The sequence below is a fragment of the Ostrea edulis genome, chromosome 3 (assembly GCF_947568905.1).
Source record: "Ostrea edulis chromosome 3, xbOstEdul1.1, whole genome shotgun sequence".
In the NCBI taxonomy this organism is placed as follows: domain Eukaryota; kingdom Metazoa; phylum Mollusca; class Bivalvia; order Ostreida; family Ostreidae; genus Ostrea; species Ostrea edulis.
This window is the reverse complement of record NC_079166.1, coordinates 93,844,807-93,988,985: the sequence shown is the minus strand read 5'-3', so window position 1 is coordinate 93,988,985 and position 144,179 is coordinate 93,844,807. Positions and strand designations below refer to the sequence as shown.

Below are 144,179 nucleotides of genomic sequence, written 5' to 3'. Positions count from 1 at the left end.
TATTGAGGATTTATAATACCGGTGTGTAATACATGAAATTGTTATATTGAGAATTTATAGTACCGTTGTGTAATACATGAAATTGTTATATTGAGGATTTATAATACCGTTGTGTAATACATTATATTTTTATGATGAGAATTTCCGATACCGGTATATAATAAATGTAATTGTTACATTGAGAATTTAGAATACCAGCGTGTAATACATGAAATTGTTATATTGAGAATTTATAATACCGTTGTGTAATACATGAAATTGTTATGTTGAGAATTTATAGTACCGGTGTGTAATACATGAAATTGATGCATTGAGAATTTATAATACTAGCGTGTAATACATGAAATTGTTACATTGAGAATTTACAATACCGGTGTGAAATACATGAAAGTGTTATGTTGAAAATTTACCGGTGTGTGTTATGTTGAAAAATTACCGGTGTGTGTTATGTTGAGAATTTACCGGTGTGTGTTATGTTGAGAATTTACCGGTGTGTGTTATGTTGAGGATTTACCGGTGTGTGTTATGTTGAGAATTTACCGGTGTGTGTTATGTTGAGAATTTACCGGTGTGTGTTATGTTGAGAATTTACAGGTGTGTGTTATGTTGAGAATTTACCGGTGTGTGTTATGTTGAGAATTTACCGGTGTGTGTTATGTTGAGAATTTACCGGTATGTGATACATGATATTGTTATATTGAAAATTCACCGGTATGTGATACATGATATTGTTATGTTGAGAATTTACCGGTATATGTGATACATGATATTGCTATATTGAAAATTTACCGGTATGTGTGATACATGATATTGTTATATTGAGAATTTACCGGTGTGTGTGATACATGATATTGTTATGTTGAGAATTTACCGGTGTGTGTTATGTTGAGAATTTACAGGTGTGTGTTATGTTGAGAATTTACCGGTGTGTGTTATGTTGAGAATTTACCGGTGTGTGTTATATTGAGAATTTACCGGTATGTGTGATACATGATATTGTTATGTTGAGAATTTACCGGTATATATGATACATGATATTGTTATATTGAGAATTTACAGGTATATGTGATACATGATATTGTTATATTGAGAATTTACCGGTATATGTGATACATGATATTGTTATATTGAGAATCTACCGGTATATGTGATACATGATATTGTTATATTGAGAATTTACCGGTATATGTGATACATGATATTGTTATGTTGAGAATTCACAATACCAGCGTGTAATACATGAAATTGTTATATTGAGAATTTACAATACCGGTGTGTAATACATGAAATTGTTATATTGAGGATTTATAATACCGGTGTGTAATACATGAAATTGTTATATTGAGAATTTATAGTACCGTTGTGTAATACATGAAATTGTTATATTGAGGATTTATAATACCGTTGTGTAATACATGAAATTGTTATATTGAGAATTTATAGTACCGGTGTGTAATACATGAAATTGATACATTGAGAATTTACAATACCGGTGTGTAATACATGAAATTGTTATATTGAGAATTTACAATACCGGTATGTAATACATGAAATTGTTATATTGGGAATTTATAATACCAGCGTGTAATACATCAAATTGTTATGTTGAGAATTTACAATACCGGTGTGTAATACATGAAATTGTTATGTTGAGAATTTACAATACCGGTGTGTAATACATGAAATTGTTATGTTGAGAATTTATAATACCGGTGTGTAATACATGAAATCGTTATATTGATAATTTACAATACCGGTGTGTAATACATGAAATTGTTATTTTGAGAATTTATAATACCGGTGTGTAATACATGAAATTGTTACATTGAGAATTTATAATACCAGCGTGTAATACATGAAATTGTTATGTTGAAAATTTATAATACCGGTGTGTAATACATGATATTTTTATATTGAGAATTTCCGATACCGGTGTATAATACATGAAATTGTTATGTTGAGAATTTATAGTACCGGTGTGTAATACATGAAATTGTTACATTGAGAATTTATAATACCAGCGTGTAATACATGAAATTGTTATATTGAGAATTTACAATACCGGTGTGTAATACATGAAATTGTTATATTGAGGATTTATAATACCGGTGTGTAATACATGAAATTGTTATATTGAGAATTTATAGTACCGTTGTGTAATACATGAAATTGTTATATTGAGAATTTATAATACCGTTGTGTAATACATGAAATTGTTATATTGAGAATTTACAATACCAGCGTGTAATACATGAAATTGTTATATTGAGAATTTACAATACCGGTGTGTAATACATGAAATTGTTATATTGAGAATTTACAATACCGGTGTGTAATACATGAAATTGTTATATTGGGAATTTATAATACCAGCGTGTAATACATGAAATTGTTATGTTGAGAATTTACAATACCGGTGTGTAATACATGAAATTGTTATGTTGAGAATTTACAATACCCGTGTGTAATACATGAAATTGTTATGTTGAGAATTTATAATACCGGTGTGTAATACATGAAATTGTTATATTGAGAATTTACAATACCGGTGTGTAATACATGAAATTGTTATATTGAGAATTTATAATACCGGTGTGTAATACATGAAATTGTTATATTGAGAATTTATAATACCAGCGTGTAATACATGAAATTGTTATGTTGAAAATTTATAATACCGGTGTGTAATACATGATATTTTTATATTGAGAATTTCCGATACCGGTGTATAATACATGAAATTGTTATGTTGAGAATTTATAGTAGCGGTGTGTAATACATGAAATTGTTACATTGAGAATTTATAATACCAGCGTGTAATACATGAAATTGTTATATTGAGAATTTACAATACCGGTGTGTAATACATGAAATTGTTATATTGAGGATTTATAATACCGGTGTGTAATACATGAAATTGTTATATTGAGGATTTACAATACCGGTGTGTAATACATGAAATTGTTATATTGGGAATTTATAATACCAGCGTGTAATACATCAAATTGTTATGTTGAGAATTTACAATACCGGTGTGTAATACATGAAATTGTTATGTTGAGAATTTACAATACCGGTGTGTAATACATGAAATTGTTATGTTGAGAATTTATAATACCGGTGTGTAATACATGAAATCGTTATATTGATAATTTACAATACCGGTGTGTAATACATGAAATTGTTATTTTGAGAATTTATAATACCGGTGTGTAATACATGAAATTGTTACATTGAGAATTTATAATACCAGCGTGTAATACATGAAATTGTTATGTTGAAAATTTATAATACCGGTGTGTAATACATGATATTTTTATATTGAGAATTTCCGATACCGGTGTATAATACATGAAATTGTTATGTTGAGAATTTATAGTACCGGTGTGTAATACATGAAATTGTTACATTGAGAATTTATAATACCAGCGTGTAATACATGAAATTGTTATATTGAGAATTTACAATACCGGTGTGTAATACATGAAATTGTTATATTGAGGATTTATAATACCGGTGTGTAATACATGAAATTGTTATATTGAGAATTTATAGTACCGTTGTGTAATACATGAAATTGTTATATTGAGAATTTATAATACCGTTGTGTAATACATGAAATTGTTATAATGAGAATTTACAATACCAGCGTGTAATACATGAAATTGTTATATTGAGAATTTACAATACCGGTGTGTAATACATGAAATTGTTATATTGAGAATTTACAATACCGGTGTGTAATACATGAAATTGTTATATTGGGAATTTATAATACCAGCGTGTAATACATGAAATTGTTATGTTGAGAATTTACAATACCGGTGTGTAATACATGAAATTGTTATGTTGAGAATTTACAATACCCGTGTGTAATACATGAAATTGTTATGTTGAGAATTTATAATACCGGTGTGTAATACATGAAATTGTTATATTGAGAATTTACAATACCGGTGTGTAATACATGAAATTGTTATATTGAGAATTTATAATACCGGTGTGTAATACATGAAATTGTTATATTGAGAATTTATAATACCAGCGTGTAATACATGAAATTGTTATGTTGAAAATTTATAATACCGGTGTGTAATACATGATATTTTTATATTGAGAATTTCCGATACCGGTGTATAATACATGAAATTGTTATGTTGAGAATTTATAGTAGCGGTGTGTAATACATGAAATTGTTACATTGAGAATTTATAATACCAGCGTGTAATACATGAAATTGTTATATTGAGAATTTACAATACCGTTGTGTAATACATGAAATTGTTATATTGAGGATTTATAATACCGGTGTGTAATACATGAAATTGTTATATTGAGGATTTATAATACCGGTGTGTAATACATGAAATTGTTATATTGAGAATTTATAGTACCGTTGTGTAATACATGAAATTGTTATATTGAGAATTTATAGTACCGGTGTGTAATACATGAAATTGATACATTGAGAATTTACAATACCGGTGTGTAATACATGAAATTGTTACATTGAGAATTTATAATACCAGCGTGTAATACATGAAATTGTTATGTTGAAAATTTATAATACCGGTGTGTAATACATGATATTTTTATATTGAGAATTTCCGATACCGGTGTATAATACATGAAATTGTTATGTTGAGAATTTATAGTACCGGTGTGTAATACATGAAATTGTTACATTGAGAATTTATAATACCAGCGTGTAATACATGAAATTGTTATATTGAGAATTTACAATACCGGTGTGTAATACATGAAATTGTTATATTGAGGATTTATAATACCGGTGTGTAATACATGAAATTGTTATATTGAGAATTTATAATACCGGTGTGTAATACATGAAATTGTTATATTGAGAATTTATAGTACCGTTGTGTAATACATGAAATTGTTATATTGAGAATTTATAGTACCGGTGTGTAATACATGAAATTGATACATTGAGAATTTACAATACCGGTGTGTAATACATGAAATTGTTATATTGAGAATTTATAATACCGGTGTGTAATACATGAAATTTTTACATTGAGAATTTATAATACCAGCGTGTAATACATGAAATTGTTATATTGAGAATTTATAATACCGGTGTGTAATACATGAAATTGTTATCTTGAGGATTTATAATACCGGTGTGTAATACACGAAATTGTTATATTGAGAATTTACATTACCGGTGTGTAATACATGAAATTGTTATATTGAGTATTTATAATACCGGTGTGTAATACATGAAATTGTTATGTTGAGAATTTATAGTACCGTTGTGTAATACATGAAATTGTTATATTGAGGATTTATAATACCGTTGTGTAATACATGAAATTGTTATATTGAGAATTTATAGTACCGGTGTGTAATACATGAAATTGATACATTGAGAATTTACAATACCGGTGTGTAATACAGGAAATTGTTATATTGAGAATTTATAATACCGGTGTGTAATACATGAAATTGTTACATTGAGAATTTATAATACCAGCGTGTAATACATGAAATTGTTATATTGAGAATTTACAATACCGGTGTGTAATACATGAAATTGTTATATTGAGGATTTATAATACCGGTGTGTAATACATGAAATTGTTATATTGAGAATTTATAGTACCGTTGTGTAATACATCAAATTGTTATATTGAGAATTTATAATACCGTTGTGTAATACATGAAATTGTTATATTGAGAATTTACAATACCAGCGTGTAATACATGAAATTGTTATATTGAGAATTTACAATACCGGTGTGTAATACATGAAATTGTTATATTGAGAATTTACAATACCGGTGTGTAATACATGAAATTGTTATATTGGGAATTTATAATACCAGCGTGTAATACATGAAATTGTTATGTTGAGAATTTACAATACCGGTGTGTAATACATGAAATTGTTATGTTGAGAATTTACAATACCGGTGTGTAATACATGAAATTGTTATGTTGAGAATTTATAATACCGGTGTGTAATACATGAAATTGTTATATTGAGAATTTACAATACCGGTGTGTAATACATGAAATTGTTATATTGAGAATTTATAATACCGGTGTGTAATACATGAAATTGTTACATTGAGAATTTATAATACCAGCGTGTAATACATGAAATTGTTATGTTGAAAATTTACAATACCAGCGTGTAATACATGAAATTGTTATATTGAAAATATACAATACCGGTGTGTAATACATGAAATTGTTATATTGAAAATTTACAATACCGGTGTGTAATACATGAAATTGTTATATTGAGGATTTATAATACCGGTGTGTAATACATGAAATTGTTATATTGAGAATTTATAGTACCGTTGTGTAATACATGAAATTGTTATATTGAGAATTTATAGTACCGGTGTGTAATACATGAAATTGATACATTGAGAATTTACAATACCGGTGTGTAATACATGAAATTGTTATATTGAGAATTTATAATAGCGGTGTGTAATACATGAAATTGTTACATTGAGAATTTATAATACCAGCGTGTAATACATGAAATTGTTATGTTGAAAATTTATAATACCGGTGTGTAATACATGATATTTTTGTATTGAGAATTTCCGATTCCGGTGTATAATACATGAAATTGTTATGTTGAGAATTTATAGTACCGGTGTGTAATACATGAAATTGTTACATTGAGAATTTATAATACCAGCGTGTAATACATGAAATTGTTATATTGAGAATTTACAATACCGGTGTGTAATACATGAAATTGTTATATTGAGGATTTATAATACCGGTGTGTAATACATGAAATTGTTATATTTAGAATTTATAGTACCGTTGTGTAATACATGAAATTGTTATATTGAGAATTTATAATACCGTCGTGTAATACATGAAATTGTTATATTGAGAATTTTTAATACCGGTGTGTAATACATGAAATTGTTATATTGAGAATTTACAATACCGGTGTGTAATACATGAAATTGTTATATTGAGAATTTACAATACCGGTGTGTAATACATGAAATTATTATATTGAGGATTTATAATACCGGTGTGTAATACATGAAATTGTTATATTGAGAATTTATGGTACCGTTGTGTAATACATGAAATTGTTATATTGAGGATTTATAATACCGTTGTGTAATACATGAAATTGTTATATTGAGAATTTATAGTACCGGTGTGTAATACATGAAATTGATACATTGAGAATTTACAATACCGGTGTGTAATACATGAAATTGTTATATTGAAAATTTATAATACCGGTGTGTAATACATGATATTTTTATATTGAGAATTTCCGATACCGGTGTATTATACATGAAATTGTTATGTTGAGAATTTATAGTACCGTTGTGTAATACATGAAATTGTTATATTGAGAATTTATAATACCGTGGTGTAATACATGAAATTGTTATATTGAGAATTTACAATACCAGCGTGTAATACATGAAATTGTTATATTGAGAATTTACAATACCGGTGTGTAATACATGAAATTGTTATATTGAGGATTTATAATACCGGTGTGTAATACATGAAATTGTTATATTGAGAATTTATAGTACCGTTGTGTAATACATGAAATTGTTATATTGAGGATTTATAATACCGTTGTGTAATACATTATATTTTTATGATGAGAATTTCCGATACCGGTATATAATAAATGTAATTGTTACATTGAGAATTTAGAATACCAGCGTGTAATACATGAAATTCTTATATTGAGAATTTATAATACCGTTGTGTAATACATGAAATTGTTATGTTGAGAATTTATAGTACCGGTGTGTAGTACATGAAATTGATGCATTGAGAATTTATAATACCAGCGTGTAATACATGAAATTGTTACATTGAGAATTTACAATACCGGTGTGAAATACATGAAAGTGTTATGTTGAAAATTTACCGGTGTGTGTTATGTTGAAAAATTACCGGTGTGTGTTATGTTGAGAATTTACCGGTGTGTGTTATGTTGAGAATTTACCGGTGTGTGTTATGTTGAGAATTTACCGGTGTGTGTTATGTTGAGAATTTACCGGTGTGTGTTATGTTGAGAATTTACAGGTGTGTGTTATGTTGAGAATTTACCGGTGTGTGTTATGTTGAGAATTTACCGGTGTGTGTTATGTTGAGAATTTACCGGTATGTGATACATGATATTGTTATATTGAAAATTTACCGGTATGTGATACATGATATTGTTATGTTGAGAATTTACCGGTATATGTGATACATGATATTGTTATATTGAGAATTTACCGGTATGTGTGATACATGATATTGTTATATTGAGAATTTACCGGTGTGTGTGATACATGATATTGTTATGTTGAGAATTTACCGGTGTGTGTTATGTTGAGTATTTACAGGTGTGTGTTATGTTGAGAATTTACCGGTGTGTGTTATGTTGAGAATTTACCGGTGTGTGTTATATTGAGAATTTACCGGTATGTGTGATACATGATATTGTTATGTTGAGAATTTACCGGTATATGTGATACATGATATTGTTATATTGAGAATTTACCGGTATATTTGATACATGATATTGTTATATTGAGAATTTACCGGTATATGTGATACATGATATTGTTATATTGAGAATTTACCGGTATATGTGATACATGATATTGTTATATTGAGAATTTACCGGTATATGTGATACATGATAGTGTTATATTGAGAATTTACCGGTATGTGTGATACATGATAGTGTGATGTTGATAATTTACCGGTATGTGATACATGATATTGTTATATTGAGAATGTACCGGTATGTGTGATACATGATATTGTTATGTTGAGAATTTACCGGTGTGAGTGATACATGATATTGTTATTTTGAGAATTTACCGGTATGTGATACATGATATTGTTATGTTGAGAATTTACCGGTGTGTGTTATGTTGAGAATTTACCGGTATGTGATACATGATATTGTTATGTTGAGAATTTACCGGTGTGTGTTATGTTGAGAATTTACCGGTATGTGATACATGATATTGTTATGTTGAGAATTTACCGGTATATGTGATACATGATATTGTTATCTTGAGAATTTACCGGTATGTGTGATACATGATATTGTTATGTTGAGAAATTACCGGTATGTGATACATGATATTGTTATGTTGAGAATTTACCGGTATGTGATACATGATATTGTTATGTTGAGAATTTACCGGTATGTGATACATGATATTGTTATGTTGAGAATTTACCGGTATGTGATACATGATATTGTTATGTTGAGAATTTATAATACCGGTGTGTAATACATGAAATTGTTATATTGAGGATTTATAATACCGGTGTGTAATACATGAAATTGTTATATTGAGAATTTATAGTACCGTTGTGTAATACATGAAATTGTTACATTGAGAATTTATAGTACCAGCGTGTAATACATGAAATTGTTATGTTGAAAATTTATAATACCGGTGTGTAATACATGATATTTTTATATTGAGAATTTCCGATACCGTTGTATAATACATGAAATTGTTATGTTGAGAATTTATAGTACCGGTGTGTAATACATGAAATTGTTACATTGAGAATTTATAATACCAGCGTGTAATACATGAAATTGTTATGTTGAAAATTTATAATACCGGTGTGTAATACATGATATTTTTATATTGAGAATTTCCGATACCGGTGTATAATACATGAAATTGTTATGTTGAGAATTTATAGTACCGGTGTGTAATACATGAAATTGTTACATTGAGAATTTATAATACCAGCGTGTAATACATGAAATTGTTATATTGAGAATTTACAATACCGGTGTGTAATACATGAAATTGTTATATTGAGGATTTATAATACCGGTGTGTAATACATGAAATTGTTATATTGAGAATTTATAGTACCGTTGTGTAATACATGAAATTGTTATATTGAGAATTTATTATACCGTTGTGTAATACATGAAATTGTTATATTGAGAATTTATAATACCGGTGTGTAATACATGAAATTGTTATATTGAGAATTTACAATACCAGCGTGTAATACATGAAATTGTTATATTGAGAATTTACAATACCGGTGTGTAATACATGAAATTGTTATATTCAGGATTTAAAATACCGGTGTGTAATACATGAAATTGTTATATTGAGAATTTATAGTACCGTTGTGTAATACATGAAATTGTTATATTGAGGATTTATAATACCGTTGTGTAATACATGAAATTGTTATATTGAGAATTTATAGTACCGGTGTGTAATACATGAAATTGATACATTGAGAATTTACAATACTGATGTGTAATACATGAAATTGTTATATTGAGAATTTATAATACCGGTGTGTAATACATGAAATTGTTACATTGAGAATTTATAATACCGGTGTGTAATACATGAAATTGTTATGTTGAAAATTTATAATACCGGTGTGTAATACATGATATTTTTATATTGAGAATTTCCGATACCGGTGTATAATACATGAAATTGTTATGTTGAGAATTTATAGTACCGTTGTGTAATACATGAAATTGTTATATTGAGAATTTATAATACCGTGGTGTAATACATGAAATTGTTATATTGAGGATTTACAATACCAGCGTGTAATACATGAAATTGTTATATTGAGAATTTACAATACCGGTGTGTAATACATGAAATTGTTATATTGAGGATTTATAATACCGGTGTGTAATACATGAAATTGTTATATTGAGAATTTATAGTACCGTTGTGTAATACATGAAATTGTTATATTGAGGATTTATAATACCGTTGTGTAATACAATATATTTTTATGATGAGAATTTCCGATACCGGTATATAATAAATGTAATTGTTACATTGAGAATTTATAATACCAGCGTGTAATACATGAAATTGTTATATTGAGAATTTATTATACCGTTGTGTAATACATGAAATTGTTATGTTGAGAATTTATAGTACCGGTGTGTAATACATGAAATTGATACATTGAGAATTTATAATACCAGCGTGTAATACATGAAATTGTTACATTGAGAATTTACAATACCGGTGTGAAATACATGAAAGTGTTATGTTCAGAATTTACCGGTGTGTGTTATGTTGAAAAATTAACGGTGTGTGTTATGTTGAGAATTTACCGGTCTGTGTTATGTTGAGAATTTACCGGTGTGTGTTATATTGAGAATTTACCGATATGTGTGATACATGATATTGTTATGTTGAGAATTTACCGATATGTGTGATACATGATATTGTGATGTTGAGAATTTACCGGTGTGAGTGATACATAATATTGTTATCTTGAAAATTTACTGGTATGTGATACATGATATTGTTATATTGAGAATTTACCGGTATGTGATACATGATATTGTTATGTTGAGAATTTACCGGTATGTGTGATACATGATATTGTTATGTTGAGAATTTACCGGTATGTGATACATGATATTGTTATGTTGAGAATTTACCGGTATGTGATACATGATATTGTTATGTTGAGAATTTACCGGTATGTGATACATGATATTGTGATGTTGAGAATTTACCGGTATGTGATACATGATATTGTTATGTTGAGAATTTACCGGTATGTGATACATGATATTGTTATGTTGAGAATTTACCGGTATATGTGATACATGATATTGTTATGTTGAGAATGTACCGGTATATGTGATACATGATATTGTTATATTGAGAATTTACCGGTATATGTAATACATGATATTGTTATATTGAAAATTTACCGGTATATGTAATACATGATGTTGTGATGTTGAGAATTTACCGGTGTGTGTGATACATGATATTGTGATGTTGAGAATTTACCGGTGTGTGTTATGTTGAGAATTTACCGGTGTGTGTGATACATGATATTGTTATGTTGAGAATTTACCGGAATGTGATACATGATATTGTTATGTTGAGAATTTACCGGTATGTGATACATGATATTGTTATGTTGAGAATTTACCGGTATGTGTGATACATGATAGTGTGATGTTGAGAATTTACCGGTATGTGATACATGATAGTGTGATGTTGAGAATTTACCGGTATGTGATACATGATATTGTTATGTTGAGAATTTACCGGTATGTGATACATGATATTGTGATGTTGAGAATTTACCGATGTGTGTGATACATGATATTGTGATGTTGAGAATTTACCGGTATGTGATACATGATATTGTGATGTTGAGAATTTACCGGTATGTGATACATGATATTGTGATGTTGAGAATTTACCGGTGTGTGTGATACATGATATTGTTATTTTGAGAATTTACCGGTGTGTGTTATGTTGAGAATTTACCGGTGTGTGTTATGTTGAGAATTTACCGTTGTGTGTTATGTTGAGAATTTACCGGTGTGTGTGATACATGATACGCAGTCGCATCAATTTGAGAATTTCCCCTTAAATGTTTGGTCTGCTGTGACCAAATACAAATCAGATGTTATATTCACCCCGAGGACACATGAGGCCTACAATGATTCTGTACGTGATCAGGTCCGTATAGTCACAGGTAGATCTCATCAAAAGTCAGTAAGTGTATATTGTTATTTGTGGGTTGTGTTCGTTGGATCAGACAGTTCAGAATCAGGCAATCATAAAATAAATAGCATACTTGATTCTAACGACCCGGCGTACCGGTTAATCCGCATCGGTTAATCCGCGATGACCGGTGACACACTTGATTATGAGCCGGAATTACGCACGTATCGCGCCGGGTAAGCCGATTAAGCCGCAAAATTTTGATAGGCGAAGGCGGATTCAAGCTTGCGTCCTTTGAGATAGTAGTATCGAGAGTGGCTTATTCTAAAAAATAATGTTCTTAATCCAGGTACACTAGTAAAATAACCATGGTTTGTAAATATGTTGGTTATTTCTATGTCAAATAATGTTTATACAATAGGTCAACATTTACATCACTGTACTGTAGTCGTGTTTGCCCAATTCTCTATTTTGTATTGTTTATAGGAGTTATGAGATTGATCACCGTTCGTTATCTTGACCTTTTGATATTCATACTTTGATATATTTGTATTTCTGTATCTCTAGCCGAATTAACTTAAGGCGCTTACTAAGTGACACAGAGGTTCTGGATTCTCGACCGTAAGACGATTGTTATAGAATAACAAAGTTCCGTCAAAAATCGTCCGGTTTAAAATGTTATAAAAAGTAGGAGTCTTCCGGTCACGATCTTACAGACAGAGGTCACGTGTCACTGCTGCTATCTTCAGGGCCACCTGCAGCTGGTGAATGAATGGAGACTTTTCAGATGAAACGTCAAAGATATCGAGCAACTATATTTTATACGTTTTATATCAATACAAAATGAAGCGAAGTTCAAAAGATAAGCTTCACTAAAATGTATATCAAACCTGTGATCTGGTAATCCTAATATAAACACTGACAAAGCCATGATCGGGGCCGTAAGCATCCACCCCACGATTAGAAAACAGTAGTTCCGCCTCTGGTAAGGACCAAATTCTCCTATTTCTTTAAAAATATCATCAAATTTCATTGTTTCAGTGTGGACCGTATCTTAATAGTGACGTCTTATTATTTACCTCCTCCATCAAAGAATGGACAAGGTCAGATATATTATCACCCTCTAGCCAAGAGCAGACCAGGTCACAATCAAGTCGTAGTAACAAAAATATCGGATGGTAATTAAAGTAAGCGTGTTGTCTCCGTGTTAGGTTATTAGACCTTGTCTTCTGTTAGTCCACCGTATCAATAAAACGTATAGTCTCCGTGTTACGTTGTAAAGTGGTGTCTTCTAATAAGTCCGCCGTTTAGTTCCGCGTGCCGTCTTCGTGTTAGATGGTAAGGCGATGCTCATTAACAAGACAGTGGTATAGTTAGGGCAACATTGCACAGTAAGACATGCTGAAAATGGGTCAACGGAAAGCTAAATACATTTTATCTATGATCATATTCCAGTCCAGATAACGGTGTACTACAGGGGTTGTTATATGGTTTACAATATAGGTATTTGTCACAAGTGCGTGCTGTATAAACAAAGAAGGACATGTTTAAAAATAATCTCCATAGTAAACAACTTTTACAGTAAAACACTATTATAGTAAATCACCGTTATTGTAAACAACTTTTACAGTAAATCACTATCATAATAAAATCATCTTTATGAATTAGTATGTCAATAAATTATTATAATAGTAAATAGCCATCAAAGTAAATCAGAATATCAACGGTCTCATTATTGATAAGAAATCATTATTATTATTATTAAAGTGTTATTTAGCAGTAAAACTTAAGATTTAATATCAGTTTTGTGGAAATATATTTCGGTAACTGGGGAACTCCACTCGGCCCTTGCATTAGTTTTACTTGAAAGGTGTACCATGCAAGGTGAAGATAACGAACAGTGATCAATCTCATAACTCCTACAAGGAATACAAAATAGATAGTTGGGCAAACACGGACCCCTGGACACACCAGAGGTGGGATCAGGTGCCTAGGAGGAGTAAGCATCCCCTGTTGACCGGTCACACCCGCCGTGAGCCCCATATCCTGATCAGGTAAACGGAGTTATCCGCAGTCAAAATCAGTGTGCCAAGAACGGCTTAACAATCGGTATGAAACACGTCAGACAGCATTTGACCCAATGCGAGGTTGTATTGACGAACTACATCGTTATAACGACCATAGAATTTGCGAAATGTTGACTTTAATCGAGACTGTTGAAATCCCTGTACCATCAACTTGTTTGTCAGTAGCTTGCCTCGATTTAAAAACTGACTATACCCAGAACAAGCTCTTGCATATCGAATCAGTTGAGATATATAAACACCATATGCAGTTGATAATGGAATATTGCTACATAAATGTGGGAAGTTGACGATGGAGAAGCTGAAATCATCCCGTTTGTCATACAGTTGAGTTGTTAGTTTGCCGTTCATGTCAACAGTTGCAATGGTTGATCTGTTCTACTGTACAACGTTTCATTCGTATTGTATGTTTTCCCTTTGTATTTCAGGTTTTCCATTTTTCTTCTGTGAAAGGTGAAGATAACGAACAGTGATCAATCTCATAACTCCAATAAAGAATATCTATTAACAAGATTTGACAAACAAGGACCCTTGGACATAGAAGTAAACGGAGTTATTTGTAGTAAAAAAACAATCGGTATAAAACACGTCAGACAACATTTGACCCACTGATAGGTTGTATTGGTAAACTAGAATTATAACGACCATACAATCAGCGACATGTTGACTTGTATATTTTTTTTATTTGTATTGTAAAAAAAAATCGTTTGTATTGCATAAAAATCATCTCCATTGTATTATTTTTCATTTGTAATTCCAATTGTATTGTTTTTCATGGGGATCCACGTTAAAATTGGTCCTCATTATTCCTTGCTTGTTGTAAGAGGCGGCTAAATGGGGCGATAATTCGAATGAGACCGCAAAATCCGAGGCCCCGTGGCAAACAAGATGTGGCAAGATCCCTCCCTGGCCATAAGCGTCGAGCATAGGCCTAACTTTTGCAACCCTTCCCCGGCAATGGTGACGTCTCCATATGGGTGAAAAAGTCTTGGGTGGGACGTTAAGCAATATGCATATACAACCAACCAACCATTTTTTGTGTTTTTTAAAACTTTTTTTTGAATACCGAGAGCGTAAGCTTCTCTAATGAAAGGTGAAGATAACGAACAGTGATAAATTTCATATCTAATTTGCAATTTGAGTGAATTCAATCCAAGTCTGGTAAAGAGCGAAATGTTGCATGATACATGTATTAGTTTCATTTAATAGAGAGTAAATATATACTACGTTAAAATATTACAAAGCAAGGGAAATGCTCTCAGGAGGCAAACACAGCAGAAATGTATGATATAACCGACCAATTAACTATATGGTCTTGTAGTTACAATATTCCACAGTAACACTGATAGTTACTAATGTAAACTTATCATCAAGATATAAACTTCTTATTGACTAGTGTCTCTGTATGAATCTTTGGATCCGACACATCTAGTGCCTTTTTATTTCCATCTTCAGTATTTTTTTTCCAGACAACCATCCCGCAGGCATACAAACTGATGAGTTGGCGCGCATTTCTAAAAGCGCGTTGACTCGATCTCCTTCTCGAGTCCTTTCATGTATTGTTTCGATCTTTCTTCGTATTCGTTCCTAAAAATGCAAACTCATGATCTTTAATATATGATCTAGTTATAAGAAATAGTTCAAATCATAGACTAAGAATGCATTTAAGTTCATTTTGTATGATGGCTGTTAATTCAAACAGATTCAAATTTGACATGTTCTTACGTTGTGTAGTTTTTGCCGTCTTCAATGGTTTCGGGCAGCATTTTATTTAGAGTTTCCGGTAGAATCAAAGTGAGGCCCGCAGCAATGAGACACGCCCCTCCGAATATCACCAGCGGTATAGCAGTTCCGGAGGTTCCACCAACTAAATCAGCCTGTTGAGTAAGTCAAATTTTTAGAAACTTTAAGACACTTCATATCAGTAATTTTAAAATAAAGGTTGTGAAAGCGTTTATTATACTAGTATTACCCGAAACGCCATCTTCGTGTTCTCAAAATACTGGTATCTAACAGATTTAAGCTTCATCTTCAAAGTATACATAACTTAACAATGCATCATTGCATCATAGATCTATCATACATTTGTCAAAACTACAGAAAAAGACTTGCTTTGCGCCCTAACTAACTCTAAAACATACGTCATTGAAAACAAAATTTCCAACCGGTAATGACCATTTGCTTAAAACATGCTGTATCCTATAACAACTTACTCAATATTTACTAGAGGGTGCTGTGCAAGAAGCTTGAATAACTCCCATTGGTAGAGATAGACTCCAGCGATATGGATGAGTATCATAATCCACAGATGCAGTATCTGGATCACATGTTATGAGATTGATCACTGTTCGTTATCTTCACCTTGCATGCAGAAATTTGAATTTACCAGTACTCTACCTACCTGGTCCGGTGGTTATAAAACTTTTTTAGTACATTCTCATACTCAGACTCAAACTATGTTCTCTAAATCGTACACATACTAAAAATGAAGTTTTTAAAACTTTTTAAAAATCATTCTCGCACTCAAACGGAGTACATACTCAAGATTTTTCGAGTATGTTTCGAAGCATGCTCAGAGTTATACCCAAATAAAAAATGGTTGAGTTTGAGTATGAGTACGATAAAAGTTTTACAACCTTCAGGCCTGATTGTTATAATCTTGTCTTAGTACAGGATTTGCAAAAATATCCATACCGTGTCTGCAATAAACGGTGAAATCATTCCGCCCACACGAGCCCAGCACGAACTGGATCCCATACCAGCGTTCCTTATGGCTGTGGGGAAAAGTTCGGCGGACAGGATGTAGATTGTAGCGAACGCTGCTGTAGCGAACATTTTCCCAACCATCGCTAAAGCTGTCGTGAGTGGCTGCAGATCTGTCAAACCAAATATTGTAGAATACATATACACAACTTCACCTGTGTCTATTTATAACATCAGTCTCAAATTAAATGGCGATTTCAAATTTAAAAAAAAATAACACTGATGATGTTTTGATGAGAATGCATTGCTTCTTACTTTTATTCAGAATATTTGATAAATATTCCAATATAACCGTGGAGAGTAAGTGCATGAAAATTACATTTTCATGAAAGATATAACCGTACACACCCTTTCCTCCAAAATTGACCGTAAATATAGTGCTCAGGCAAGCTATGCCACCGCCAGCCATGTATAGAAAGTGGCTCTTTTTTCTGCCAATTCTATCAACTGACAATAGGGGTAGAACATGCCCTGGAAACTCAACCAGTACAACCAGGAGGAAGTTCATGTAATAGTCTCCATACAGGATCCCGGTGTTCAGGGAAAGTCCATAGAAAACCATGCTCGCCACCATCCTGACAAAACCAAGCATGGATTTTATCATAAAACATTTAATACTCATCCACTGACTGTTTTGATTTTATTCCAGAATTGATAGATGTCATCAAATGAAGATTGGTTAATCGTGACAATTCGTTCGTAAATATATACACATTTACCTTTCATACACTGATTTTTCTTAAATGTATGCATGGAATTTTAACTGCATCTTTTGCAAAATTATATGTGGCATTGTTCGGACTACGTTAAACATGAAAAGGTGAAGATAACGAACAGTGATCAATATCAGACCTCCTTAAAGGAATGCAAAGTAGAGAGTTGGACAAACAAGTAACATAGAGAGTTGAACAAACAAGCACCACTGGATACACCAAAGGTGAGATCAGGGTGTCAAAAGGCGTAAACATCCCCTGTAAATTGGTCACACTCGCTATGAGTCCTAGATCTTGATCAGGTGAGCGGGGAAATCCGTAGTTAAAATCAGTGTATGAAGAATGGCTTAACAATCTGTATGAAAAACTAAAGACAGCATTCGACCCAATGACATGATGTATTGAAAAACTAAATTGTTATAACGACCATATAATTTGCGAATAGCTGACTTTAAGGGGGATTGTTGAAACCTCTGTAACATCCACTTGTTCGTCATGATCAGTAACCTGCCACGATTTACCCTGATGTATAGCATCTCTTAACGGTTACAGAAATAAAGAAAATAATATACTAGTATCCCCACATTAAGAAGTTACATTAATTCTTAATTTGATTTTAACTTCAACAAATTTAGAGAAAAAGAAATAAAGGCATCCTGATGCAATGATTAAGTATAATTAAGTGTAGTGAAAATCAAAAGATTAAAAGTGTTGATAAAGAGTATGTAATGAATCAGTCACCGTACGGATACATGTATACATAGTCGTATTCTACGTCAATATTTAGAGACCGTTAACGTTAACTAGGGCTCCACGATTCTCCTTCTTTACAACCATTCATAGGAACCGAACTCCTTCCAAAATCGATGATCGCTCTTCAGCCTTCAAACAATATTTTTCTTAAATGTTGCTGGAACTCCCAATGACTGTTTGATGTAAAGTAGTCAACAATACACGCACAAATAAAACCAAACATGCACCCTTCTTGTCAGAGGTAGATATATATTACCTAGGAGTTTGTGTGTAACGCATGACAGTATAAACATTACCAGTTATAAAATATGATGATGGTTCTCACTCCGAGGCGACGGTCGGAGAATAGCAACCATATCTTGCCAGCTTCTTTCTTCTCAATTGTCACCTCCTCCAATATCTTTGAAGAAACTTCTTTTTTATTGTATTTGGCAGCTTTTTCCAAAAGACGAGTGGCTTCCTTGGTTCTTCCCGTACTAAATAACCAGCGTGGCGATTCAGGAATAAACCTAAGGAAAAAATTGCAGAAAGAATGAAAGTAATTTTAGTAATAATTCTAAAAGATGCCATCTTTATGCCGAATTTTGCGAGTAAAATGCCCAGTCTTGATTGTTGATAGATGATTTAGTATTGCACAAATAAGGGTGTTTCTTTAGTACTTTGTCAATTTAATCAAATGTAATCACTGTTTTGCTGACTTGGTGCACGCACATACTGTCACACAACATACCACCATAGGATAGCGTTGAATGCAAACGGGATAGCCATAGCAATGATAATCCAAAACCAATCTCTGGCAAAATAAGAGACAAAGAGAAAATATAGCTCTCCTACTGGTCCAAAGAAAGCTATGACCAAGGAGGCGTACTTCCTCGTGGAGGGGCCGACCCATTCCACCCCTGAAAGTAAATGTGCACTGGCATGAAAGAACTGAATAAAATCAATTCATATTAGCTATTGTAAACCATATGCTATCAGCTATTTGTAATGTTCACTTTTGTACAAACCTAAGACATACGACGTCATGAACAACCCAACACATGCTGCTCCAGTACAAAAGCGGATTATTACATATGTAACAAAATTATAGGAGAAAGCCAATGCAAGATTTGTCACAAGCTCTGCCAGGATTCCAATCAAAAGCGTCTTCTTGCGACCAAAGCTGAAAAGTTTTGAGATATGAAATATTGGTATGTATTCCAAGGAATAAAAAAAAAACACCTAATGTCGCATATTACAAAGTTCATTTTATAGTAAACTGGACGGATATGCGTCGTATCAAATATAATGAAATTTAGCATTTGTCTTGGTAACCTTTAGAATTAAAAATACTAAATATGATAATCTTGAAACTTTTGAGGTTTAACGATATTTTCCGTATAATTTCGAGATGAGTATTTCATGAATAGGTCATCAGCATCCCTTATTCGTCGTACTAGGCGAGTAAATCGACTAGTCCTTCGTAAGAGACTAAAAATCGAGGTCCTTGACACAGAAGGTGTGGCACGATAGAGATCCCTCCCTGCTTAAATGCCGTAATCGCCGAACACAGGCCGCAGTTTTGCAGCCCTTGACTGGCAATGATGACGTTTCCATATGATGAAAAACATGTTTCATTGTTTCAAAACATCAAAATTGACTATTAGCGCCGACGAATAAATACACCTTGTCAGGAAAATTTGTATTCGGCACTCGACTAGATTGCAAGACGTAGTTAAGAATGGTTTGAAACGTGAAGTTTTCTTTATTGTATGACCGGCTTCTTGAACATGTAAATCTTACAAACGATTTTAGTACCTGATCAGTCATTTTTATACCAGGATATGTATATTACTGTAACAATTGTTGCTTCAGTTTGTGGTAGAAGTTATATTTTCTTTACATATACAATGCAAAATAGTCGAAAGTGAGTGGAGACACAAATTTTCATTGAGAGACCAAAATAATACTCGATCGTATCAATTTCGAAAGTCACAATCTATTAGACCCGCCCGATGTTGAGGAAATCAAATGTTATATTCACCTTCAGTCAACCATACGTTTTATTTTCCCTAGGTTGTTGGAGTACAGTCAAAACGTAAGTACACTGGATATGCTGTCCTAAACTTTTCATCACTGTTCGTTATCTTTACTTTTTCTTTTTCTACTTACACGTCCGATATCATTCCAAACATGAATGAACCCGTCAAAACCCCGGCGAAGAAAATTGTTTTGGCCAGCGAAATTTTATATTTGTCATCACACACCAAATTTTCCTGAAAGTAGAAAATAATTTCATAGCATAACAAAAAGTCTAATCTCAAATATATATTACGGTAGACAGGAGATGCTTACACCTCCTAGGCACCTGATCCCACCTCTGGTGTGTCCAGGGGTCCGTGTTTGCCCAACTATCTATTGTGTATTGCTTGTAGGAGCTCTGATATTGATCACTGTTCGTTATATTCGCCTTCTTTCCGCAGTGCATGAAAGGCGAAAATAACGAACAGTAATAAATTTCATAACTCCTATAAGTAATACAAAATAGAGAGTTAGGCAAACACGGAACCCTGAATATACCAGAGGTGGGATCAGTTGCCTAGGAGGAGCACAGTGCATGCATTCTTTAAGGTAGTCTTATATTCGTTCAATCAAAGATTAATGTCGGTACTGTGCCTCTTTAACCCCAAATACATGCACCGTTAGAAAGAAAGATAATCCACCATAAGTAGAAATACTTGTTACGTCAATATGAATATATATCACTTTGGCGACAATTTAAGTGTTTCCAGATTTGAAAATATCGATAAAATGCATCCATCAATACTGTTCGTATGAAATGAAAAGATGTTATCTTAATTTATTCAAGTATGAAAAGATTGTTGATGTACAATGTAGTCATATCGCTTTGGAGCAAACAAGACACACTGGTTTTCACTATGGATTACTCCTTTTACCCGATGAAAACATAGAGCTCACGGCGAGTGTGACCGGCTGACTGGGGATGCTTACTCCTCCTACGTACCTGATCCCACCTCTGGTATATTCCGGGGAACGGTGTTTGCCCAACTCCCTATTTTGTATTGCTTGTAGGAGTTATGAGATTGACCACTGTTCGTTATCCCCACCTTTCATTATATGAACCAAAAAATATTGTATAAATAGTGAATAACATTGTGAGAACAAGAATTAAGATTACGTGCTATGATGTTTGATTTTCTTTGGTAGACGTGCTGTAACAGTTGTCAAAGATAACAAACAAATTACACCAATCATAAATCATGTATACTACTTATGGAGTTATTATTCTGTTGATGGAAAGGTGACAGTTAAATCTCATATGTTACGTTTCAACTTTATGATAATTTAAGCGTGATATTTAGAATGATTCATTTTCACGATACAAAGGCAGATACTTCAATTATCATGGACTTGTTTCCATTTATATAGAGTATCCTCAAAAATTATTTTATATCCGTATTCTTTTTCAATTCAAATAGTATATTTTGGAAGAAAAGAAAATCTTATTGAAATTCCTGGTAAAATAGTTACCTTCATGACAAATGTATCATGGAAAAGATCCTTGCTGTAGACCCACGATGAGCACTTTATCGTAGATGCGTTGATTGGTCGACTGTTGTTGTCAAACTCCATCGTTGATTGGTTGATATCGTAAAAACTACACTGATCATATTCACCATCCTTATCTAAGGGGATGTACTTGTTAATTAGATCCACATGTTGTGATCCTTGGATTGCATAAGTATCGTTAGTAAGACCGGGAATCTGGCATCTGAAATTAGAAGTAAACAATTATTCAATTACCAAACGTACTGGTCACGTGGTCTAGTGGATATGACCTTTGTCAACAGGGATACCAAAGTTCAATTTTCTATCTCAGCGCTGCGTCTATACTAACACGTTTAACATAGACTGCTTCCTTTGCCAAGCACCTTCATAAAAAGTGAAAGTCGCGTGTCTTTAAGAAATGACTTTCAAAAACGAAGGTCCCGTACCACGGTAAGCGTTGACACGAAAATGAAACCTCCGTAAATGCCTTGATGTAGCACTCCACCTGAAAAGATCTCGTGGGGATTCGAATTAGAGTAGACCCTCAGTACCCCTTGCTTGACGTAAGAGGCAACTAAATGGACCGGCCCTTTGGAGGAGACCACAAAAATCGAGGGCCCGTGTCACAGAAGGTGTGGCACAATAAAGATTAGTGCGTGCTTAAAGGCTTTAAGTGCCGAACACAGACTTAAATTTTGTAGCCCTTTACCGGGAACGGTGACGTTAAGCAATATATAATCAATCAATTGATACCAGAAGAGACGTCTCCACCTAAATAAAAATTCTCGAATGAGACAAATCAACAACAACAAAAACAAATTCCCAGCTGAATGGCTGTCGTAGGTATCAGTAAGATAGCGTTAGGAAAATGTTTTACATTACATTAAGAAGTACATTCCAACGTTACAAACAGTGAAGATGTACAACGAAAGCAATGAGTGTTTTAATTCTTCAGTATTCATTAGTAGAAATTTAAAGAATTTATACGACATTGAACATCGTAAAACCAGTATAATAGTCGATCACGAATGATATATGATATTGCAGTTGATCACTGACATTTTTAGGGGGGGGGGGGGGATTCCGGCAACAATGATTATAGGGAAATCAAATTCATTGTTTAGTTTGCAAAATAACATAATTAAGTGTGGTAAAAAAAACTCTAACATTCTGATTAACCAAAGAAAAAAATATATGATTTGCTTTGATATGGCAAAGATTTTAAAACCACATATAAAATGAGAAACCATAGAAACGATTTTGTATTGAATTGGCCAACAGTGATTAATCACAGACACTGTAATTCAACTTTAAGATTAAGGCAGACACGGGTCCCTGGATACGACAGCCTCTAGTACCATAATTAAATTCAAACGAAGCAAAATTTATTATGTGATTTACAATGGTTACGATTTTGATACTATATTTAGTGATGGAAAACATTGATAGCATTTACTATGGTAACGAACTTGATACATTGGTGAAACATCATTGTAAAAACTAAAACAAAGTACAGTAGGTTTAATAAAGATTCTGGATGATGTAGGAAACGTTTATTTAAACCTGTACGTTATGGTTTATTCTTAAATAAAATTTCTTCAAAAGTAAGTATATGTTATTTAGAAATCAAACCTGTGATCCGGCAAACCTAACACAAAGACAGACAGCACCATGGTGGGCCCCGTTAGCATCCATCCTACAATTAGTAGACCGTAATTTCGTCTTTGGAATGGACCAAATTCTCCTATCTCTTTGAATATGTCATCAAACTTCATTGTTTCTATACGGAATTTTGTTTGACTGTATTGAATTAAAATTATCACCCTGCGGTCAAAAGTAAACCAGTTCACAAAACAGCTTGGTGATAAAGATATGCTGTCAGATTACTGGAACAAGTTCATTGTTTATTCAACATGATGATCTTTAATGAGACGAGGTGATGTGTGGGTTTTTTTATAAGCATTCTGCATGTCTGTATGTAATGAGAATTGAAGATTATATGCATTTGGAGCACATTTTTTGATTTCGACAGTCAGCTCTGTGATGTTTCGTATTTATTCTGCACTTCTCCTCTTGATATTTTTTCGACATTACCCCAAACGTTTAGAAATACGACACTGCCATATCAAATTCTTCTATATTCAGAATCTCTATGGTTTTACACATCTCAAATGTCTATGCATTAGAAACAACAGTGTTGAATTCATCACATAGTCTTTATTTTGGGTAACAACAGCACACACCATGATATCGGCGTAGTCAATATGTTAATTATATAAGGCGCTATATTAATGTGCAATAATGATAACAGAGTAACAATGATAAATATATACAGGAATATTTTCGTCCAGTCTTATGTTCGCTTATAAATACTGCAACATAATTTCACTCAATTCAATTTTTAAAAAACTGGGGGGGGGGGGGGGGGGGGGGGTCTATTCAAAACGATAAATAAAGTATTCGATAAGTTTTGAATTTATTTATTAAGAAAAATAAGGCAATAAGAAAAAAAAACAAGTTTCCTCTACATAGTATGTTACATTGTAAAACAAATGCGTTGTAACTCACTGAGCCGAGTGATGCGATTATACTGTGTTCAGCTGTTGTAACTCACTGAGCCGAGTGATGCGATTATACTGTGTTCAGCTGTTGTAACTCACTGAGCCGAGTGATGCGATTATACTGTGTTCAGCTGTTGTAACTCACTGAGCCGAGTGATGCGATTATACTGTGTTCAGCTGTTGTAACTCACTGAGCCGAGTGATGCGATTATACTGTGTTCAGCTGTTGTAACTCACTGAGACGAGTGATGCGATTATACTGTGTTCAGCTGTTGTTCAACAAGTTTCCACTGATATACAGACTTCACCAGCTCTAAGTGAAGTGCCACTAATGTCTTCTAAAGCATGACGGTCAGAGTGATCTAATTAAGAATTTACCAGCTCTAAGTGAAGTGCCACTAATGTCTTCTAAAGCATGACGGTCAGAGTGATCTAATTAAGAATTTACCAGCTCTAAGTGAAGTGCCACTAATGTCTTCTAAAGCATGACGGTCAGAGTGATCTAATTAAGAATTTACCAGCTCTAAGTGAAGTGCCTCTAATGTCTTCTAAAGCATGACGGTCAGAGTGATCTAATTAAGAATTTACCAGCTCTAAGTGAAGTGCCACTAATGTCTTCTAAAGCATGACGGTCAGAGTGATCTAATTAAGAATTTACCAGCTCTAAGTGAAGTGCCACTAATGTCTTCTAAAGCATGACGGTCAGAGTGATCTAATTAAGAATTTACCAGCTCTAAGTGAAGTGCCACTAATGTCTTCTAAAGCATGACGGTCAGAGTGATCTAATTAAGAATTTACCAGCTCTAAGTGAAGTGCCACTAATGTCTTCTAAAGCATGACGGTCAGAGTGATCTAATTAAGAATTTACCAGCTCTAAGTGAAGTGCCACTAATGTCTTCTAAAGCATGACGGTCAGAGTGATCTAATTAAGAATTAAGGTTCTATCCGATAAAAGCTTACTATTACTCATCTACCGCACCTGATGCCGCCTCTAGTATGACCAGGGATCCTACTATTAATTGTATATTTTTCCATAAGAGTTATGAGATTGATCACTGTTAGCTATCTTAATTGATAACCTTTTCATTCAAATCCAAACTCAACGTAACCAGCTGTATGGATTACGAAACAATCAGGTAAGCAATCTGGAGACTTTCATAATTCTTTTTTTTTTTTTTTGGACCAAGTTCTTGCAGTTTCCGTGTGCATGCGGAAATTTACTAGGTGTACATGTTTACACCAATGTAACTTTTCCTCCTGTGTATAAATGTTATTTTGATGTATGTTCACATGCACTAATATCAGTATTGAATTAGCTATCCCGAAGCAATATGGATGAAAAATTAAGATAACAAACAGTAATTAATCTCATGATTCCTATACAAAATAGATAATAAGAGTAGGGCAAACACGGACCCCTGGACACACCAGAGATGGGATCGTGTGCCTAGGAGTAGTAAGAATCCCCGTTCGCCTTTTATCTTATACCAGATGCATTTTGAAGACGAACAATGAGACGGATATTTCCTTGTAATGTAGGCATCTGTTATTCCATTTCTTTTAACCCTTTCTCTACCGGCACATTTTAGAGGTTTTTAAAGACTAAATGACAATATTTTTACATCGAATAAAATCTGCATATATCACGATTTGGGATAGGGATATGACATATAATTTTGTTAGGAATTGGACAGGGAATAATTTCTTATAAAGTTTGTCAAGGTATCCCATGACCTCAAAGAGATCTACGGGGTCAAAGGTCATATATGTGCACATTTTTGCAATTTTTTTGGTCTGAAATATATATATTACGACCCCTCTCACTAGATTAAAGTCAAAAATAGGAAATTCTAAATGTATGGGCTGATGTGCCTTTGAAAATACTACAAACGCATCACAATCAAATTAATCAATTTTATTGACAAACGCTTGGAATCACGTGACAATATAATCACATGATATAAACAATTATTTTCGGTTTCCTTTCCCTTTAAAAGTTCAGGCAACAGGTGATACATCAGGCTTTTTTCATAGCCAACTAACACTTTAATAAGTGCATATTTACCATTTAGCTGTTTGTCTTTTATTTCACAAGTTTTATCGTATTTTTACAGCCTTTCTTACTTTTGATCCCATGTTTACATTTAAATCTCCACCACGTGTATATCCTACATTCATACGCATATTATGAAGTAGTTCCAAATTTATGATCAGAAAACGGCGATTTTAAACAATTTACAGTAAGCATCAATTTGATTGCACCAAAAACATATCATAATATGACTAAATATTTAGTCCAAAATATAAATATTGGATCAAAGAAACTTTAACACGATTTCTGTAAAAAGCCGTTGACAGAGGTATAGTGCGAGGAGAGCACGGATCTCTGGGTAGAGAATGCCAAGGCCCTCTGAAAATCACTAGTATGCATTAATTACTTATGGAATTTTATCAGAGGTAATTGTAGTACACATCTAATAAATGTGTTAGACGCACAGCAAGATTAATTTTGGTAAAGATAATCTTTTTATTATGCATTTTATTATTCGTTTGAAACTGAAAATCACCGTCACAATATCGGTACTTTAAAACTAGTAATACCTGTACAATTCCTCTTCAGTGAGAGGATGCGAACTTCCTTGGGAAGTATAATGACAATCTTTCCCCCTAGATATGACCATTTCAGCATAATGGTTGGTGGCAATACAGATGGAAAAAACCAAATCTTCTGTCAAAAACAGCTTCCTAAAATCTGCAGTTTTCTGAATAATCGGGTCCAATATCTGAAAGGAAATTGCAAATAAAATGAGTATTTTGTCAGCATTTAGAAAACTTGTCATACCTTATAATTAGAAAGAGAATAATAATTTTCTATTTTTTGTCTCTTTTTATATGTATGTGATACCTAGTAATGCAGTAAAAAAAAAAAACCCAGTAAAACGCGCATTTCAGTGTACCATGATGCCGTGATTCCATTTGTGAATGTATTATCTGGATTTATTTATTATTATTTATTGTTAACCAAATGTATACAGATTTAACCCAGTATTCAACCTCAAAGAGTCATACCAACTGAATGTCAGGTTGTCACTCTGAATGAAATGCCACAGTTCTTGGATCGGGTGTCCCTGTGTCCTTCACATTAGCATCCTTCCATCGCATGCCTGGATTTGCCAGCAGACTGTCACTAGCGGACTATACCTGGGAACTTCCAACTAAATATTGGGATGGCAATACCCTTTTTAAAGATGAAAAGAAATTACAATTAAGAATTGTTGGTTTATGTTTTAAAGCAAAATATAAGTTCCATGGTAGCAAAGGACAGTTTCGCACTTAAGTACAGCTCAAATTTATTTAAAGATAGAGATGTCCTGTATTTGAAGTGACATTTGGTAGGGGATTGCGTACATACATGTGTTAGAAATTAATGGAATAATTTATTATACATTGCAAGTGTAGCAGAGTGCGTAATGAAAAAAAAGATATGCATGATGTAGGTGTCAGCATTATGCCTAGCATATACATTGGGGGGGGGGGGGGGGGGGGGATACTGAAGAAATTCAGGTTAAAACCTACAGGATCCAGCGAAAATACTGCAACTCTGAGGGAAAGTATGTGACCCCAGATATAAAAGTAGAATTGAACTGGTTCTTCACGGTACACAGTGTCTAAATCCCCTTGCATGGTACTCTGATGGCGTGTGGATTTAGTCGAAATTAGAGAAAATCTAGGCAAGATCATAACTCATAGCATACCAGTACCAGCATGTATGGAGCACATGTAATTTATGGTCATAAGCTACTCAGTGTATATAAAATACATGCATTTGGATAAAAGAGAAAGCTATATGATTTTTCATTAGCCTGTCATAATCAGACTTTGATGTTACGTACCCCCCCCCCCCCCCTCCCCCATTTCGGCCCAAACACACATTTCGTTTATATTTCTGTTACAATATGAAGAAAATAATTCAAATTATGATAATAAATTCTATCATTACAATGACATAATATGTGTTTTCCTAACAGATTGTGTTTTCTTTTCATAGAAAGATAATTTTTAACAAACATGGAAAAATCCTGGAAAATAGCCCTCTAACCAGCGGCCATGAATGTCCAGTCTAATTAAAACCACACCATCCCCCTTCTCATTGTACATGCCCAGTCTAATTAAAACCACACCATCCCCCTTCTCATTGTACACTAAATCCACCCACTTCTTACACTCGCGCGTCTGGTAAGGAGAGAATTCTGGAAAAAGGGGGGGGGGTGTTAATCAGACGGATTGATGCCGGACCAGGACAGATTAAATGATGTCAGCTCTTATTAAACAATTGGGTGTTATTCACTTGGTTTAGATATCATAAAACATAAATATTTTCTTTCATGAAACGACAAATTATGGCATCAAATTGCGTTGATTAATCGTGAATTTTTCATAACAAATCTGCAATTTTTTTTCTAGTCGGCCTATGTGGCTACATCAACTTACATGTACATGTTTATACTGAATGCATGATCGTTTGGGTCATCCTGCAACAGGAATTCCAGGGCATCTTCTTCTGACATCAGGTCGTTTTAAAGATGTAAAATACAAGCCTTCGCTGTGACAGTGAAACTATGTTGTTGTTTTCGTTGAAACGGAAACACGTGTGTTGCCCGTGCACACTTTTCAGAAAACCCCGCGGGACCTGCGATCCCGATCACGGAAAAATAATAACTATAGGCCTATAGGCTATATGCGAACTTCTTTTTAGTTTTATTTGTTTGGCAGGGGGGAAATTATTACTACTCCGAACAAATATAACGTTTATATCTGAAATTGAAGTATTTTAAATTTACTCTGCCGATGTAACATTGTCAATAGGTGTTTTATGAATTATGTAACTGTTATATACCAATATTCGTTTTATGCTTTTGAAAAAAAGCAGAAAATACCTGGCTGATTATTTCATACATATGTGTATATTGCTTTAGTGTATCAAAAGGTACTGAATTTACTAAAAGATGACAATAGTTTTCACCACTTTATTGTGCGACGCGCGTCGATCGATTTTAGCGACGACGTTTTGTCGCTAATTTTAAAGAAAACCGCGCAGCATGTCCCAATTTCATTTTATCGTAATATAAAAACTACCGAGAATTATAACACGAATAAGGGCCCATCAAAATGGAAATGTCTTCTACTTTTACAGGCTGTATTTACTTTTCCCTATTTCCATATATAAATATAGGTAAAACGCCCATATGTTTAAACATTGAGAAATAAAATCGTAAGAAAACGTACATGTGCAAAAAATTGCTATTTTCTTATAACTTTGCCAGGCATTAAAAATAATTTTTATATCTTCTGAAAGCAGGGAATATATGCTTTTCAAAAATATAAAAAAATATTGAATTCATAAGGAAAATAAAAAAAATCATATCGAGGGGGAAAATGACCTTGCGAAAAAGCGTTGCGTCATATTTAGACGAAGCCATCCTTCACTTTAAATGATTTTTTTAATTTAATGGCTTTACTTACTTTATTGATTTTTACATAGTCAAAAAATAGAGGAAATTTCCAAAAATATGATATATAGATCATATATCTTATGACCGTAGTTTCAAAGATTTAGAGGCACTCCTTTTGCGTTGCCCTGTTTTTACGCGCCACCGGTCAAATTGACCGGTACGGTAGAGAAGGGGTTAAAATCATTTTCTAACATGATATATGAACGAACTGTGTACACTTCGGTTGTAGGAGGAATGGTTAGACCTGCGTTAATATTCACAGGACAATCTGCTGTGTGTACAACATACTTGAATGCACATCGTGGCCACTTATATCTGTAGTTGTTTTATTTTGATCTGCACCCTAGATATGTAGTGTAAATATCGAGACACTCGGAGCAAGTCAAGTGTTATCTCAATGGCCATAGTTCTGGGATGACCTTCAACATTTCCCGTCATTTTCACAAATACAACGTGGTTATGTCAAGAGTGCATTTCTTTACAATAGACTTGAGGTGTTCAGTCATTCAAACCATGCTTTATTTGTTCTTGACAATTTAATCAGTCATTAATCGTATATTTCAAACGAGGACTGGCAGTTTTCTGATGCTAATCATAATGGAACAACAATCAATTAATGATTAGCCTATAGTAGACCTTGTTTTGTGTCTCTTTTTCGGATGCAGTGTACACAAAACGACACCAACAGAGTCTATTTTTTTCTCCGTTTAACGTATTAGAATACTTCTATTTTTTGATGATTTTTAGAAAACAGATAGTGGGGGGGGGGGGGGGGGATACAAAGTCTGTTTAATACCAATTATATATTGCATGCCACTACGTCACTTTTTTCACAACATTCGGTTATGGTCGTGAGATGTTTTGTCTGTTATTGAATTATTTCCATCAGTCTACTTTATCAGCCCTTGTCAGTCTACTTTGTCACCTTTTCGGGGCAGCCGAGGGCATTATCAGTCACTATTGACCGTGATTACTCTCGTTTTTTATAAACCCACGTAAACTGCTCCGCTTGCATACATATGATATCATAATCAGACATCAATCTTTGGATATATGTACATCATTGCCGGAAAAGTTGAATAGTAATCTAAATGAATAGGAGGGTTTGTTTAATTTTTTATCACAACAATTCTAATATTCCTCGTCTATATTTTATTTTTCAATTATGTAAAGCAATTTTTAGATAATAAAGTATAGATTACATTTATCTATAATCCAAAATATTTAAGAAATAAGGTATCATTTAAAAATATTTATCGGGATATAAATACGGGTTGGTCACGTGATCAAATTCCATAAAGCCCGAAGGGCTTTATGGAAAATTTGATCATGTACCAACCCGTATTTATATCCCGATAAATATTTTAAAATGATACCTTATTACTTATATTTACATTTTTGGTCGGTAACATTGCTGAATTGTGTTAACAACACGTTTCCATACATTTCAAATTGTTGACGTCCACAACGAAGCGTCACAGATGTTCAAAATGACGACAACACAAAACAAAGTTCTATAAAATGAAGAACTGTTTTAATTATTAAGACGCTAGAAAGCAAGTATATCAACATATACTTATACATTAACTCGGGAGTATATAATGGAAAACTCTTCCATATGTCTAATTTTAGGGGGTGGGGGAATTATGATTTAAACGGGGATGCGCAGTGTTACACTTAGAGTTGTGATGCGTTTTGACTTTTGAAAAGTGAAGACGTTGAAGACCGACTTTGAAAGATATTCTGTGGATGTTACGGAGTTAACAGAAGACTGAGATGGAGGAACATGAAGAACAGGGCGGCAGTCGTCAGGTGTAGGCAAATTATTTATAGACAGGACCGAGGACGCAGCTCAGATGAATCTCCGGAAAGAACTGAACATCGCAGAGAATGTGGAACTGCACGAAGGTAAGGGACGGTTTGGATTTGAATATGTAATTGTTGATAAACATGAGCTCACTGAACGCTTCTTTTGACTCGATAATTTTTTGTAATAGGTTTTTAACGACGCCTCGCTTCGATGTCCCGACATAAACTTGCTGCTGTGGCACGGAAGCAGTGTGGTGTGTAGGTCTTAATGCACTTTGACGACTTATCGGCCATACATCCTGTGAATGACCTTTTTGCTAAAGCCTAATGTCATCGTCTAGCAGTAGGTACAATTCCGCATCACCGATGACCAGGGTGAAGTTGTAGCAGACGAAATTTTAGACATACATTAGGCCTAGTAGGCTAGTAACTAAAGACATTGTTTACAGTTATGCTTTTATCAATTATTGATGAAAGTCCACTGCTTGGAATACAAATAAAACCGTAAATACATTTTGTGGTGTTGATTTCATCTATTGAAAGATTTCTGTAGTAAGTGAGAGCGATTGCTAGATGTGTATTGCCTTAGTAAAAGTAGTACCTGTTACCTACTTTTAACAAATGTTCATACGCACAGCCGTGACCTCTGTTGACCCCGTAGTAGATTTATCCAGAAATAAATACGTATTGCTCGTAATAGTGTTATGTAGGAGAAAACAGTTGCAAATGTAAATATAAGTAAATATCCACACAAGCAATAGTATAATAAAGAAAAATCAGGACACCGAAAATAACTCAACCGGTTTTATTTTCAATCTTCAACGGATATGGCAATATTGCTTAGCTACACATGTTATCAAGAATTTAATTATGGCGTCAAAAGCGCCAAATTCTATGTACGTTTAACAAAGATCATTGTGACGTCATAATATTACGTTATGAAGTATTACGGGAATTTTAAAAAAAACTGATTTTTTATTTAATTTTTTAAATTTTTTTTATATCTGACCTATGTATTAACAAGCAAATAAAACAGTTTTATAATGGAATGCAAGTTTGTATCCTCAAATAAACAGCTTTTCTTTTTGTATTCCTTATAAGACTGATTCGTTATCTTCACTTTTCGTTAGGATAACGTGTGACCATTTCATATAAATCTAGGAGGGTCATACAAGATATACACTGCATTTGAAATATCTTATATAAAGCACAGATTGCAATGGATAATATTTCTTCACTTTTAGTTTTGTTTATTCAAGAGTTCAACATTTAACGTTATGATTTATTATATTCCACCTACGATATACAGCGGAAGCAATGATTATTGGTGTAACCCTATCATAATAAAAGTTTTTGATATACAAGTGTCCTAGTTTTATACTTTCAAGCCATCACATCGGTCTCTTTTATCTCTATCATCGATATATAGTGAAATTAATTCCACAAAAGTTTAGACAGGCCCCTACACTGATTTCTAAAACTGCGTCGATTCTGTCTCCTGCTCAAATCCACTCATGCATTGCTTCGATCTTTCTTCGTATTCTTTCCTGAAAACACCAAACCATGATCATTAATGGATGATATGATATAAGAAATAATTCAAATCATGGACTATGATTCAATCTATCTATTCTTTACACAAGTTGACAGTAACTCTAATGGGCAATTATTTACAAAGAAGAAATTATTCGAATCCTAGACAGTAGCAGATTTAAAGGGGGTTATGGGGTAGCAACCTCCACTCTTTTAGTTCAACATATTTAATAAAAATGTCATTTTTTGTAATATCGAGACCTTGAACCCCCTTTAACGATGAAAAGGTACAAACTTGGGTTGTACCCCCTCCCATGGAAATGTTCTGGGTCCGCCCTTATAACTCAAGATATTCATTATGTATACAAGTTCACTGTAACTCTACAATGTCATTATGTATGATGGTTGTTAATTCAAACATATCCAAAATTGACATGTTCCTACGTTGTGTAGTTTTTGCCGTCTTCAATGGTTTCGGGCAGCATTTTATGTAGAGTTTCCGGTAGAATCAAAGTGAGGCCCGCAGCAATGAGACACGCCCCTCCGAATATCACCAGCGGTATAGCAGTTCCGGAGGTTTTACCAACTAAATCAGCCTGTATATCAAGTAAATCAGCCTCTATATCAAGTCAACTAAATCAGCCTGTATATCAAGTAAATCAGCCTGTATATCAACTAAATCAGCCTGTATATCAACTACATCAGCCTGTATATCAACTAAATCAGCCTGTATATCAAGTAAATCAGCCTGTACATGTATATCAACTAAATCAGTCTGTATATCAAGTAAATCAGCCTGTACATGTATATCAACTAAATCAGCCTGTATATCAAGTAAATCAGCCTGTATATCAACTAAATCAGCCTGTATATCAACTAAATCAGTCTGTATATCAAGTAAAATGTTTAACAACAATTAGAAACTTCATGAAAGGCGAATATTACGAATAGTGATCAATCTCATGACTCCTATAAGCAATACATATTACGCAGTACGGTTAAGGTAATAGTAATTTTGCCGATAATATGCAATTGAAAAACAGTTTTCAGGACGAGTGGAACATTTTAGAACTTTACTTATATTGGATCAATATATGATGGACTAAAAATACCTATTCAATACGATTACATTCTATAATCAAACTGATCACGTGATTAGGTGTCACGTGGTTTTTAGCATTTCAGAAGCATTCGACGATATTTGACGGTTGGTTATAGCCGATAAATGGCCTTTGTTTCCAGTTCACCGTGGCGGAGATAAAACCTTGGCAGATTTTTTCTAAACAGTTTGCGTCTAATTGTCATATTAACTTTTTACCGAAAATTGCGTGTGATGCAGAAAGTAAAATCGAAAACCTAAATGTAGGCATGATATGCTTTATGAATAGTTTGTTTACAGGGAACATTTTTAGTATATATTATTTAAACGTTGAGAGCCCGGGCCTCAACAAACTAATTCAGTTTAAATGTACACTATATAATACAAATCACGTACATTTGAATTCACCAGTACTCATTTTTCTGATATATATATATATATATATATATATATATATATATATATATATATACCTGATCGTTACATGTATAACCTTAGTACAGGAGATACAGAAATGTTTTACCGTGTCTGCAATAAACGGTGAAATCATTCCGCCCACACGGGCCCAGCACGAACTGGATCCCATACCAGCGTTCCTTATGGATGTGGGGAAAAGTTCGGCGGACAGGATGTAGATTGTAGCGAATGCTGCTGTAGCGAACATTTTCCCAACCATCGCTAAAGCTGTCGTGAGTGGCTGCAGATCTGAAGAACAAAGGGTATATGTATCTTATCAGTTTAGGCACATCTATTTATAATATCATCAAAGGATTCGACCACCAAACCACAAGATATGTCTCAGGTTTGAAAATAAAAGTTTGATGATAAATGTTACCTTGGGTTTGTGATTTAGGAAAAGTTTATCTTTCTGAAAAAAATATATAATATGATTGTCTTATACCAAGCCATCGAAAAATGGATATTTATTGTCACTTTCACTTTAGCGTCAATCTAATTAGTAAGTCCTAGCATGTATTGCTCTATGAATATAAGATATGTATAGGCACTATTATGTAGGAATGTAATTAACATACAATATAACCCTAGGTGTAATTGATTGCATATTACGTATTTTGCTATCATAATATTTACAAATATTGCCTAGCAGAGTAATGTTATTATGAATAAAAACTACATCAACGGTTACATCAATTGTTCCTTACTGTTTCTTATCCTTAAATACTTTAAAGTTTCAAATTATACGCTAGCTTAGCCGAAAGTCAGTTTATCATATAACTGTACACCGTTTATTTAGCGCGTCCTGTCATATCAAATTTCCACAAGAAACACTCTCAACTGAAATCAGACGTAAATGAGACCGCTGACTTTTGACGCCGACCTTAGATTTCTATCAAAAAATGCAATTATCTTCCTGCAATTTCAGTACTGTCACCGGGATGCATATAAAGCATAAGCAATACAAACTAGAGAGTTGGGCAAACACGGACCCCGGACTATCTAGTTATTCATAGATTCCAAGTTTCCAACATGATTTAAAAATTCATACATTCATTATATTCAAAATATTTAACGTACATTACAGTTTTAACTATCTATAGTACTCAATAATAGGTATTCCTGCATGCATGGTATAGTTTAGGCTTCATGTGTCATCACACGAACAGGTAATATTTTGTTCATAACAATAATAGAAGGGGTCCATACCATACCTATTCCTAATGAAAAATACAAGGGGTTTTATTAGAGGGTTGTATGGTATGGTTCCCTAATATTATTATTACAAACAAAATTGAGGTTCCTGTGGTGTCGTATACAAAATATATCAACCACATAATTCAATCCATGAACTTTCGATCATTGGTACTTTCTTCAGACTGGTAATTCCTTAATTCATTAAAAATGGTATAATTGCCATAGTTAATTGGTTTTGAAAGTTTATTACATCGACACTTCAACAATCGATGTACAAATGTATATTACCGGAAGTTTTCTATATCGCTTCTTTTATATCCCGGTGAGGGAAATTATGTGGAAAATGATGTTCCTAGTTTAGTAGCGCCTACTAAACTAGGAACATAATTTTCCATAACAGTAAGTCGGCGATCCCTTTCATTTACATCAATGCTGGAACATGTACGTATACGCATGTAACACATAGGCGCCTGGGACAAGGATATTGCACTATAACCTATATGTAAACAATGGAGGAAATTCGAACCACGCATAAATATTTCTCTCTGATCTAAGGTGCCTCTTTATGTATTTTGTCATGTTCCAGGAAGCTTAAATACACGTGTCATTATCACAAAACACTAATTTATCCACGTTTTAAAAAGTGTCTTGTCCCACTGATTCATAATATATAAGAAGGCTTGCAACTCAATCTACCCCTTTTTGTACCCCATGACAGATATTTGTCGATTAAAAGTTATTTACACTGCTTACCAGTCAGTTTCTGGGCCCCATTCACTCCCAGTAATTCTTCTTTGATAATTAAAATCCTCTAATAACAGCTGTCTATCCGTTGTATATTTTTTATAATTTTTTTTCTGTCCAGAGGCATCTCATTCAAATCTCTAATCTCGGAAGTGCGTAAACAGTACAAAACTTGAAACGGAATAAGGGATATCCAAATTAATCTCGAGTTCTGAAAGGATATGTAAACCCCAAAGGACATCGAGAGTATTGGCGCTCTATCTAACAACAGCCTAAATTATCAAGGTTTTATGAATTCCAAAACAATGCGACATAAAAAGAAATAAGAACAAAATAAAATAGGTACCCAGAAGTTAATGAGGGGGTAAAGGGCCGGTTCCTACCACTTTTCCCCCACTAGGATCACCCCAGCCATGAGTACTCTGTCTCGATCGCGTTAACGAAGTAAACCGTAGTCAATATCTGTATGCAAAGAACGGCTTCAATAGGTATGAAACGAGTCAAATTAAATTGTTAATTTGAATTTATTATACTTGAATTAATGATATCCCCGTACAAACCTTTTCCTCCAAAATTGACCGTGAAAATAGTGCTCAGGCAAGCTGTACCACCTGCAGCCATATATATAAAATGGCTCTTTTTTCTGCCAATTCTATCAACTGACAATAGGGGTAGAACGTTTCCAGGAAACTCTACCAGCACAACCAGGAGGAAGTTAATGTAATAATCTCCATACAGGATCCCAGTGTTCAGGGAAAGTCCATAGACAACCATGCTCGCCACCATCCTGAGAAAATCAAGATTATGTATCAAAATCCATCTCTGATTGATTGATTGATTATTGTTTTACGTCCCTCTTGAGAATATTTCACTCATATGGAGACGTACACTAGTTTCTTTGAATATATGCATCTTTTGAAAAAAGTGATATTTTTCAAAATAATTTCCCTAGCCTCAATCTTTGCTCCTCAAGAAAACATTAACTGCTGTGAGGGAGAAACTTCAAAAGTATTGATCTACAACGTATGCCAGAAGTGATGTAAATGAAAGGTCCAAGTGAACTTTTGTAAATGAAAGGAGAACATCAATGGCAAAACCTTTCCCACATCAACACTTTGCTCGACCATTCCTCACGATAAATTGATGAATAGACGTTTTGACATCATAGAAAATTTCATCATCAATAAATCTGGTGAGAAAAACATTCGTATCGCGTTATCGATCCTTCAGAAATTACTTTGTTAAACACCAATCTGATTTTATGCAAAATCATTTCCCTACATGTCGGATTTGAAAATCGATCGGGCTTTAAATTTTATCAAACATTACTAGTATAGATATTACCAATTATAAAATATGATGATGGTTCTTATTCCAAGACGACGGTGGGAGAATAGCAACCATATCTTGCCAGTTTCTTTCTTCTCAATGGTCACCTCCTCCAATATCTTTGAAGAGATTTCTCTTTTATTGTATTTGGCAGCTTTTTCAATCAAACGAACGGCCTCCTTTGTTCTTCCGGTACTAAATAACCAGCGTGGCGATTCAGGAATGAAGCTATGGAAATAAATTGCAGAATATTAAAATGAAAGTAATCACTCCATATAGATGGCAAATACCAGATAGTAATTGTCAGGTGTTGATAGACGATTCGATGTACGTATTCCATAAATTCAACAGTAATATATGTTCCCTTAGAACTTGGTCAACTTTACTAAAGCTGCTCAGTGCTCCTAATTTTGTATGAACGGTGAAGATAACGAACAGTGATCATTCTCATAACTCCTATAGGCAATACTAAACATGGATCTCTCAACACACCAGAGGTGGGATCAAGTGCCTAGGAGGAGTGAGCATCCATTATGAGATCCATAATCGTTTGTGGATTACCCATTGGAAGCATGTCCTATATTTTTCCATATAAAGCATTGATTGGCAAGCCAAAAATTTAAGATGTAGTCATTTTAGTGCGAAGTATAATTTTTTTTCATTTGGGCTTGTATCCACTGATAGGTATCGCCTCTCACTCAGCTTTGTGATTCTGGCTCAAGTTAAAATAAAAAGTAATGACTCTAAATAGATGACTTTTGCGTGTAAAATACGAGGACACAAATGTAAGTTGTTGATAGACGACTCTGACTTCATTTCTATGTACTCTGTAAAATCAATAGCAATATTTCTAGAACTGTTTTCAGTTTCATTAAAGCTAATCAATCCTTTGCTTTTGTTGTACACTTCAGATGTTTGCAACCTCCACAGTGGTCTAGAGGTTCGAGCGTTTGCCCCGTATGCGGAAGACCGGGGTTCGAATCCCGGTTGCAACAAAGCTAAGTTGTAAAACGAGTTAGTGACAGTTCCATCGCCAAACGCTCGGCATCTGGTGTGAATATCACGGGTCCTCCGAGATAACCTTAAAAACGGATGTCCCTGTCACAGTAGGTATAGCACGCTAAAGAAACCTCAGTGGCCGTAAGCGCCGAGAAAAGGCCTAAATTTGAAACCCTTCACTGGTGACGTCTCTATATGAGTGAAAAATTTGCGAGAGAGACGTTAAGCGAGATACAATAAATCAATCGATCAGATCGTCACCCAACTCTTAACTTTGTAATAATCATGGGACTTTCAGCTTAATCATTGTTCGTTATTTTCACCTTTTCAAACAACATACCACCACAGGATAATGTTGATTGCAAACGGGAGAGCCATAGCAATGATGATCCAAAACCAATCCCTGACAACATAAGAGACACAGATAAAGTATAGCCCTCCGAGTGGTCCAAAGAAACCAAAGATCAAGGATGCGTATTTCCTCGCGGAAGGGCCGACCCATTCCATTCCTAGAAATAAATGTAAAACCACAATGTACTTTGAAATAATAGAATAAAACTAATATCCTACACAGTAAGTAATAGAATCTGTAACGCTCACTATTCTACAAACCTAAAACATAGGTCGTCATAAACAACCCGACGCACGCTGCTCCAGTACAAAAGCGGATCAGTACAAACATAACGAAATTATAGGAGAAAGCCAATGCAAGAGATGTCACAAGCTCTGCCAGGATTCCAATCAAAAGCGTCTTCCGACGGCCAAAACTGAAAAGTATAGAGGTGTCATAAATTGATGAAAAGGTGTAGATAGCGAAGAGAGATCCATCTCATTAATGTTTTTTTTAAGCAAAAATAAAAATAGCGGATGCAAGGACCTCTGGAAATACCAAAAATGGGATCAGGTGCATAAGAGGAGTAAATGTTTTCTGTCTACCGGTCACACCCACCGTGAACCCTATATCTAGGACATACAAGCGGAGTAACCTGTAGTTAAAAGCAATGTATATCGAACGGCTGAACAATTGATATGAAACATGTCAGACAGCATTTGACTCGATGCGAAGTCGTATAGGTAGAATGGGTAAAACTTAAGAGGTAAGATCAGGTACATAAGAGGAGTAAGCAGCCCCTGTCGAACTGCCATACCCACTGTGAGTCCCATGTCCAAATCAGGTAAACGGAGTGATCCGTTGTCAAAATCATTGTGCATAGAACGGCCCAACAGTCGGTATGAAACACAACAGACACAATGATATGTTGTATTGGCAGGAATATCCAAGGTCCGTGTTTGCCCCATTCTTTATCCCTTATAAGACTTATGGAGATTGATCACCCATCGTTATTTTCACTTTTCATAAATGGATCCCACATTCATATTGCAAAACACAACTTCTGTCAACAACACGAAAACCTGAAAATAGTATACTATTAGCCAGCGAAGCTCGCGTCGCGAAGTGACATAACGAGGTCGCGCCAATGATTACACATATGAATCACGTGATTTGCTCTTCATCAGCTGATAAAAGATGAGTATTACCCATAATGCTTCTGGAAAAATGTCGCCGTCACTGCGGTATACTTCATTGACAATCCCGTAATTAATATAATTAGATTGTTTAGAAAGTACCATCAATGTTTTTAAATTCCAGATAAGCTTTCTCATAGCTTCAAACCTTTTGCTTTTACTTGGTTTGAGAGAAGAAGAAAAAATATTGCAGCTAATATGACGTCACAATGTACCTGTTTACATCCACCGCGTTATATTTCTCGCGTTAAATGATGAGGCGGGTAAAATGTCTATAAGTCGTGTTGCAAGATGTTAATGTGTTTCATTCGTCTCAACGGTCACACCGTACATCATATTATTGAGGTTTATACGATCTTTTAGTTACCTGAAAAGCGTACATACAGCATTGATCTCTGATTATGAAAGGATAACTTGAAACTTTGCATTCTTAAAATTGCCATGATTTTTCATCGGAAATCATAAATGGAAGGTGAAGATCAGGTTCGTTATTCATTCTTTCATTCAATTTCTCTCACAAAACATTAGAAACGAACTTGAGCTTTCAAGATATGATGTAATATTCTAATACTAATAACATCCAGCAACATATTCAGTCAAAATATAATTCAAAAGCTTGATATTGAAAATATCCAGCCAAAAAGTAAATGCGCAAGATATGTTGTCTATGCCCTAACAATCATTATCTACTTACACGTCCGATATCATACCAAACATGAAGGAACCCGTCAAAACTCCGGCGAAGAAAATCGTTTTAGCTAGCGAAATTTTATATTTGTCATCACACACCAAATTTTCCTGAAAGCAGAAAATAATTTCATAACATTTTAATCTACCTTCAAATTCACCCCACTTCTTAAAACAGCTGATGCATTAAAAAGATAGATCACCCGTCATCAGCAGAAATACGAAATACTTATGACATCAACAGGTATTACTGGGGCGGGCATTTTCGTGTTTCATAGTAAGAAAACATGTACTACATTTTAACGTAAGAACTGCCACAAACCATAAACAATATTACACTAAATTGAATAATGAAAGTTAAAGATAACGAACAGCGATCAGTCTCAAAACTACTTTAAGCAATACAAAATAGAAAGTTGGGAAAAGACGGACACCTGGATATACCAGAGGTGGGATCAGGTGACTAGGAGAAGTAAGCATCCTCTGTCGACCGTTCACACCCACCATGATTCCTATATCTTGATCAGGTACGGGGAGTAATCCGTAGTCGAAATCAACGTGCCAAGAACGACCTAACAATAGGTATTTTTGATTGATTGCATCTTGTTTAACGTTTCTCGAGAATGTTACACTCATATGGAGACGTTACCAATTCCGGTGAAGGGCTTCAAATGTAGGCGTATGATCGGCGCTTACGGCCATTGAGCAGTGAAAATTCATTAGCATGTCACACCTACGGTGACACGGGACATCCGTTTTTAAAGTCATCTCCGAGAACCCATGACAATCACACCTGATACCGAGCGTTTGGCGATGAAACTGTAACTACCTGTTGCAACGAGTTAGGTCTGTCGTGCAATTGGAATGAAGTGATAAAATATGCATATTATATCATAACATATGGGTAGTTAGTATCACTTCAATGAAAAGGTGACAGTTAAATCTGATCTATAAATTTTCTAAGATACTTCCCGCTACACACACAGAGAATATAACCTATCTGTAATAATTTGCAGTCTGTGAAAGTTGTTGCTAAAACAAGTAACAGTATAACTTTTTCCTTTCATTTCTTTTGACGAGTTATAAATATTTTATGGACATTTAGCAAATGTGAAATCTGATTTTTATGCAATGGTATATATTGGATTTGAAAAAGATGAAAAGATAAGCAGAAGGAGTAAAACGCATTTCTTTATCGATTGTTTATCCTTTCTAGCGATGTTTGATAAACAGATGAGACGGAGATAACGAACAGCGATCAATTGCATAACTCCTATAAGGAATACAAACTTGAGATTTGGGCAAACACGGATCTAACTGTACTGAAAATGAGCATTATGTTCATTATCAAACGATGTGTTTTAAAGTTAGATTTTGGGACACATGGCGTTCGAGGTTTTATAAAAACGTTGAAATGTGCCGTTTTATGAGGGTGTATTCGAGACATATTCTATTTCAGTATTATTTTCAAATTCAAATACGGTATAAAATGAATTTTAGCGAGGATTTGATTTGAACATTACTAGCGAGAGTGATGAGATCGCTAGATTTGAATATCTGACAATTTATTTCATATTGGAGGTAATAAATATCTTCCTTGGAAATCATGAAGTCGCTAAGATTAGCTCTCGTTATATATATGTACCCATCATCTAAATTTGTGTTTCGTTAAAAATGCCACTTATACGTACAATGTAGTAAGCTTTCTTCACAATGGTCAACAAAATTTATTTATTGACATTCCTCGTCAGACAGTTACCTTCGTAACAAATGTATCGTGGAAAATATCCTTGCTGTAGACCCAAGATGAGCACTTTATCGTAGATGCGTTGATTGGTTGACTACTGTTGTCAAATTCCATCGGTGATTGGTTGATTTCGTAAATACTACACTGATCATACTCGCCGTCCTTATCTAAGGGGATGTACTTGTTAATTAGATCCGCATGTTGTGGTCCTTGAATTGCATAAGTATCGTTAGTAAGACCGGGAATCTGGCATCTGAAACGATTAATTAATTATCAGATGCACTGACATCCGTAGTGTAGTGGTTATGGCACTCGTGTATGGAAACCGGGAGTCCCAAGTTCGAATCGGGTAGGGGACATAAACATTATATCCTGTTCATAATGGAATATTGGTACACAAATATGGGAAGTTGGAGATGTTCAATAACATACTTACGAATCACTTTTGTAAGACTGTTGCATATTTGTTTTCGTCTTCGTTAGGATTGTGTTGAATAGACATGTGAAAACAATGATTGCTAATAGATATACCTTCGTCGATATATCTAAATGTTGAATTGACGGCCATAGCTAGATATTTTTCTCATGTAGAAACCTCTGAATCAATTCTGCCTTGTAATAAGATGCAACCAGGTCAGCTAATAAAGGAACACAATTTGTGTCCATGGAAATACATCAGACAGGCAGAATACCGAATTACCAAAGACTGTGACGATATTGTAAATGAGTAACTCCAGAACCTTTTTTATATGAACTTCCGAGTACTTGAGCCTAGAATCAGAATATTATTTGATAAAGTAATTTTGTGAATGAATGATCAATAGATATGAATGTTTTATTTTTCCATTTTCATCTCTGATGTCCAAAAGTTCAACTTTATTTAGCCTTTAAACAGTGTAGTTTATAGTTAATTATGGTATAAATTTTCATAAAATTTACTATACAAAGCATTTTGATTATTTTATTCGCTATTGTAGGAATTTTAATATTATAGTCATGCAGAAAAAAGTCTAATGAGAGGTGAAGATAACGAACAGTGATCGATCTCATAACTCCTATAAAGATGAAGATCTTATAACTCCTATAAAGGTGAAGATAACAAACAGTGGTCAATCTCATAACTCCTATAAAGGTGAAGATAACGAACAGTGATCAATCTCATAACTCCTATGAGCAATACAAGATAGATACATGTAGGTGGGCAAACATGGACCCCTGGACACACCAGGGGTGGGATCAGACAAACACGGACCCCTGGACACACCAGGGGTGGGATCAGACAAACACGGACCCCTGGACACACCAGGGATGGGATCAGACAATCACGGACCCCTAGACACATCAGGGGTTGGATCAGACAAACACGGACCCCTGGACACACCAGAGGTGGGATTAGACAAACACGGACCCCTGGACACACCAGGGGTGGGATCAGACAAACACGGACCCCTGGACACACCAGGGGTGGGATCAGACAAACACGGACCCCTAGACACACCAGGGGTGGGATCAGATGCCTAGGAGTACGCATCCCCTGTCAACCTGTCACACCCGACGTGAGCCCTATATTCTGATCAGGTAAACGGAGTAATAAATAAATTATTATGGAAAATACTTTGATAATATGAACAATGACATTATGATATCATGTAATAAAACTTGGTATGTAATAAATTACCATTATAAAATTTACTTAACTACAATAGTTGTATTAATGAATACGTAATAGATATTTATTTAAATATGCATGTTACAGTAAAACCCTTCAATTAGGACAACTCTTGAATGAAAATTTAAAAACCAAACATATGTTATTTAGAAATCAAACCTGTGATTCGGCAAACCTAACACAAAGACAGACAACACCATAGTGGGTCCCGTTAGCATCCATCCTACAATTAGTAGACCGTAATTTCGTCTTTGGTATGGACCAAATTCGCCTATCTCTTTGAAGATATCATCGAACTTCATCGTTTCTATATGGAATTTTCTGGAGCTGATTGACTTAATTATTGTCACCCTACAGACAAGAGTAAAGCAATTCACAAAACAGCTTGGTAAAAAAGATATTTGGTGAGATTGTTTATTCAACACGGTGATCTTAACTGATACGATGTGATCTTTTATCAAAATATAAGTCTCGCTGCACATACTTGCTACACAAATTTAGCGAACAGTTTGCAGCAAGGTTGCATCACTCATTTGTTGCACACGTCCGACACAAGGTATTCTGACAATTAAGTGATTTAACATAAATTGCAATTATGAACATTTTGAATAATTTCATGAAGTTACATTGCAAGTAATCTTTATCCCTCATGTAAAATACATACTAAATGAATATATGTAAAACTTATACAGTACCAATTTTGATGCACCAGATGAGCATTTCGACAAATAATGTCTCTTCAATGATGCTCAACCGAAATGTTTGAAATCCGAAATAACAATAAAGTTTTAGATCTAAATATAGCCAAAACAGCGTGCCAAACAAGTGGAGCCAAATTCGTCCAAGGATAAGAGCTATGCATGAGGGAGATAATCCTTAATTTTAAATGAATTTCTAAATTTTATAACAGCAATTAAATATACATCCGTATTTTCAAGCTAGTAACGAAGTACCTAGCTACTGGGCTGTAGAGACCCTCGGGGACTAACAGTCCACCAGCAGAGGCCTCGACCCAGGGGTCATAATGTAAAACTTATACATGTATATAACAATTTATTTATCAATAGATTGGGATCTTGCGTTAAAGAGCAAGAATCTCGTGCTGACTGGTCACATTTGTTCTGAAAAACGATTTCAAGTTTGCTAAAAGTTCTTTACAATTTTTTAGAATCCACATTTGATTAACACCACTTCTGGCATATGTAGTCGCACAGTAAGTTTGAAGTTTCTCCTTCATAGCTGTTAATATTTTCGTGAAGAGCAAAGATAGGGGCTTGGTAGAGCACTTACTGGATCCAGCAATGTATCTTTGTAAGGGTTTTTATGTAGTTTAAGAATCCAGTATAGGTACGGTAACTCATATTCATTCGACCCATTGACTGGGATATTGGATGTGTCTAAAACTGACGCATGGTTTTGAAGAACTTCATCTTTTGAAAGGGCAGTTGGAGTATAAGTACGATTACCGAAAGTGGAATTAATGCCAAGTTCGTTGAAAATACACGTTTAATAATGTGCCTCACAAACAAAGACAATGTTTTACTAGCTTTGTCAGCTGGAACCAAAACATATTCCTGATATAACCTATTTAATTCTTTTATCACTTCTGGTTTACTAAACACAGAAGGATAGATGGTACGTACTTTGGTTTTCATATGTGTAATGCGGGATTTTAATATCCCTCTTATGCTTTTAACCCATTCTGACAATGTATCAAGTTCTTCTTTTTCATATTTAGCCCATCGTCTGGTATAATCTTCGACAGAATTCATAATAGAGATTGTCGCCAATTAAAAGACCGAGGTTCTTTGTATTTAGGACCTTTTGGAATAAGTGATTTGAGGTCCTCATTTTCAACTATATCAACACCACCAGTAATGACATGTTCAGCTGGACTATAGTTGAAAGAAGATGAAGAACAAGAACACGTTGGTGGATTACGTATAAGATGGTCTATATCTAGGCACTGCGCAGTCTGTTGAAATTCCCATGGGTATGGATTGTACCCTTTTATTAGTTGATCTATTTTTGCAGTCTTATGAAGAATAGTTTTTCAAAAACTTCTACATGAAAGAAAAAACACTTGTTTTGGCCTTCAACTCGACATTTAGAGATATCAATGGCGTTGATTCGATATATCCCAGTCACCTCAAAATAAAAGACACCACAGAGTTCTCCACTTAGCTATCTTGTATTGAAAATAGATATCAACGGCAAATCAACAACTTAATTTTATGACACACAGGACGATTTCAAGTTCTCCATCGTCATCTTCATATATTTATGTAGCATTAATCTATTGTTACCTGAATATGGTGCTTATATCTCTTAACATTAATATATTGTTACCTGAATATGGTGCTTATATCTCTTAACTCATTTGTACGTAAGAGTATTATACGTATGTTCAATTTGAAAATCAAGGGAAACTATTCACAAATCATTTGATGTTTATGACGTTTTAACAGTTTGGTTTGTAGTCAGTATTTCTCGTTATACCAATGAAAGGTAAAGATAACGAATAGTAATCAATTCTATAATTCCTGTAAGGAATTCAAAATAGAGTTCGGCAAACACGGATCCCTATATATATCAGAGGTGAAATGAAATGTGTAAGAGGAGGAAGCATCCCCTCTCGACCGGTCTAATCCTCTGTGAGCCCTATATTTTGATTTTTCAGTTTCTGGTGACAAGGGTTAAAAACAAATGATGGTGATTGTTGGTCTCCTCGAAATGTTGATATTATGCTTGATGGTATGCATTTTCAAAATCGGAAGTTTCTTTTGGCTGGTTTTCGTAGAAAACTTCATGTTTGCATTTAGTTGATTGCGCAACATTTTAATTTGTCCTCTATCTGATTTCGTCCCAGGACATTAAGCAGTCGTCTAAATAGCGTTTCCAATCGTGTGAAAAGTAAAACTAAAGAGGTGTGATCGATCTCTTAATTTCAATAATGAATAGAAATTAAAAGTATGACAAACACGGACCTCTGCACACACCAGAGGTGGAATCGGGTACCTGGAAGGAGTAAGTATCCATGTTGACCAGTCACATCCATTGTGAGCCCTATATCTTGATCAGGTAAACGAAGTAATCCGTAGTTTTAAAAACCCAGGAAAGAACGGTCTCACAATTGGTATGAAACACATCAGATAGTATTACTGTTGGTAGGAATTTTGAGATCGGTCACTGTTCCCAATATTCTATTTATCATTACCGTTAGTGAAGTAGTAGGAGATATGTTCGCTTTTATACACCAATGATATATTGGCATATTAGTGTTGATACGATACATACACGTGTGTACTGATAGTGTATATCAACACATATGATACAAATCCCCGCAAACCAAGGAGAGTAATAGCAAGAGACAAACACAACTAAAATATCAAAGATTTGCTCGTACAATTAAGAATATGATCTGTATTTATTACATTATATTTACAACACACAACGGTACCACTGGTTATTTGCGTAATGTCCTGGTTTGAATCTTTCGATCTATTTCTTTCTTCAGTCAAGTATAGTAAGCGTCATACTACACACTACAAGTTGAAAACAATGGCAAATAAAACTTCAAATTACTCGCCCTTGATTACAGGTGGCGCACGATCCGTTAACGTCCAAGGCGTTTCTAACCTCAAGTTTAAGAGAGCGTCGGACGGACACATTTAGATTAGAAAGTTGTTGAATATTTAGTAACTATGGTGGATTACGGTTCGTAGGACCTCACTGCGCTTAGAGACGAACTTAGAAAACGCATTGCAAGACTCTCTGGGCGGAAAGGGAAGCACGTTGAGAGTTTCAGCTGCAACCGAATTTTCTCTGTCACATCGATTAAATAAAGACATTCAATACACATTGAACGTTTTTCATTATAAACTACTTCATAATTAAGTTTACATGCTTAAACAGTAGTTTAGGTTGAATATATAATATACAATACATCAGAATTTTTTATAAGTTGTTGAATTGCATATGTTTAAAACAATAAGATGCGGACACCCCCCCCCCCCCTCTCTCTCTCTCTCGATCGAGGATTAAGAATATCAATTATCAAATATATCCATATACCTCTGAATTTCTATTATTAAGCTGTTAAAATGTGTAGTAATAGTGAATGTATATGTATAACTTCTCTTTAACAGTTTATTTGCGTGTTTTAACTTATATCACTTACGTGATGACGTCACGGTAGGTAAACAGTCCTTGCGATTAACTTTTTATTAGTCCATATTATAGGGCAAGCGAGAGCATAAAAATTGGCAGGTCAAATAAATTTTACTACCCCATATGCTAGGTGTACAATAAGGATTCAAAATTTCGAGTTTCTACATTTTAATTGAATATTGCAATTTGGATTGCAATAAGACGGAAGTTCAAGCTTTCTTTCAACTTCTAAATTCACGTCTCCATCCATATACTATGACTGATATACTATGAGTTGGTTGTACTCTGCGTGAAAAGCACGACTGTATCCTGCGTATAGGAATGGTTGTATCCAAATGACGTTTGTCCATGGTGTTGCAGGAAACTGATGTAGGCCTACATAATTTGACCCGTGTTTACTTTCACGTATAAGGATTTATCATGTTTGTACCATGACAGTTCATGATATGAGTGATTTTATACTAAAATACATCACTTAACAAATGTAGTACACTTTTCAATTTGAAGGTCAATTTGAATGTTCATACTTCAGATTGAAATCGAAGTTACAAGTGAATATTGAAAAACGCAATGCAATGATTTTTTTAAAAATAAAAAACCACAATGAACAATAGGCCTGTGTGTGGCTTTTATATAAACACAACATTGTATATATGACAGTGAAATTTGTATTTACTTCACTTGGATAAATTTATAGCTTTATGAATTTGCATTTAATTTTGATAAAAGTAGATATGATTCAAATTTTATTTCTAAAAAATTCAGAAATATCTTAATCTCTTGAGATGCATTTTTCTTCTGGTTTGCGCCAACAGTTAAAATAGGCTAGGACTGTCCGTGGGTCAGTTGATAAACATGACATAACAACATAACTATTTTGATAATGCAAACTTTGATAAGTTATGAAAGTTTGACAATATCATCCCATATTTTGATTAATTCCATACGTATTGACTATTGAAAAATCTAGACTCGTTTTCCCTGAAATTCAAACAATATTTTACAACACTTTTTGAATTATAACAAAATTAACAATGAAAGTAAAGTGTTGAAATTAATTTACAATCCAGTCATCAAAAACGAAAACAAGACCTAGGAATATTCACTGCCTTACAGTTACAGTCTGATTATAGCCACCCCTCCATTACAGTCGCGTCGTCGTACCGAGGGAGGGGGGTGCTGGTAGCAATTCATATTTTGATTACCTTGGTTAACTCTAAAATTAATTTTTAAATGACATCTGAAATATATTTTTGTACCATACTTCGTTTATATATTGATGACTCAAATTTCCCCTGTTCGATTATAGATCTAGTCTAGAAGGTGGGGGGGGGGGGTCATAGAATTATAAGATCATTGATGACTGTATCACTAAGGATAGATAAAATTTCAGCATAAAACATTCATGCAGAATATTACGATCTACAGAGCAAATGTTTAATCCCCCGTAAATACTTTCTGCAATAAAGTCGTCATCTGATATCTGTGTAGTCGGACGTGGACTGAACTGAAGACTGAAGTTTATAGCGCACGACGCAGAGTGGAACTTAAAACGATCGTTGTCGCTGTCACATATGACGGCAATGAACCAGTTGAATTTTATAAAAGCTTCATATCTCGGGAATTCTACCCCCGCTCCCTATTTGCACAACAAAAACCTTACAATCTCTCATAAATCTTATGTATACCGGAAGTCAACAAGGACGTAAACGAGTCTTGCGCCACCTATGTTTGAAATAGGGGAAACAACTGACAAATATTCGCAATTAATAGACCAGTCGTTATAACAATAAACCTTAAACAAATTGCAACAAAAACAAACTTTGTTATAATCAATTAAGTGTGTATATTTTGACCACATATCAAAAATCGACAAAAATCAACCGAACAGTTAATTAAAAAATTAATCAAGAGTATTTCGCATTTTAGATGTAACAATAATGGCATACGCGGGGCATCGTACCTGAAAATTGTACGTCAACACAAAGCAGATGATGCAAAGTTTTTATAGTTTAGGTAAGTTTTTATGTGTTTTGATGATGCAAGGTGAAGATAACGAACAGTGATCAATCTCATAACTCCTACAAGCAATACAAAATAGATAGTTGGATTTGTTGAATAAGTAATAAATTTTAGAGTTCAGATGCATGATGGAATTTATTCTATTTCCTAATTAGGATATATAATTTGATATTTGTGCATTTTAAAGTCAGGATGTTCTATTAATCTTAAAGTATCGGTATGGTGTGCTATTTTTCAATATACAAGCATATTGAATGTGTACATTTAATTCATATACTACAATGAATATAAGACAAAACACAGCTAAAATATCCACATTGAGAGAACAACTATATGAGATGTAATATATATCAATTGTTCAAAGGAATTATATCACGTAAAGAAAAGTACGGAACGCCGTTATGGTAAAAATTGCATAATAGTATTTTCAAAACTTTATATATATATATATATATATATATATATATATATATATGTTATGTGTGTAATATTGAGATGTCACCAGTTGTAGGTGAAATACCACTTGTAATGATTCTTTATCGTGCCAACACCTGCCTTGACACGGGATCTCCGTTTTAGGGCCATATCCGAAAGACCCATGGTTTTCATTTCCAAATGTCGAGCGTTTGGTGAAAGTGTTTCATACGGCTATGACACGAGCGGTCCTGCACTTAGCTTCTAGTTTTACATACATGAAAATTATTCCAGCTGATTTAGTAAAATCAAATGTTTTCCAAGCATTAGGCATCTGTCCCTCACAAGTGAATTGCATCGACTTTTTAATTTTCAGGTAGTGTTAAAACTCTTGATGGGATATTCGAAACTACCACGACATTGAGATGGTTCAGAATCGCGCACTTCGCCATTATCACAGATTCATTCCTTTACCTGCACTACATGGCGATACAAAGGAGAAAACATTAGAAGACAAAATATGTTCTCTGTGTTCTTTAGATGGTGTTTCCATGGGGGGGGGGGGGGGGACCGAAAAAATCGAGACCCCGTGACACAGCACATGTGGCACGATAAAGATCCCTCCCTGCTCAAAGGCAATAAGCGCAGAGTATATAGGCCTAAAATTTGCAGCCCTTTACCGGCTCGACCTTTGATCTCAAGGTCAAAATTATAGTTTTATACCATGGATTTGTTTTCGGACTGTATCTTCCATTTTCTTCTACAAAGGCATACCATAGTTTTACACTCAGGAAAGAGGTAATTTATACCTATTAACAACACCCTTTGGGAGATTGGGGTAAGCGGGGAGTATTTTTAGTGAGCATTGCTCACAGTACCTCTTGTTTACTACTGGTTGTAACCCCACATTGTGTACATATATGTAGATTGTATTATTTTTTATCAACGAATTTCCCTCGGCAAACTACCCAGTTTATACATCCATATAGGTCCGATGGATCGGGTGTTTTGAATTCGCATTTATAGGAAATGATGTATGTCACTATAATTACTGACTTACTGTAACAATGCGTGGCAATAGAGTGCATCAAAAATGTCGCCATGACTACACTAATCCCAACACAATAATAACGATTAAAAAGTGAACGTTTGGTGTCTGATTCTACAAGTCTTAATCATGAATCAAGTCGCGATCTTCGCTCAACAACACCTCCTTTTTACTTCGACAAGAACTGTATATTTTGTGCAAATTTTCTGATAAGAAACGTGGCGTTAATGGCTCTTCTATCCGAACTGTATATTTCTCAAAGACACTTATAGATATGCAGAGAAGGAAATGAGCAATGGTCAAATACAATACCCTAGTCCCGCCTAATTTGCATGCAATTTGCATGCATCCTATTCGATTTATCACTACACATGTTTATTAATTATCACTTCTTTAACTGTCTCATCTAAATAGTATCTCATTTTGTGCCAGAATCAATGTTTACGAGTTTCATATTAACTCTTCTCATTTTCATCGATTTTTCGTCCAAAATAAGGCATTGCGCTTCATAAAAAATATTCATTCATTTGAAATTTTAGTATGAATAAAGTAGTTTGTGAATGTTAACACCGCTCCCGATAACTATAGCAACCGTGTTTCATTTATTTTTGTCATGTGTTAAGATAAATGATAATTCCCAGTTTTCAGTGATTTTTTAAAATCAAAATGTACGTTTCCCCTTTGTTTTGTGCTCTCGATTTTTTATCCCTTGACTCACCGTTTGAAAACAAAAAACACTTTTGTTGCAATTAGTTTGAGGTTACGCTATATTTTGGCTAGAATGACTGGACTGTAAACAAGCTCAAAAACTGATGCTCTGGCAGACATTTCTAAAACTGCGTCGATTCTATCTCCTTCTCAAATCCACCCAAATATTGCTTCGATCTTTCTTTGTATTCTTTGCTGAAAATACCAAAACATGATCAATAATGGATGATATGATATGAAATAAGAAATAATTCAAATAATGAACTATGATTCAATCTATCTACTCTATACACAAGTTCATGGTAACGTTAAGGGGTCATTATGTAGGACAACTGTTGCACAGGAGAAATAATTCAAAACATAGATAGTAGCAGATTTGAAGGGGTTTTGGAGGATATAACCATCACTCTTAGTTGATGATATTTAACACAAAGATTATATTTGTAATGTCGGGACCTTCAATCCATCTTTTAGGATGGAAAAGGTACAGACTTTTGTCGCAACCCGGCCTTGGAAATTCTCTGGGTGCGCCCATATAACTCAAGTTATTCTTTGTATATGCAGGTTCACAGTAACTCTAAAGGGTCATTTCAAACAGATCCACAAATGAAATTTTCCTACGTTGTATAGTTTTTGCCGTCTTCAATGGTTTCTGGTAGCATTCTGTGTAGTGTTTCCGGTAAAATTAAGGTGAGACCCGCAGCAATGAGACACGCCCCTCCGAATATCATCAGTGGTATAGCAGTTCCGGAGGTTCCACCAACTAAATCAGCCTGTATATCAAGTCAACTAAATCAGCCTGTATATCAAGTCAACTGAATCAGCCTGTTTATCAACTAAATCAGCCTGTATATCAACTACATCAGCCTGTATATCAACTAAATCAGCCTGTATATCAACTAAACCATAGATAAATATATTTTTTATAACAAATTGTATATTAATGTTTTAACAAAACTACAAACAAGACTGATTTTCATTAAATATAAAATTTTGAAAATTCCTGCTTACAAAATCATCTGCTTGGAACACTACAGTATGACTTACCTCTATCTAGTTCGATTTCCACCAGAAGACGCTGTGCAAGAATTGCGTGTAGCGCCCTTTGGTTGAAATTGACATAAGTCTCGTGTAATAAGGGAAAAAAATATTCATTTGTTTCCCCTTAGGCTCAATATTTTCCTATTTGGCGATATTGAATTAGAAAAATACGTAACTACATCTGAAAGTTTATTTCAAGTGCTAATAAAACAACACATAAAATATATTGTGGTACTGTTTGTTTTGTACTCCCATGCAACATATAGCGATATGCAGAGAATGACACCATTCGTTTGATATATAACCCTACCATGATAGTTTCCAGAGTTCATCTATCAAGTTTGTGCGATAAATTCTCATCCCAAGAACTAATCAAAACTGTCGCAATATTTCTTTCAATTTAAAATAATTTCATTTTAGAGCTTGGACAATTACGTAACACCACGATATGTGTACCTTAACTCCGGGTTGCACATCTAGTTTGCCAATACAACATATCAGTGGGTCAAATGCTGTCTGACGTGTTTCATACCGATTTTTTGGCCGTTCTTGGCACACTAATGTTGACTACGGATAGCTCCGTTTACCTGATTAGGATATAGGGCTCACGGAGGGTGTGACCGGTCGACAGGGGATGCTAACTCCTCCTAGGCACCTGATCCCACCTCTGGTATATCCAGGGGTCCGTGTTTGCCCAACCCTCTATTATGTATTGCTTATAGGAGTTATGAGATTGATCACTGTTCGTTATCTTCAACTTTCATCTGAAAGCTTGGTACTCTCACTCCATATGTATATCAAACCACAAGCACAATTTAGCTGTACAATATATAACTCAGCTAACACGCAAACCTTTGAATTCACAGGGACTAACTTTTATAATTACATTTACTTACCAAATCTGATTTAACTTTACCTTAGTGCAGGATTTACAGAAATGTCCATACCGTGTCTGCAATAAACGGCGAAAGCATTCCTCCCACACGAGCCCAGCATGAACTGGAGCCCATTCCAGCGTTCCTTATGGTTGTGGGGAAAAGCTCGGCGGACACGATATAGATGGTGGAGTAAGCTGCTGTAGCAAACATTTTGCCCACCATCGCTAGAGCTGTCGTGAGTGGTTGTAGATCTGACGAGCAAAACATATGTATGCACGTATCTTCAGCGGCTTATTATTGATCGCGACACAGGTAAAATTTGGGGGCGTTAACTTAAAGTTGGGTCTTTAAGCTATCCTCCTCAAATTTAATGCAGGGAATATCAGTTCAGAAATAAGAGAATGCAATGCTATAATGTACTATTTCCTTTAATGAATACAATTTCAGTGTTTATCCGAAAAATTCGTTAGCATATTGATATTAACTATTGAGGACACGTCAATGAAATTGAATTCCTTATACTTTTGGGTTAATGGTATACTCATACAAACCTTTTCCTCCGAAATTGACCGTGAATATAGTGCTCAGGCAAGCTATACCACCTGCAGTCATATAGATAAAATGGCTCTTTTTTCTGCCAATTCTATCAACTGACAATAACGGTAGAACGTTTCCAGGAAACTCTACCAGAACTGCTAGGAGGACGTTAATGTAATAATCTCCATAGAGGATCCCAGTGTTCAGGGAAAGTCCATAGAAAACCATACTCGCCACCATCCTGAGAAAACCAAGCACGAGTTCTATCATTGACTTAATGTTTCAATTTTACTCAAGATCAAATGAAGTTTGATTATTTATTAAAATTCATTCGCGAATCTCTACACTGAATTCTTTAAATATATCTGTATCTTTTGAAAAATTATTTGACATTTTTCTGACTACAGAAAACATGTATCCCAATGTATCGAATCTCAAATTTAATGTTACAGAAATGAGACAAAAGAATGTATTTCTATTCTCACATCACGAAATCACCCATTCCATTTTAATTCTAAATTTAATGATCACAATCAATTTAGAAAAGCAATGACATCGCTTCCTTGGGCAATTTTAAGTTAAGTTTAAATTCAAAGACTGAAAATTTTAATGAGGTATCTATAACCTATGTCAGTACTTATCAAATGCAAACGTCAACTCGAACACAAACTCTCATAAACATCCATCTTTTTCCAAACGTCAAAAATATGGTTTTTAAATGAAGAGATACAAAACAACTGCTTTAAAAAAGATATTCATGAATGAACAGACATTCAAATACACGCACAGACAAGGCCAATGATATACACCTCTTGTCGGAGGTAAATGTATGTCTTAATGAAACGTTTGTGTATAACATATTAACAGTACAAACATTACCAGTTATAGAATATGATAATAGTTCTCACTCCGAGGCGACGATCGGAGAATAGCAGCCATATTTTGCCAGCTTCTTTCTTTTCAATGGTCACCTCCTCCAATATCTTTGACGAGATTTCTCTTTTATTGTATTTGGCAGCTTTTGCAATTAAACGAGCGGCTTCCTTTGTTCTTCCGGTATTGAACAACCAGCGTGGCGATTCAGAAATAAACCTTTGGGGGGAAATGCAGAATATTAAAATGAAAGTAATCACTCTAAATAGATGGCATTTTCATGTAAAATATTAGCAAATAAATGCACGCTTTTTGATAGACGGCCCGAGGTACTTACTATTTTTTTTAATGAGATGACTGTTTCTCTAGTATTTGTTTAGCTTAATTAAAACTAATCCGAGCTATACTAATGCTGTACATTCAAGTGACTAGTATTTCAACCACTAAAAATTGTGTAATCTTTGTAGGTTTTTTTTAAGATTGATCACTTTTATCTTCACTTTTTCATATACTACAAACAACATACCACCACAGGAAAACGTTAAATGCAAACGGGAGAGCCATAGCAATGATAATCCAAAACCAATCCCTGGCAAAATAAGAAACAAAGAGAAAGTACAGTTGTCCCAATGGTCCAAAGAAACCTAGGATCAAGGAGGCGTATTTCCTCGCGGAAGGGCCGACCTACTCCATTCCTAGAAATAAATGTATACCACATTTTACTTGAAATAATGCAATAAATTCAAAATCAAAACAGATTTACACGAAAAATACACACACTTTTCTACAAACCTAAAACATATATCGTCATGAACAACCCAACGCACGCTGCTCCAGTACAAAAGCGGATTATTACATACGTGACGAAATTATAGGAGAAAGTCAGTGCAATGTTTGTAACAATCTCTGCCAGGATCCCAATCAAGATGGTCTTCCTACGTCCAAAGCTGAAAAGGTTGAGAGGTATCATATATATTGATGAAAAAATATAGATAGCGAAGAGGGATCAACAGTGGAATTAATAAATGAAAGTTTGTTTAAAATACAGTTGTAATAATGAGCCTTACAAACAAAGACAATGTTGTTATATATACGAGCTATGTCCGCTGGAGCCAAAATATCTTCCTCATTTAATCTCTCTGATTCGTTTATCATTTCTGTTTTACTAAACATAGAGGAATAGATGTTACAATTTTTTGTTTTCATTTGTCTAATGCGTGATTTTGATATTCCTCTTATGCTTTTAATCCATTCTGATAATGAATCAAGGTCTTTTTTTCATATTTCAGTTTCTCCATCGTCAACTTCCCATATTTATGTAGCAGTATTTCATTATCACCTGCATATGGAGTTTATATCTTTCACCTGATTCTATACGTAAGAGATTGTTCTGTGTATTGTCAGTTTTTAAACAAGGTGATGGTACATGGGGTTTCAACAGTCTTGTTTAAAGTCAGCGTCTCGAAAATTCTATGGCCGTTATAACTATCTAGTTTGCAAAAATAATCAATCATTGGGTCAAATGCTGTCTGTCGTGTTTCATGCCGATTGTTAGACCGTTTGTGTTACACTAATTTTGACTACGAATAACTCCGTTTACCTGATTAAAATATACGGCTCACGACGGGTGTTACCGGTCGACAGGGGATGCTTACTCGTCTTAGGCACCTGATCCAACCAGAGGTCCATGTTTGTCCAACTATCTATTTTGTTTTGCTTATGGGAGTTATAAGATTGATCAATGTTTGTTATATTCACCTTTTGTCTACAACTTCCCTTCAAAGTTTACGCACTTAAGTCACGTGATTTACTCTTCATCAACTGCAAAATGATGGGGACTACCCATTATGCTTCTGGAAAAATGTCCCCGTCACTGTGGTATACTTCATAGACAACCCCATAGATAAAACGAAAAAATAGTTTGGAAAGTACCACAAATGTTTGTAAATTCCAGACAAGCTTTCCCATACCTTTGTACGTTTTGTTGTGGATAATTGCTCGATTTAAAAGAAAAACAATCGCAGATAATGGTGACGTCACAATGCACTGTTTACATCAACCGTGTTATATTTCCCGTGTTAAATGAATTAATTCGTGTTGAAAGATGTCACACCGTAATCATGTTAACTAAAAGGTTTGGATGCAATAGCAGAAGTATAGCTCTAGGAAATACAGGGTGTAGACTTGAACTTGAAATTAGTTGGAATGCAAGACTCCTTTATGACAAAGAATGTTGCTTATGTTGATGGCATTTATTACTTTGTTTGTGAATTTGAGCTTCTGGAACTGGCGGCATGATTCGGAAGGAATATCATCCTGACCCGCGCTGGTTTAAAGAGTCTGTGTTTGGCAACATTTATATCCATGGAGTTCACTCTATATTCAGTTGTTGAAAACCCCCAAGTATAGACTAGTTGTGACTTCTTCAAATAATGTAAATAAAACTCTCAATGGAACAGAGTAAAGTTTTGTACGAATATGATTTGAACCTAATTGTCTGTTGGTAACGTTTCAATATTATCATATCATAATGCCGTTTGCTCAGTTATGCTATACCCTTTAAAAATATAATTAGGGAGTTTCAATTATTATTAATCACCATGATTTTCCATTGGGACTCACAGATTCCATTCATATAACATTGGGAACTTACTCAAGTTTTCAACATTTGATCAAAATTTAATGCAACAGCTTAATACTGGTTTTGGCTATATTTAGCTCTAAAACTTCATAGTTATTTCGGATTTCAAACATTTCGGTTGAGCATCACTGAAGAGACATTTTTTGTCGAAATGCGCATCTGGTGCATCAAAATTGGTACCGTGCAAGGTGAAGATAACGAACAGTGATCAATCTCATAACTCCTTCAAGCAATACAAAATAGACAGTTGGGCAAACACGGACCCCTGGACACACCAGAGGTGGGATCAGGTGCCCAGGAGGAGCAAGCATCCCCTGTCTAAGTTTTACATTAATACTGAAACTCTCCAGCCAAATAGTAATGGATTCTACCAATCATTATGTACTTACACTAAACTTTTTATCACTGTTCGTTATCTTTACTTTTTCTTTTTCTACTTACACGTCCGATATCATTCCAAACATGAAGGAATCCGTCAAAACCCCGGCGAAGAAAATCGTTTTGGTCGGCAAAATTTTATATTTGTCATCACACACCAAATTTTCCTGAAAGTAGAAAATGATTTCATTACAAAAAAAATGATAATCCGATCCCAAATATACATTTCTGCTTTTGTTAAAACGATATATTTTGCCAATACAACGTATCATTGGGTCAAATGCTGTTGGATTTTCTACTAATGTCGGGCGAGCGTTCTTTTGAGGATTATGCATTTCGGTTACATATGTGCAATTCCGATGTTAATCTTAATACATGTGCTGATTTAGGAAGTAATGAAAGGCAAAGATAACGAACAGAGATTAATCTCATAACTCCTGTAAGCAATACAAAATAGAGAATTTGGCAAACACGAAACCCTGGATACACCTGATGTGAGTTCAGTTGCCAGGGAGGAGTAAGCATCCCATGTCGACCGGTCACAGCCACCGTGATTCCTTGATCAGGTAAACGCAAATTGCACTATTATCTATGCAAATAAGCCCTTTAGGAGCATTTGATACATTATGGGTGTGACCGGTAGACAAGAGATGCTTAGTTCTCCTAGACACCTGATTCCACCTCCGGAGGGTCAGTACTGTTACATATAGGATGTATTCGAATCTTATTCTACTTCATTATAATTTTTCCGAATCAAATAGCATTGTTTGTGCACAATAGCCGAGTTAATGTATTTATTGAAATTCCTGGTCAGACAAATACCTTGGTGACAAATGTATTCTGGAAAATATCCTTGCTGTACACCCAAGATGAGCACTTTATGGTAGATGAGTTGATTGGTTGACTATTGTTGTCTAACTCCATCGATGATTGGTCAATGTCGTAAAAACTGCACTGATCATACTCGCCATCCTTATCTAAGGGGATGTACTTGTTGATTAGATCCACATGTTGTCGTCCTTGAATTGCATACGTTAATAAGACCAGGAATTTGGCATCTGAAATTAGTGTTAAAAGATCACTACGCTAACAAACGTACGGAACTTTTTTATCGGGGAAGAGAACGCTTTGACCAGAAAACAGAGTATTGAATGGTGGGAATGGAACGGTTCAGGGTATGTGCCAAACGTGCCGGTCGTGTTGGCCCCATGGTTATGAAGCTCGTTCGTTTTGTTTTGCAACCGTAAGATCCAAAATCGAATCTCTATCTACACACTGCGTCAACTGTAAGACTGTTCCTTTGCCTTCAATTCTTAGGATATTAAAAGAGGAGATCAAAGGTCACGTTAGGCGTTTTTAAAGATAACAATAAACGTCGGCTGAATCTGGTGACGTCTCTACGTGAATTGAAAGATTAAGATAACGAACAGAGATCAATCTCTTAACTCCTATAAGGAATGCAAAATAGAGAGTTGGGCAAACACGGGCCCTTGGTTATACTAGAGGTGGGATCAGGTGCCTAAGAGAAGTAAGCATTCTCTGCCGACCGGTCACAACGGCCATGAGCCCTATATCTTGATCAGGTAAACGGAATAATTTGTAGTCAAAATCAGTGTCCAAGAACGGTCTAACAATCGGTATGAAACACGTCAGACAGCATTTGACCTAGTGATAGGTCATATAGGCAAACCTGATCATTATAACGACCATAGAATTTGCGAAACTGCTGAAACTGTTGAAACCCCTGCACCATCAACTTGTTTATCGGTAGTCTGTTTAATTCGGAAATTGATCACACACAGAACAAGCTCTTGTGCATCGTATCGAATCAGTTGAGACATACAAACACCATATCCAAGTGATAATGGAATATTATTGCATAAATATCTGGAGTTAGCGATGGAGATGGTGATGATCATTATCTAAATCAACCCAGGCTAATGACAAATAAGTTTATTCAACGTATTGATAGTACTGAAAGACAGTGACGTGTCTGAATGAGGAATCAGTAATGATAATTCATTTTGTAATGATAATTCAATAATGGTGAAACAGGGTAAAAGAGTTGATAATAGTGTATTCAATCCAAAAGATGAAACATGAAACGTATGTACGTATAGATAGTTGGGCAAACATATATGGATATACCAGAGATGGATCACGTCCCTAGGAGGAGTAAGCATCCCCTGTCGACCGGTCACACACGCCGTGAGCCCTATATCATGATCAGGTAAACGGAGCTATCTGCAGTCAAAATTAGTGTGCCAAGAACGGTCTAACAATCGGTATGAAACATGTACAAATACACAAACAAATTATGATTAATATCTCTAACTGAATATCAATGAGATAAGTATTATGGGAAACTATTTTACAGGCATAAATTTACTTCCCTTAATATATCTGTTCAGCAAAGGACGACTACGGTTTTTCCTATTTTTTCACACAAGAGATTAGCTTGCTCCATCTGACAATCAGTTCACGCTTGCTGCTTATTACAAAAACTGAAATTCTATAGCGTGTGGTGTGATTTATTTTTTACTTTATTGCAAATGTTCTCAAGAACACACAAAAACATTATCGGTTATAGTATCAAATCGGAATATTATAACTAGTGGTTCTTTATTTTTTGCTGCAGGAATCTCGTCGCTTTGTGTAATACATACACCCCCAAATAATGCATGATCCCACCTCTGGTGTGTCCAGGGGTCCGTGTTTGCCCAACTATCTATTTTATATTGCTTATAGGAGTTATGAGATTGATCACTGTTCGTTATATTCACCTTGCATATAATATCAAAGACACCGAAATTCACGAGATGAAGGGATAATTGTTTCAAAATTATGCCATGTAAACGTGATCTGATGGGCTTGGTAAGTTGGAGCATTTGTTCAAACATCGTTCTTGATACCCTTAATTGAATAAACAAACCAACAAACAAATCATAATTATCGTACAAAGACTAACAACAATCAATAGCAATACGATTTACTCCATAAATTACAAATGTTTTGAAAATTTACAAAATAAAGCTGAAACAAGAAATCACTCCATTTAAAGAATTCACAACTGTTCATGGAAATCGAGCAAGACTGTGCATTATATCCATAGAATAAAATGTTATACTCCGTGAAAGGTGAAGATAATGAACAGTGATTAATACTGCGTGTGATGTCGTGAGAACACAACGGGACATTCAGTGGACACGTCGTCTTACATGGAGGATTTTCAGATTCAAGGCTGACATAGAAACTGCAAGTTCAAAGGCGCCAATTATTGATTATGTACAACGCCGTTATCCTGTGCATATTTATGAAGCGAGTAATGTAACATACCAATATTTCGGGATTAATTTTGCGTATATAGCACAAAACATTATTGAAAAAGGCTTTTCAAAACAGTTCACAATCATGCAGATATGATTTTGATAATCAAAACAACTCCATTTTCTTGATTTTTTGCTTGCACAATTCTGTCGCTAGGATCCCCGTGTATATACTGAAGCAATAGCATAAGACGGTGGCTATAGATAGCCAACGTCTAAAAAGGGATTTCAATAATCTCGCTCAAAGTTGGGATTTTCAAAATTATATGGCCGTTAAAATTGTCTATATTGCAAATACAACATGTCAGTAAGGCAATTGAATTAATGAATGTTAGGCTGTTTTTTAATACGATTTTGACTTCGAATTACTCCGTTACCCGATTAAAACATACCTTGCTTACAACGGGTGTAATTGGTAAACAGGGTATGTTTCCTGCTGGGAACTTTTTCCCATCTGGTGTAGGCTCAGGGACCCGTATTTGTCCTTTTCGTAAGTTTTGGATTCTTTATGGGATTTATCAAATTGATCATTGTTCGTTATCTTCACTTTTTACCTAAATGCTCAAACACACTTTCAAATAGAAAACAAAGATATTGCTCTTCGTCGTTTTCTTATTTCCGTATTTCCATTTACGTTGATTCATATACATATATAAAGTTGCCGATGTCAAATCTACGATGGTTGCTTTCACGTTTTTATCACGCAATACGATGCGTATGAACAGTTAAGTTAAAAGAAACTACGTTTACCTGTGATGTTTTCTGACTGCCGCACTGGGCGGAATAAGTAAAACATATGATATCATTATGTTGTAAAACATTTCAATAAGCATATCTAATGAATATCTGTTAAGTTCCCAGAGTATGTCAGCATTCGTGCTAATCACCACGAGTATGATCAATTCATTACTCCCATCTGCCCACAATGCTATACAGTATCTCCCTAAATATCTAGATATGATTGACAATAGCAATGTGATGCTCTGGATTGCCCTGGTCATTCCCTTAATGCTATAGTTGACTTACATGGAAAAAAATGTAAAATTTTTAGTAATATAACTAATTATTGCAAAGAATTTGTATTTTTAACAATAACTTGTTTTTTGACAATTTATATTGCTATTGTACAGATTTTACTAATAGAAAAAATACTGAAATAATCTACACCGTTAAAGATTTCCATAATATCATCACCTGTGGAACAAAATGGATGATGTGATATTTTATAATTTAAAATATTGATACTGTAATAAAGTACCATCATACGATGTAACTAACTACAGTTAAGTAATGTTTATGTTACAATAAAGCTCCTCAATTGTGAAACTTCTTGAATGAAAATTTCAAAACCAAATACATGTTAATTAGAAACAAAACCTGTGATCCGGCAAACCTAACACGAAGACAGACAGCACCATGGTGGGTCCCGTTAGCATCCATCCCACAATTAACAGACCGTAGTTTCGTCTTTGGAATGGACCAAATTCTCCTATCTCTTTGAATATGTCATCAAACTTCATTGTTTCGATGTGGAATTTAGTTTGACTGCATTAACTTATAAGTTTAACCCTATAGTCAAAAAGTAAACCAGTTTACAAAACAGATTGGTGACAAAGATATTTTGAAAGATTACTGAAACAAATAATTGTTTGTTCTACATAATGATCTTAACTGATACGAAGTGATCCCTTATCCAATTATATGTTGATGCACATATGCAGAACTTTTGTAGCTAGTTTGCTTCAATTTGTTGCGACAATATTGCTGCAGGTATACGTTACGTCTAGAAACTGGTTTTTGGAAGTTATGAGATTAATCACTCTTCGTTATCGTCACCTTTCACAATAGAGAAGGGATAGAGGAAGTGTATATTATGGAAAGAACTGGAAAAGGCTTCAATACATACATAGTTGCAAAACTTTAAAAATATCACATTGGGCTTGGTTATTTTTAGATGTGATTAAATGTTATCGACATTGATAATTAATACATTGATTAAATTTAAATGTATCAACTACACTATATTAGTGAATATTTAAAAAAAAAATATACACCATGACGATATAAGGGATCTGCTGTTTTGTTTCTTTGGCTTCATGTAATGACTGGCTAATAGCCCAGTACATAGACCCTTGTGACGTAAAAGAGGAGGCTATGCACATACCAGGATACATATTTTGAAATGAACCACATCAAGTACTTTAAACTTTTCAGTAGAAAAATAAATGCGACTGTTCCACAGAATCAATCAATTCTGTATGTGTAGTTGCTTCAAATTCTGTTCTGATCTTTTTTTCAAATTTTCTAAACGTCAGTAAATTAACCACAGCATTTATTCATGTTCATTGTAATATTGTACTTGTTTAGTTTAGATCATGATTTGTATTTTTAGGGCTCACGGTGAATGTGACCGATCGGCGGGGATCCTTACGCCTCTTATGTAACTGGTCCCACTTCTTGTATTCCAAAGGTCCGTGTGTGCCCAAATCTCTATTTTGTATTCCTTAAAGGAGTTATGAGATTGATCACTATTCACTATTCGTTATCTTCACCTTTCATTACTAAAAGGCGACGATAACGAACAGTGATCAATCTCATAACTCCTACAAGCGATACAAAATAGATAGTTGGGCAAACACGGACCCCTGGACACACCTGAGGTGGGATCAGGTGCCTGGGAGGAGTAAGTATCCCCTGTCGACCGGTCACATCCGCCGTGAGCCCTATATCCTGATCAGGTAAACGGAGTTATCCGTAGTCAAACTCAGGGTGTCAACAATGGCCTAACAATCGGTATGAAACACGTCAGAGAGCATTGACCCAATGACATCAAAAATATAAAATTCTTCCTAAAGGCGTGAATAAAGATAAACGAAAAGCTGCAATAACCAATAAAAGTAACCTTAACAGCACCAGTCTGGATCTAACACTGTGCAATTTCTAATCTAATCGAGATTCCTACAAACCTTCAATGAACTTGTTTGCCCCATCGGTGGTACTAGCCAAGAGGTTACGAATTCAACCCGAGTCCGCGTCATCCATGATATTCTCAAACTCTAAACTAACTTCATGGAAGAAACTATTTGTCTATAGAAACAAATCAAACCAAGCGTAAACGTTAATGTAATGTAATTCCATTTATTTTTACAATAGCAAAATATTGATCACAAACATAGGAATCATTAAATGTTTTGAACCTTCGAACTGAAAGATTTTCTGTTAACACACGTGATTTCTTATGTATATTCACAGGATATTGAAATGCATAAACTTGATCCACTATTGCCACTAACACATTTGCCTCAATAGCATATTGGTTTACAACAATTCATTAAAACATCATATCTATAGTGGTTTCATACACATTAATATAAAGAAAATTAATTAGATACTTTTATAGGCCGTCAATCAGTATGATTTATGAAATTCAGTCATTTTAAAATAAATCCAGGTAATTGAGCGATATCGTTATTTCGCATGTTTTAAATTTACCTATTTGTTCAAATTTCTGATTAGGATTCAACTATTTAAAGTATCATTACTCGATAACTTAGTGTCAATCAATTTATCTTTTATTATCTAAATTCTGATGCAATTACACAAACTTTCAACTACATCTTGTAAATATTCAATAAACAATAACATACAAAACTCATCAGCTAACAAAGGAACACAATTCCTGCCCATGGTAATTTCAACAGATTAAATGAGACCTGATAACCAAAGAAAACAAAAATCGTGTCAATGAGGAAATCCAGCGTACTTTCTATTTTAACTTCAGAATCCTTGTGCGTGGAATCAAAGTGGTGTTTAAAAAGTATTCATTTGGATGACTGATCACAAAATATGAAAAGTTTTTAACCATGTTTATTAACGAAGCAACTGTCTATGATGTCAAAAACTCTAGTCTTTTAATTTATCGCGATGAATAGGTGGGTAATGTGTTGAAAAGTCACTCGTGCCTAGGTGGAGTTAGCATTCCCTGTTGACCGATCACTCCCACCATGAACCCTATATCTTGATCTACTGAAACCCCTACACCATAATTGTTTGTCAGTATCCTGCCTCGATTGAAAGACGGATCATAAGCAGAACAAGAGCTAAAGTATGGAATCTATTGAAATATATCTCTTTCAACTGATGCGATACGCATGAGCTTGTTCTGCGTATAGTCAGTTTTTAAATCGAGGCAAGCTACTGACAAACAAGTTGATGGTCCAGGAGTTTCAACAGTTTCGATTGAAGTCAGCATTTCGCAAATTCTATGGTCTAGTTCGTCCATAAAACCTACCATTGGATCAAATGTTGTCTGCTGTGTTTCATACCGATTGTTAGGCCGTTCTTCGCACACTGATTTTGAATGCGGATAACTCCGTTTACCTGATCAGGATATAGGGCTCACTGCGGGTGTGACCGGTCGACAGGGGATGCTTACTCCTTCTAGGCACCTCATCCCACCCCTGGTGTGTTCAGGGGTCCGTGTTTTGCCCAACTATTTTCAATTTCCTAATTCTCCTTCATCGTAGAAATTAAGAATACACTTCCAAAAAAAATTAACATTACACCAAATATTAGGTGCCAACCTTTTTAAGTATTTATATCAATCGTGCTGTGTCTGAAAAACACACACAATTATCGGTATTTGATTTTTGTTTACATATACATGTACATAATCGAATGTGTACACGTCGGGTGGACTAAACCTGCGTTAATATTCACAGGACAATCTTCTGTGTGTACAACATACTTGAATGCACATCGTGGCCACTTATATCTGTAGTTGTTTTATTTTGATCTGCACCCTAGATATGTAGTGTAAATATCGAGACACTTCGAGCAAATCAAGTGTTATATTTCAATTGGTATTGTTTATACTAGCCCCCAGATTCTTATTATTATCACTCTACAACAAATACAACGTTGTTATGTAAAGAGTACACAAGTAGATTTTCTATTGATGCAAGGTTTATCTCTTTGCAGTAGACTTGAGTTGTTCAATCATTCAAACAACACTTTATTTATTTCAACAATTCAATCGGTCATGCTGCGTACCGACAAGTACATTACAATGATGATTGCGAGTTTCTCGGTGCCGAAAGTAGTGGTATAACACTTTGAAAATGTATAGCTGATGACGGACTCCATTCTCTAGTGTGTTGTCCGGTGAAAGATACACTAGACAATGTTGAAATGTTTTCCTTCAAATGAATAAAACCATTGTGACCTTGAAATCGCCCGTAATATGCATTTAGAATAAGAAAGTATGTCGTGTGTAAACAATGACTTTGCACGAGTGAAAGATGAGGATGGTTTTCTGATATTTGTGTGATACCAGGATCTCTGAAAAACTTGCTTCAGAAATGTACGTTGTGCATGTAGTCTGGAGCTGGTATAATTGATCATTCACTGCGACAAATATCCAACATTTTATGATGATATACACGTTCCATAAATATCAATAATCGTTTTTTATATCAATAATGTTAGGAATGTTAATAAATTTCCCAAGCATTTTCTAAAAACAAATTTAATGACGTTTTACCTCTCTAACTACTTTATATTTTTTGTAATTTACGGCAAGACCATTAGAATGTATAAATATCAGCTCACGTGACAACGTGGAAATAAGATTTAAGTCGTCTCTAGTTTGTTTTTTTTATATTCATAATTTCGTCTAAATGATGCGTATTTACATAGCGACGAGAGTTTAGGCGATATAAAACAATAACATTTTTTGAAGTGTAATTTTTACTAACTTTACAACGTTCGGAATTGCTGGGGGTACAAACGTGTTAGAACGAGCGACCTCCTGGGCAGTAAATGAGTAATCTAGTTGGCTGATTTAAATGATATACCGTTCTAAGTAAATAAAGGGGAGGGTTGGAATGAAGCAAATGAAGCATCTGTATCCTCCTAGAAATAAGTAACTATTGATACGCAGATATGCCATAAATGATGGGTAATCGCACTACCAATTCGAACATGCACCTCTAATGTTGTAAATGGACTCAACCAATGTTTTACATCAATACAACCAATGTTATACACTAACACAACCAATAATGTACATTAACACAACCAATGTTGTACGTCAACACAACCAATGATGTACATCAACAAAACCAATGTTGTCCATCAACACAACCAATGTTTTACATCAACACAACCAATGTTATACACTAACACAACCAATAATGTACATCAACACAACCAATGTTATACATCAACACAACCAATGATGTCCATCAACACAACCAATGTTGTACATCAACACAACCAATAATGTTCATCAACACAACCAATGTTGTACATCAACACAACCAATGATGTACGTCAACACAACTAATGTTGTACGTCAACACAACCAATGTTGTACATCAACACAACCAATGTTGTACGTCAACACAACCAATGATGTACGTCAACACAACCAATGTTATACACTAACACAACCAATAATGTACATCAACACAACCAATGATGTACGTCAACACAACCAATGATGTACGTCAACACAACCAATGTTGTCCACCAACACAACCAATGTTGTACATCAACACAACCAATGTCGTATCAACATAACCAATGTTGTACATCAACACAACCAATGTTGTACACCAACACAACCAATGTTGTACATCAACACAACCAATGATGTACGTCAACACAACTAATGTTGTCCACCAACACAACCAATGTTGTACATCAACACAACCAATGTTGTACGTCAACACAACCAATGTCGTATCAACACAACCAATGATGTACGTCAACACAACCAATGTTGTCCACCAACACAACCAATGTTGTACATCAACACAACCAATGTCGTATCAACATAACCAATGTTGTACATCAACACAACCAATGTTGTACACCAACACAACCAATGTTGTACATCAACACAACCAATGTCGTATCAACACAACCAATGATGTACGTCAACACAACCAATGTTGTACATCAACTGTCTGTATGTATGTTATATGCAGGACCATATTGAAAACTAGCGTTATCGCTAAATATGTCATCCTGGATAAATAAAGGCTTTATTATTATTATAACACAACCAATGTTGTACATCAACACAGCCAATGTTGTACATAAACACAACCAATGATGCACGCAGTCACAGTTATGCAGTAGTGCCATCTATGATCAATAATGTATATTTCATTACAAGTGAAAATGAGCGCATCTGAAATTCTACTAAGAGACATGTTTTTCTATGAGTATAAAAAATGTAGAAAATGTCAACAAACCATACTCAATGAATTTACGTAATGTGCACATACGTCTGCACGAAAAGCCACCAATGATTTTGAAAGCATGTGTATTTCTATCACAACATGGAAAATCTTAATTCCTGAAAATTGTAGAATCATGGATATCTTCATTTAACTTTGAAAACATGCTAATAGTTAAATGTATATGCAATAGTGGATATATATGTGAAATGATCATCCAGTGTCTATTGATACGGATGTTGTTCGCCTCCGAAGCCATGATAGTGACTTAGTCTTGAACAGTGACTTCTTGAATCCCCTCTTTGTATTTCTTTGATTTCTCTTTGTAGGCTTTTCTGAAAAATAAAAGTGTGAAAAGTTGATCGAAATTGTAATTTATAAAGTTCATCCTGAATTCATATTCCATTCTACATATTTCATAATCTTACGTTGTATAGTTTTTCCCGTCTTCGATGGTTTCGGGAAGCATTTGATGAAGGGTTTCCGGCAGAATTAAGGTGAGACCCGCGGCGATAAGGCACGCCCCTCCAAATATTACCAACGGTATAGCAGTTCCGACCTTTCCACTTACTAAATCAGCCTGTAGATATACGTGAAAGTTTTTATAATTTCCCTCTGTACTTTACAAACAAGAGCAATGTAAAGAGCACAATAAAGGTAGCCCATAAGTTCGTACACCAAGAAAGGAAGAAAGGAATAAGGAAAAGAAAATAAGTAAATACGATACTTTAAAGGGACAGGGCCACGGTTTTGTTAGGGGAAATATGGGATGCTTATTCCTCCTTCACGTTGCATTAAGAAAATTTATTTATGATAAAATAGTATTTCGAACGTATAAAACATGACATAAGCATGAATGTCAAAACTGACGTATAGTGTTGCCCAACTATCTATATTGTATTGCTTATAGGAGTTATGAGATTGATCAATGTTCGTTATCTTCACCTTTCATTTCAGACAGGTAAACCTTCCATCTTAAAACCAGTTACGAACCCTGTTCATGTTTACATGTATAGTTTTCCCGTTTTTCGCCTGCATAGGGTGTTTATATCTTTCAACTGATACGATACACAAGAGCTTGTTCTGCATATGATCCATTTTAACCAAGGCAGGCTACTGACAAACAAGTTGATGGAGCAGGGGTTTCAACAGCCTCGCTTAGAGTCAGCATTTCGCAAATTCTATGGTCGTTGTGATAATCTATAACAACCTATCATTGGGTCAAATGCTACCTGACCGATTGTTAGGCTGTTCTTGACACATTGACTGTGATAATAGCAGCAAGATAAAGGGATATACGGCGCGTGTGACCGCTCTACAGGGAGTGATTACCCCTCCTAGGCACCTTGTCCCACCTCTGGTATATCCGGGGATCCGTGTTTGCCTTTCTATTTTGTTTTCCTTGAAGGAGTTGTGAGATGCAAGGTGAAGATAACGAACAGTAATCAATCTCATAACTCCTACAAGTTATCTATCACTGTTCGTTATTTTCACATTTGATGTACGTGACTCAACTATCAAAATTGAGAACGAAATATTTCAGTCCATATATCTAGTCTGATTTATCATTGACCTAAGTCTAAATGTTGAATGAATTTAATATACTTTTTGGGAAATACTTTTTCCACTTCTGTACATGCTTTTGTGCCTAATGCCAAGCATGTGTTCACTGTCCTATGAAATGTGCTCGCATTTATGTCAGTCAATATTTTGACAAACACCGTGTTTTAAAACAACATTTTGGGAACTGAGTTTCACGTGATTACAAAGTATATCCTGTATAAAATATTTTTAACCTTCTTATTTTAAATATATCTTTAATTCTATAATAAAACTTGCCAATTCCAATTAATCTCAAATCGAGTCCAACGGTCGCGGTAGCTCAGTGGTACAGCATTTGCTTCGTAACCGGGGAATCGTGAGTTCTAGACTTGGCTACGTTAAACCTAAGACGTCAAAATAGGTTGTGATTGATTCTCTGCCAAACGTTGGGCATTTAGAAGTAAAATTACGGATCTTTTTTATATGACCTCAACCACGTAGGTCCCGTGTCGCGACAGGCGTTGGCATGTTAAAAAAACATCACTTCTACGGCCCTGAGCGCTAAACGTAGGTCTAAACTTGTGGTACTCTGCCTACATCTGGTGACGCCTCAGTATGAGTGGAAAACTCTCGACAGGACGTAAAAAAGCACAAAACAATCAATCAATAAAATGGTACCCATGTCTCATTATTACATATACAGAAAGTTAATGTTTGCACAATATATATAACAAGTGCCTGCTGATTTCAATCTGATGTATATCAATACCTACGGTATTTGCTATGAATGGTGATATCATTCCTCCAACACGTGCCCAGCAAGAGCTAGACCCCATGCCAACATTACGAATCACTGTTGGAAACAGTTCTGCAGACAAAACATAGATTGTAGCGAAAGCTGCCGTGGCGAAAAGCTTTCCAATCATAGCTAAAGCCGTCGTCAGGGGCTGTAAATCTGTAATGAAAACAGTATCGCATGGATAGAAATCGGTGTCAAAACATATATCTCAAAACATTATCCTCGGTCCTACATGAAAGAGTACATAAGTTGATCTGCTATTGATAGGAGGTTTACCTCTTTGCAGTAGATTTGAGGTGTTCAATTAATCAAACCATAATTTACATGTTTTTAACAATTCGATTAGTATTACTGGTTACCGACAAGTACATTACAATGATTTTGGGTTTCGCAATGCCGTGGGCAGTGGTATAGCACTTTGAAAATATATAGCTGATGACGGACTCCGTTCTCTAGTGTGTTGTCTGATGAAGGGTACACTAGACAACATTGAAAGAAGTTACCATTTTCCCTTCAAATTGTTCTTTAAGAGAATGAAATAATTATGTTCTCATCGTCTACTGAACAAACCAAATTCTCTCAAAACCATAACTGAATGTAGTGACAACACTGGAGAATGAGAATGGTACCATTTTAGTATACAATATACAATTGATAATTTATCTCATCTTCACTCTGTATTTTCAAATTCAAAACAAAATTGTGAGAACATGAACAGAAATCAGTAATAAAACATATCTCATAGATTATCCTTATCAAGTCAGACAAGGAAGGTGAAGATATCCAGGAGTGATCAATCTCATAACTCAGGAATGCAAAATAGAGAGTATGACAAACACAGACCCCTGAACGCATCAGATGTGGGATCAGGTGCCTAGGAGAACTAATAATCCCCTGTTGACTGGTCAGACTCGCCATGAGCCCTGTATCTTTATCCGATAAATGGATCAATCCGTAGTCAAAATCAGCGTGTAAAGAATGGCCTAATTATCGGTATGAAACAAGTCAGACAACATTTCACCCGATGTCAGGTTGTACTAGTAAATTATCACGATCAAATCATCTATATGATATCGTGCAATCGATTACTCCTCCTAGGCACCTGATCCCACCTCTGGTATGTCCAGGGGTCCGTGTTTGTCCAACTATTTGATTTGTATTGCTTGTAGGAGTTTTGAGATTGATCACCGTTCGTTATCTTCACCTTTTATACAATTGGGGTTTGCTGTAAATAAATTCTACAAATACAAAAGCAAATTTTTCCTTTTCATTGAGTAAGATGCTGCTTGGTTTAATTCCATAATTACTTTCAGTAAATTCTAAAATATAATCTTACCCTCACCACCGTAGTTCACAGTAAATATTGTACTCAGGCATGACAACCCACCGACCGCCATGTAAACAAAGTGACTTCTTTTCCTGCCAAATCTGTCGATCATGAACAGTGGAAACAGGTGTCCGGGAAATTCCACCAACACGTTAATCAGGAAATTAATGTAGAAATCTCCGTAGAGCATCCCTGTATTGAGCGCAAGTCCGTAAAACACCATGCTGGCCACCATCCTATTACGGGAAATAAATTCAAGCATTTCGCAACAAATATACACTTACACTATATGTGACTATCACATGAACCTATGTAGCAAAGCTTGTGGAAATTCACGTTTATGAATCATAAACGTATTATGATGGGGTATTTTAATAAGATTTTACACATTACAGTTCAGAATGTATAACATATTTTTACATGGACTTTGTTGCAAGATCTTGGTTTAAATTCCATTTTGAGGCAAATCGTACTCACTTCTGGGAGTTATGAGATTGATCACAGTTCGTTATCTTCGCCTTTCATGAAATAAATGATATCAAATGATATCAAATTATTGTAAAGAAATGATTACGCATTCGCTGGTCAGCAGAACGCTTCAAATGTTTCTGATTAGGTGTATGCCTAGGTAAGGTCAATCACAAATAGATTTTGTGATTAACTGCACGTATAAGACGTAACGGAAGATTGTGTGTGCACAATGAATCAGCATTGGTGATCTATGAACGTTAAATAAATCTAGAATCCCGGTGTCAAATTCAATTCACACAAAATCATATCGTTCATCATATCGTTCATCAACTGGTCAGTGAATTTAGAAATGACGGCAAGTTTCTAATAGTCTTCACTTACCATGTATAGGTACTTTATCTTCATCAATGAAAGGTGAAGATAACGAACAGTGATCAATCTCATAGTCCGTGTTTGCCCAATTCTCTAGTTTGCATTGCTCATAGAAGTTATGAGATTGATAAATGGTAGTTATCGTCATCTTTCTTCATAGCAATTATTCCATGTCAGCCAATTTTGAACGACTCTTACTAAGAATGAATATATTTAGACGGAATGAGAATCGAACATATCTTGCAAATTATGGTGTGACGGGTCGACAGGGGATGCTTACTCCTCCTAGGCACCTGACCCCACCTCTGGTATATCCAGGGGTCGTGTTTGTCCAGCTTTCTATGTTGTATGCTGATAGGAGTTATGAGATTGATCACTGTTCGTTATCTTCACCTTTCACCTATACAGAAAAGAGAAGCTTTTTCGAATATACATTCAGTATGTATGTCATCCGTCTTGAACTCCCCCGGTGTGCCCACTTTTGCTTACTTTTCTAACCTTAGGTAGACTGATTGCTGATCGTTATCTTCACTTTTTCGCCTTAGTGTGTACTCTATTCATGTTATCGATTAACCCAACTTTGAATGCTCTTTATGACGTATTATGCAGTAGAATTACCAATTATAGAATACAATAGCTGTCCTAACACCAAGAGTTTTCTCCGAAAACAACAACCAGACTTTTCCTGCCTCTTTTTTATCGGGTTCGATCTTGTCTAGTAGTTTTGGTGAGAACTGTATTTTATTGACATCAGCCGCTTTCTGTAACACAATAGTTGCTTCCACCTTCCGTCCCTTCCCACAAAGCCATCTTGGTGATTCGGGAATGAAACTTCAAACATGTGTAAAAATAATAACAGTATAAGGCAAACCATTAATACGAGTAAATGATAGCTGACTTCAACAATTTATACTTATATGATGTATTGCTGTTAGTATATCATTGGTTGATGAGAATTATTTACCATGAAACAATAGTGTGTAGACCAAATGGAATGGCGATGATTGTAACTATCCATTTCCAGTCTCGCGTGAGATATGAGCATAGGATAAGAAACAACTCTCCACACGGTCCAATCAGAGCAATGACAATTCCGGCAACCGTTCTTTTGGACGGACCCACCCACTCCATAGCTAGAAATAGAAGAACGAAGTTAAAAATGTGTTCTTATGCGACAGTTGAAAACACAAAGCTTGAAAAATGGAACACTTGGCTTCTACCTTTAATGTTTATAATTTTCAAAAGCCTGTATCTTTGTAAAATTAAAAAAGAATAAAAAAAAAGTCGACTGTGTCCTTGTTCTTTACGAACCTGTAACATATGACGTCATGAATACTCCCACTACACCCACGCCTATACAGAAACGTAAGATGACGAATGTCGTGAAGGTATCTGCCCAGGCCAGCGCTAACACTGCTCCTAGCTCAAACACGTTGGCTAACACCAATGTCTTTTTTCGACCCAAGCTGTAAATAATTGTCCCTTTCCTCAACATGATTTTCTTAATTCCTTGTTAATAATGCACAGTATATAGGCTACTCATTTATATAGATTATTCGTTTACACTTAAGCGTTCATCATTTGTGGAATGTGAAGAAAAAAATCACAGAGCGGGATGCGTGATCCATACTAAAGTTTTTCACGCTTTACATCAACGATATATTGGTGCAACAATATAGATACATAGGATATGGAGAAGAAAAAGTATTGTCATTGAAGAAATTTATGAACATGAAAGAGTTGCAGGTACCTTGCCTGAAATGCAGTAAAATTTGATTGGCATTACCTAATAGTCATCTCAAACTTTGTGTGAAATCAATTTCTGTCTGAAATTTACACATATTATAGGGAATAAATACCCGGTTAATGTTGTTTCTGTATTTTTTTAGGTTTAGACAAAAATTAACAAATGTTAAATTACAATTTACCGTATAAAAACCCCGTAATGGAACAAGTCCCTGAATTTATGAAACTGAAAATCTTTTGAAAAGAAAAATGAAGAAATTTTTTTTTTATAAACGATTTAGTCAAAGGAATATAAGTACTCAAGATTGCCGCGATGCAGAACCTTTTCTCGGGTTTGAAGGCCTTTTCAATGAACAGGTGAAGATAATTAACATTGATCAATCTCATAATTATCATAAAGAACGCAAATTAAGAGTTGGCAAACACGGACCCCTGGATATACCAGAGGTGGGATTGGTTGCCTAGGAGGAGTAAGCATTCCCTATCGATAGGTCACACCCGCCATGAGCCCTATATCTGCATGTAAATCGGGTAAACGGAGTTATCCGTAGTCAAAATCAGTGTGCACAGAACGACCTTAATTGGTATGAAACATGTCAGACAGCATTTGAACCAATGACAGGTAGTACTGGTAAATTAGATCTGCCTTACCTAGCTCAAATACGAGAAATATCACATTGACAGGTTGTACTGGTAAATCTGCCTTACCTAGCTCAAATACGAGGAATATCACAATGACGGGTTGTACTGGTAAATCTGCCTTACCTAGCTCAAATACGAGAAATATCACATTGACAGGTTGTACTGGTAAATTAGATCTGCCTTACTTTCTTTAAATACGAGGAATATCACAATGACAGGTGATCAAACATTGAATTATCTCAACGTGATCAAATATGACTAACATCATTCTTTTTTCTATAAATGGTCTTCACTTGCTCAAATGTGAGTAATATCAAATCATTTTCATAAAATCATCTCCACTTGCTTGAGTATCATGAATGTCAAATTCCATTTCAATACAATATCTCTACTTGTTAAAATCGGGACCAAGATATAGAGCTCATGGAGGTTGTGCCCGGTCGACAGAGGATGTTTACTCCTCCTAGGTACCTGATTCCACCTCTGGTATATCCATGGGTCTGTGTTTTTCCAACTATCTACTATGTATTATTTATTGGTGATTTGTAATTTATCATTGTTCATCATATTCCCCATCGCCACAATATGCAAAAATATCACATTTTTATCAGACTTGATTTACACATGTTTTATCATGATTTCAATTTTCTAATTGATATTTTACAGTGATATACAATTATTTGATATATTTATCAACAATATGTTCAAATTGGACTCAAAGTAATTTCTCTTCTTTCTTTTCAAAGTTTTGAAAAATAGCTTTTCTATTTCAAAATTCTTATGAATCACAACCTCTTGAAGTAGAACTAGAGGGTTGGTTTCTTTTAAATCGTTTTGGAGCAAAGTATGTATCGGATGTTTTAAACCTTTCCCCATTCTACACACAGAGAGAGAGAGAGAGAGAGAGAGAGAGAGACAGAGAGAGAGAGAGAATATCCTGCTCCTGTTGAGCTATAAGTACTTACGTATCTGATATCAATCCGAACAAAAACGATCCTACCAACACTCCACCGAAAAAGATGGTTTTTGACAGGGAAACTTTATATTTATCATCGCATACTAAATTCATCTGAATAAATATAAAAATGGCAGGCTATATAGTTTTTCACTAACACGTTCGTGAAAAAAAAAATATCGATGCTAAATAAAACCAATCTTAAAGGCATAGTGTCTAAGATATTGGTAAAACTTGCATGCTCCAAAAAGGTGGCGAAATTAAAGATCATAGCTAGAAAATCACAAAACGTTCTTCAAAATGTTTACAAACACATTGGATACAATAGTAATTACAAAATAATTCCCTGTTCTCGTTTGCCTACACTGGTACCCTGTTGACTTCGCATCTCTTATGTTTGTGAGTAGCCACCAATCAGCGGGGTACCAGTTTAATATATTGTCCTCCAGACAAAATTTTTATAAAGGGTTAAAACGTCAAAATGACCTCAATTTCAAGGCGCTGCAGCTATAGATAACTCATAATTAATACTACAAATTTGTTTTTGGAGTTTTTCTTGCAAAATATTATGATGTCATCTGTGAGATAAAAGATAGACACTATGCCTTTAAAGATGTTGTTCAACATTTATGAAGGCAAAACGATATAGGAAATTTGTTTTCTTTCTTTATGAGTTTGTCACCTTATGAAAAAGAAAATCACTAATGAGAATACTCGTCATTCTTGATATACCCATTAAAGACATATGAATACCTTTGTTACAAATGTTTCGTCGAAGAGGCTTGTGTCGTATACCCAGACGGAGCACTTTTCAGTCGGTCTACTGTCATTTCTAGTCTTGCCAAATGATTGCTCCATTCTGTACACATGACACTGGTCATATCCGCCATCTTGACTCTCATCCACAGGGATGTAGCGCTGGAGTATCTCCTTGTGATGCTCGTTTTGAATCTGATATGTGTCATTGTCGTACCCGGGAATTTTGCATCTGTGTAAATTAAAAGAAATCATGCAGTTTTGGTAGCGCGTTATTCTTATTTTTAATCTTACTTTACTCTTAAATTCGCATTTCATGAGATACGATGCCTATCTATTTGCTGTAAGTTATCCTCCTAGGTTCGACAAGTAATCAACCGATTTGAATTAATGAATTAAAATTGTGGCCAACCCCAGTCACACCACTATTACAATTCAATCATTCAAGCATTCTAAAACGTTTATCAGAAAGACGCATGGAATGAACATATTTACAGTTGTATATCAAACTTACAAAGAATGTTTGAAAATCGGACCCGAAAAGAATTTCATCATCATGCTAATTATCCAAAATGTTGTTTTTAATGGGTAAATTACATTGTAAATACTTATAAAAAGCACCGAAATTACGAAATAAAGCAAACGCCTATAACAAGCTTCGTATACACCAAAACGTAGGCTGGAGTTTTGTTCGCAGAACTTGATATTTACACTTGGCACCCGATTCCAACGATTCCCCAATTTATGACAAACCTGTGTTCAGGTGTTGCTAACACAAACACAGACAACACCATAATGGGTGACGTGATGATCCAGCCAATCACTAACAGGGCATAGTTCCTCCTCTGGTAAGGTCCAAATTCTCCTATTTCCCTGAATACGTCATCAAACTTCATCTTTCTTCCGTGGAATGAACTGCAAACTATGCTTCTACCATTTAAGGTTTGGGGAACGTTATAAAGCAAACTGCTAGACGTGGTATTTAGTTCAAGACAACAAGTACTTCAAAGTCATGTTCCGGATAATCTCTCGTGTCCTGGTATCTGGGACAAATTCCTTAGAGCAGATACAATGTACATTGTGATGTACAACATTGAATTAGAAGGCCAGGTAAAATGGCAATCTTTGCGGAAAGTAAAATTTTGAAAACGACGCTTTGATGTTTAATAATTGATTAATTCCTGTTCTTCTCCTCACACTATTAATTAATTGATTGTTTATTGTTTAACGTACCGCAACAGAACGTTTATCCCATATGTAGACCTCACCATTGCCGGTGAAGGTCTGTAAAATTTAGGCCTATGCTCGGCGCTTACGGCCTTTGAGCAGGTGGGGATCTTTATTGTGTCATACCTGCTGTGACACGGGTTTTTGCGATCTCATCCGAAAGACCGCCCCATTTAGTCGCCTCTTACGACAAGCAAAGGATACACCGTTTTAATTAATTTAAAGTTATTTTGGCATATACCGTACTGATTGGATATTATCAGAGAAATAAAATTATACATGTATATGACAAGCAGAATAAGTGATGCACGTTATGGAGAGAACAGGGTATGTTTTTGACCGAAATATGCCGTTCTTTTAAACTCTGTAGAGAAGCTTAGGGCGACATTTTTTTCTACTCAACGTCATAGTGTACACGGGAATGACAGCGAATTTCCAGTTTCTCATTGATTGTAGAATATATTTACCACATTTGCAGCGCATTTGACATTTAATTTATTATTCTAAAAAACATGAAGCATATAAAAATTTTAAAATCATTGAAAAAACATGAAGTAGATAGAAAATCAAATGTTTAATGTCACGAAAATAATTTATACAACACTGATTAAAGCGGACTTTGTTGAATGGCACGGTTTATAGAGCACACTCAATATGCGCGGCTAATTTCAGGTTTTCGGCGACGTTTTTCTGTTTCTTGTACTATTAATAGTGCGGCTTATTTCTTTTTAACTGGAGAGTTCTTTGAATAATATGCCATATTTTAATATTTCTTGTATACATGCTACTTTCTCCATTAAATAAACGTTACTGAAATACAATACATTTTATCGAGGCCTATATTTTCATTTTCTATTTAACGAACATGTACACATTATTTTTGTTGATAGATAGGAAACAAAGCGTCATAGTTGTGAAAGTTTTTGTCAGGTTAACAATATAAATAGAGAATCAAAATAAAAAATATATAATGTACCTTCAGCTCTTCGATGTATTCACTCTAAAAGGTGTTTGCGTTTATGTTATATCATGATTAAGGAGAATGCTACACCAGACAAATTTGATATGGATGAAACATGTTTGTTTGTTTGTTTTTCATTTTACGCCTGTCGAGATTGTACGAAAACGATATAGGCAACTTCCGGTAATATACATTTGTACATCGATTGTTGAAGTGTCGATCTAATAAACTTTCAAAACCAATTAAATCTGGCATGTATAACATAGAGGACATGTACAATAATTTGAAATTGAAAACTTTCAAATTGACTTTATGTAATCAAAATATGCAGTTTTAGTAGAAAGTGATCTGGAAAAAAATAATAAAACCTCTTCTGGTCTCAACCCGCGATCTACAGTTCAGCAGTTGACTGCTAACTTACTGGGCTATAGCCAAATATTTCTGACATTTATAGTTTCATTAATGTTTAAAAGGGAGTAAGTCATTATGACAATGTAGAGTACCCCCTTGATATTCAATACACTATTCATGTAGAGGTACATACATGTATTCTATACAAAGTGAATTACACGTAATGAGATTTTGAATGAAACAAAAGTAAAAAACTAGATATGCATGGCGTGCTTTTGTTCGGCTTTCCCGGTCGCTATCAGACTTGACTATCACACGGGCGAGGTCCTCTACATGCGCGGTTCAGTCTCAAATGTCCAGCACGGGTTTCTGTTGGTGCCCTCCGTGTGTCCAATCACCACACCTATGATGTGGGCACAACAACCTATTACTCGCAATCCCATTTTGTAGTTGCAGTACCAGGATGTTACAAAAATCATTGATATAACTATATGATTATGCAAATACGGTATTTGATTTAAACTTGTATGTGTGTATATGCTATCACAGAGCATAAGGATGAGTTCAGTTCCATACACACTTGATGAATAAGAAGTAGTAGTAATCAGGCATGTATCGTTGTTTTTCAAAGTGTGGTGGGGGAAGGGGTCCACAAAAGAGTAGGAAGTTGGCATTCTAAACGTCTTCACCAAAACAACGCCACGGAGTTTTGCCCGATCTTTGAATTCCTCATTGGATGAATGGAGGATAGATTCTTCAATTATGACTGCCTAATGCTTTTTTTTTTACCTAGATCTTCATTTTTTGAAATACATACATATTATATGAAGATGTGAAATATCAAAATGTTACCAGAGTATGTTGCCTTTAAGTTCAGAAAAATATTCATAACCCAGGTCCTAAGCATGACGAGTTGCATATCGATGGAATTTTTATATTGATTTCTGATGGGTCTCTATTGTAATACAATTTGATAATCATTTACAGATTGAATATTGTTATTTACATTTGTTATTCATAAATCCGATGATGTACGATAAGTTGAATAGATACGGTTTGGTCTTCAATTTGAGGCATAAAAGGAAAACGAGATGAGAATTAATCCGATGTTCTACATTTTTAACAGACGAATAGATTCAGGGGAGGTCCACTTATTTTAACAACGTCCATTCTCCGTAGACTAGTTTACATAATTTTGTCGCCCCGATCAACAGCTGTTCTGTGTTTGTTTCCGAATAAATAAAATGTAAACGCGTAAACAATAACTTCCTATTTTATTTCCGGACTCGTTAATTAACTTTTACGCGCAATAACTTCCAAAAATTTAATAATGGAAGCAGTTATTTACGTTCTTAATAAATATGCTGAATTTGATAGCGGTTAGTGTATGTGATGCATGTATTTACTCTGAGCTTACTGACATTACATTGAAAATAAACGTAAGCACAAAAGCGTTACTTTTCAGGGCCGTATACGGCCAATAACGTCTTTTGATCGTGCCGATTGAGAGTTTAATTCAAAGACTACAAGTAATTTGTAATGATCATTACCCGACAAATTAAAGGTTACAAGTAATTAATACACAATATAAGATTATATATTTAGTAGTTAATACACAATATAAGATTATATATTTAGTAGTTAATACACAATATAAGATTATATATTTAGTAGTTAATACACAATATAAGATTATATATTTAGTAGTTAATACACAATATAAGATTATATATTTAGTAGTTAATACACAATATAAGATTATATATTTAGTAGTTAATACACAATATAAGATTATATATTTAGTAGTTAATACACAATATAAGATTATATATTTAGTAGTTAATACACAATATAAGATTATATATTTAGTAGTTAATACACAATATAAGATTATATATTTAGTAGTTAATACACAATATAAGATTATATATTTAGTAGTTAATACACAATATAAGATTATATATTTAGTAGTTAATACACAATATAAGATTATATATTTAGTAGTTAATACACAATATAAGATTATATATTTAGTAGTTAATACACAATATAAGATTATATATTTAGTAGTTAATACACAATATAAGATTATATATTTAGTAGTTAATACACAATATAAGATTATATATTTAGTAGTTAATACACAATATAAGATTATATATTTAGTAGTTAATACACAATATAAGATTATATATTTAGTAGTTAATACACAATATAAGATTATATATTTAGTAGTTAATACACAATATAAGATTATATATTTAGTAGTTAATACACAATATAAGATTATATATTTAGTAGTTAATACACAATATAAGATTATATATTTAGTAGTTAATACACAATATAAGATTATATATTTAGTAGTTAATACACAATATAAGATTATATATTTAGTAGTTAATACACAATATAAGATTATATATTTAGTAGTTAATACACAATATAAGATTATATATTTAGTAGTTAATACACAATATAAGATTATATATTTAGTAGTTAATACACAATATAAGATTATATATTTAGTAGTTAATACACAATATAAGATTATATATTTAGTAGTTAATACACAATATAAGATTATATATTTAGTAGTTAATACACAATATAAGATTATATATTTAGTAGTTAATACACAATATAAGATTATATATTTAGTAGTTAATACACAATATAAGATTATATATTTAGTAGTTAATACACAATATAAGATTATATATTTAGTAGTTAATACACAATATAAGATTATATATTTAGTGTTACTTCTCGGTACTTGTACTATATGACTGAATTGTATCAACATTCCTTATAATTATTCTAAGTCTTAATGATATCAATATGACTGAATTGTATCAACATTCCTTATAATTATTCTAAGTCTTAATGATATCAATATGACTGAATTGTATCAACATTCCTTATAATTATTCTAAGTCTTAATGATATCAATATGACTGAATTGTATCAACATTCCTTATAATTATTCTAAGTCTTAATGATATCAATATGACTGAATTGTATCAACATTCCTTATAATTATTCTAAGTCTTAATGATATCAATATGACTGAATTGTATCAACATTCCTTATAATTATTCTAAGTCTTAATGATATCAATATGACTGAATTGTATCAACATTCCTTATAATTATTCTAAGTCTTAATGATATCAATATGACTGAATTGTATCAACATTCCTTATAATTATTCTAAGTCTTAATGATATCAATATGACTGAATTGTATCAACATTCCTTATAATTATTCTAAGTCTTAATGATATCAATATGACTGAATTGTATCAACATTCCTTATAATTATTCTAAGTCTTAATGATATCAATATGACTGAATTGTATCAACATTCCTTATAATTATTCTAAGTCTTAATGATATCAATATGATCTTAGTTTTTTGTTGTTTTTTTTTGTTTTTTTTTTATTATTATTATTGCTGGACATTGAACTTTGATCTCGTATCTTATCTTTATCTATACAGTGGTAAAGGAGCTCTTTAATCTCTCTGTAAAGACAATTGGCAAACAAACTTGACAGAATAACATTGTAGATGATAGATTAGACAGAAAGCAGCACTCAAGTCGAGGAATGTAAACACAAAGTATCGTGTCCAGAGACAAGAATATCGTCCACACAGTGATGTTAGAGTTACCCTAATTATCTAAACAAAAGTCAATATTGCCCGACATGCAGTACTCCATACTGACGAATCCACGTCACTTTACATGCAATTTAGTGTTGTATATTAGTCTAAAGGGCAGTTAGATGATTTTGTGCAATTTTGGCTCTGTCAATTAAAATACATATATTTCAAACGCATTGTGTATCTTGTATGATCCTCTTAAATATACATCAGTTGAATGTATTTCACTTCTCAATGACCGGACAGCGTGTGGGAGAGTAATGAAAATTCCCTCCTCATCCAAAACAAGTTTTATCGACTTGCATAGATGGTTTAGAGCGCTAGTCATTGCTAGGAGATTTGGTTCCGCAGGTCATGAGTTCAACCCCGGAAAGGGACGGAAGTGGGTATCCAAATAAAGTGATTTTTTCTGTGTTTAATATTAGATATTCCTTCACTTAACGATTTCCCGGTTATGAAACGAAAATTCTGCTAACGGACCGGTAAAGAGTCTAAACGAAAATTTGAAGTGTGTGTTAAACTAAATGTTGACATATAGAAAATTTAAGCATGTATCTCAACACTGCGATAAGTATAATGTATTTCTGCTTTGTTTTTTGCAAATGATATCCTAGAATATACCCGTGTCCTATATTTCTGCCTACTATTAAGTATGGTGGGACTTGTCCTAGTTCAGGTTTAATCTGCCTAATCAATCTAAACAGGTTTTTTGGCACTTTGCACTAAAATGACCGACGGCATGAACAACAAGATTGTCAAATTTTCGGGACGACCTGTCCCTTCTTCAGGACAAGCAAAAAGAATTACATAATGTGGTCAATATTAACAGAGAATAGTAACAAAACAACAAAAACTGCATACATGTGCACCCAGTACTACAACTACACTTAATCCATAAACGTATTCACACCACAGACTACATGGTTTTGGGTTTTTAGGCTTGCCAATCAATGTTAAAAAGCGGAGCGAATTAGGACATGTCCTGTTCGTCAGAAGAGCTGATCCACAATGTACGAAGTAGTAATGATAGACTTAATTAATAACTATATTACGTTAATAAATAGTAACCCGTACCTGGAGCCATTCTATTTAAACTACGCATTAAGAATAAATAATGTATAATTAGTGATAAAATAAAAATAAAACTAATACATGTACATGTATGATCTGCATTTAGAAGTGAGAATCGTGGTCTTTCGGGTATGACCTTTATAGCGGAGGTCCTGTATCGCAGCAGGCGTTGTCACGTTAGGGAACAAGGAATCGTTACGGCGGGTGTGACCGGTCGACAGGGGATGCTTACTCCTGTAAGACACCTGATACCACATCTGGTATATATTGTTATATTAATCTTTTTTACTTGTTATAACGACCATATAGAATTTGTGAAATGTTGAATTTAAACGAGTCCGTTGAAACCCCTGTAACATCAACTTGTTTATCAGTTGTCGTTTGTTTTAACGTTCTGTGATGTCAAAAAGTCCAGTCTTTAATTCATGGAGAGGAATGGTCGTGTAAAGTGTTGAAAAGTCACACGTTTTGATGTTGATGTGACTCGTGTTATTTGTGTATATGGGTATTAGAACAGATTGTTGGAAGAACTGATCACCAAAGGAAGTGGTATTCAGTAAGGGTATGGCTGACTACAAGATAGGGATAGTTCCGTGTTCCACATTTATTGAACAAACAACATTTAACAACAAACAATTCTGGAATTCTTTGTCGGTAAAACGTATCCAGGGAGGGTGATGAATTTAAGACTGTTCTGGATTTACTACTATCAAAACACAAGGAATCCGTTTTAAAACATCGATCGAATTGCTGCATATCAGGTAATTTGTGAATATTGGCACGAGATGGGCGCTTTTTGTCGCAACCATTTAAAGAAATATTGAATTTCAGCTTGACTGATCAAATCCGAACACAGTGAAGAAAATATGATACGGATTTTTTTAAATGGAAAAATGCTTTTCTTCCTAACAACTATTACAACTTGGTCATGTCAGTATCCGAAATGGGGGCTTCTATCGTAAATGAGCGTTGTGATTTTGTCTTGTATTCCGACCTGCAATGAAAAAAGTAAATGAAGTTAATTTTACAAGCTGTTTTTTATATCTGCTACATGTTTTGAGATTTCAGTCGACTGACGTACGGTTTAAAATTATCTATTTTTTTTAGAATTCGCTCTACTGATTGTAATAGAGGATGTTAGAGTAAGTAAAATGAAATTACTGTCCATGGATATCATTTGATCTGAAAATTCCATTCCGTGGGAATCTGGGTTAGATAGGTACCCCTTTACTTGTCGTAAGAGGCGACTAAATAGGGCGGTCCTTCGAATTAGACCACAAAAACTGAGACTCTGTGTCACAGCAGGTGTGGCACGATAAAATCCCTCCCTGCTCATATGCCGTAAGCACTGAGCATAGGCTTCAATTGCGCAACCCTTTACCAGAAATGGCAACTTCTCCAATATGAGTGAAATTTCTCGATCAGGACGTTAAACAATATACAATCAATCAATCAATGAGAATTCCAAATCCCTTTAAAGGCTCTTACGTTCCAAAGATAATGCCATCTCCTATTGTTTCTGGAAGATTCTCGTTCAACGTTTCGGGAAGTTTGAGCGACAAGAGACCAGCTATTACAGATGTTCCTCCAAATATAACCAATGGTAGAGCCTGACCGAATTTACCGCCAATCAGAACGCCCTGGAAAGGAAAGATATTCTATCATACAGTTCCAGTGTCTTTCATAAAACTTTACATCATAGATAACTAGATATCAAATTAAGGAATACATTTATTATATGAATACAACTTTGAAATGAATGGTTGAAAGTATTCTTTTAAAATAGGAATTCAGTATTTGTCAGTTTTCTTTTCAAATTGTAATTTGTTAAGGCTATTACCGAGTCTGCAATATAAGGCGCAGCTATACTCCCAATGCGCGAGAAACAGGAACTGGCTCCCATCCCAGCATTCCGGACTACCGTGGGGAACAACTCAGCAGAGAAGACGTAGATTACGGCAAACGCTGCAGCGGATCCAAGTTTTCCAATCATCGCCAACGTTGTTGTTAACCATTGATAATCTGTATTTTATTTAAATAACATCCATCAGAACAATAAAACACAATTCATAATTCACCTTTCATATAGTAATGATACTATTTCAGAAAATTGTAAAATGTGGTTGGAATTCAAATATCCGTGTTCCTGTTCTGTTATGAAACTGAGCATTCACTATAATTTTGGTGTGAAATTATACTTCATATCCACAAGTGTGACGCCGAAACAACACCACGTGTACCTGACGCCGAAACAACACCACGTGTACCTGACGCCGAAACAATACCACGTGTACCTATAGGTGTGACTGCTGATGAATTCTTTCCGATGTTGTGATTCCTCGAGATTCCAGCTTACTCTCAGAGGCACTACTTATAAGCAAAAGTTCGGGTATGTACGGGTCACCGGTTGAACTTTCGATATTTTGCATAAAAGGTATGAAGTCCTTTTGATGAAAAGGGTCAGGGGCAAGTGCACATTTTATGATTCAACATGACGACAGTGGGCACTTCTAGGCACCTGATCCCACCTCTGGTATATCCAGGAATCCGTGTTTGTCCATCTCTCTATATTCCATTGCTTATAGGAGTTACGAGATTGATCACTATTCATTATCTTCACCTTGCATCACAACGCTCCCAACATAACTCATTTGTTATTCTCAATTAGTTCAACGTTGTTTACAGCCAGAATCAGACATAATAAAGATAACTTTGAGCTGTTTTTATAGCCAGAATCGTTATAACGATCTAGTTCGTCAATACAACCTCGCATTGGGTCAAATGCTGTCTGACGTGTTTCATACCGATTGTTAAGCCGTTCTTGGCACACTGATTTTGACTGCGGATAACTCCGTTTACCTGATCAGGATATGGGGCTCACGGCGGGTGTGACCGGTCAACAGGGGATGCTTACTCCTCCTAGGCACCTGATCCCACCTCTGGTGTGTCCAGGGGTCCGTGTTTGCCCAACTATCTATTTTGTATTGCTTGTAGGAGTTCTGAGATTGATCACTGTTCGTTATCTTCACCTTGCATAATAAAGGTAACTTTGTCAGGATATCATTTTCAGTATATTATTGCTCTTGATTCCCTATTCTACTAGCAAAAGAAGTGTAGTGCATACTTTAAAAACGTTAAAAACACAACGAGAAAATGCATACTTATACCGTAGATTTCTGTTCTCAATATACAAATGCGATAACAACATTCGTTTTTCAAAACATGGGGTCTATATTTCCTTGCATTATATTGTTCACAAAATCAACTACTTATGATAAAAAATGAGAAATTGCTTTACTTTTGACTACGTACTACAGTTCATCATAAATATTTTAGACAAATTATCTGAAGTTGCATTGTATTTCATATGGTCTCGTTTAAAGTCAACATTTCGCAAATGTTATGGTCGCTATAATGATCTGGTTTGCCCATATATAACCTATCATGTTGTCAAATGCTGTTTGACGTGTTTCATACCGATTGGTAGGCCGTTCTTGACACACTGCTTTTCACTGCGGATTACTCCGTTTACCTGATGAACACATAAGGTTCACAGTGGGTGTGACCGGTCGACAGGAGATCCGTACTCCTCTTAGGTACCTGTCCAGCCGTCCGTGTTTGTCCGTCTCTTTGTTTTGTATTGCTTGTGGGAGTGATTAGGTTGATCACTGTTCGTTATCTTCGTTTTTCATTCTATGTTTAGTAATAAGATTATCAGATTAAAGGATTTCCTTTGAAACACCAATTTACCCCATAACTTTTTGTATTTGATACCGAATGCTCAATTCAAAATACCTTTTCCGCCAAAACTGGTTGGAAATATGGTGCACATGCACGCTATGCCTCCAATCAACATAAATGAACAATGGCATTTCTTCCGTCCCCAGCGGTTTAACAGCAACAGACAGAGTGTGTAAGCCGGAAATTCGACCAAACCGGAAATAAAGAAATTCAGGTAAAAATTTCCTCCAAGATTCCCAGTGTTAAGAGATAGGCCATAATACGTCATGGTCACGACCATCCTAAAAGTAGATCAAACATAGATTCATTTATTTTCGCAGGAAAATGTTTTCTAGATCGTGAAACCGTGATTTTTATAGGATTTTGTGATGTAGCGTCGTTGTACTTATGGTAATTAGAAGATTCCTCATTGTGGACGATATGAATTCATGGTTTGCTACTCGTACAAATGTTTTGGTTTTTTATTTTATTTGTTTTTGTTACGTCAATTTAAAACACATTCACTCACGTCGACACTCCGAGCTGTAGGAGAAGTGTAAAAATTTAGAGATATGCTTGACGTTCAAGGCAATGGTAATGAGAGTTCTTTATCGTGAGACCTAAGTTTATAAGGTCTCGTTCGTAAATATGTGACTCTAACTTTCAAATGCTAAGTATTTGTTGAAGGAGTAGTCACGTCTTAGGTCCAGGATTCGATCCGACAACCGTCTGGTTACTAAAGAAACGCCACAAAAATAATATACACGTGGCTAGGAGTAGACACCACAGGGGCGTAGCTAGGACTGTTTCAATGTGTAGGCACGAAAGATGAAGCTGAAAGTTTCACCGAGCCGCGAAGCACCGAGTGGGTAGGTGCAGGAGGGGGTGGCCCCCTCTCGCTGGGGGTGGGGATGGAGGGTCGCGGGTCATCCCGGAGAAAATTTTGAAATATTAGAACTCGTTTGCACTACGCTGAGCATTAAAATGATTGCAATAGGCATGAAATATTGTCCAACTTTTGAACAATTTAAACTGTTAAGTTCGACTTCGAGTGCGAGTCATTGTGATCACCAAAGTTTAGAAAAAATATATAACCATTATGTAGAATACATTATAAAAAGAAAAGGGCCGACGGAATGATAATTTTATATTCGATTTTAGATACTAGAAATATATATGAACAATTTATATTTTGCAAACATTTATGGACAAAAATGTGTTTTGAAAATAAAGAAAAAAATGTGTAGGCACGTGCCTACTTGGGCCAAACGAAGTTACGCCCCTGCACCACTGAGCCACAAAAATAGGCAATATGATGTGAATAGAAATGGCCGAAAGAATGTGTCCACGGTCATATCAGCAACGTTTACAGGCATCTCTACTCAGTGTGACGATTTCCACGTGCAAGCTTCCCTTGGGGATCAGGGGTTAGAATAGGTCCTCAGTATCCCACCCCCCGGGATCAGGGGTTAGAATAGGTCCTCAGTACCCCCCCCCCCCGGGATCAGGGGTTAGAATAGGTCCTCAGTACCCCCCCCCCCCCCGGGATCAGGGGTTAGAATAGGTCTTCAGTACCTATTGCTTGTCGTAAGAGGCGACTAAATGGGACAGTCCGACAGAGGAGACCGCAAAAACCGAGGTCCCGTATCACAGCAGGTGTGGCATGATAAAGATCCCTCCCTGTTCAATGGCCATAAGCGCCAAAAATAGGCTTAAACTTTGCAGCCCTTCACCAGCAGTATTGACGTCTCCATATGAGTGAAATCTTTTCAAGAGGGACGATAAACAACATTCAATCAATTAATCAATCCACGTGCAAGTAAAGCTAAAGTCAAATTCCATTATCATATTATGTTGGTTTGATATGTAGATTAGTTTGACATCTTGCATTTTACTTCTTTCAGATAGATAAACATTTTATTTGCATTTACAAGCTTGCTTGTATCAATGGTACAAACCAATTGAAAAATAATATCACTGTTCTCACGAACAGAACGCGGGATGTGAAGAGATTCCACAGTCCAGATGATTTCGTTTTCTTTGTGACGTCACTATCGAACAACTTCTCTGGAAGTGTGACTTGGTTTATTTTGGCGGCCTTTCGTATCACTTCCTCTGCCTCGTCAATTCTCCCTTTACTTAACAACCATCTTGGAGATTCTGGAACAATCCTGTTTGACCAATACATACATATCTTTATTTTTAAAGCTTCATTGTTGATTATCTACGATTGATTTTGAACATTTACATTAAAAATAACATTCAAAAGAAAACACAAATAAAAACAAACGCTTACCACCAGAAACTAATGTACAACACTATGGGTATCGACAGACACAGCTCAATCCAGAACCAGTCCCTCAACAGATAGGCCACGCCTCCTAGTAGAAGTAAGCCAAAAGCGAAGAAATAATTCGTCACGATTCCGGCATAGAGACGTTTATGAGGACCAACTAACTCCATACCTAAATGAAAATAACATTAAAATAGCGGACATGGATATGGTGTTCATATTTCAATTCGTTCACGAGTTATGTTACATATGAGGTTCTTGTAGTACACTGTTCTATCAGTACTGAGTTTACTTGTTGTTTGGGAACCATCCTTTGAGTTTCCCGTTGATTTATTTCCGAAATAGGGCTCACGGCGGGTGTGACCGGTCGACAAGGAATGCTTACTCCTCCTAGGCACCTGATCCCACCTCTGGTGTGTCCAGGGGTCAGTGTTTGCAAAACGTTTTATTTTGTTTTGCTTATAGGAGTTATGAGATTGATCACTGTTCGTTGTCTTCACATTTCATATTCTCTAGTGGAGTTCGGACTGGGTTTGCGAGACCGTTATGACATCCTATAACTTTAATTGTGCCAAATGCTGCCTTTCTCGTTATCCTATTTCCACACTAGACATCATTCGCTTAACGATATTGCAAACAATGAAAACCGCTATCCTGTTGGATATTGAACTTTCCTTGTCCCTATTTTAATATCACCTTCCAAGTTGCTTTCATCAATTGTAAGTATTCATTGTTTATCAGCTACATAGTTTACATTTACACGTAGACATTTTCAGAAATCCTCGTAGTTGAGTTACAGTTCCTTTCTACAGCTTTGAAGTTCAATATACTCCTGATGGCATTTAACAACACCGCACACTATAGACGGGTTACTTGGATGGACATATATCACTTGTATACAGGTACTAAGCTTAGACAGGATAGGGGCATGAAATTATTCTCTAGAAAAAGTGTTCACAGTTAGTTTAAGGGGCCTTTAATACAAATACAGTATATCTGATTCGTGTCAGGATTAATGTCGCTGAATGCAAAAGGAAGTTATGCACATTGACGCGCTACTTTATCCTAAAACCTAGTGAAAATTGATTCACATTTCTTCACAGTCCTATCAAACCTTCCCCGAAATTAAGTTCTGTTTTAAATTCACACAATCTAATCGGAATCAATGCCTTTCCAGATGTTCCGCAAACATTCTCTCATTTAATTAAAGTTTGAATCTGTGGTACTTCACTTACTGACACACCTTATAATAAGCGAACAATTTTCCACGAAACAAACAAAGGTAATCAGTTATCTTTTCAATCACATCAGTAGCCGAAAAAATTAAACAGTTTTGCTTTGATACTGCTTCAGAAATTCTTCACAGCTTCAGAGATATTTACGAAATCATTTTCACTTAACAAACTCAATGACAAAATGACCTTCGAAAAATTCCTAAAAAGGCCAATATCGTACGCTAAAAGCAACAGTTGAAAAAATACTATCGAGCTCAAGTGAGTATCTACTATTCTTGAAACTTTCACAAGGCAACGAACAGTGATAAATCTCATAATTCACATAAGGCATACGAACGTTGTCCTATTATACTGATCCCACTTCTGGTATATCTACGGGACCGTTTGTGCGCTACTCTTCATATTTTAGTTATTCTTTATAGTAGTTAAGAGATTACTTCACTTTTAACATATGATCAGTTGTACCCGCCATAAGTCCTATCTCTTAATCCTTTTAAGTCATGTTACCTAGGACGAATCCTGTCATATAAACCCCGGCACTGGATGCGCCCACACACATCCTGATGAAAACGTAAGCTGGGTAACTTGGAGCCCAGGCTACAGCAATAGTAAACACGCTTATCCCAATAACTGCTATACACAACGTTTTCTTCCGTCCAAATCTAGATACAAAAGACATAACTTCTATCATAACTTAGTATCAAAGCACGCAAACATGAGAATTGTTCAGATGTGAATGCCATGTTAAAAGAGGTTTTGCAGTAACAGTTTAATGGAAGGAGAATTCGGGTAAGAATACCCTAGTTTATAAGTTCTTTACGGTGTTGTTGAATGCAGTATTAGAGCCTGGTTTATACGAATCCTTACAAATCAGAAATAACTCCAAAGACGAAAACTCCAATTTGACCACCAAAAAAGAACATCGACTTGGCCAAGGATACTTTAAATCTCTCACTGCACATCAAGTGCATCTAAAATTGAGAAAGGAATGTTAGATCCTCGTGAAATTACATTGCTATTTCACAGGTTTTATCCATTGGAACAGACTATGAAAAATAATATTCACATGAAGTAAGATCAGGTATCTAACGAAATAATAGTGAGGAGTCACACGACAAACGGAGAAAATACGAACAGTCTATTTCATATAAAATGTCGGTGTTCTTACAGGATTTAGCAAATTCTTACCTCTGTTGCAAAAGTGGAATGATAAACATCATCACTATACACCCATTTTGTACATTTCTCTGCATGTCTCGATGAATTCGGATTGATGTCGGTGATATTGTCGTACACATAGTAATTGCATCTATCGTATCGAAGTGTATCATCATCGGGATCGGTGTTGGGGATATACAGATCAATCTGCGAGCTGTGGAGTTCACTTTGAATGTCATATGTATCATTTGCGTAAAATGGCAGCAAACACCTGAAATAAAAATCAAATCTAATAGCTGTGATTTCTTATTTCTGTAATGAAATCCTACAAAAACATTGAATTGAGAAGGGAATTCGTTGATGAGATTGATCACTGTTCGTTATTTTTACTTTTTGATAAGATATTATTAACGGTACGTAATTATATCAGGCTTGGTAATTGTAGATTTTCCTATACTTTGTAATTGAGGGTGTTGTTATGTGATGGACTTTACTGTAGTGTAAGCTCGCTACATAAAAAGTGACGATAACAAACAACGAACAACCCCATAACTTATACAAAGATTAAGAATTAAGATTAAGATTAATAATTAAGAACAGCGCGAACACGGACCCTTAAACACACCAGACGTGCAGAGATTTGCTAGGAGAAATAAGCATCTCTTATTTACTGGTCAAATCCGCCACGAGACCTATATCTTGATCAGGTTGGTTGTTTAACGTCTCAATGGAGAATTTTCCACTCATATGGATATGTCACTGGTTCCGGTGATGGGTTGTAACATTTACGCTTATGATCGGGGCTTACTTTCTTGTGTCACAGTAGCTCTTTTTGCAGGTTTTTGCGGTTTCTTACCACAAGCAAGGGTTACTGCAGATCTAATCTAACCCATATCCTCACGGGGCTCTTGATCAGGTCAATGAACTAATCCATATGTATTATGTAAAGAACGAACTAACAATTTATTTGAAGCACGTTAAACAGCATTCGACTTAACGCCAGGTTGCATTTGTAAATTAGATTGTTATAAAGAACATAAAAATTGCGAAATACTGCCTTTAAAAGGGACTATTGAAACACCTGTAACATAAACTTATTTGTCAGTAGCCAGCTTTGATTTAAAAACTGATCATACACAGACCATGCTCTTGTATATTGAATCAGTTGAGACATAAATATCATATACAGGTGATAATGGAATAGTGCTACATATATATAGGAATTTTATAGTAGATTGTCACGATTTAGAGCTGTTACTTTGCCGTTAACATCTATGTTCAATATAATATCTAAGCATGAAAAGATGTGGACGACTACGTGGTGTCTTAGATTTTGAGTTCAGTGGGATCTATAGAATCGACATAATAGTGAAAGTGAGTATTGTTGATAAACAAAACGTGTCGATATATCTAAATGTTGAGTTAAATGCCACAGGAAGAAATGTTTCTTCTCATATTAAATCATTTCAATAAGGTCTGCGGCGTAAGATTTTACAAAGAGGTTAACTAATATAATACTCTAAACGTTTGTTGTTCTTTTTGCTTACCCATACAAAAGCAATAATACCTACAAAATTATAAACAAGATATATGATGCTAAATATTTCACATATCTTCACTTTTGATCTGAACGGTATTGCTCTTCATGGTTGTTTAAAAGACATCTGGGAAATGAAGCCATATGCTCGCTGTGTTACATGACCTTGCTAAATGTACATGTATATATATCATTGTTCCGTTAAACACCGACAAAAAAATTCAGCGGGACTTTAACAAATATACAACCATCCGACGCAATACCACATGTTGACAGCAACCGAGCTACCATACATTTCCTACACGGTAATTCCACGTCATGTCACCTTATTTCCAAGTGACCCCTTCTTTTTGGAAAACATTAATAGGACCTACTTATTATTAAAAGTTCAGATATATGCTGGTTTCCAGGTGAACTTCACGGATATTTGTAGACAGGTCCAAATATCTCTTGATTGAAAAAAGCTGGGAGCAAGTGCATACTCAAAATAAACATGATATAATCTAACAAGAAATTGCCAGTCATCAGTGAATACCGGTGTTGCCCGCATTTCTATAGATATCATTCCATTGATATATCCAAATTTAGAAAATTTGTTCCAACTGTTTTTCAAATGTGTCTAAAGGTTTACAATAGATTATTGATTAACAGTATTTATTTCATAAAACGTCACAACAAATAATTTATAGTCATTTCACAAAAACATGTACGCCTATTTATCTGTTCAATTCATAGTGGTAATAGAAAACCATATTATGACAATGTCCCCTGTGATACGACTATACCTGCATGTCATGGCATTTTTATGACGTCATATACTGTGAAGTGCACTAAGGTACATTTATGCACTGTGTTATGTTGGGGGGGGGGGGGGGGGGGTTCTTGCATGAAATCAGACAAAATCGTCAACATGACTTATTGTAAATTGAAAAGTAAAATAAATTGATTAATCATCACTGTTCGTTATCTTCGCCTTTCATATAGAAGAAACGATTTTAAGTATTGTATTGGAAGGTATTCTGCGTCATGCATGTTTGTATGATATATTTCCCTTCTCTATTGCAGTTTCGTCAGATTTAGGATAACGCAGTTAAGCATGATTATCTATATCAATGCTCAGAAACCATATAATTAGAATTAGGAGATTTTAGTGTCGGAAATCAAAAAGAAACGTTGAAGAATTTATAAACGATCTCAAACGTAATAAATCTTTCAGATTTCAGATTTCGAACCCGAGGAAGATCCATTTGACACAATGTGTTTTCATTTTGTCTCTGTGTCAGCTAGAAACCCAGTTTAAGAACGAAAGCATAGGAAGAAGCATACAATTAGCATACGCTTTATGTGATAGATTTATAGAAAATCTGATTCCCAGTGATGATATCAGCGTTTTGAAATATATGTTCTACAAATAAGGTAAAATCCACTTCATCTTCAGTTCAAACTTACCGTGGGGATCCCCAGTACCCCCTTGCTTGTCGTAAGAGGCGACTAAATGGAACTGTCCTTCGAATGAGACCGTAAAAAACCGAGGTTCCGTGTCGCAGCAGGTATGGCACGATAAAGATCCCTCCCTGCTCAAGGGCCATAAGTGCCGAGCATAGGCCTAAATTTTGCAGCCCTTCACCGGCAGTGGTGACGTCTCCATATGAGTGAAATATTCTCGAGAGGGACGTTAAACAATATTCAATCAATCAATCAATTCAAAGTGAATACAGTACCAACAACAATCAGCCTCGTAAAAACTATCCCATAGAGATCAAGCTTCCCTTGCAGCAATTTTAAGTCATTCAATTTAGAAGCAGACTTTGAATTAGCATAAAGACTGGGTACTCACCGGTGTTTCGGTACTCCAAGGAGAAAAACAGATATCACCGTGATGACACCAGCTGTGGCGGACGGGAGACATATTGTCAGGAAATACAAAAGTTTTTGATACCTTCCAAATTCTCCGAGTTTAATCAGAATATCATCGAAATTCATTTTAACGTTTTAATTATATTCCATGCTATTCAACAGGAACCTTTTCGTCAGTCTTCTGATCTTATCAGATATGGAGGTACATCCGTGACACAATTATACCTTAACAATTTTGTTTTAATGATTTCATTTTAACATATTTTGGTCAAACTTCTAATCTATATTCTTGTCTGAACGAATCTATTTTAAGGATTAGGGTTAATCTATTTTAAGATTTCTCCTTCTGTTTTTAATGCTAATTCGAAGGTTTTGTTGTGATGATTTTATTTTGACATTTCAGTTCTATATTGTTATCTAAAATCTTTATTTTATCATTTTTGTTTTGTTTATAATTCTGGTTTTATATTTTTGTTTTAACAATTCATTATATTTTTATTTTATTTTTTCGTTTTTGTTCAAAATTTCCTCCTTTTTTTTTTTTTTTTTGTTATCGTTTTCCAATGTTTCTAAAACGTTTATTCTAAAGAAGTTTCCCTAAATCTGTTAATTTGAAATGGTAACCCGTATGGTCAGTTTATGATCGACGAGGGGCAATCTAATCGCCGCGCGTTATGTGTCGTAAGCTGGCATGTACATACAAGGATCAATTTTGGCCTATTTTCAGAAGTTGGTGATTTTATGAGTGCAAGCAAACATGAGTACAGAGAAGGCCGCTGTAACAAATGTTTTATGTACAAATTATAATTATATATTACGCATGGCAGATGTGACCGGTTAACAGGAGATGTATACCTCTCCTAGGCATTTAATCTCACCTATGATGTGTCCTAGGCTCCGCGTTTGTCCTACGTTGAATTTTGCATTCTTTATATCAATGATTGAATTACTCACTGTTCTTTATCTTTACCTTTTCAAGAAATAAATTTGTAGACTCAAAATTATAGACAAGTACAAAAAGTTAAGATGTAAAACTTATACGGTACCAATTTTGATGCATCAGATACGCATTTCGACAAATAGTGTCTCTTCAGTGATGCTCAACCGAAATGTTTGAAATCCGAAATAACTATGAAGATTTAAAGCTATTTTAGGGGGAAACAGAGTGCCAAAAAAGTGGAGTCAAATTCGTCTAAGGATAAGAGCTATGCGTGAGGGAGATAATCCTTAATTTTGAAATGAATTTCTAAATTGTATAACAGCAATTAAATATGCATCCGTATTTTCAAGCTAGTAACAAATTACTTAGCTACTTGGCTGTAGAGACCCTCTGAGACTAACAGTCCACCAGCAGAGGCCTCGACCCAGGGGTCATAATGTAAAACTTATACGGTACCAATTTTGATGCACCAGATGCGCAGATAAAATAGATAAAATTCTTAAGTTAAAGATATAGAATAAATATGTTGTAATAGAATTTTAAAAAGAAAATGCTGAAATATTGTGGCACCGATGTGCCTCCATACTCAAAATATGCTTACTTATGATCAAGAATAAACATTGTGCAAGGTATGAAAAAATTGTAAAGTGATATTGGATCAATTCAAATAATACGTCATCAAGAAAATCGTATTTAACAACAACTTAAGTAACCAAATGATATTTGCAAAAGAAAGCTTTTTTATAGATAAAGATCAACATCACAAGACGTAATCTACAAATATAAGGTATTCGATAGATATGTTGCCCAACTTTTTTTTGTATGCAACTAGGTTAAGGCTTTCCATAGTCAAATGCACAATAATCATGGGGTGAAATTGCACCTCAAATTCACAGGTATCATTATGTGACCGGTCAACAGAACATGCGTACTCCTCCTAGGTACCTGATCCCACCTCTGGTGTGTACAAGGGTTCGTGTTTGCCCAACTATATATTTTGCATAGGAATTATGAGTGTTTGTTATCTTCACCTTTATATGAGTTATGAGATTGATTTGTTTCCAATATTTCGGCTTGAGCATCACTGAAGAGACATTATTTGTCAAAATGCACATCTGGTGCATCAAAATTGGCACCGTATAAGTTTTACATTCATTACTGCTCGTTATCTTCACCTTTTATCCTGACACCAACAACATTTTCAAACCTCATTAATACCTTACATCCCTGGAATGGTACTATGATTATTGAAATGCAATTATTGGTTTAACGTTATTGAGCCTACAAATACCACATTCTCCCTGAGTTATCTTCGCCTTCCATACTTTATCACTATGGCCCCGTGTAATTCCTGATACGAGTTGTGATATTTTTGGTTGCATGGTTACTTCTCCTTGGCACCTTATCCTACTTTTAGTATGTCTAGGTATCTGTGTTTGCCCTACTCTTGATTTCGTATTCTTTGGAGGCTATATATATATATATATATATATATATGTAAGGGGAGAACATTTTTTATAAAAAAAAAAAAAAAAAAAAAGAAATAAGTTGTATCAGATGGGATTCGAACCGGGTGCCGAGAGAAGGTCGCGGGTGATGGACGATAGGCATTAACCTCTGCGCCATTGAGACTCTGCAACTACTTAGATATTTTTGGTATTCTGTGTGTCTGATTAGTATTGTAAAATTAATTATAATTGACTTTGAAGAGTATTATATTCTATTAATTTTGGGTAAAAGTATCTCTTGTTGAGTTAAAATAATTTCGTGTAATATTTTTCACACTTATGAAGACGGTCAGTGATTGGTCAGTATGTGTAATAATAGAACCTGCTATTGGCGGTATTTTTGCACGAGATACAGAACAACAAAGACGTGTCTGATGTTGTGTAAGTTTTTGGTGATATATTTGTCATTTTCAAGTACACAATAATTTGTCAGTGAATATTTTGAGTGCATAGATTCACTATATCGTGTGCAAGGTATTGTAAGAGATTCTTTGCTAAACAATGCTGTTAGGAAGCAGAATTCAATATTTAGCATTTGCTTTAATCAGACATATAGAATTGAGAACTAGTTTGTAGCTTAATGTTTTCTATTTATACTTAATGGGAGAATATAATTGAGTTTTACATACATGTACTTCGGTGACACAACGGTGTTTGAGTTATATGTGTGTTTCAGTATATTTACAGTGTTTATTTTATTAATAGGTCTAAATGTAGGTGATCAATGTATTACGTTGACCTTGACCTGTCGTGGTGGCCATTTTTTGGGCCGGATATTGCGTGCCTTGTTTAGGTTTGTGAACTTTGCGTATTTGCAATTGCTATTTGTTCATGTTGCTAATTATGCATGTTTATAATACATGTACTACATATGAATCCTTGCAAAGGAAATATGTTTGTATATATGATTGAGGTCAAGCAAATCTTGTACATTGATTAAGTCAATAGAACAAATTATAATGTGTTTTTATTTATTTATATTTATAGGAGCACTGTCATTGATTCATTCATTGATTCATCATTGATTGATCACATTACACTACAACTGTGAATAAAAGGTGAAAAGAACTTGTGTGTTACATATATATATATATATATTATTTAGATATTTCCTTGATAGCATTGTTGATCTGATGTATATTAAACTGAAAATCAACCGCTGGGTGTAGATACAAAAGGACAAAAAAGAAATAAATCAGTAAGAGAAAGATGAAGGTAATGATCTCCTATAAGGGATACAATATAAATATATAGATACTAAGTACCTTTACCTCCCAGGAATGACATTAATATTATTGAAATATAATCACTGGTTTAACAAATCACGTGATGGAGCCTACCAATACCAACTACACATTCCCTCAATGTACATCTGTCATTATCTTCACCTTTTATACTGCATCACTTCGGTCTCGTCTTACGAGTTATAGCTCTTTTGATTGCAAGAGACAGAACAAAAATGGTGGCGGGGAAAATACCACATGAGGATGGAAACTGAATTTGACTTCGAGATGTTGCTATCTAAGCAGCTACAGCGGGTAGAATCTATAAAATATTAAACCCATCAAATGCAATTCAGTATTGAATGTTTGCATATGAAAAACACTGATTTTGACTGCGGATAACTCCGTTTACCTGATCAGGATATGGGGCTCACGGCGGGTGTGACCGGTCAACAGGGGATGCTTACTTCTCCTAGGCACCTGATCCCACCTCTGGTGTGTCCAGGGGTCCGTGTTTGACCAACTATCTATTTTGTATTGCTTGTAGGAGTTATGAGATTGATCATTGATCATTGTTCGTTATCTTCACCTTGCATCTAGGAGGAGTAACCATCCCCTGTCGACCGGTCACATCTGCTCTGTACCATATATGTTGATCAGGTAAAAATAAGTTATCCGTAGTCAGAATCAATGTGCCAAAAACGGCATAACAATTGGTATGAAACACGTCAAACAGTATTTGACCCAATGACAGGCTATATTGGCAAACTAGATCATAGACTTTGCAAAATACTGACTTTTGTTTGCCAGTTGTCTGCCTCGATTTAAACACTGATCATACTCAGAACAAGCTCTTGCGTATCGAATCAGCTTTGAGATATAAACACATATTGGCATATGCCGTACATATATTCTTTACTTGTAAGCTGACATGTTCATTTCTTTCTTGTTTGAATAATGAGTTTTCACGTTATGTAGAAAGGTAACTTGCACGTCATAATTTGGATTAGAATTCATAAACAACGAACTAACTGAGGTTTACTGTTTAAAAACAACATTGATATCACAACATACCTATACATGTACAGTATTACATCATAGACTATAAATACATGCACATGAAAGGTGAAGATAACGAACAGTGATCAATCTCATAACTCTTTCAAGCAATACAAAATACATAGTTGGGCAAACACAGACCCCTGGAAACACCTTAGTGGGCTAGGAGGAGTAAGCATCCCCTGTCGACCGGTCACACCCGCTGTGAGTCCTATATCCTGATCAGGTAGTACAGCATTCAAAGACACAGAGATTTACAACTAACATTTATAATAAACAGTGTTGATAATTGTAATACATCTATTAACGTTGATGCTTTGGTGTCTTGTTTATAGGTTCTTTGTGACAACAAACAGCGGGAAGTGCAAAATGCTTTTATACACTGCATAATAAAATCGGATAATCGGACTGAATATTGGCACGAGGTGGGTGTAATCTACAAGTACTTTTTTAACAAGGCAAGTGTATGTATTCACAAAAATATCTGTCGACAAATGACAGAACACGGACAAACTTTGAAATAAAAAGCTCAATGGAACGTAAGGAAGAGCAGGTCACAAAATGAATACAATTTCCTATGGACAACATTGCTTTCCCTTCTTAGCTACGGTTACAACTGTGTCATGTCAGTATCCGAAATGTGGGCTTCTATTGTAAAGGATCTTTGTGATTTTGTCTTGTATTCCGATCTGCAATAAAAAAAAAAAAAAGTAAATGAAATTAATTTTACAAAGCTGTGTTCTATATCTGCTATATATTTTGAGAATTATTTCTTCTGCTGGTATTAGATAGAAAATGTTAACGTAAGTACAATGAAATTATTGTCTATGGATATCATTTGATCTGAGAATTCCAAATCCCTACAAATGTTCTTACGTTCCGAAGATAATGCCATCTTCTATTGTTTCTGGAAGATTCTCGTTCAATGTTTCGGGAAGTTTGAGCGACAAGAGACCAGCTATTACAGATGCTCCCCCAAATATAACCAATGGTAGAGCCTCACCGATATTACCGCCAATCAGAACGCCCTGGAAACGAAAGATATTCTACCACATATTCCAAACGTCTTTCACAAAAAACTACATCATAAATAACTAGATATTGAATTCAAGAATACATGTATTATGTGGATACAATTCGGAAATGAATAGTTCGAAAATATTTTTCATAAAGATAAGAATTCATTTCTAAAACATCATTTGTTAAGGATATTACCGAGTCTGCAATATAAGGCGCAGCTATACCACCCAAGCGTGCGCAACAGGAACTGGCTCCCATCCCGGCATTCCGGACTACCGTGGGAAACAACTCAGCAGAGAAGATGTATATTACAGCAAACGCTGCGGCGGATCCAAGTTTTCCAATCATCGCCAATGTTGTTGTTAACCATTGATAATCTGTATTTTGTTTAAATAACATCCTTCAGAACGATAAAACAAAATTCATGACAACGTGAAGATAATGAACAGCAACCAATCTCCATAACTCCTATAAATAATATAGCATGAAGAGTAGGGCAAACGCGGACCCCTGTATATACCAGAGGTGGGATCAGGCGCATAGGAGGAGTAAGCATCCCCTGCGGACCGGCCACACCCGACGTAAGCCCTATATATCGATAAACACGAAATGCTGTTTGTACCACCCTTTTCAGTACCAGGTTATTTAGACATACACGTAAAATCATGGCTATTTACCGCTCAGTTTTTCCACCAAACAACATCGATCTATGAATTGGACAAACATATTTTTACGATATATTTTATCTTTTCAGAGTGTATATCAGATAAAACACGGTTTTATATTTCACGAAACCAAAATGTTCACAAAAATCAATTGAATATGACAAACATGGAGAAAATCCATCATGTTTGATGGTGTATACTCCAAATAACCATAAAATATAAGAGACAAGTTATGTATCAGAACGGATTCTTTACGTCTATCTTTAGATTCTGAAATTTGACAGGCTCTTATCATCGATCTACGTGTTAAACTAATCGATTAAACATTTAATCTAATTCTACGTGTTACACTAATCGATTAAACATTAAATCTAATTCGGAATTTATGGATAGAGTTATTTCCACACCAAAAACAAAAAAATGTTACTGTTTACCTGTTTTAGTATTACCGTATAGCAAGTTTTCCACAGCTCTAAAATGTGGCGAAGGTACATGTATGTTAATGATTTTAAAGGAATAAATTATGACGGCCAGGTAAGAGTTATCTTTCTTGCAAATACTGAAGTCGCCATTGGGTGCATATTTGGCGAGTGAAATTTTGGCGGAAAACTATCTAACCGCTTAAATATGCCAAACGTATCACCCCACTAAAGACACACCCCCCCCCTTACAGTATTTTATGCCTTTTTCTATGCATTTATTACTCTTTCTTTTAGTTTCTTTCATTGTTTTAAATATAAACCGCTTTGGGGTAATTTGTCTTGATTAATTTGATTTGAACATATTTTATTGTATAGATAAACAAAAAGATCGGCTACAAGTTCTAGAAACTTAGAACACCTCTCCCGATGCCTTGATTAGACAAAGCGCTATAAAAATCTTCAATAACAATAATAAAAATTACACATAGTCCGTTCGGTATAAAATCATCAAATTCAGTGTGAAAGATTCACTTTCTAATATTGATCCATCCCTCATACTTTACAGTTTACTGTATTTGATACCAAATAGTCGACTTTAAATACCTTCCCCGCCAAAACTCGTTGAAAATATGGTGCACATGCACGCTATGCCTCCAATAAGCATAAATGAACAGTGACATTTCTTCCGTCCCCAGCGGTCTAACAGCAAGAAACAGAGTGTGTAAGCCGGAATTTCGACCAAACCAGATATAAAGAAATTCAAATAAAAATCTCCTCCAAGATTCCCAGTGTTAAGGGATAGGCCGTAGTACGTCATGGTCACGACCATCCTGAAAGTAGATCATACGTAGAATCATTCATCCTGAAAGTAGATCATACGTAGAATCATTCATCCTGAAAGTAGATCATACGTACAATCATTCATTTTCGCAGGATAATATTTTCGAGGTTCATGTGAAAGATGATATATTTTTAGGGTATGTATTTCACGATGCAGTTCCCCATTATTATGGTTGTTAATATCCTCCGGTTCGTGGACGATTTGAATTCATAGCTTGTTCATAAATTGCTTAGTTTCCTTAGCTTTTTCCGAGAATTTTTCACTCTTATCGACATCAACAGCTATAGATTAAATGTTACAAATTTAGCCATAGAAATTTTGGTTCTTTATTGAACCAACGCATGTTGCGACAAGGAATCTCGGTTGTTAAGGTATCATCAAAAAGATCCACCCCCTTTCGTTTAAATGTTGAGCAATCACTGCCTAGTTTTACGCCAATGGTTTGACATGACAAGATACAAGCGGGGCTTAAACACTCTACCACTGACCCACCACAATCGGTCATCCTACAAAAAAAATCGAGCTACTATTACACACGGGACGCGAACATAATGACTGACTGAATGAGTCCATGGTCATAATTATATGTATTTGATATGTTTTACGGTGTGACCGTAGAGACCAACAAAGCTTGCAACACAACTCAAGGCATTTAATGCCTATTCATTTAACGCGAGAAATATAACGCTGTCGATGTAAATAATGCACTTTTATTCAGTTTGTGAGTAAAATGTCCAGAGTTTACACATCGATAAATTCTTTAAAAATAATGTTTAATCCTATAATAATCATTGGACGCGATCTTCGCTCACTAATATCGTTTACGGGTGACCGTTGTATAATCATTGGACACGATCTTCGCTCACTAATATCGTTTACGGGGTGACCGTTGAGACGAACAAAGATACGACATTGAATCCGCCTATTCATTTAATGCGGTCAATATAACGCGGTCGATATAAACAGTGCATTGTGACGTCATTTTAGCTGCGGTCTTTCCCCTTTTCTTTCAAAGTAATTAACAACAATACGTACGAAGGTATGAGAAAACTTGTCTGGAATTTAAAAATGTTTTTGATACTTTCAGAAATATTGGCTTGTTTTATCTGCAGGGTTGTCCATGAAGTATACCGCAGTGACGGTGATAATATTGGCTTGTTTTATCTACAGGGTTGTCCATGAAGTATACCGCAGTGACGGTGATAATATTGGCTTGTTTTATCTACAGGGTTGTCCATGAAGTATACCGCAGTGACGGTGATAATATTGGCTTGTTTTATCTACAGGGTTGTCCATGAAGTATACCGCAGTGACGGTGATAATATTGGCTTGTTTTATCTACAGGGGTGTCCATGAAGTATACCGCAGTGACGGTGATAATATTGGCTTGTTTTATCTACAGGGTTGTCCATGAAGTATACCGCAGTGACGGTGATAATATTGGCTTGTTTTATCTACAGGGTTGTCCATGAAGTATACCGCAGTGACGGTGATAATATTGGCTTGTTTTATCTACAGGGTTGTCCATGAAGTATACCGCAGTGACGGTGATAATATTGGCTTGTTTTATCTACAGGGTTGTCCATGAAGTATGCCGCAGTGACGGTGATAATATTGGCTTGTTTTATCTACAGGGGTGTCCATGAAGTATACCGCAGTGACGGTGATAATATTGGCTTGTTTTATCTACAGGGTTGTCCATGAAGTATACCGCAGTGACGGTGATATTTTTCCAGAAGTATTGTTCAGCTGATGAAGAGCAAACCACGTGACTCAAATGTGTAATCATTGGACAGAGCTCGTCGCATCGCTTCGTAGCATGCATATCTATATATACGTAGTTTACCGGTTTCCCTCTACGAACAAACCAGGTAAACATCAAAATATGAAAGGTTCAGAGTGTTGAACTCTGTTGAGTTGATATATTGATTAAGATTCACACACTACACGGCATTTTATCAAATATTCAATTTTCAGGTATAACCTAGTAATGTATTAATTGTACAAACCAATTGAAAAAGATTATTATTGTTCTCACGAAAAGAACACGGGATGTGAAGAGATTCCATAATCCAGATGATTTCGTTTTCTTTGTGACGTCACTATCGAACAACTTCTCTGGAAGTGTGACTTGATTTATTTTGGCGGCCTTTCGTATCACTTTCTCTGCCTCGTCAATCCTCCCTTTACTTAACAACCATCTTGGGGATTCTGGAACAACCCTGTTTGACCAATATATTCATATATTTATTTTTAAAGCTCCACTAGTGATTGACTACTATATTGATTTTGAAAAATTATATACATGTATATATTTAAAAACTGGCATTGAAAAGAAAAGAGAATAAAAACAAACGCTTACCACCAGAAACTAATGTACAACACTATGGGTATCGACAGACACAGCTCAATCCAGAACCAGTCCCTCAACAGATAGGCCACGCCTCCTAGTAGAATCAAACCAAAAGCGAAGAAATAATTCGTCACGGTTCCGGCATAGAGACGCTTATGTGGACCAACTAACTCCATACCTAAATGAAAATGGGCGAAGCATTACATATAACAGACTTTATTTCCATCCGTGTACACGTTATGCTGCGTTCTGATAGTACTATGTCCAGTTTGGTAAAGGCACAGTTCTAGTTGCAAGGTGACTTTTCCTCTATGTATTATTTGATGGAGTTAGTACTTTAACTTCGTCGCATTCTTTGACTTCGATAATCCCCACCATACTTACTTAATCGTTGTCTTTCTCTCTATGTACACGCGAGATCTGTGGTTCGTTTAACTATATTGTAATTGCTTTTTTCATTTCACAATACAAAGTTCTTCAAACTGATTACTATTACTTCAAGGTCCTATTGAAAATTCTCAGAAATAAATATTTGTCATACAAATCCACACATATTACAGGGAATCTATGCATTTCCAATAATTTTAGGATCGTTGCGGTTTTCGTTCTGCACAAAACTTTACCTCGTAAAATCCTGCTTTCATTATTGTTACAGGCACATTAATGTACCAAAACACATCAAATAAAATACTACATGAGCTTAATAAGTCAATGTAATAAGAATTACTCCCGCTTACCTCCATGTTAAACAACAGCTACAGTACACGTTGAGCCATAGCACAACTATGGCTGCCTGTTATACTGAAACAGTAACTTAAATACTGATCAATATTTAGCAATTCATATGATTTATTCAAATCAAATTCATTCTGAACACTTCAAATTCGAAAGAAAAGTGGTGGAGAACAATAGGGCGATTTTCCCATCCTCTTTTGGGAACCTTTTCACTTTATCATCGCAATACACCCAACAACTGATACATACACAGGCAAATGTGCCTCACGTGAATTTCACGTGAAATGCTGTTCACGTGAAATTCACATGAACCTTTCACGTGAAATTCACGTAAATTTCATGTGAATTTCACGTGAAATGCTGTTCACGTGAAATTCACATGAACCTTTCACGTGAAATTCACGTAAATTTCATGTGAATTTCACGTGAAAAGTGATTCACGTGAAATTCACGTTAATATGTCCACATGAATTTCACGTGAATCACTTTTCACGTGAAATTCACGTTAAAATATTCACATGAATTTCACGTGAACAGCAATTCACATGAAATTCACGTTAAATTTTTCACATGAATTTTAATGTGATTTGATTTTCGCAAGGAAATAATGTGAACGTTGATTCACATGAATTTCACGTGAAAAGATTCACACGAATTTCACGTGAAATTTCTTCATGTGAAATTCACACGAACAATTTCAAACGAATTTCACGTGAAAAGCTATTCACGTTAAAAATTTCACAAGAAAAGCGATTAAAGTGAAATATTCACACTTCTTAATATATTCAAGCGAAAAAATAAATAAAATTAAGGTAAAATATAAAACGATATGGAGATTAGGCAATTCAAAAGTTAGAGTACATTTATAAAATGTAGGCAAACGACCAATAAAGTAGATCCTGCTCACGCCTCCCTCTCCTCGTTTATTTGCGAAATTATTAACTTGCATTGTAGTTCTGTACGCAGTATGATTACATGTACTTTCCACACCTGATTTCTTTCATTTCCCATTATTTTTTCTCTTAAGAATTAAAATATAAATTAAATCTCCCATCATCATAGATATTAATGAAAGCATATTTTCCAACTACTTGAAGAATCACTATATTGATAGAGTTAGAATATGCAACTTCAAAACCACGAAATTTTCTAAACATGGAAAATTACTATTTTACAGTAAAATCAGAAAGAACTATGAATTAAAACTAATAAGACCATTTGAAATTTCCATTTGTGAGAGTAGTACGTTTTAAATAGCTAAGAATATTTGCCCACCCTTTAGAAATTGAAACTGGTGAATATTCAAAACCATGCATTCCAAAAGATTGTTGTTTTGGTCAGTTTTGTAAAACTACTGAAGATGAGTTAAATTTTTTATCTCGCTGCTTTATGATGTTAGTAACAGGCTACTTGTCGGGGTGCACTTGGGCTGTTTACATACATGTGATTTGAGGGTAGTATTGTGCAGGTGGGAAAAAATGCCATGATATTGTTTTCCGCTGTCGTTAGTTTGGCATCAATTTTAATTACCCCCCCCCCCTCCTTATTAGATACATCGAGAATAATTACCGGTGTGATACCTTGGAAGCTGGTGTATGCATAAAGTTAGACCTACTGGAAATTGCTGATACACGCATGTAGAAATGAAAATTTTCTATCAGCCGTATAGCCGTATTCACTATCCCGAATTTGTAGATCGTCAATCAAAAGGAAAACACAGATTTCTAGCACTCGGAAGAAAGCGAAAAACATACTGTCCATGTATATTTAGATAACTTTTAAAAAATATCTATAAAGCTTTACACTACAGTCAGATTCCGGTAATATTTAAAAGACTGTGACGTCACACTCGCGTAAGCCGTCTGACGCGTCTGACGTATGCAAGACAGCGAATGTGAAAGTACATAGAAACTCTACAGGTAAGATGAGATTGAGCATTGTAATTATAAATGTTCAGTGTAAATTCAAGCCATTAGGCTTATTACATTTATGTGATCTAAAGTTCCTAATGCAACCGCTTATTTCAGACTGATGAGAATTACTTTAGACGGGGTACGTCAACGAATAGGCACGACAGCGAAAATATGGAAGTCACTTCGGGGACGTGTCGCAGAATCGCATAACTCTACACGGTTTGTTAATCTTTCCTTATTCATCAGAGAACATGGTAATCGTAATTCAGAACATAATTTTTATAATTTAATTGATCTATATATTGATTAGGGGTGCTAAGTAACGTTCTATATTACCTTCATAGAGGCATCATCGAGATCAGGCACGTTGAAAGGGGGGGGGGGGGATGTGTAACAATGTCCATCGATTGTTATATATATCGTAATGCCAATAAAATGTATATATATATTGGTTGCTCCCCCCTTTAACTATAGTTTTAAATGAGAAGAATGTAAGCTTGAAAGCTCTATCAATGTCAATTGTTTCATTTTAATAGCTGCAGAACTGTAGCTCTCTGAAAAAATATTTTGACATAACAGAGATATGTCAAAATATTTTTTCAGAGAGCTACAGATCTGCAGCTATCATTTTAAGCAATGCATTTATATAGATTTAATCTAGATAATGAGGAATGCAAAGTCATTTTCAAATCGCCTCTGGATTAGAACATGACAATTTGAAAACATATTCCATGACTTCCTTCTGTATCTTGTATTATAATAATTATTTTCTATTCTGTATGATGATATATAAAAGGTTATGTTTCTTTCAAACACAAATTATTGATAATTTTGCAACTTTTTTTTTCTTCGTTTCTGCTACATCTACGTGCAATTTCATTCATAGTACAGTATGTGTACATAAGGCTTAATATGACTCCTTTTGTATATTGAACAGTCCTTCTAATGCATAAATATTTCTTTTTCAGAGATTAAAAGAAAGAGAAAAAGACAATGAAGACAACCATGTAAAAACAAATTCAATCAATTAAATTATCAGCTTATTGAAAGCAGATTTGTACTCCTTTATGTGTTCATCTGAACCCGAGATTCAGAGTATCAAAATATCCATGTATGATTTAACGTTATAAAGTTTATGTGAAATTCACGTGAATTTTATGTGAAATTCATGTTAAAAATTTCACGTGAAATTCACGTGAACGTGATTTTTTTTTCGTGTGAATTCACATTTGATGCTCTTTTAACGTGAATTTCACATAGAAATTTTCACGTGAAATTCACGTGAATTTCACGTGAGGCACATTTGCCTGTGTACAAGCTAGGTTTCCTGACTAGGATGCAACAGCTAGTAAAATGCGACAGCCACTACTGAAACAATATGTTTCAATCACGTGATCAGTGTCTCTCTTCTACGTCATATTACCTAGGACGAATCCTGTCATGTAGAGTCCCGCACTGGATGCGCCCACACACATTCTGATGAGAACATAAGCTAGGTAACTTGGAGCCCAGGCCAGACCAATGGTGGAAGCACTTACAACAATGACTGATAAACACAAAGTTTTCTTCCGTCCGATTCTAGATACAAAATATACAGCTTTATGTGAATTGTATAACTTCCTCTGATACAGTATTACTGTTTCCTTTCTGTGTCCTATAAGAATAGCTCACATTTGAATGCAATATTAAAAGAAGTGTAAAAATAACAGTTCAGTATAAGTCTCATTTTAGATTAGCTTAAGTAAAGCGAAGGCGAATTGAGTAAAAATATCCTATATAAAATGTTACTGAATGGAGTATAAAAGTTTAGAAAATTCCTCACACGTCAGAAAGAACTCCAAAAACGAAAGCTCCAATAAGAACGCCGACAAAGAACATTGACTTGGCCAAGGATATTTTAAACCTCTGACTGCACATCAAGTCCATCTAAAATTAACAAAGAAAACAATTTTCTCATTAAAGTGTATGGCTTTTTCAATTGTATAACTGCATAACTGTTGTATACTCACTGAAATACATACCATGAGAAGTAATTTCTATTTTAAAGTAATATTAGCTCTAAATCTGAAAATTTTATTCGACAATGATCGATATCATAACTTATATAAGTATCATACAGAAATACATATTGTACGGGAAGACAATAATGTAATTTTCTTCATTCAGGATCTCCATGATAGGTTTTCTAGCACAATTATTAGCAACATTTATAAACCTTTTTTTCTGTCATTGAAATAGTAAATCAGAATTTTGCAACAAACTTTTTCGACACCAAAATGACAACTAGTATTGCTTTCAAGCAAGATCAAGTTTCTCTTACCTGAATCTAAAAGAAATACAGTATATCTATAGCAAACACAGCCGAGATATCACTCCAGAAACGGAGAAAATAAAGAGAAATAAGCCGAGATATCACTCCAGAAACGGAGAAAATAAAGAGAAATAAGCCGAGATATCACTCCAGAAACGGAGAAAATAAAGAGAAATATTCATGAAGGTATCGGTGTTGTTACAGGATTTAGCAGATTCTTACCTCTGTTGCAAAAGTGGAATGATAAACATCATCACTATACACCCATTTTGTACATTTCTCTGCATGTCTCGACGAATTCGGATTGATGTCGGTGAAATTGTCGTACACATAGTAATTGCATCTATCGTATCGAAGTGTATCATCATCGGGATCGGTGTTCGGGATATACAGATCAACCTGTGACCTGTGGAGCTCGTTTTGAATATCATATGTATCATTTACATAGAATGGAAGCAAACACCTGAAATAAAAATCGAAAACTGTTAAATTCCATTTTTTACTTACTAAGATGCATTGAGTGTTGTGGAAATAATATGTATACGGTGTGACCGTTGGACCGAGCGAAGCATGTAATGGTCATTGGAGTATCCCAAGTGGTAATCATAATTCCGTTAAGTACGGTAGATTATGATTCATTTAAAAAGATATATTTTGAATGAAATTTTCCTTACGCTAAACACCCAGTAACATCTAAGTATTAAAGGGGTTTATATGGGGACAATAGTTTTACGGGATCCGCCTATTCATTGAACGCGGGAAATAAAACGCAAGGCGACGTAAACTGTGCATCGTGACGTCACATTTAGCCTCGATTTTTTTCTCTTTTTCAAAGCAAACAATTATAAACAACAATAATACATTCCGTATGCAATGAAAAAGGCCGTTAAAACTAAACAAAATTAACCAATGAATTCAAAATGGTAAAAAAGTAACCGTAATTTTATCGTATATTCTTATTCAAAGAAACTCATGAACTCGTTCATCTATTTAGTCGTATTACGGTTTTATATGTATTTATGTACTAAAACCTGTTACAATGATAATTATACTATTCACTTTGAACAAACTGAGTGTTTAAATTAGAATTGCACGTCAGAGTCTTCTATTATTGGCATTCAAAATAAAACACGAATAACTGTTGAAGCGGGTAATGAAAAAAATAAATGGCGGCGCCCATATGGATCACGAAAATTTCAGTGAACGTATATAGAGATTATCTCTTTTTCTTTTGCTGATTTTGACTTTTTTCTTTTACATACGTGTTACCTTTAGAGCCTTGCTTCGCGGACGGGCCTTCGGCCCGTCCGAGCTTCGCTCGGTATTAAAGAGAAAAAGTAGAATTCTCTTAAAAGAAAATCAAAACATGGCTTGGTAATTTCAGAATAACTTATATTTTGTGATAAAGTATTTTTTCTGTGACTGGCAAGTACGTTATTTTAGTGCACGATACCTAAAATGCTCTAAACGTTTGCTGTTCTCGCTCATTCATGTAAAAGGGATAAGGCCTACCATTTGATAAGCAAGATCTATTGATTGATGCACAATATTTCAGATATCTGAAAAGTTTAGTTATCCTTAGAGGAATTTGACTCCACTTTTTTGGCACACTGTTTTTCCCTATAATAGCTCTTAAACTTCATTGTTATTTCGGATTTCAAACATTTTGGTTGAGCATCACTGAAGAGACATTATTTGTCGAAATGCGCATCTGGTGCATCAAACTTGGTTACGTACAAGTTTTACATTAATCAAATGTGTTCGGGAGATGAAGCCGCAAGTGCATGTTATGCTTTATTACGTAACCTTGTTTAATTTACTTGTTGTTTCACATTGAACGATTTACATATTTCAAATACTTGTGTTCAACAAGTCCAACAAGATGTTTTGTAAGTTGCAGATGTATTTAACCAGGAAAAAAAGTTTAGTGCATATATTTTAATCGTGATAGGTGTGTTTGTCCTTAGTGCAAGTATTGACCCTGAATGTAAAGTTTTATTATACGCAGATAATAATTATTTATTCTCTCATAAAGTTGAGTTGCTAGTACGCCGTTGAAATCCACTTTCAATGAAATATCTAAGTATGAAGCAGAAGTGCACGACTCTGTGGTGTCTTTTATTTCGAATTCCCTGGTATATATCGAATCGACATATGAATGAAAGTTATTATTGTTAATAGACAAAACGTCGTCGACATATCTAAATGCCGAATTGAAGGCCACGGCAAGATATTTTTTCTTCTCACGTAGAAGTTTTTAATAAATCCTGCTTCATATGAATATAAAAACAGGTTAGCTAACAAAATACCACAATTCGTGTCCATGGGAATTCCAACAGACTGTTGGAAGACCTGACCACGAAAGACCACGAATATATTGTCAATGAGGAACTCCAGCATATTCTTTATTTTAACTTCAGAGTAAATATGTGTGGAATCAGAGTGGCGATTAACAAAGTACAGTAAAATATCTGTATCTCGAAAATGGTTTATCTCGAATACTCTGCTTGAGTCGAAGTCGACCGCCGGTCCCGGCCGTTTTCCCTATATAAATGATTAAAAAAAACTACTGATATTTCGAACACGGTAATCTCGAATACTCCGCTTATGTCGAAGTATTTTCAAGGTCCCATGCCCTAAATTCACCTGGTTTATCTCGAAGTGCAGTCAATTTTCCACTCTGCTTACCATACCTGGCGTCGTTAGGTCACATATTCACACCCGCGGCTACATCAATTATAATCAAGGACCGCTAATCCACGCTCGCCTTTTCCGAATAGGCCCAGATCGCAATAAATGGTTCAACAGCTTGGGTGATTAGTGAAGCCTTCCAACATTACAGCTAAAGTTCACCGCCAATTATGAACTAACACACCCGATTCCAGGGATGGTGTTTTGAATGACATACGCTCTATCATTAACAGGTGGGTTAGATAAACGCACAAAATCGTCGAAGTACGCTTGAAGGTAATGTTTTTAATAATGATATTACGTTTAATAATACACGCTTCATCATTAAAACTAGTACCGAGAAAACACGGAAATTTCTTTAATAAACATTTAAAAGTTTTTTGGTTTTTTTTAAATCCATCTTTTTTGTTTCTTACGTGATAGGTTCTTCCATTACAACACACTTACTACATCCCAGTCTAGACTGGACATCAGTAAACTTAAAGTAAGCATACAAGCACGATCATCTTAATTTTGAAACACATTGTGAATTCAATTGGATGTTTATATATATTTAAAATACGAAATGTTTGTCTTTGAAATTCCACAGTATTAATTTACCAACTTGTATTAAACTATAAGAAACGGCAACGGGGTTTTTGTTTATAATGCAAATCCCATACTATGCATCAAATATCCTCCTTCAAAAAAAAATATCCAAGATCGATTTTGGATATCTCGAACCCCCGGATATCTCGAAGTTTTTTCGAGGTCCCTCGGACTTCGAGATAGAGATCTATCTTTTTTCTCAATTTAAAAACTGATCATAATCAGAACAAGCTCTTGGATATCGAATTATCTGAGACACATTAACTTCAAATGCAGGTGATAATGGAATACTGTTACATAAATATGGGAAGTTACCGATGGAGAAGCTGAAATCATCCAGTTTGTCATAAAGTTGAGTTGTTAGTTTGCTTTTAATATCTTAGTTAGATAAAATGAAACAGATGGATAATGTACCCGTGTCTATCCTACTCTTAATCCTGTACTCTTTATCGGATTAATGAGATTGATCAATGTGTGCTCGCTATCTTCAATTTTGATACGATAAAATCTGCAACCCGACGTATTATACTGGAGTAGATTGGTGTTTTAAATTGTGTGGGTTTTTTATTTTTTATTTTTTTTTCCATTAAGTAACTATATAAAATTATTGATTTGAAGTAACGCATTCAATTGAATAGCGGCATTCAAGATTTGATCTGTAGTATGTTGCAATTTTGCATGATTTTTATCACATGTTTGCTACTTTATCCAGTGGATATCACCTAATTCTGATTATCATATGATGTTTTCCTACGCCACATGTGACGTCACAATCGTACGTAAATTTCACATCATAGTTTGTTTACAAACATATCAGGGGGACAATTCCCAACAATGCGCTGTAAAGATCGACGGGGGGGGGGGGGGGGGGGGGTGTACAGGTTGTGTAAAATCTTCAGGAATTGAAAATGATGAAACCATTTATGATGTTGAAATTGAAGGAACAGATCCATGTCGTCCTGATCCGTAATATCGGCTTGAAACTGTACGAATATGCAGACGATATCTGTAAATACATTGACACGTTTCCAATCAGTCGAAGGTTCAGATATCGATCAATTTCTTCTTGATCAGGAAAACAGAAACACTCTTTAAAAAAATAGTATGACATGAATTTGCTAAAATTATTTCTAGAAGAAACTCAAAATGAAAAACGACCAATTTAATGTACTCCTCCGCCTGAATTTAGCGATTTACTCTGTAATTTTTTTCACTCCGAGTTCGCAAATCAGACGACTCGAATTACGAAACAAATATGCAAGGAACATCCACGAGTAGCACTGACAGCCATTTACGGTTTTCGTGTAATTGCTAGCATGGAATTTGCAAAAGTGCGAGAAGTTTTAAAAGCAAAACAAACAGAAAGTCTTATCTGGACGACGAAGTAGATAAATTGTGGAAGAATGAACTGTTGGGTGTGAAAAATCCTGAAAGTATCAACAACTCTCTATGGCTATTTACTACCGTCTAGTTTGGTCTCAGGGAGTCCGGTGAACACCGACCAATCTCATGTTTACAGACGGACAGTGCCGACTCTGAATTTTTGACATCAAAGACGTAACAAGGAGTCAATGCTCGGGATGTTCGTGTTGTCAGGCCTCAAATGTGGCTAGATTTGGAATGTCCAGGTCCGTGTCAAGCACTCACCGACGAATTCCGAAAAAAGACCCCCTGATTCCTGCACGCCCGATGACCCCTTTTATCTGGCAATCCACACGAACCAATGCACAATGGCACATGAAGACCAGTACTTTAAAAGAGAGCCCATAGGTGTTGATCAATAGGGTCTATCATGAAAAGAATGACAACTGCAGTGGGAATTCTTGGGGGGGAGAAGTTGACAAACCACAGTGCTCACAAATATTTAGTTCAACAATTAAGGAGGTATGCTACACCAGTGAAATTTGATGTAGATGAAAAGTGGAGGATATGTACAACAACATTTTGAAGTTGAAAATTTTCAAATTTATTTATTTTGTCAAAAAATATAGTTTTAGTAGTGGGTAATCTGAAAAAAATTTAAATCCCCTGTTGGACTTGAACCTGCGACCCACAGTTCAGCAGTCGGTATTCTAACCTACTGAACTACTCGGCTAGTTATATAAATGGAAAAGGAAAATTCAAATATTGCTGATATCGATTTTTTCATCCATGTTTTCAAAGAAAGTCAGCCATTATGACGATGTAGAGTACCCTAAGTGAAAATATACCTGCCAATCAAATTATGCAAATAACTGGCCACAAAAATCTCCAATCAATCAACAACTACATCAGTTTATATAAAACCCAACACAGATATATTTCGACTATTCTTTAAAATTCAACAGCGTCACAACCATGTGTATCCGCCACTCAGTTTCAGTTCAATCAAAATAATGCTGCCTTTTGAAACACGTTAAAGAGCAGTGGAGCCGCAAACACAACAATGAATTTCACAGGAGGAATCCAAATCCTTGTCAACATTGTTGCTGGAAAGACCATCGTAAACGTCCAAATTGATTCAAATTCAAATCCGTCATCCAGGCAACACCGCGTCTGATCTACGACGCGGACGATTGACCTGATGCTAAACAGTAATGAAACAGTACAATCATAGAGTAAAATGTTAATATTGTGAAAATCATATCCTGTTTAATTTCATTCAACAATTGAAAAGAAATCTTCTCAAACATGATCTGTTTGTGTATTGTATGAGGCACTTTTTCTTTATGCGTAATAATGGCATGACTACAGGATGTTATGCAGCCTTGAAGGTTGAACAGTAAAAATGTCAATAGAAAACAGAGGGGAGGGGGGGGTAACATGTAATAAAAAAAAATACCCCATGGTTGTGGTTTGAAATGATTTATATCGCCAAGGCTCGGGGATAAAAAAAAAAAAAAAAAAAAAAACTACAACAAAAAACACACACACAACTCGTTGGATATAAATCATATTAAACCACACACTATTGGAGATCCTATATGTATATTGATGTACAAATAACATTTTATCAGAATTAAATCAAGGAAACGTTTCATTTTCTTGGTATAATGCATGAAGTTTTGTGACTATTTTCAAAGTTGAAGAATTTTAAGGGCTGGAGGATTTAAAGATTCGAAATGAAGTGGATACGCATTGATGATGTCATGGGTAACCAATAGTAACATGAGACATCAGCTTTATTTCCGGTAACAATGACAGAAATTGATATAATGAAGCAATGGTAAACATCGCATATCATTTGTCAAAGAGCGTGTAATGAATACGTGTATCTAAATTGCAGTTATAACTTTTTTTTCATATTTTCCTCAAAATATCTCCAAGAAAAAAATATATGGATATGATTGCGAGTCCACTGCAATAAGCTTGACAAACTTTGAAATAAATCCAAGTTGCTGACTTTGTACTTTATTACAGTATTTAAGATTTCATACCCGAATTCACAACTCCTCGGATTTCGAACCCGAGGAAGTTCCATTTTTCATTTATGTAAACCAGATAGTTTAAGAATGAAAACTTAGGAAGAAGCATACAAATACCAGTTGTAGATTTATAGGGGAAACATTTCCAGTGATGATATAAACGTTTTCAAATAGATATATATATATATATATTCAGAAAATTATTTAAGATACATGTACGTTTTCAAGGGAATCAATCATAAACAGATCTCTCGTCTAAATTTTGCTACAGCCGTGTTGAGACATTTGATTTAGAAGTACAGGATAAATTGGTATCTGAAAGACTTGGTACAAGGACACTAAATACTGACCGGTGTTTCGGTACTCCAAGGAGAAACACAGATATCACCATGACCACACCAGCTGTGGCGGACGGGAGACATACTGTCAGGAAATACAAAATTTTTTGGTACTTTCCAAATTCTCCAAGTTTAATCAGAATATCGTCGAAATTCATCTTTACGTTCCTCAGGTTATTATTCCATGTTGATCGACAAGAATCTTTTCGTCAGACGTTTGATCTTATCGAAGTTTGTGCTTACTTATGAGCCAGAGTCAACATTGTAGAGAGTCTGCAAACATTGTAAAATGAGAGGACGTGAATTTGAATAATCCTCCATTAAGATAATCCTTGTTAACCGCAGGTAATGATCTAAGTGAAAGAAAGAAGAAAATTGAAGCCCTCCTTGGTCCAAATTTTCACTCATCGATACAGGAGACAATATCACGAAGACCCATTCACATGACGTAATTCAAGAAAAAGTTCTATAAATGTATTATGCTGTATGTGGGACATAATATACCTTTAATTTCGTGAATCGGATTAACATTTCCAGTTGTCATTACACTATCTTAACGTAATTTTATGAAGAAAGAAGTCATCTTACACAGTGTAATTTTGATCCACACCTCTACTAATAGAGTGATTCTAATTACAATTAGTCACGTGATAGGAGTATAGGACATATGGGTGTCGCTTCACGTAGTCATGTAATCACATTAACTATTTTGTTAATCAAATCCGGTAAAAATGAAAGTAGAAGTCCGCGATTCACTGTCCAGTGATTTTTCAAAAGAGGCCTGTGTCTTTCAAATTGGTAAACATTGTTGACGTTTTGCTCAAACTGGGAAAACACAGTATTATTGTAAATAAACTAAATATATCATATCAAATAAGTAATCCAACACAACTATCATGTCATTCTTCTTTTATTTTACATATTTAACTTTATTTTCTTTAAGTTCTCAAAATTTTTAACTATTCTATCTTTTAAAAAAAAAAGGATAAATCAACTAGAATTGATGCGTCTTCGTCATGTCGAACGTAAACTATTCACAGCGAACTTATTCTTTAACAAATACATTTTTGCCTGTTTTCATCATTGGGAAAAGCGCAAGTTAAATTGGGGGGAAATCAATTTTTGGGAGGGGAAAGGGTCGATATTTGCACTCAAAATGGGTCTTAAAACTCACTGCCTGGTATTTCATTATTATTTAGATTATCACAGTGGTATTGCTTATAACAGGAACTACCTATGTAAGAGGATGCGGCACCATTGCTTATTTCGAGCATAGTTAAACTCGGGAAAATGTCACGCTTGATTTCAATATTCATCATATTTGACGAAAACGTAACACAGCCTGATTTTACGTGTAAATTCTTATGTCATCTGTTATTATTTGATTAATTGCAGAGTTCACATATATTTCATTTTTAACTAATGGTGATTTTTTTATATTCGTTTGAAACCATTGTTAAACTGATATCAGTAAAAATTGGAACTATCAATCCCGTATATTTCTATAGCGTCTTAATATAGTCTTCATTAATAACGTATCTCGTGGGGATCCGGGTTACAATAGGTTCTCAGCACCCCTTGCTTGTCGTAAGAGGCAAATAAATGGGGTGGCCCTTCGGATGAGACCGCAAAAACCGAGGTCCCGTGTCACAGCAGGTGTGGCACGATAGAGATCCCTCACTGCTCAATGACCATAAGTACCGAGAATAGGCCTAAACTTTGCAGCCCTTCACCAGCAGTGTTGACGCCTCCATATGAGTGAAATATTCTCGAGAGCGACGTTAAACAATATACAATAAATCATTAATAACGTCATTACACTCGTCGTCTTTCAATTTTATGATTTAAATATAACATAAAATGTTCGTCTGGTTTATTCCTTTGTTGCATGGAAATTTTTCACTGAGATTGACATTGATCATCAGCTGTAGGTAAAAGTGCGAGGTGGCAAGACTGAAGTAGTGAGGATTCTTTTATTGTCCCAACGCCTGTCGCTACACGTCACTTCCGATTTTATAAGCTCGTCTTTAGACGTGTTATGGTAGAGCGATGTCTGTGTGTCCGCCGGAACATCTTTCCGTCCGTCCGTCCGTCCGTCCGTTCGAGCTTTTCCTGCGTCTGATCTATTTCTCTGTTACATATCAAGCTGACACTTGCTGTGTTCCCTTATTGTGGGTCAGTATACATCTGTCACTAGCTGTGTACCCTTATTGTGGGTCAGTCTACATCAGTCTACATCTGACATTTGCTGTGTACCCTTATTATGGGTCAGTCTACATCTGTCACTTGCTGTGTACCCTTACTGTGGGTCAGTCTACATCATGTTTAGATTCTAATACATTTTGATCTCGCTTGCAAAAGTTTTCGCTTTTATCTGAAGTAATATGCTAATGTTATATGTGTGTACATGATTTGTCGGGCTATCTCCACGCAGTTTTGAAGTAGGACCTTTTTATTTTATAGTGTGTTTATATGATTTTCGAAAATGTGCATGTGGCAGAGATTTTGATTTACTTAAATTTCTGATGAGAAAATTACGCGTTGTTCTGTTTGGTAAGTTTTGAAGAAACATTACATAGAGATTACATGATTTGTCAATTTAACTTCTCCCATAGTATTCAAGTTAAGACCTTCTTATTTTACAGTATGCTTAAATGGGTATTGCAGATGTGCATGTGACTGAGAGTTTGATTTTCTACATTCATAAAAAAAATTACGCGCGGTTCTTGAACTTAGTCAGTTTTGAAGAAATATTACAAAGTGAGTACATGGTTTGTCATTTAATCTCCTCACGGTTTTCGGGCTAAGGCCTTGATAAACAAATAAAAAATGCGCGCATTGCAATAATTTTGATTCTTAACAATTTTCTTAGTTTCTTTGATGTTTGAAAAAACCACAGATTGTTGAACTTAATTTTGGGGAAATATTTTACGCACATAGATCTTGGTTTGTTTACTTGCCTCCTGTCACAGTTTTTTTTTTTTCAGCTGGACATTTCATCCATATAACGCAAAAGAAAGTATGATGATGGCTGGTACTACCTTCCGTAAACGTCTGCATGCCACGGCGTATGAAAAACACTCTAAATAAACTTGAGCATCGATTCCGCTACTCTTGTTAAGTTCTCATCCAGAAGATCTGCGACTCTCACTTTTAGATACCTATATGGTTTAGCGAATGAGCAATCATTACATATTTTAATGCTTTAAGTATAACAAAATATAGGCATGAGAGGGAATCCCATTTACAAACTTCCCCGTCACGAGAGGGAATCCAATCTACAAACTCCACGGTCACGAGAGGGAATCCCACCTACAAACTTCCCCGTCACGAGAGGGAATCCCACCTACAAACTTCCCCGTCACGAGAGGGAATCCCACCTACAAACTTTCCCGTCACGAGAGGGAATCCCATCTACAAACTTTCCCGTCACGAGAGGGAATCCCACCTACAAACTTCTCCGTCACGAGAGGGAATCCCACCTACAAACTTCCCCGTCACGAGAGGGAATCCCACCTACAAACTTCCCCGTCACACAGCGAACTTTCAAACCACTGAGCTAACACATCCGCTGTAATATCTGGTTGTAGATATAAATGAATGCAAGGGAAAAAAGATTACTGCATACCTTCAAATGACAATCCTCAGGAATCATTTTAAAATTAGGTTCGCACCTGAGATTTGGAGTAATGTCAATTGTTTTGAGAAGTGTATTTTTATTTCTACATCGAAGGAAAATTAGGAAATTAAAAACAAAAACTGGGGTCGCAACACTTTTTGTTGAGCTACCTTCAAAGGTAGGCTATCAATTTAGCTGAATATATTTTCATTACACCAGCAACTAATGTCTAACTTGTGAGAGAAATATTTTTCAAGAATTACAATTGACGCACAGTCGCTTGAAGTTCTATAGTGTATCGTGTACAATTCTATAGTGTATCGTGCACATTTCTATGGTATATCGGGTACAATTCTAGATCTATAGTGTATCGTGCACACTGATGTAATCCCTCATCGCTCAGTTTGTTAACAGATAACGATTAAGATTCAAGCACTTGGCTACGTATAACTTGTTTCGACTGATTGAAGCTTACCAGAACACAGCACCTGTTCTAGGACCTCAGTGAAACCGGAAGTGCTTGACTAGTAATGTGTCCGTCACTACAATCAAAGGAGATGATTTGTGCGATGTTGGGATGTCTTATTGTTATTGAGGACGTACAGATACAAAGATCTAATTTCTTGATGATTCGTAGAACACAATTCTAGATGCGGACTTCGCTTACAATGTTACAAATTTATACAAATACATACATGTATGAGGATATTTATGATAATAGAGGGAGTAAAGATGAATTTCCCCTTCACTGAATGGTAAATTGACGCTCGATAGACCTTGACATCTCAGGTAAACAAGAGGTCTGACCCGGTACACTGTTATCTACCCCTACTATCATTATCTCGTTTATCTTTTACCTGACAGGGGAAATTTACTTACAAAGAAAATCCGCGGGAAAATAGATTTATCAAGCTAAACATTCCTGCTAGGTGTTCTTAATATCCTGAATAAAGTCATTTAGAAATATCAATCTTTTCAGACTTAAACCAACAGATATTGAACTCGTCTTTCTTAAGTTGAACTTTTCTTTCTTACATTTACACACGAGAATTTTTTGCACCCTGCGAGATATGCAATTACCAATTAATACAAGCTGTAACTGACGATATTTTTCAAATATCCAATTATGCATCAATTACCATCTATCGGTATAACTAATATTATTCCCAAAATCTGAATAAAAATTCAGCAAAATAAACAAGGGAATATTGTTTGAGAGCATACCTACAATGAGCGTTTCGTATAAACCATCATTGCGTCGTGTACACGGACATCAGAACGATTATTTCCGAACATAAAGGGTTGCTGAGACACATAGACGGAAACTGGCGTTAGCAGCTACACATTTCGTTTGTTTTGAAATGTTACTGCATATATGTTAATCACACCAGCAAATAATTATGTCTATTTTCACATGCATGACTTTAAGTACTATAACTGTAAGAAAGTATTTAAATAACGCAAACATGCCACTCAAATGAGATTATGATGGTGCATTTGATATAAAATTGGTATGTTAAATTGTTTACAAACCTGACACGTGCACATGCAGTGCCCCTTGTTCGTATTTTTCTGAACTGATGACCATCGAGATCATTGCACATCGGAGTTTACGAGCAGGAATTACTGACAGGATGGCAATAATTCATGAATGGACATTTTCTGCTGGTTTGACGGGCCATGGAGCAGTGAGGTTTCTTAATTAAGAGTGTCACGCCTACTGTGACACGGGACATCCGTTTTTAAGATCATCTCCGAAGACCCGTGACATTCACATCTGATGCCGAGCGTTTGGTGACGGAATTGTCAATACCTGTTTAAACGACTTACATGTAGGCCTGTCTTGGCCGGGATTCGAACCCCGGCCTTCCGCTTCTACACCGCCACGAATACGGGTTTATGGTTTAGTGTGCTTGCACTCAACTGTAATGTATGAAGTCAGAAGGGTGTTTCAATGAACTTGTGTCCAAAAGATACACTAGGTGTAATGATGTGTAACTAAGCAGTATTCATACACATTGATTGTTACGGTCCCGTGGGATATATCATCAGTACCCTTTGTTTGTCGTAATAGGCGACTAAATGGGGTGGTTCTTCGGATAAGACCACAAAAACGAGACCCCGTGTCACAGCAGGTGTGGCACGATAAAGACCCCTCCCTGCTCAAAGGTCGTAAGCGCCGATCATAGGCCTAAATTTTGCAGCCCTTCACCGACAATGGTGACGTCTCCGTATGAGTGAACTATTCTCAAGAGGGACGTTAAACAATATCCAATCAACCATATCAATCATTGATTGTTACGGACGAATACGTAATTTTCGGATTGATAGGCGCTTAATTACGGCCTTTGAGCAGGGATGGGTTTTTATCTTGCCACACTTGCTGTGGCACGGGACCTCGGTTTTTGCGGTGTCATCCGAAGGACCGCTCCATAGTTACCTCTTACAGCAAATTCTCGCTGGCGTGTTTCACAATGTTCAGTCAGTGTTCTACGATAAAAGCCTTGCGTCAGATATAGTAGACAGGGTCGAGAATTGGAGAGAGAGAGAGAGAGAGAGAGAGAGAGAGAGAGAGAGAGACTTAGACTTTGATTATGCCGATCGAGAATTTTTTACTCATATTTTAGACGCCACCAGCTGCAGATGAAGTACCACAAATTTAGACTTATGTTCAGCGCTCAGGGCCGTAACAGCGGTGTTCTTTATCGCGCCAACGCCTGCCGCGACACGGGACCTTCATTGCTAAGTTCATATCCAAAAGACCCGTGATTCTCACTTCTACCTGCCGAGCCTTTGACGATGGGGCAATTACTTTTTATGTTTTACGTCTAACGGGGCTCTAACTCACAACTTCCCGGTTACGCGGCGAACGCTCTGCCACTGAGCTACTGCGAGGGGTTGATAGATAGAGAGTGATAGTTAAAGAGAAAGAGAGACTCGACGCATAGTACCATTAAAACCAATGAGAAACCACACACGAATAGATAAAGGAGAATTGTATTTAAATACACGTATGTGAATATTGTAACTAAACGTCTTTCTATTTCCGCACACAGCATTCAGAACTTTGTCATGCCAATGTCTTTAGTCGGGGCTTCCACTGTCAACGAGAGCTGCGGCTTCTTCCTATACTCAGGCCTACAAAACATACAAATTTATATAGTGAATTAAAGTTCTGAAAGTACTGAAAGCCGGGGTCCAATGTCATGTGTACTCAGGCCTACAAAACATACAAATTTATATATAGTGAAATTAAAGTTAGTTATGTCATGTGTACTAAGGCCTACAAAACATACAAATTTATATAGTGAATCATGTCATGTGTAGAGAGTGTGATATTCCCTAGGCCTACAAAACATACAAATTTATATATAGTGAAATTAAAGTTAGTTATGTCATGTGTACTCAGGCCTACAAAACATACAAATTTTAATAGTGAAAAAATGAATCATGATATTTCCTGTCGCTTTACGAAAAATAATTGAAAATTCAATATATACATTGTAGTACATTTTATTGATAAACTCAAAAAGATCGGACAAAAGACGTAGCCTATGTGTGTTTTAGTACCTTGGTTTTAAAAAAGCACCGCTATAGTATAACATTGTGTTTCGTAGTGTGTGACAAAGGCTTCCATGGATCTATATACATAATCGGCTTCGTAAAATAAACTTCTTGTTTTAATTTTACGTTGATTACTCAGCAGTAGGACGTATTCGTTATATGGATTCTTGGTAAGGTATATATATGGACTCGCATTCCCTGTCGCCTAACAGCTCGGGAAAATATAAACTTTGACAGGGAACGGCTCAGAAGAATATAAACTTTGACAGGGAATGGGAGTCCACATACCCTGCCAAGAATCCAAATAGCTAATAATATACGCGGGCAGTCTGCGCTTTAGTCCTCAGTGTTCAATCACCCTACCAAAATTGCTCTGTTAAACATCACTCTGATTTTACGCACAAGTACTCTGAAGCTGATATTAAAAAGATGATGGAACTCCTCATTGAAAATATCTACACAATCTTTGGTGATCTGAGCATCCAGCAACGAACGGTCAACAAGATGTGCTTACCCAAAGACAATCACAACTCTGGTGTTTCCGTGGGTCCGTGTTTGCCCTACTCTCTATTCTGTATTCTTTGTGGTCTTTATGAGAGTGATCACTGTTCGATGTCTTCACTTTTTTCATTTTTGAAGTAGGTATAGTATGCGGGTTTTGTCCCCCCCCCCCCCCCCCCCTCTTATGATAGAAGATTTAATATAAGAGGTTTAAACTGCAGTGTAGACCAGTTTACATGATAATACGAGTCGCAGACAACTTTAGTAAAAGTTTCCTCACCTGTCTACCCGGTAAATCGGGTTTAGATCTCACTCTAGTGTTGTGCCCCTTGGAAATTATTTATTTTTTTTATTCTTTATTTATTTATTGATTCTTTTTTTTTTTTTTTTTTTTTTGCTATCGACATGGAAGCACACGAAGATTTTGTCATCTTAATGTGCGTTCCTTCATCGCTTCATGCATTTGCACCAGAGAAGACGAGGAAAGCCACTGAAGATCCATCCTCATTGTGGAATTTTAAGTATGAATTTGGACGGTATTATTAATGAAGATACTTGAGATGTAAAGTAAAGTCGTTACCGAAGCTTACTAGATCAGCCAAATTCCAGACCTCTGATTGGCCAGAGAAAACCCTAAACGCTTTGCTATACATAATAGAAACACGCTTTATTCTAACGCGTGATACACACATTGCACGCGCTTGACAGCCACTCCGTGCGCGTTTCTAACGACAGCGACTACTAGCGAAAATTTCGAGTCAACTTCGTATCACATTTAGAAGACTTGACGATAATTATTTCTTGTATTGAAAGATTATGAATTCACACTGACAGCGACCAGTTTTCTTCTCCGTTTTCTTCTCCGCTTTTCTTTTGATGATCTTATAAGAATAGCCATATAATTCTCAAATGAAGGATGGTGTACCCCACTATACATTGCATTAACAAACGTAAACTGTCCGCGCGTATTGATTATTTATATATTTATTATTTATACATCATTCCGCGACTATTATCTACTGTTCTATCAGTTGTATCATTCAGAAACGGATGTTCATGAATTCTAATTAGGAAACGGGTGTTCAGGAATTCTAATTAAGAAAGGAGTGTTCAGGAATTCTAATTAATTAAGGGGTTTCCTTACGTTCCGAACTGTATGCCGTCCTCGATCGTTTCCGGTAGATTTTCATCCAGTGTCTCCGGTAATTTGAGGGACAAGACGCCCGCCAGGACGGAGGCGCCACCAAATATAACTAAAGGCACCGCTTGGCCAAACTTTCCACCAATCATCACACCCTGTCACGTAAAGGCAAGTTTTAGTCATGAATCATGTATATATTCATATCGATATGATGCATCAACCATTAGCATATTCATAGATAATTTTCATACCTGCTATTTCAAGGAAGAGTAAAATTATTTCATGAAAGAAAATCTATATTCGTGTTTCTTTTGAAGAATATCTTTATAGAGCAAACAGAACTCCGTGAGAAGATAGATGACGTTTTGGGTATAATCATATCATTTTGATTTCGTTATATACAAAGCACCCACATAATATCATCTATATATATACTATATCTATGAGTTGCCGTCAATAATGGCTGGTATAATAGTTCATTCATTACCGAATCCGCAACGTAAGGTGCCAGTATACCACCAATGCGCGCGCAACAGGAACTGGCTCCCATTCCGGCATTCCGGACAACTGTGGGATACAATTCAGCTGAGAAGACGTAGATTACAGCAAATGCAGCGGCGGATCCAAGTTTCCCAATCATCGCCAACGTTGTTGTTAACCATTGTAGATCTAAATAAAAACATAATAAAGCACGGTGTCCCTTTGGAACAACACCGCAGTGACGTATTTTGATTTGAAGCTACTTGTGTTTGAGAGAAACAATCGAAATTATGGGATGTAGTTATATTTATTTATTTTTCCACCTTTTCCTCCAAAGCTGATTGTGAATATTGTGCAGAGACAAGCGATTCCCCCCAGCAACATGGCTGAACAGTGGCACTTCTTTCGTCCCCATCGGTCTAACAAAAGCAGACACAGCGCGTAGGCCGGAAATTCAACCACACCGGAAATCAGGAAGTTGACGTAAAAATCCCCGCCAAGGTTACCCGTGTTGAGAGACAACCCATAATACGTCATACTAACCACCATCCTGCAAACAGATGTATGTTTTTCACTTTCATTTTCCCATTGGGGATTTTCTTTATAAAAAGATTATTGGTTTTGGAAGAAAGTATGGTCTGAGCATTTCATCAATCTGTGAAAAGGCAGACATTTTTTCAAGAAGCACTATGGCTAACACCTTTAGAATTGAATGAGAAATATCCCCGTGAGATAAGAGTTAAGTTGACATGCACTTTGATGATTTTTTGTCGAAAGCTTACAATGTATATACACGTATAACATTTTCCTTATACAGAGTTTACATTGTACTTTTTAACCCGCTATTAAGGTGTAGTTTCCCGTTGAGTTCGTTCTAAATACACTACATTTAACTGTCGTGTTTCGCTGTGTATAATCTTATACACGTGTTTACTTAACAACATCGGGATGTATAAACTCTATGATGAGGTCAAATGTCCTAACACACCGCGCTGATCCGCCACCCCGATTAGTCCCGACATGTCAAACAAAATTCTAATGCTCGGTACTTCTCATTCCTGATAGTAGCACTGAGTCCTGGGGACTGATCGAGAGACTGCTATTTTGAGCATCTTGAAAACAGTCGGGATCGAAGTCCATTTTTCCAAAGTTATTACGTCAGCGATAACTGATCATAGTGAATCTAGATGTCCAAAAGATCACCACGGTTTTCAGCTGAGAGATTGAAAACATGACATTCTTTCAAAACCACCTTACGACGATAACACCAAGAGTTTTGTCCCTAGCTGTCACATGACCAAATCATGTTGTTCATGAAACGTTTGTCTAAACAGTCGCCTTTAAGAAACAGTCACCAAGATAAGACAGGCTAGCCTCCTTCCGTCCCTACCCCCTGTGTAATTAGGATCGACCAACATCATTCTGCCAGGTCATTAGTTGGGTTTTACACCTGTAGGTTGACCACCATCTTTATACGAAATATGCAAAAGTAGCCATCATTCTAAACTCACGATACCCGGTTTATGTACTCCTGTCATCTGTGATCCGTCTCAATTGGATTAGTGGTGTGAGCAGTAAAAGTATATCACTGGAGCATTAAATAAAATTAGTTTGTATCTCCAAGGGTTTTACATGTAGCAGTCCTTAAAGTACTCGTTCTAGACTCGTGTGTACTATGTGTTATACAATTAATCGTGTGGTCTAACCTTAGAGTCGTGAATAAACTGCATCGGGATACATTTTCTGTAAACGATTCACGCTGATACATCGATGTCCAAAAGTTAGGGGTTTAAAAGAATTCTATAGAGCAAACATTTTAAAAGTAAATACAGGTCAATAGGTCATTCAGAGTGGATCACGAACGGCGCTGATAATTCTTAAACTACCCTTGTTTTTAAATAAGCCCTGGAAAACTTACGAAGACACAAGCGAACACAAACCAGTTAAAAAAGATGATAAGGGTACGGATTAGTAGAACCCTCGATGTAAACAGATTCCATAAAGCTGCAGTTTCCGGTACATCTGTGACGTCATCATCGAAAAGTTTCTCCGGAAGTTGGACCCCATTGACTTTGGCCGCCTTTCGTAGCACCTCTTCTGCTTCCTCAGTTCGTCCTTTACTTAGTAGCCATCTCGGAGATTCCGGTAAAATGCTGATTTACTCAAATTAACGAAAATAATGAATTATTTATTCAATCTCAAAAACTTATTACCAGTACTACCATAAACACTTTGGAGGCAATACTATTCTTTTGAGTTAATGGCATCCAATATCAAAAGACACTGAAGGTTTTCCATCAAAATATGATAAAGCCCAACATTCTTACAATCATTCTGTATTTTCACATAAGCACCAACCAAGAACATTTAACTTAATGTAAGAAAATATTAAATCTCAACTTGAAAATCTTATTAACTTACCACCAGAATGCGATGAAAATTACTGTCGGAATTGATAGAGATAGCTCAATCCAGAACCAATCTCTCAGGCCATAAGCCACGCCAGCCAGAAGGACGAGCCCGACGGCAAAGAAAATCTCATTGACGACACCAGCGAACAACCGCTTACTAGGCCCCACCAACTCCACGCCTGAGGATAACGTCAGATTCAATTCATTTAACGAAAATACACCTTATGAAATAACGTCAGATTCATTTAACGAAAATACTCCTTATAAAATAACGTCAGATTCAATTCATTTAACGAAAATACACCTTATAAAATAACGTCAGATTCAATTCATGTAACGAAAATACTTCTTATATAATAACGTCAGATTCAATTCATGTAACGAAAATCCTCCTTATAAAATAACGTCAGATTCATTTAACGAAAATACACCTTATAAAATAACGTCAGATTCAATTCATTTAACGAAAATACTTCTTATAAATTAACGTCAGATTCATTTAACGAAAATACTCCTTATAAAATAACGTCAGATTCAATACATTTAACGAAAATAATCCTTATAAAATAACATCAGATTTAATTTAAATACTCCTTATGAAATAATTTCAGATTCACTTCATTTAATGAAAATACACCTTATAAAATAACGTCAGAATCAATTTATTTAACGAAAATACTCGTAAAATAACGTCAGATTCAATTCATTTAACGAAAATAATCCTTATAAAATAACGTCAGATTCATTTAACGAAAATACACCTTATAAAATAACGTCAGATTCAATTCATTTAACGAAAATACTCCTTATAAAATAACGTCAGATTCACTTCATTTAACGAAAATACACCTTATAAAATAACGTCAGAATCAATTTATTTAACGAAAATACTCGTAAAATAAAGTGAGATTCAATTCATTTAACGAAAATACTCCTTATAAAATAACGTCAGATTCATTTAATGAAAATACTCCTTATAAAATAACGTCAGATTCAATTCATGTAACGAAAATACTCCTGATAAAATAACGTCAGATTCAATTCATTTAACGAAAATACTCCTTATAAAATAACGTCAGATTCATTTAACGAAAATACACCTTATAAAATAACGTCAGATTCAATTCATGTAACGAAAATACTCCTGATAAAATAACGTCAGATTCAATTCATGTAACGAAAATACTCCTTATAAAATAACGTCAGATTCATTTAACGAAAATACACCTTATAAAATAACGTCAGATTCAATTCATTTAACGAAAATACTCCTTATAAAATACCGTCAGATTTAATTCATTTAACGAAAATACACTTTATAAAATAACGTCAGATTCATTTAACGAAAATACACCTTATAAAATAACGTCAGATTCATTTAACGAAAATGTTCCTTATAAAATAACATCAGATTTAATTCATTAAACGAAAATACTCCTTACAAAATAACGTCAGATTTAATTCATTTAACGAAAATACACCTTATAGAATAACGTCAGATTCAATTCATTAAACGAAAATACTTCTTATAAAATAACGTCAGATTCAATTCATTTAACGAAAATACTCCTTATAAAATAACGTCAGATGCAATTCATTTAACGAAAATACTTCTTATAAAATAACGTCAGATTCATTTAACGAAAATGTTCCTTACAAAATAACGTCAGATTTAATTCATTAAACGAAAATACTCCTTACAAAATAACGTCAGATGCAATTCATTAAACGAAAATACTCCTTACAAAATAACGTCAGATGCAATTCATTAAACGAAAATACTCCTTACAAAATAACGTCAGATGCAATTCATTTAACGAAAATACTTCTTATAAAATAACGTCAGATTCACTTCATCTAACGAAAATACTCCTTATAAAATAACGTTAGATTCATTTAATGAAAATACACCTTATAAAATAACGTCAGATTCACTTCATCTAACGAAAATACTCCTTATAAAATAACGTTAGATTCATTTAATGAAAATACACCTTATAAAATAACGTCAGATTCACTTCATCTAACAAAAATACTCCTTATAAAATAACGTCAGATGCAATTCATTTAACGAAAATACTCCTTACAAAATAACGTCAGATGCAATTCATTTAACGAAAATACTCCTTATAAAATGATTATATTCGATTTCGTATCAGGAATATTGCTGTTATTTGATTAAGAGGTTGAATTAAATGCATTTTTCGTCTTTGTTCAATGGGATGGAGTAACAGAGTTGACATGAAGCTATTCAGTTCAAGAAGCATGGAGCATATTCCACCATACAAACATTACTAACCTAAACCCAATAACAATCAAAGAAGCATAAAACATTATTTCTAACATAACAATCAAAGAAGCATAAAACATTAATTCTAACTTAACAATCGAAGAAGCATAAAACATTAATTCTAACATAACAATCAAAGAAGCATAAAACATTAATTCTAACTTAACAATCAAAGAAGCATAAAACATTAATTCTAACATAACAATCAAAGAAGCATAAAACATTAATTCTAACATAACAATCAAAGAAGCATAAAAATTAATTCTAACATATTAACAATCAAAGAAGCATAAACATATCCCACAGTGCATCACCCCAATTTTTAGCTCTGTTTGAATGAAAAAACATACATACAGTTTAACAGACTATGAATAGCCAGGAAAAAAGCATACCACCTCTGCTATATCCAGGAGTCCCTGTTTGTCCAACTCTCTATTTTGTATTGCTTATAGGAGTTATGAGATTGATCACTGTTTGTTATCTTCACATTTTATACATACAGTTTAACAGACTATCTAGCTAAAATAATGTAGCCCTATCCGATTTTTTCTCTCTTTATTTTGACGTTTTCGGGATAGGGCTACAATTCCATAGGATCTCCGTAATGGCGCAAACTAATTTTATGAATAACCGATAATAAACTCCGTGTATTAGTCCCAAATGTTGTTTATACCAAAAGAAGTACCAAATTTGTGCTCGGGCATGTCTAATAAAGGTGTTTTTCATTAAACATCATGTACAGCATGTAAAAGTCTTCGTCTGCTTCGCCATGTTTGTTATCGAGAGATCTCGTAGGTCGATCTACTGAAAAACTTAAACATTGACAATCAGCGCGAAAATGTAGTTACTCGAGCCACTCCGACAAAGAAAGGAAAAGTATATGGTTGCAGAAATAATTTACACTCTGCTGGTCCTTTTTTTTAACTTGGTATTAAATCTAAACCTTTTCAGTATCGACGAAATAGCTTTCTCCTCCATACTCGTCCATTGATGTAAATACTACTTTATATGGCATATGCAAATAACTTGACAATCGGAAGTTGAAACTTCGGTTATCAAACATGGCGCACAAATATTAATCGAGAAATTGGAATATATCGATATTTGTTGAAAACGGTAGAATAGAGCGTCACAAATTGTAAGTTGCAGGTTGTAAATTTATAATTTGACTAAGAAACATAGAATATCATTTTATTTAAGTAAAGAAAGTCAGCAAATGTTTAGAATAATCGAAAATGTTGCGGGAGTGAATCACTCCCGCATTTGCACCATTACGGAGATCCTAAGGAGTTGTAGCCCTCTCCCAAAAAAATTCGGAGAGGGCTACATCATTGCAGCTACAGACTATCGTTTGAAAGCGTCTATTGAAAGCAAGCTGAAATAAAGAGTACAAATTTGGTTTTAGTTGATACCTATCACAAATCCCGTCATGAAGACCCCAGATGTCGATGCACCCACACATATTCTGATCAGCACGAACGCAATATAATTCGGGGCCCATGCCAGACCGATAGAGGAGGCCATCATTAGAATAACGGATAGACTAAGAGTCTTCTTCCGACCAATGCTTCAAAATAAAAAGAGAATTTTTAATGATGCTCCACCGCACATGCAATAAAATATTTTTCTAAAATATTTTAGCTCACGTGAGAAAAAATCTTAAGTGAGCTTTTCTGGGAATCTGTTATCCGACGTCTGTCTGTCTGTTCGTAACATTGACACATTTTTTTCTTCTTTTCGAGAACCAAAAAGTCAGTTTCAACCAAACTCTCAGGTAGAGTATGTTCAAATAATAACCCCGCGGTGGGTACACAATAGGGGACCGGAAATTTATATGGCACTATAGGAGGAATGTTTATATGACATTATTAAAGGAATGTTTATATGGAACCACAGGAGGAACTTTTATCTAGCACTATTGAAGGATTATTTTATGAAGATTTTCTCAAGATCAGCAGTTCCTTCCTTTGTCGTCATTATGCAAGCATCCTTGGGTACTGCAGATTCAAATTTTTTTTTCAAATCATGGACCTAGGGTTGGGGGTAGGGATGGGATGGGGCTCCACTAATTAGATGTATTGACATTTAGTGCATATTCAGATTTGACTAATCTTAGCATAAACAAGGAATCGCAGTTTTGAATGAGAATGTACAGGTTGAAAAAATATTTTCAAGAGTTCCAGGGTCACATATTCAGTCGTATCACTATACAGACACACTGAATTCAGGTTTTTCATGGATCCTGGGTTTCAATTTGGTATCAATAACATTGAAGAAGATATTATTTGTATGCTTTACACATACACACTTTATAGTAAGTTTGGCATCACCCTGGGGTCAGAACCCCTACTCCGTGGATCATGAAATTTACAATTTCGGTAGAGGCCTTCCTTCTCTACATCACTATCCGTTCATTTTTCCTCACTGACATACAATTATAGAGAGGGGTTTTGACAATTAGTCATTTTTGGCAGTGTGTACCCCACCCCTAATGCCACAGATATCCAGAAGTCCTGGAATTGACCATGTGTGTCCCTCTTGTCTTAAAGATACTTCATACCAAATTTCATTAGAATTTAAATGGCAGTAATCAAGTTCAAAATGTACAATTATTTGTACTTGTAACGGGAACTACTATCGCTGATTTATATTTTGTTGGTTTCGTGGCTGAATCAATGTGACACATTATCTGTCGTGTCAGCCCTATCATCATTTTGATAGCAAGCGTGATTATGAAATGCATATGTGAGGGGAAAAACACCAACATGAACTCACGCATCGGACAGCATCCCGAGCCCGAGGGCACCAACTAGAACTCCAACAAAGAACATGGACTTGGCCAGCGACGTTTTATAGCGATCGTCACACACCAGGTCGATCTGTTGTAAAAAAAAAAAAAAAAAAAAAAAAAAAAAAAAAAAAAATGAATGTCAGCGATTCATATTGGAGGTTTTTTTTCCATTCATATTCATTCTTAATAATGTTTATACAGAATGGAACCCAAATAAATTTACAAAATTGAATTTCTTCTGACTGCTCAGTAAATCGTCTGTAACAGTGAATCCGTTACATTGCATAACGCTTTATTGCCAAGGTCTTACAACAAAAGTTGGCAATATATCGAGGGAGCACTGTATTTATATTTAGGATTAATTTTAAAGGGGCACACAAGGATAACAAACACACATAAAGTAAACTACAGAGCGGGGAAGAAATCCAAAACACAGACATTCTACATAAAATGAAATATAGTATAGGGACAACTAACTTGTATATAGACATGATAGACAGGGAATATGTACAATCGTGTATATCCTTGTGAGGACATGATAGACAGGGAATGTATACAATCGTGTATATCCTTGTGAGGACATGATAGACAGGGAATGTGTACAATCGTGTATATCCTTGTGAGGACATGATAGACAGGGAATGTATACAATCGTGTATATCCTTGTGAGGACATGATAGACAGGGAATGTATACAATCGTGTATATCCTTGTGAGGACATGATAGACAGGGAATGTGTACAATCGTGTATATCCTTGTGAGGACATGATAGACAGGGAATGTGTACAATCGTGTATATCCTTGTGAGGACATGATAGACAGGGAATGTGTACAATCGTGTATATCCTTGTGAGGACATGATAGACAGGGAATGTGTACAATCGTGTATATCCTTGTGAGGACATGATAGACAGGGAATGTGTACAATCGTGTATATCCTTGTGAGGACATGATAGACAGGGAATGTATACAATCGTGTATATCCTTGTGAGGACATGATAGACAGGGAATGTGTACAATCGTGTATATCCTTGTGAGGACATGATAGACAGGGAATGTGTACAATCGTGTATATCCTTGTGAGGACATGATAGACAGGGAATGTGTACAATCGTGTATATCCTTGTGAGGACATGATAGACAGGGAATGTGTACAATCGTGTATATCCTTGTGAGGACATGATAGACAGGGAATGTGTACAATCGTGTATATCCTTGTGAGGACATGATAGACAGGGAATATGTACAATCGTGTATATCCTTGTGAGGACATGATAGACAGGGAATGTGTACAATCGTGTATATCCTTGTGAGGACATGATAGACAGGGAATATGTACAATCGTGTATATCCTTGTGAGGACATGATAGACAGGGAATGTGTACAATCGTGTATATCCTTGTGAGGACATGATAGACAGGGAATGTGTACAATCGTGTATATCCTTGTGAGGACATGATAGACAGGGAATGTATACAATCGTGTATATCCTTGTGAGGACATGATAGACAGGGAATGTGTACAATCGTGTATATCCTTGTGAGGACATGATAGACAGGGAATGTGTACAATCGTGTATATCCTTGTGAGGACATGATAGACAGGGAATGTGTACAATCGTGTATATCCTTGTGAGGACATGATAGACAGGGAATGTGTACAATCGTGTATATCCTTGTGAGGACATGATAGACAGGGAATGTGTACAATCGTGTATATCCTTGTGAGGACATGATAGACAGGGAATATGTACAATCGTGTATATCCTTGTGAGGACATGATAGACAGGGAATGTGTACAATCGTGTATATCCTTGTGAGGACATGATAGACAGGGAATGTATACAATCGTGTATATCCTTGTGAGGACATGATAGACAGGGAATGTATACAATCGTGTATATCCTTGTGAGGACATGATAGACAGGGAATGTGTACAATCGTGTATATCCTTGTGAGGACATGATAGACAGGGAATGTGTACAATCGTGTATATCCTTGTGAGGACATGATAGACAGGGAATATGTACAATCGTGTATATCCTTGTGAGGACATGATAGACAGGGAATGTATACAATCGTGTATATCCTTGTGAGGACATGATAGACAGGGAATATGTACAATCGTGTATATCCTTGTGAGGACATGATAGACAGGGAATGTATACAATCGTGTATATCCTTGTGAGGACATGATAGACAGGGAATGTATACAATCGTGTATATCCTTGTGAGGACATGATAGACAGGGAATGTATACAATCGTGTATATCCTTGTGAGGACATGATAGACAGGGAATGTGTACAATCGTGTATATCCTTGTGAGCACATTGTTCCTTATAACAAACTGATCATAAAGATATTCTGCACAGACAATTTACTATGTTGCTTTTTGTTTCATTTTGGCATTAGCCATATCAGTTTATTTTTAACATGATAGAGTGTAGAAAAGTTATCATTACCAAAGCATTTAATTAACTTAAAGATGTCCTTCACACCACGTTTATACAAATCACGTAGACAATTTACAAATGCGTTAGATAAAACTCCAAGATATTTAAAAGACAATGAATGTTCGATTTATGAAGCTTTAACTTTCTTTTAAAAGAGACCAACCTTTGTATTCTTTAAAATAACTGTTAAACGATATTTATCACAGAAGGCAAATAATTTGTATTTGTTGAAGAGCTCTTTGGCTAAATGACAACAGTACAAAATCATCAGTATGTACATGTACTATACAGCTTAAAGGTGTTCTATTTAGAGATACCTGTCCATCCTCTCTGTTAAACATACTGGGAAGTTCATTTATAAGTATATTAAACAGAATTGAACTAAGATCATCTCCCTGTCTAATTCCTAGTTTAGATTAAACATTTGGTCAAATTATCATCAATTTGAATATACAAACTGTTGGAAGTATACATACCTTTAAGGAAATTATAAGAAGATCCGCTTTTATCAATTTGAAAAATGGGTGCCATATTTCTTGTTTTTTGTATCAAATCATTGAGCAGATGTTATAAATTACATATACATGTATACTTCGTTACAGATTTGTTTTATTTTGCAGTATAACCATCATACATTATTTCTTCGTACCTGATTCAATTAGATATATGATAGACAGAATTTCCTCTGTTGTTCTTTTTTGCAAATTGATCATTGTTTCTGCCATACTTCTGCTACTTAGAAGTTTCAATATCTTATATAACAATACTGGCGTAACAGGAGACAATATTGGGGAAGAAATGAGTTCTCTGTTTTACTCTAGGAAAATATAAAAGTGCAACGTTTAATGACTCCCAGGATCCAGTTGCGCACAAGTTAGTTAAGTTTAACTGACAGTTAACTTCAAGTTAACGCTATATAAATGTCTAAGTTAATGGAAAGTCAACTGTCATTTAAAGTTAAGTAACCTTCGTGCAACTAGGTCCTGATGGGTAGAAAGTTCAAAATTGTACTATATGCCCTTATTACTTTTGTCAATTACGATTTATTCCCATAGCTTTGAAAATATTTTCTTGCTTTTCTTCTATTCTACCAGAGGGAAAAGTTAGTGCTTATAATTATTCTAAATGAGGAGATAAAATGATACTTTACTACGCCGTTAATTAATAGAAAATATAGTCCCCTATAATCCCTGATCCCAAATGAGGACAAAGTAGTGCGTCTCATCAAGGAAGGAACTACCTCTACATCAACTGAAGAAAATGCCTGCACGTATTATGTATGTATAATCTAACTCGTCTGGATGCAGTTATGTTTGTGCATGTTACCTGTTTAGCGAATGTTGACTCGTAGATCTCATCGCTGTACACCCATTTTGAACACTTCGTTTTGTGTCTAGAAGCATTCCGATTCGTGCGTGTGTTATTCTCGTAGTCATAGTAACTACATCTGTCGTATAACAGTGTATCATCGTCAGGATCCTTATCCGGGATATACAGGTCCACCTGAGATTGGTGAAATTTACTTTGAATGGCGTATGTGTCGTTTTCATAGGAAGGTATTGCACATCTGAAGATTAAAATACAAGATCTAGTAAGATATGAAAATATATAAATACTGTATACTACATAGCCCGGGTGTTACGTGCAGAGGAAGATTTATCTACATGTAAAATAACAAATTCACAGTACCATTCCAATTTTATGTAGTAGATATTTATTCAGCTGAATGAAATAGATAATTAACAGTAATCGATCACATAAATCCTGTAAGGAATACAAAATTGAGAGCAGGGTAAATATGGACCTCTGAAACACTAGAGATTGAGAGCAGGGTAAATATGGACCTCTGAAACACCAGAGGTGGGATCGGGTGTCTAGAGCGGACTAACAATTGGTATGAAACGGGTTTTTTGGTTTTTTTTTAATACGAGATCTTGATATCCCTTTGTCCGTCTTGACAAAGAATCAATGTCTATCCTCTCTCTATACAGAGCCCATCGTCTGGTAAAATCTTCGACAAAATTCATGATGAAGGTGATTGGAGCTACCTGAATGTCGGACCTTTTAAAACGAGTGATTCCATTTATCATTTTCAACTTTATTTGCAATACCAGATATTTACAACTGGATTATAGGTGAAAGAACAAGAACATCTTCAATGATAGTTTGAAGATGGTCTATAGCTAGGCTCTATAAAGGCGTGTAATTAAGACATTTGAATACAATTAGCAGATGTATATCTGAAGATGGTACAGGGTGTAGATTTGAACTTGAAATACCATGAAACACAAATACTGCTTATATCGACGGCACCTATTCCTTTGTTGATAAATTTCAGTTTAAGGAACTGATTCGGAAGAATTTTTATCCGTAGTCCACGGTGGATTAATTTACCATTAAACGGGTATATCTTTTTTTTCTACTTCGTTTCAATTTTTTAACAAATCGAAGATTTGTTTGGTTATATAAACATCATCAAAGATTATCTCTTAATTTATTAAGTGATAAAACCTTATCTGTCTTTTAAACATGGCCTCCTTAAAGTAAGCAATTTTTGAAAATGGACACAGTAATGAATTAGTGCCGTTTCAGACAAATAGGTCAAAGACGACAATTCATACAGTGGAATTTTCCACTGGTACTCTGAACATTATAAAAACAATTAATCAATCAATTTCGCAAGGAATAGTCTTATCAAATGCTTTAACCTTTGTATTTGCTTAAAGGTGAAATTTTAATTATGAATATAGCAAGTATTTATATTAATTTGAATATAGCACCTTCTATCATGATGGATAATTATACAGGGGAGTATCATCTAAGAAATCTAAAAACAAATACTGACCGATGATCGGGTACGCCGAGTAGAAAAACGGAAATAACCATAAACACTCCGCAGCTGATCCCCGGAAGGCACACGGCCAGAAAATAGAGAATTTTCTGGTACCTCCCAAACTCACCCAACTTAATCAGAATTTCGTCAAAGTTCATCTCCTGGCTTCTGTATTTATCGCTCCAAGGTAAGCATGGAGGATTGAGGGGACTCTCGGGCGACAGTCAATCTTATCACGGACGGTGTTTGCAAAATGATTTTGAATCCCCTGGCTGAAATACTGTTTATCGGCAAATTTTTGGGATGTTATGTCTTGCCCTCTCTATCTAAAGTGGGTATCCTTTTCACGGCGTTATTTTAGAGTTCGTGTGTACAGCGTGATAACGTTTAGGAAAACTTTTTGACAGGTTACATGTACATATGAATTGTAAAGACCACGTATGATTAATATTTAGAGCGACTTAGAAAAGTAATCACACTGTGATAATGAACGATAAGTTATCACTCTACACACACAGAATACTTAGGATGATATGATTATAATGAGTTTGATTTAGGATATGGAGGATTTTGTTTGTAAGGTGGGGTGCTTTTGGTAGTTTTGTTAGGTTTTTTTATTGTCTTACCTCTCCATTGTACTAGACCTTTACAGACAAGGTCTCTTTTTATCATGCATCATAGATAGATTGATCAAAGCGTCAGAGAGAGGAAGGAATGTTCTGAAGCAGGAGGGTCAGCGGAATGTTTTATTCTAGACACATATTAAACGCTTGTGGTAGTCTGCTGGTTGTCTGCGCAATCAGGAGGCCCGGGGTTCAAGTCTGAATCCTGCCACCACTTCAAATCTAAAAGGTTTAACACCACCACATTAAATTTAACACATTAACACCACCACATGAAATCTAACATTAACACCACCACATGAAATCTAACATTAACACCACCACATGAAATCTAACACATTAACACCACTACATGAAATCTAACACATTAACACCACCACATTAAATCTAACACATTAACACCACCACATTAAATCTAACACATTAACACCACTACATGAAATCTAACACATTAACACCACTACATGAAATCTAACACATTAACACCACCACATGAAATCTAACACATTAACACCACCACATGAAATCTAACATTAACACCACCACATGAAATCTAACATTAACACCACCACATGAAATCTAACATTAACACCACCACATGAAATCTAACACATTAACACCACTACATGAAATCTAACATTAACACCACCACATGAAATCTAACACATTAACACCACCACATGAAATCTAACACATTAATACCACCACATGAAATCTAACACATTAACACCACCACATGAAATCTAACACATTAACACCACTACATGAAATCTAACACATTAACACCACCACATGAAATCTAACACATTAACACCACCACATGAAATCTAACACATTAACACCACCACATGAGATCTAACACATTAACACCACCACATGAAATCTAACACATTAACACCACTACATGAAATCTAAGACGTAAACGTCACCGCTGTTCCTTCGCCCAGCACCAGGCATTACAGATTAAAAGTGAAGATAACGAACAGTGGTCAATCTCATAACTCCTATAAGCAATACACAATAAGAGAGTTGGGCAAACACGGACACCCGGATATACCAGAGGTGATAGTAGTGAAAGTCAGTTGTCTTTAGAATCAGGGTGTCATGACAGAGTAGGCGTTGATACGATAAAGAACCCTCACTGTTAGACCATTGAACTGTTAGACCATTGAACTGTTAGGCCATTCAACTGCTAGGTCATTTAAATACTAAGTTATTGAACTGGTACATCATTGGTCATTGCATTCATAGGTCACTGAACGCAATGCAGACTTTGCGACACTT

At 35.2% G+C, this 144,179-nt stretch overlaps 5 protein-coding genes, 4 long non-coding RNA genes and 1 pseudogene across 10 annotated transcripts in view; 3 read left to right on the top strand and 7 right to left on the bottom strand.

Moving 5' to 3' along the window:
* Positions 1-13,924, bottom strand: part of LOC125677119 (organic cation transporter protein-like) — a 57,087-nt gene extending 43,163 nt beyond the window's left edge. The window contains exon 1 of the mRNA XM_048915095.2: positions 13,373-13,924. Within this exon, the coding sequence (XP_048771052.2) occupies positions 13,373-13,515 (143 nt within the window). The 5' untranslated portion in view covers positions 13,516-13,924. The remainder of the gene's footprint in view (positions 1-13,372) is intronic.
* Positions 13,385-15,303, top strand: LOC130053032 (uncharacterized). Its single transcript, XR_008801473.1, has 2 exons — positions 13,385-13,467; positions 14,995-15,303. It is a non-coding gene; the product is annotated as an uncharacterized LOC130053032 (long non-coding RNA).
* A 346-nt stretch (positions 15,304-15,649) lies between these two features.
* Positions 15,650-24,119, bottom strand: LOC130053691 (organic cation transporter protein-like). Its single transcript, XM_056161096.1, has 10 exons — positions 23,977-24,119; positions 22,327-22,567; positions 20,947-21,050; positions 19,803-19,957; positions 19,526-19,694; positions 19,092-19,304; positions 17,678-17,904; positions 17,261-17,442; positions 16,292-16,443; positions 15,650-16,153 (listed from the first exon to the last, which is right to left on the bottom strand). Exons 1-10 carry the CDS (start codon positions 24,117-24,119, stop codon positions 16,081-16,083), a joined length of 1,659 nt encoding a protein of 552 aa, XP_056017071.1. The 3' UTR covers positions 15,650-16,080.
* A 2,960-nt stretch (positions 24,120-27,079) lies between these two features.
* LOC130053031 (uncharacterized) lies at positions 27,080-29,560 on the bottom strand. Its single transcript, XR_008801472.1, has 3 exons — positions 29,397-29,560; positions 27,975-28,143; positions 27,080-27,688 (listed from the first exon to the last, which is right to left on the bottom strand). It is a non-coding gene; the product is annotated as an uncharacterized LOC130053031 (long non-coding RNA).
* Positions 29,561-31,721: 2,161 nt separating this feature from the next.
* LOC125677120 (uncharacterized) lies at positions 31,722-32,742 on the top strand. Its single transcript, XR_007370949.2, has 2 exons — positions 31,722-32,326; positions 32,416-32,742. It is a non-coding gene; the product is annotated as an uncharacterized LOC125677120 (long non-coding RNA).
* A 238-nt stretch (positions 32,743-32,980) lies between these two features.
* Positions 32,981-45,565, bottom strand: LOC125677113 (organic cation transporter protein-like). Its single transcript, XM_048915088.2, has 10 exons — positions 45,374-45,565; positions 43,558-43,798; positions 41,806-41,909; positions 40,197-40,351; positions 39,925-40,093; positions 38,601-38,813; positions 37,817-38,043; positions 35,383-35,564; positions 34,205-34,356; positions 32,981-33,774 (listed from the first exon to the last, which is right to left on the bottom strand). Exons 1-10 carry the CDS (start codon positions 45,514-45,516, stop codon positions 33,702-33,704), a joined length of 1,659 nt encoding a protein of 552 aa, XP_048771045.2. The 5' UTR covers positions 45,517-45,565; the 3' UTR covers positions 32,981-33,701.
* Positions 45,566-48,626: 3,061 nt separating this feature from the next.
* On the bottom strand, positions 48,627-64,860 carry LOC125677114 (organic cation transporter protein-like; annotated as a pseudogene).
* Positions 64,861-70,282: 5,422 nt separating this feature from the next.
* On the bottom strand, positions 70,283-120,347 carry LOC125674454 (uncharacterized). Its single transcript, XM_048911597.2, has 29 exons — positions 120,202-120,347; positions 113,391-113,631; positions 112,680-112,783; positions 112,281-112,435; positions 108,219-108,387; positions 107,866-108,078; positions 105,619-105,845; positions 104,124-104,305; positions 103,785-103,936; positions 103,523-103,597; positions 98,159-98,305; positions 94,815-95,055; positions 94,494-94,597; positions 94,134-94,288; positions 92,395-92,563; positions 92,057-92,269; positions 90,174-90,400; positions 88,219-88,400; positions 87,867-88,018; positions 79,861-80,109; positions 79,105-79,339; positions 78,362-78,465; positions 76,320-76,474; positions 75,973-76,141; positions 75,627-75,839; positions 74,175-74,401; positions 72,813-72,994; positions 70,926-71,077; positions 70,283-70,832 (listed from the first exon to the last, which is right to left on the bottom strand). Exons 1-29 carry the CDS (start codon positions 120,345-120,347, stop codon positions 70,766-70,768), a joined length of 5,007 nt encoding a protein of 1,668 aa, XP_048767554.2. The 3' UTR covers positions 70,283-70,765.
* LOC130053029 (uncharacterized) lies at positions 100,627-101,691 on the top strand. The gene is made up of 2 exons (XR_008801470.1): positions 100,627-101,419; positions 101,614-101,691. It is a non-coding gene; the product is annotated as an uncharacterized LOC130053029 (long non-coding RNA).
* Positions 120,348-126,789: 6,442 nt separating the features above from the next.
* LOC125677111 (organic cation transporter protein-like) lies at positions 126,790-143,117 on the bottom strand. Of its 2 annotated transcripts, none has more exons than XM_048915087.2 (10): positions 142,899-143,117; positions 140,766-141,006; positions 136,971-137,074; positions 135,608-135,762; positions 131,916-132,084; positions 131,435-131,647; positions 129,818-130,044; positions 129,502-129,683; positions 129,018-129,169; positions 126,790-126,946 (listed from the first exon to the last, which is right to left on the bottom strand). In XM_048915087.2, exons 1-10 carry the CDS (start codon positions 142,904-142,906, stop codon positions 126,868-126,870), a joined length of 1,530 nt encoding a protein of 509 aa, XP_048771044.2. In that variant the 5' UTR covers positions 142,907-143,117; the 3' UTR covers positions 126,790-126,867. The 2 variants fall into 2 exon arrangements, with proteins under 2 accessions (XP_048771044.2, XP_048771043.2); XM_048915086.2 differs by lacking the exon at positions 142,899-143,117 and adding an exon at positions 142,285-142,623.
* Between the last annotated feature and the right edge of the window lie 1,062 nt (positions 143,118-144,179).

Coding starts and splice junctions, on each gene's coding strand:
- LOC130053691 (XM_056161096.1), bottom strand. CDS start 24,119: ATGAAGTTTGATGACATATTCAAAGAGATAGGAGAATTTGGTCCATTC. Junction 22,568..23,976: donor TTAGGTTTGCCGGATCACAG/GTTTGATTTCTA, acceptor TTCTAATTTCAG/ATGCCAGATTCCCGGTCTTA. Junction 17,443..17,677: donor GGTCAATTTTGGAGGAAAGG/GTGTGTACGGTT, acceptor TTGGTTTGACAG/ATCTGCAGCCACTCACGACA.
- LOC125677113 (XM_048915088.2), bottom strand. CDS start 45,516: ATGAAGTTCGATGATATCTTCAAAGAGATAGGCGAATTTGGTCCATAC. Junction 35,565..37,816: donor GGTCAATTTTGGAGGAAAAG/GTTTGTACGGGG, acceptor TTTGTTCTTCAG/ATCTGCAGCCACTCACGACA. Junction 34,357..35,382: donor CACCGTTTATTGCAGACACG/GTAAAACATTTC, acceptor CTTGATATACAG/GCTGATTTAGTTGGTAAAAC.
- LOC125674454 (XM_048911597.2), bottom strand. CDS start 120,347: ATGAATTTCGACGATATTCTGATTAAACTTGGAGAATTTGGAAAGTAC. Junction 112,784..113,390: donor ATTCCACTTTTGCAACAGAG/GTAAGAATCTGC, acceptor TGTTAATTTTAG/ATGGACTTGATGTGCAGTCA. Junction 92,270..92,394: donor TTGTACATTAGTTTCTGGTG/GTAAGCGTTTGT, acceptor TTGGTCAAACAG/GATTGTTCCAGAATCTCCAA.
- LOC125677111 (XM_048915086.2), bottom strand. CDS start 142,430: ATGAACTTTGACGAAATTCTGATTAAGTTGGGTGAGTTTGGGAGGTAC. Junction 131,648..131,915: donor ATTTTCATCGCATTCTGGTG/GTAAGTTAATAA, acceptor TGAGTAAATCAG/CATTTTACCGGAATCTCCGA. Junction 130,045..131,434: donor CTTATCATCTTTTTTAACTG/GTTTGTGTTCGC, acceptor ATCTGTTTGCAG/GATGGTGGTTAGTATGACGT.